This window comes from Melanerpes formicivorus, unplaced genomic scaffold, assembly GCF_026170545.1.
Source record: "Melanerpes formicivorus ecotype bairdi unplaced genomic scaffold, bMelFor1.0.p_v2 SCAF_26, whole genome shotgun sequence".
Taxonomy (NCBI): domain Eukaryota; kingdom Metazoa; phylum Chordata; class Aves; order Piciformes; family Picidae; genus Melanerpes; species Melanerpes formicivorus.
In genome coordinates, this window is record NW_027142378.1 from 7,896,994 (window position 1) to 8,009,553 (window position 112,560).

A 112,560-nucleotide genomic window follows, 5' to 3' on the forward strand; every position below is an offset into this window, starting at 1 on the left:
CCTCAGGAGGCCTCTTATACTACTGTAGCCTTCATACACACAGCTGGAGGTATAATACTCTTACTTAGTATCATAGATTCTAAGAATCACAGAATCGATAAGGTTGGAAAAGACCTCAAAGATCATCAAGTCCAACCTGTCACCCAACACCTCATGACTACTAAACCATGGCACCAAGAGCCACGTCCAATCCCCTCTTGAACACCTCCAGGGATGCTGACTCCACCACCTTCCTGGGCAGCCCATTCCAATGGCTAATAACTCTCTCCTTGAAGAACTTTCTCCTCACCTTGAGCCTAAACTTCCCCTGGCGCAGCTTGAGACTGTGTCCTCTTGTTCTGATGCTGGTTGCCTGGGAGAAGAGACTTATTTGCCACATCTTTCATTTTGTTTTCTATAATATAGTAGATGTCCTGGTGCAATGAAAGGCAATAAAGACCAAGATTTTGCTCAGTTTTATTCATGTCTCAGTGGCCATGTGTTCTTGTGTTATGTCTGAACCTTTCATCCTTTTGCTGTTGAGAATGACATTTGAAAATAATAGGAAATGGTTTCTTTACAGTTAGTGTCTGAAAATGCTACTAGTTGTAGATGGGATTCAGTTGTGGTGGTGGAACATCCACCTTTCTAGTACTGAACTTCAAGATAGTCACTAAACAGATCATCCACAGATGGGTCCAGAGGGAGCACTGGAGCCGGGAAGCTGGCCATGTCATGGGCTGGATGGACTAGGAGTTCTGTGCTCACCTGGCTGCAATGCTTCCATCCAGCACATCCCTGCAAACAAAAAGAAAAGTTGGCCTAAGCATCAGCCAGCTGGTTTTATGGAGGAAGAGAAGGCACATAGGCTTGACTTCTACAAGGCACAAAGCACCAAGTTCATTCTGCCTGTATGCTGGGGAGCTGCAACTGAGTCACTGCTGGAGCTCCCTTTGGGAGGGCCAAGTGCTTACAGAGCTGACTGACACTGTAATTTCCTCACTAAACAAAATTGTCTAGTCATAAATAAATATGTTATCTCTGGCCAAAATGCAGAGAATGGATACATTTCAGAATAAGAATGGTGTAACAGCTTAAGTCCTGTGTTCTGCATCCTCTCTGTCTAAACAACCAGCCAGGAACAAAACAACTGGGTACTACAGCAGGGGCCTGTGCAGGTTTCTGAGAGCTCAAGGTAAAAGATCACAACTTCCCAGGCAATAAGTCTGTCTTTTACATTTCTGATGTGAGGAGCCAAAACTTCCTCCAGCCCCTCAAAACATGGATCCCAAGCAAAATGCTCCTGCTGGCTCCTCCCTTTCCAAAATGACAGCCTTCCTCTCACTGTTTGCTGTTTGCACCCCTCCATTGCTGCCACCATCCAGTCCCTGCTTGTGCTCTGTGACTAATGGTGGGCACTAAGCAGGACTTAATGCCACAGCAATAACTTTTCACATAATTTAGTTTCAGAGAGTTTGGAGCAGCCATCTTCCAGGCCACTTTTGGACTCAGACTTTGGACTCATCATCTATTTTGTCTCTTTGGAGAGGCAGCTGGGAGATGATGAGACCATCTCTGCGGTCACCTTCTCCTTGATGCAGCTCCTTAGTTGCTGTCCCTGAGTTTTCTTACTTAGGCTAGACGAGAAGCCTGTAGCAATAACTAAACAAAATTAAACTGAGCTATTAAATGAATGAGTGACCTTATTAACGTGAAAGAACATGATAACAGAAACAACCACAACCAAAACAACTGCAAAGCAGATCTTCAGATAACAAGAATTATTACATGATTACACATCTAATTTTTGATGAGCCAGCATTTTCCTATGAACTACTGACCAAAATATATTCAAATGCTAAGGCAGGAAGTCTTTCTAAGCTTTCCTTTAGTCAGCGGTGTCATTAAAGACATTTAGAAGACATTTGAATTTACACTCCTTTCTTCTCCAACCACAAGCCTGCACACAAATCCATACCACGAGGGGCTTGCATCACTGGCAGTTTTGACCAAGGAAGGGTTACAGAGCCAGGCCCCACATACAGCCCTACTACACAGACTTGTTCTTATTTGGGATAAAAGTGAACACATTTTGATGAGCTAAGCAACCAAACAGGGTTAATATCCAGTTTGTCAACAAACTTGTTTTGGCATGATGACTAGACGATGCCTGCTTACCCCAAGTAAAGCCAATCTTGGATTATTTTGTTCCCAGAAAAAAACTGACGTTTCCCTTGCAGTCAGCTCTGTGAGGTGAGAGCTAGGAGCTAACAGAGACCCTTGCAAGGATTCAGGAGGTTTAGGGAGGCTTTTTATCTGGGAACCTCTATCACTCCAATCAAATCGTGCATAACTGGAGCTACATGATGCTGAATGTGCAAAGAGTAGTCCTGTCACACTGCTTGTACAACATGGGGATGTTCTCTGCCTGTGCTTGCATCAGCTACACATCAAGAGCTGTTTTCTCATATGGGAAACTCCACTGCTAGCTGACCCGTGCTAAGGAGCTGGGGGCACCTCTTGTATCACACCAGAACTAAAACTGGAACTAAATACACTCTGTTTACTGTGGTTACCTATACATACAGGCATGTATGTGTGTGTGTATGGTATAAGCTATGAATATAGGTAATAAATATCAAACTATGCCCTTTCACAAGCCCATAAGGACTTCTGGAGACAGACACACAACCCATCAAGTGCCTTCCAAAGTATTTTTCAGTCATAAAATGCCAGGTTGGAAGAGACCTCAAGGATCATCTAGTCCAACCTCTAAATGAAAGTCTTTCAGAACAAAGATCGTGTTTACAGCATTCATGAAGATGTTTACAGTGTAAGCTACAAGAACTATCAGAGTGGAAATTCAGGCACATTGTTTTTCTCTTGGGTGGTTTGGTGCAGGAGAGTTGTTTTTGGTGGTTGTTTTTTTTCCAATCCCCCCCCCCCCCCCCCCCCCCCCCCGAATTATTTTTAGAATGAGGTGAAGGGTTTGGCTGGCTTTATGGCAAGAGTTGCTGTCATGTAAACACTAGTAACTTCTCAAAGACAGAAACGTGTGCGTGGTTCTAATTTTAAGTACATGAGGTCATTGGTTAAGTGTTCGAGGAGTGCGTGCTGGTCGGACACGAGCGGATAGAAGCATCGCCCGGAATCTTGATGCGATTTCAGCTTCAAGTGGGTAAAGGAGGCTGGCTCGTTGAGGCGCACAAATACACAGCGTGATTTACACGGATGCTGACAGAGGGGTTTACGAGTCTCCGGGAAGTCTGTGACTTGAGGATGCGGAGCCGTGCGGGAAGCAGGCATGGCTGCCCCACCGCCCTTTCGAAGGTCGATGCCTAGGAACGGGCGAGTTCCCGTGGCACCCCACCCGTCAAGCTGCAGAGGGCCCCAGCACCCCCTTGGGTACCGTCCCGCGGTCCTCATGCAGAGGGCTGGGGGGGTCCCAGGCAACTGCCCCCCTCTCCCCGGGTCCCGCTGGCTTCCTCGAGGGCCCCCCATCCCAGCAGGCTGAAGGATGCGCCCGGTGCCGGACGCTGATCAAGACACGCCGCGACGCACTCTCCCCTCGTCCTCCCTCACGAATCAGCACACCTGCCCCGATCCACTTCACCCCGGGCCCGGCGCGACCTCCTGGCCGGCCCACACCCCGACTAGGCCCGGCGCGGCGCCACTCGCGTCGGGTGCCACGGCTGGAGGGACGGCGGCGCCGGCAGAGGCTGCCCGCCAACCTGCGCTCGCTCTCCCCTCCCGCACCGCCCGGCGCTTCCTGCGGCGCGGGGCGGCGAAGCCCGGCCGTTGGGGCAGGGCCCAGCGCGGCGGGGCGGGGAGGGGGAGGAGGAGGAGGGGAGACCGGGGCAGGGCAGGGCAGGGCACAGCACGGCAGAGACGAGGAAGGGAGCGCGGGGCAGCGGCGGCAGGAGGAGGAGTCGGTGTCGCCGCCGGATGCTGAGGAGGCGCCGTGGCTCCCCTGCGCTGCCGGCCGCTCACCTGAGCGGGCAGGAGGGAGAAGGAGGAGGAGCCGGCGGTCGGGCTGCGCGGAGCCCAGCGGCGGCGAAGCGGGCGGGAGTGCGGCAGGCGGAGGATCGGCCTGGCGAGGCCATGGCGCCGGGCTCCTAGCGGGGCCGGCAGCGCGGCAGGAGGCCCGCGTCCCGCCGTGTGCGCCCGGCTGCCGGCGGGGACAGCCGGCGGCCTCCGCCGCGGCCTAGGAGAGCGGGCGGCCTTATCCTCAGAGCGCCGGGCGCGGCGCTGCCGCGGCCCCCAAGATGTCCACTCGGACGCCGCTGCCCACCGTCAACGAGCGGGACACGGAGAACGTGAGTGCCGTACCGGGCCTCCCTCCGCCGCGCCCTTTCCCCTGCCCGCCGTCCCCTCCGCGGCCGCCTCTCCCCGGCACCTGGCTGCGGCCCGGTCTGTCCTGCCGCCCAGGCCAGGTGCCCGAGGGGTGGGCGGGCCGCGGCAGTCCCCCCGCCCGGCGGGCCGGGAGCTCCCCAGCGCCGGGCTTGTACCGCCGTCTGCCCACGCCGCAGGCTCCTTCATGCGGCGCTGCCGGGGCGGGTCCGGCGCGCTGGGTTCCACGTCCTCCCAGCCCGCCCGCGGCTCCGGGCCTCTCGCGGGGTCGGCGGGCGGCTGCCGCTCCGTCCGGCGGCCGGGCAACCTCTTCCATGCGTTGCTAGGCCGGGCTGCCCTTATATGTACTTGGCTGGAGCCGGCGGCTGTCGGCGCACACAGGCAGTTGGCTTTGGGCCCCTGCCGGGGAGAGGCCTCCAGCCCCCGCGGGTTGCAGGCCGGACTGCCCTGCCTTCACGCGTGCCCCGCGACGGCCACCCCTGTGCTTGGGTGGGGGCACCCACTCGTGGGCTTCCAACTGCCTGGCATTCGGCCCTGTCTCGCCTTCTGGGATTCTGCCGTACTTGTCCTTTGTTTGGTCTGCACCTCGAAGATGGTGCCCTGCATTGCCATTACTATATTCCTCCCTCTGTTTTGCTTTGTTTTATGTCTGAGGGAGGCTGTCGTCGTGTCCTTGGTACCTCCCGAGTTGATTGTTTGTATCTTCCTTTGTGCTGTAATACCTTTGCGCTCTTCCTCTGCTCCGCCCGGGCTTGATGGAGTAGAGGCGTAGTGTCGTTCTCTGTTGTGGTGGTCTTCCCACAGAAAATAACCAGTCTTGGTTGCAATAGATGGTATCTCGAAGCGGTCGTAAAATCCCTGATCACGTCTGGTCCTGTCCATTGGTGGGAGCTATTTAAATAGGTGGTAGTTTGAGAGGTGCAAACTTCCCGTCTCAAGTTAGGTACGCTGAAACGCGTGCTAGATACGGTTAGTTGACTTTGAGAAGGTAGAAGAAGGTGCAGGAGGGGCAAAAAGGAGTTTCATGAAATTTAATACGTGCAGTTGCACATAGGTTCTACTTGGGTGGAGAGAGATCAGTAAGAAATGAAGGAAGATGGCCTGGTGGCTTGAAATGGGTTGAAGAAGATTCTTCATCATCGCATCAATCTGTCGAGGTTCTGGCCAACAGTAGGAGCTCATAATGTTTGTCACTTGTCCAGACCAAAGCAGCAGTGTCTGTGGAGTAGATTACTGAATTCCATGAAATGAAAAGTGAATATGACCAGAGGATTTGGAAGACAAAGGTGACAGAAATGAGATAATACAGTTAAAGAAGTAAAACTCTAGATATTATAATGAGCTGTTAAGTGTCAGTCACTCAGGAAAAGTTTAACTGACATAGCAATATTAGCTTGGTTGCTAGTTAGAGCAGGTAGACACATCTGATCTGTCATTACTGTTCTTCATAGCCTGATGAGTCCTGTATTAGAGTCAGAATGGAAGCAAGTCCTTGAGATGAAAATGAAAATTTAGATTTAATTAAAAGACAACGACCAGGTTTGAGTGATACCTGTTACTTGTGAGTCTCCATTTCAAACATATAGGAATGCAGATGAGAGAGAGAAGATGGGGAGGGATAAGAAAGAATTATGCATCTATCCAGTAATAGACTATATAAGACTTGCAAACTACATTTGCACAAGGCAAATAGAAGTTGAGAGTGTTTGAGAATATTTCCATAGGATGAAATCTTCAATGAAAGTGTTAGTAGCTCATTTAGAAAAGACTATGCTACTTCTAAATGCTCTGTTTTGACACTAAAGGTAATTAGGGATTGAAAAAAAAATAATAACTATTTGAGAGAGTGCATTGGGTCCCTAAAAAAAAAAATAGGTTTAAATGGGATATTAGAGTACTCTAAATTGCACATTTGCTCCTGAAATCGTGGTGTAAGTCTGTAACCTGATACTAATGAGTATAATCCCCTAGCCAGATAAACAGTAAAGAGCAGTGCAGTGGTAAGTTTCCAAATCTGCACACAGTAATTCTAGTGTTGCCATTAGAATGGTGTCTGCTGGGTTTTGGTAGCTGCAATCTCAAGGAGGTTGTTGCTTCTGTCCACCGGGGAGCCGTGGGAAGCCCAAGGTTTCCCTTACATAAGACATGCTCAGGTGGCAGATGTGTGATAGCGGAGGAGGTGGTCCGTTGCTGACCTCCCAGACAGCAGCATGCCTTGATTTAAAATGGACTTTGTCAGGGTGAGGCAAGACTCTTAATTTACTTTTAATGTGCTTCCTCCTGCTAATAAACGCTAATGGACTGGGAAAGCATTTATGCTGATGGGTCTTGATGCACAAAGTTTAGCTGGTAAGCTCTGGGTAGCTGAAGTGGTAAGAAGTTGCAACTAAAAGTAGAAGTTACTGGAAAGAGTAAGGAGCTTTGGAGTAGCGTAAGTGGTTTTGGCCTGGTAAATAAATCCATCTTTGCAGTAGGTGTTTCCAGTTCCCGAGTATGTCTACTTAGTGAAGCTCTCCCAAGTTCTGCAGCTAATGGTGATCTTCAGGAGAGCACTCTTTTCTTCCATCTCATTTACATGGCCATCTCAGTAAAGTTGCTCCATTGTGTGACTCTCGAGGGACACAGACTAGCTCTGTGTCCCAAAGAGAGCTGATTGATGGTTCTGAGTACAAACCTTCGTCCTTGTCCAGCTGTGGTTTGCACGTGGTGTAAGGCCGTTGCATGAAATCATGGGGAACTACCCTGCAGTACCAAGCCCCTGTCTCTTGGCAGCTGCTTCCAGTGCTTTTTAAACCAGAAAATAAATAAAACTTCAATGTATGTGTTTCTGAGTATACAAGCATTCATTCTGTCATATGTTAAAAAAAAACCCAACAAAACAGAAACAAACAAAAAACACCCCCCATAAAAAGCCCCAAAGCCAAAACGAAACCTGTAACAATTTGATACAGCACCTATCATAAGAATATGCATTCTTTGAGGATTGATGGGAGTTCCTGGTGGGCTGGGCGAAAAAAAATGCTGATTTCTATGATGCTTTGTGCCATCTATCCCGCAGCACCCTTTGAAAACAGTCTAGAATGGATAAGATCACAGAATCACAGAATGTTAGGGGCTGGAAGGGACCTTGAAAGATCATCTAGTCCAACTTCCCCTGCCAGAGCAGGATCACCTATACCAGGATGGAACAGATTACTTGATAAGGTCTTAGCCGAAAGCTGGAGCGAGAGGTACAGGGGCAGTCAACAATGGACAAACAACAGGTGGAGGGAAACGGTGCTTGTGAAATGCTCACTATGTGTGTAACTGATAGGTCTGCCTTTCAGATGTTCACACCCTGTTCTTTTTTTTCTTCCTTTTCCTTTTTGCTCTTTTACATGTCTCTCAGTACTATGTTTAACTTCTGTAGCATATGTCCCTAAATATTTTGCATTGGAAGTGTTATTTGTCTTTCACGAAGGCCACGTTTAAGGAAAAGAAATCGAATGAGATTGTCAAACACTTATTCCCGTTGAATGATTTATTGGGAAACCCGTGAAAATTCATAGGTGGAGGCAATATAGCAAAGTTTATTTTCATGCCTATTACCAGATTTAATTTTTCTAGTGAGGAGTGAGAGTAGCATGCCAAATGAAATTTCGATGTGGTGCGTGTAACTATTTACAGCTTCCCCTCGCTAGATTTTAGGTAGGCTGTTGGACGTGATGTTTCAGTGCAACGCAACACTTGCAGTTGGGGTTACTCGGGTAAGCTGAGCTTCCCCTCTCTGCTGAGGTTGGAGGAGGAGCGGGATGTGGTTCAAATGCTTTGAGCTAGAGTAGCTCCTTTGTTTTCATGGAGTTGGCACTATCAGTAGCATACACTCTTAAATGTTTTTTGGGAGCTCTGTAAAAGACAAGGCTGGGATTCAGCAGTGGGCTGTTACAGTACATGCTTTAGTAATATTAGTACAAGTGACAAGGGTCTCAGTCTTTTTTTCTTTATAGTACATGCCATCTAATCTTTTGAAGGTATTAGTATGATTTGTGAAGGTATTTGTGAAGGCTGGATGTTAAGAAGAAATTCTTCCCAGAAAGAGAGATTGGCCATTGGAATGTGCTGCCCAGGGAGGTGGTGGAGTCACCATCCCTGGAAGTGTTTAAGAGGAGCCTAGATGAGGCACTTGGTGCCGTGGTTTAGTTGATTAGATTGTGTTGGGTGATAGGTTGGACTCGATGATCTTGAAGGTCTTTTCCAACCTGCTTAATTCTACTCTATTCTACTCTTATTTGTCTTGTGGTGTCACCCATATAGCTTAGCTTTCACAGAATCGCGTATTTTAAGGTATTGTTTTGTCTTCCACTTCTCAGACAGATAAAAGTTGGCTAATTCTGATGCAGAGGACTTGCATGTTTACAGCAGAAGGAGGAAAAAACAAGGCAGGAGTGATGGATGATAACACTGGCCAGAGTCGAGAAGGAATGTCGTTTGTCTTACCTAGTCAGTGCTCTATGGGAATGATTAAGAGATGTCACGGCAGAGGGAAGTTTAAGGTGGAGTACTAGAGTGACCTAGGATCATGTGGTTTTCTTCATTATCATGCAAATAATTATAATTTTGACACATGCACACCCATTTCCAGGCTAGCAAGGGAAGGGTGATGTCTCAGATGCCAGCTAAAGTGGGTGTGGTTAAGGATGACTTTGATAGGAGAGGCCACTTGATAGCTGCATTTGAAATTAAGGAAGAAAGTTGAACAGGACAAAGAGGTGAAGAGGATGGAATGGAGTGGTCGAGTTGGGGTAATAATAATAATTATATCATGTTTAATTTCTTTCTGGTGTGGTTTTTGTGTTTGTGTTTTTGCTGTTTTGGGTTGTTTTTTTTCCTTCTGGATTTGCTTTTGCTCTATAAGAACACATGGTTTTGATTTGGACAGAGGGGGCGTGGGAGAAAGTATCTGACAAGAATTCTTTAGTTCAGTGCCTTAAGCAGAAGAATGGCCTAGTTTCTGAGTCTTATGGGTTCAAGAGTACAGCTGTATCTCTCTTATCCACAGGAGATGGGCTTTAGCAAAGTGGAGAATGCCTGTGTGTTTTCCTTGTAAGATTATTTTCATTAACTGTAAATACACCATGAGGTTGTATGTTTGCTTGAATCCTGAATAATCCTGTTTTGAAGATTTATTTTCTCTGTGCTGACTTTTTTCTGTTATTTTGGTTCAGGTCTTGAGCAAGCTCCTAGGTTGAGGAGAAAAGCACATGTTTAGCTAGAGCATTATGCACAGAGAGAGCAAGGTTCATGCTGTCCATTTCAAAGTTAACCTTCCATGTGAATCATTGAGCTGTGGAACAGGTGATACAAACGTTTAGCTTCATTTTTCCCTCTGTAAAGAGAAATACTTTAGAACAAACAAGTGAAAATCTGGCTTCATACTTCAGTGTTCTTTCTGGTCATCATAAAAGAGTATTTAGTGTTAAAGTTCAGAAAGAGTTCATGCTGTTTGATTGCAGTCCTTGTTTCATTTCATACTTCATGGCATTTTTGAAGTTCATAGGTAAATGTAAATTCAGATGGTGTGATTTGCATTCTGAAAGCTGCTCACATGGTCAGTGGAGTTAACTGCTCAACTAGAACAAGGAAATTATGTCCCATGAAGCCTTGTTATCAGCAGGGTCACTACCATCGTATTTCTTGACTCACGTGGGCCTGCTGTTTATTTTAATGCAGCCTTTTTAATTTTCTAACTCTGCACTTAAAATGTTCTAATCACCAGTAAAGGCAAAATGTTGTTTTTTTGTCTTCATGGCACTCAGTTGTATTGGGCAATTAATGTTTCTGTTGTAAATGTGGTCAGTTTCTACCATCACAATTACTACTGTTCAGCCGAGAGAGCTCCTGCTAGCTTCCAATTGATGTCAGTAGTGTAAACACAGGGAAAAAAATAGTAATCTCGGTTTTGGTTGAAGTGCAGATGCAGTGATTTCTGTAAAATGAAGTTCTCCAGCAGTGATTTGTACCTGCACTTGCAAGGTGCTTTCTCTTGTTCTCAGCATTTACTGTGGACTTCACCTTAATGTCTTACTGACGCTCGAGTGAGAACTTTAACTGCTGTTTTCCAGTGGAGCAGATTCATTGAGAAACTACCCTGCAAAAAGGAGAGAAGATTTTATTATTAAAGTGGTGCTAGAAATCAAAGACAGATTCCTTAAAACTTAGCCTACCAGTAACTTGAAGAGTTTGGGCAAAGATTTTTTGATATGCCATGATATTAAAGAGAAAGCATTTTCTACATTTCTGCTTCTGAAACTGCTACCTGCTAGCAGCTTCAACCCTCTTTTTATGCCCTGTCCTCCCTTTCAGCGTCAATACACTACTTGCAAGCTGCTGCAGACAGTGACATGCTTCGAACTTTACCTATTTGTGTTGAGGTCACGACACAATCTGTTCCCTTCATTTGTTGTTGTTGGAAACACAATGCTTGCATTTTGTGGTTATGTGTTTGTGGTTGTTTTTTGTTTGCTGTCATTTCAGAATCACATATTTATTTAGCTACTTATTAACAGGCTTTTATTTGGGGGGTCTTCATTCTCTAGTGTTTATTCCCTTCTAGGTGTTGCTAAATTAAGAAGAAATGTTCTCCACAGTTGAATATCTCTTGGAAAGAGCTGTGGAAGCAGGAAAGTTCCATCAAAACGTTTACATTATTCAGCATAATGAATAGAATGAAACTGAATCTGGCTTTTAGTAATAAAACTTTCTCTACATCAGCTACTAAGCCTGCTTAATCCTTACCTTTTTTCTTTTTTAATCTAATTTAACAATTTATTTGGTTTTGTGGGGAGGGTCTTCCCTAAGTGTTAAACTGAGCCTTAATTTGGGATGGTTGTATTTCCTCAGAATCAAATTTTGCTTTGTTTCTTTTTCCTATGAAAACTTAGTAAAATAGTCAGCCCAAAGGATTACTGATACCTCATGGCCAGTTGAAGACTTCATAGCTCTATGTGCTACATGATGATGCAATTTAAGACAGCTTTGATGGGCATCCTAGTGAATCTAAGATTAACAATCCCAAAAGGATAAGAGGGTCTTTAAGATTAAAACTCCTCAAAGGATAAGAAGGTCCTTGTTTTTAAGGCAAGTTTCTCTGTGCTTCTTTCATCTCAGTTTTTCCTCTTCCTTTTTTTTTCCCCACCCCTCTGAGTGATGACCAAACATTCAAACATGCTATAATTATCATGATAAAATAGTTAAAATGGTTTAAGGCAGAAGCAGTGGAAAGCACTCTCTGTGCTTACTGTAATCCTGCTTCTTTCTGCACTGTGATGGCAGTTGAAGAAAAGGTCGGATTGGTTGGTTGGGTTTTGGCAGTGTGTTGTTTCTGTTCGGTTGGGGGTGGTTTTTTTGTGTGTAAATGAGCATTTTGTCAGGGTTTTCTTTATGTGTGCTCTCAGAGAAAACACCAATTTACACAGAAAGACATATGTTCACAGTCGTAGTAAGGCATCTGCACAGTTATTCAGCTGGGCTACAATTAACCTTTAAAGCAGTGAACCGAACGTGCTCGTGGAGCAGTGCCACAGCTTAGGCTGTAATGATTGATCAATAAAGTGTATTTATGTAAAACCCAAAAGCATAGGGTTTCTGTGCATCACTGCAGAGCCTAAAATTCTCCATCCTAGCAGGACAGCTGATGGACTTTGCATCCCTGAAATCATTGGGAAAAGTTGTTGGGTGGGTTTTTTTTCCCCTGCTGGGATGAATGCCTTATTCGTGTGTATTCAATTTCTGTTTGTTGTGTGCGTATCCAGCAAAAAGTAATCATTTATCCTGCTTGTGAGGCACCTTAGTTGTAAGCTGTGGGTGTCAGTGAGAAGTGGTCTGCACTCCACTTGTTTGGTGAGCATGGCTTACGATCAAGATGACTTTTGTAAAGACGCCTGCTGAGCTGTTCAAGATTCAAGTGCTCAGTACCAGTGACTGCTGGCCCTTTGTGTGCAAACTGTTTCAAGTTTGCAACGAAAAATGTAGGGCATGTTATAGAAACCTACATTTATAATACAGTAGCACTATGGGGGGGTGAGAGGGGGGAGGAAAGTTGTGTTTCTGTACACTTGCATTCTTCTAAAGCTTGCTCATGTAACAGAAAGAGGCCTCTTGGTTACAGTCTGCTTCAATCAGTTTCATTGTTTTAATTTCCAAGCTGTATACCAAATCTAAAGAAGCACTTGGGGGGGGGGGGGGGGAAGAAACCAACCAGCCACATACAAAAAAAAACCCTAGTAAACATTCTTTGAATTGTTCAATCATTTTGAATCCCCAATGAATAAAACACCCTGATATGTGTGTTTATAATCCTAATGATTTCTCAGGTAAGGTTTGATAAACATGGCTGTGTTATACTGAAGAGAGAATGAAACAACTTTGTGACTTCAGATCAGTGTCTGCCTTATTAACCATGACCCTAGTGGGGTGATGACACTTAAGTAGTAGTGTTTTGTGTTTAAATATGTGGCCTGTTCAATTCTCAAAAGCATGAAAATGTTAACCAAACCCGAGAATGGTATCTAAATGTGGAATGTATTTAAATTTATTCAACATAAGGAGCTTTGTCCAATTGTGCTGCAGAGCTGCATTTGAAACATACATAGCTGTGGTATGGACAGCTTGAATAGCAAGACAAAACTTTGTTTCACCTCTGATGAAAGCATTTGTGTAGTACATCGATGTTTGCATAGCTGAACATAGAGAGTTACTGGATAGCCCATGGCAGTCTTTTGCAAGAGCAGATAATGATAATACTACTGGTGACAATGTCTAATTGGTTTTGTATTATAAAGTAATAGTAGCACATGATAACTTCTAAAATCTCCAGCAAAGCCAAAATTAGGCAAGGTTGTTAGAGAGAAGTGATATCCTTCATTAGACAGATGTGGTTGGAGAAAATAGATTAGATTTGGGTAGATTAGACTCTCTCGGGGCTTGCTGTAAAGGCGCCTGCCCAAGGCTAACCTTGTGGTTAAACCTGTAGTGCCTCTGCTGTGCTTCTGCAGGAGAACCCACACCTTACTCATGAGCTGTAAAACAGGCATCTTTTTGTAAGGGGAGGCACAGCCTTAGTCACTGTGATGGGGCACTATTTTCAGCGCTGTGGGAAGCTCTCCTCCTTTCCCCACTGATAGTTTCTTTTCCATCCTAACCCAGTATTTTAGAAGAGAGTAACAGAAAAATAGTGTCCTTTACTTATCCCCAAGCAGTCCCCTTTTTCAAAAGAGAAAACATCATGTAAGCTTAATGCTTGTAAACTTAAAGTATTAAAATTGCAGATCTCAATACATTAATATCACCTTCTCTATGCAGTAATCTTCTGTGATTGTCATGTAGCCCATTGTTCTTATTTAGTGCCTTATGTGTTTGACCAATTTAATTTTGAACCTGGTTGTAGTCTGTAACCTGCCATCACAGCAGCTTCATGCTTCCCAACATTAATCATTCTGAGATTCCATTTGCCCACATTAAGTTGTTGGCCATTTAATACCTGTAGTTTCCTGCTTTATCTCATTCTTCCTCCCTATCTTGTTTTCCCTCACATTTGCTTTTGTGCGTGAGCCTGCGTACTTGTTGCCAGCTTCCTTATGCTTCTCACTCTTTCTGGGATCATTTCCAGTTTTGCTCATTTAATGACATAAACAAAACCAATACAAAGCTTTAGTAAAGCTATGTAGTTGTAGCTCCTGTTTATCCTTCGGGTATGAGTCTCAAGGATCATTTTAGTACGTGAATGATCTGAGTTGTAAAGCTAAAGGGAGCGAAGAAATGCTTTGCTGTGGGTGGGTTTCAGGGAGTTGTTTTAGGGAGTCTTCTTGAAATTACTAGCAGAAAGGATTGTTACAGCTTTACTCGTTAATGAGACTGTATTTTTCCCTCACTCTGCATTTCTTTCCCCTCCCCAGTAAAGCTCCTGTGCTTTCTTGCCTCAGATAACAGCAGTGAGTAACCAAAGCTGTGTGACGATTGTTTACGAAGAGCAAACCATTTTAGAATGCTCTTCGTAGATTTTCTTCGACCTCACTAGGAGTTTAATATGTAAGGAATTTAGTGTGCAGGATTTGCAGTTAGGGAAGTGGAAGGTGTATTGCAGTACATGTAGCAGCAGCATAAATGACTTGTGCTTAAACACTAAATATCTGAAATTCCTTTTGAGAGTGCCTGCTTGGGTTCAGTTGTATGGAAGTTATCTTTCTGATTCTTAGATGTTTCTGTCATGACTTAAAATAAGCAGAGGCATAGCTCAAAAAATTCAGAGAATCTCATGCTTGAAGAAGAGTCTGTTTTTTTTGTCCTGCAAATTACTCAGCCTGTTAAGTGCTACATTGAATTCTTACAGAGGATATGGTTGTTTTCCACAAATGGATTACCTGTGTAATGTATTTACTCACGTCTCTATTCCAGATAATACTATTGATTGAAGCTAATAGAATTCTTTTGAAGCATTCTGAGGTTTGGTTAGTAATTTTATTTTCTTTTTCTCAATTGTAATCAGATTTTCTTTCCTCTGCAATTATTACAGCAAGGGCTGTTTACCAGTGGTTTTAAAGAAAGGAAGAAAATGTCATTACTTGGTGAAGGGCTAAAACAGTATTTTTCTCCTTAAGATCAGACTCCAGGAGGAATAACAATTGTAATAATTCATCCCATTGCATTGTATGCAGAAAATAATACTGTCTCTCAGTAGTCTTTACCAGGCATACCTATATAGAATAGCTATTCAAATTTGCTTTTCTTCATTTGCTATTAAATGAACGAGGCAGGCTGCTTTTGAGAGTTCTCTTTGCCATGGATGGACACAAGATGCACATGAACAAAGAAAACTTATGAAAGCATTTCACAGTGAAACTCTTGCTCCATCTACTGCATGGTCCAGAGAAATCTTAGACACAAAAACTTTGATGTGAACAATGAGAGTTGATCTAATATAGATGCTGGAATTAGTCAGTAGAAGACATAAGTGTTACTAGAGAATGTATGCCTACAGCACTGTTTATAGGCAGGCTAAGGGCAATCTAATCCCTCAACCTGTCCAAAGCAAAGCGGAGTGATACATAAAAGCCCTTTTAAAGAATGTTATTCTTGCTGATCCAGTGAGTATGCTGGAGAAGTATTAAAACCTGAGTTTGTTTTCAAAGTACTGCAAGATGAAATACTTACTGCTGTTGTTTTGTGTGTGTGACTGACCTTTTGTAAAACTCTCACTTAGTATTGTGTGCAAAGTATTTTGTCATCACTCAGGAAATCACTTTCCTGATGGTCTGTAGTATTTTGGTTAAATACATTATTGTTTTGAAGTGGTGTCAAGCCTTCTGGAGTAGCATAGAAGAGGTAAACTGGGCTCCTGTATCCAGCTGTTTGTTTTCACTCCCTTCAGGTGGTAATTACTAACCTGAAGAAGCTGAATTCAATATATCACTTGACTGTTGGACTGAAATGATGCTGAAGTGAAATATTGTTGGTGCAGAAGCCATTTTCATAAATTGTCTTGACTTAATTGAAGATATTTCTAAGGCTGGCTCAGTGGGTGACAAACAATAAGGAAAGCAGCAAGCTGGAAGACTGTCAAGACTCTTGGCAGGCAGTACAGTTATCATGTATTTGAGTTAAGTATATGTCCAGATAATTTGGGGGGAAGAGTAGAAAGCTGTGTGTGATTTCAGGTCAGCTGTTGGGTGGTAGGAAGACAGCGGGGAAATGAATAGGTTCTTTGTTAGCTGCTTGGTGAAACACGAAAGATAGTTAACACAATAGCTCTCCTCCCCTGGGACTGGAGGAGTTCTAGTTAGTTTGGTAAATGAAGGACAAACCCTGCAGAGTTCCCAGCGAACCTGTTACAATTTAGGGATTGCAACGTTGCATAAGGGGTTAGCTAATATGTGATCATCTCATCTGCAATGCTGTGGCTTTTCTCATCTCTGAAGAAGCAAAGCGCTTCTTAGGGCTTAGTGGGAGAGAGACCCTTGGTGGGCTGATGGTGGAAGAGGGAACATAACACACAGTATCACAGTGTAACTTCGGTTGGAAAGGACCTCGAGGATCATCGAGTCCAACCTATCAGCACAGACCCCATGACTAGACCATGGCACCAAGTGCCACGTCCAATCTCCCCTTGAACGCCTCCAGGGACGGCGACTCAACCACCTCCCTGGGCAGCCCGTTCCAATGACGAATGACTCGCTCGGTGAAGAACTTCCTCCTCACCTCGAGTCTAAACCTCCCCTGGCGCAGCTTGAGACTGTGTCCCCTTGTTCTGGTGCTGGTTGCCTGGGAGAAGAGGCCAACCCCGTTCTGGTGCTGGTTGCCTGGGAGAAGAGGCCAACCCCTTCCTGGCTACAACCACCTTTCAGGTAGTTGTAGAGGGCAATGAGGTCACCCCTGAGCCTCCTCTTCTCCAGGCTAAGCAATCCCAGCTCCCTCAGCCTCTCCTCATAGGGCTTGTGTTCAAGGCCTCTTCCCAGCCTTGTTGCCCTTCTCTAGACACGTTCAAGTGTTTCAATGTCCTTCTTAAACTGGGGGGCCCAGAACTGGACACAGTACTCAAGGTGCGGCCTAACCAAAGCAGAGTACAGGGGCAGAATGACCTCCCTGCTCCTGCTGGCCACACTATTCCTAATGCAGGCCAACATTACTGTCTAACCCATCCCAACATTTGGAATAATTCTGAGAAGGCCATTTGAAATCTGTGTAAAGATGACTCTTAAGTTTTTGAGAGTGGATTCCCAGCTGCTGGCAGTTTGGTTTGGTTTTGTGTTTTTTCTGTTTTCCGTTTATCTTCCTAGTTGCATATGTTCCTGAAGTGCTAAATTATGGTAGTTTGTGATGATAAATAATTCAAGCACAAAGGTTAAAATGCATGAATTTAGAGACAAGGGGCTCTGAGGAGATTGTAGTCTGATCTCTGTGTAGTGTGTGCTTTTCGCTTGCAAGATATGAGCTGATTCAAGGCGTATGCGGTGTTTGGACAGCTTAAAGTTAAGCACAGTTCTGTGCAAGGCTGGGAATATATTTGCCAAGTTGAAATGTGGAATCACATTGTCCACATAAAGGTAAATAGTTCCTACAGCTCAACTGATGACATTTTATTTGACCTGTTAATTAACACTCGTGGAAAAACAGGGCAAAGAGCACTCACCAGAAGACCATCTTCATTTCACCTCTGTGTTCTTTTTTTCCCTTTGAGTTCACCATGTCCTACTATACCAGCTCTGCATTATTTTGCTCTGTATAGAAAACCAAAGAAGTTTAGTGCTGTCCTTACAACTTTATCTTCAACTCCTACCATCAGGTCAGACTCTGCCATGCTGTTCTTGGTAGACAAAATCATGGTAGCCAAATGCTGCTTGAATGCAGGCTCACTGGTGTGAATATCCTATGCTGTCAAAGGTGCTCCCTCTGTTTAGAATGGTGCCTGGTTTTTCTGTGTCAAAATGTGTGTTGCTGTTCAAAAGTCAGCCTTGGTATCAGTGCTTATAAAAATAAAAGACTGCAGAGTTATGAGTCTGATTATATCCTGGCTTCAATATTTAAAGTACATCTTGGCAGATAGGGTCCAGTAGGCACTCTGCACTCCAGTGCTTTGAGGTAAGACTTGTTAATGACAGCAGAATGCCTTGCTGCAGAGAGATGGACCAGAAAATATTAGCTGTCCTTGAAGTTAAAGAAGCTAAGCTGGTATGCTGTAGTGCAAGAGGCCATGAAGGGCTGTTGAGGTCAGGAAGCATTCCATTCCCTTCCTCTGAAGGCTGCAGCTCCTGTGTAAGGACATGAGAGAGGCCCTATTAATCTGCTGTAGGTCTGTGTGGGGTTTTTTTCCCCCACTCTTCTATTTCTCAGAACTAGCTGCTTGCCCAGCTACTTCTAGGTACATTTATGGTGTATGTATTTTATTGTCTGAAGGAAAATATTAAGATAAAATTCTCTGTACCCTTTAGACTTCTAAGATCCCTAAAAGGTTTATGGCAGAAGAATCTTGGAAAAATCCATCTGAACATTAAGAAACTTCATTTGAAACATAGCTTGACATGCTCTTCAGACATTGCAGAGTCCTGCACTACCACACAATTTCTTTTCTAGGACAGGAGTACATCAATTAGTATGTATTGCTATCAGGTTGGATATTTTAATTGGTCATCTCCTCACTTTTTAGAAGCAGGCTTTACTTCAGAAAGTTTGTGAGACAGTAAGGCAAAATAGTCTTTATAATGAGATGTTGATCTGTCTTGATAGATTCATCAGTTGAAGCCACTGGATGAATCCAGTAATGGGGATATATAGACTTTAAAAATGCTGTCCAGCTTGCTATAGGAGTAACTTCATGTTCTTTTATGTAGCAGAACTGTTAAGGCTGCTTTATCTATGCATGTCACTCCTAAAGCATAGCTTCTTAAGCTCACACTGTGTGATTGTGTGCGCTTCTGTCTCACGCATCCAGTGCAAACAAACACCACAAACAAGCAAGCCTGTCTGTTTGTTTGTGGGATTCCTTTTGTTTGGAGGGGGGGTGTTGTTTTGTTTGGTTGGGTTTTGCTTGTCAGTTGTTTTGTTGTTCTCCCCGGTCCTTCTGGTTTTTTACCTTGTGGAATGGGAGTATCTCCTAGCTAAAGTTTCACTGCTGGTGTCAATTTGTCTCTGAATTATCAAGAAAAGCGGTGTGATCAGTTTCCTTTTCCATGTTGTTCTGTCCTAACAACAAAGTTCCACAAGAGTTTAACACGTAGCTGATGTGTCTCTGTCTTTTGGGTGCTGGGTGTTTCCCTTTCTCCTTGGGCACTGATGCTTGGAGAACTCTCTGGGGATACATGTGCTCAGGGAGCTGGAAGGTCCTCTGACAGAAAGGTTGCTAGGTTTTGTCTGACTTTGCTGCCTGGGCTGGTTCTCTGGCCTCATGCAGCAGTAGTGTGATTGTAAGTGGTTGTGGACATGTGAGCAGTGTTGAGGCAGCTTCAGCAGCCATCACACCACATATGGACTCTTCCAGAGTTGTTTTAGGTTTGTAGAGGGCAAGGGAAAAAATGCCCTATTTCATCAACTTTGATAGAAAGAAAAAGTTAAGCTTCAGAGCCTGGTCCCAATTAACTGCCTGTATGCTTTCCTTCTGTAGAAAAAACCTCAGCTGCCCCAGAAGAATGATTGTTTGTTCTTGAGTGTCAGAGACACTTAGCTGTATAATCTGGGTGCTCCTTTGTGAGTAAGCCTTGCCTCTTGCTGATGATCCCCTCCTCTGGAGTCAAGCCTCAGGTTTCCAGATTGTTGTCTCCAGACTGTAGAAGCAGTCCTTTCCCCTCAGTTTTAATGTTTGATGTGAAGGCATTTTTCACTTCTTGCACTCGGGCAAACATTTGAGAAGCTCTCTGTGCTTGATATGATCTTGAACTGTAAGTTGTTTCATGTCTCTCTTCTCCTGCCTTTCATCAGGGCAGCTGAAAAATGACCTGGCTGCATCATTTATAAGTGCAATAAAAACTCCTGCCAGTTTCCTTTGCCAGAAGTTTCGCTTTCTGGGTGTGTTCCTGTTCTTGTTTGGTTGGTTCAGTTAACGATCAACATTAGCATTTCGTGTTCTTTTTGTTTTGTTGAGGGGTTTTGAGCAAACTGTGAGTGGCCTGGCATTCAGCAGCATTGCCCGGTAGCTGCCTGTGCCTCTGGGTGCTGGCCAGATGTCCTGGGTGAGCTGGGAACGCTCCCCGAGAGCTCTGTGGCAGTAGGTTTGAAAATCTCGTGAAGTAAGTCAAAAGGGACTGATAAGGTTAAGCTGATCACCTCCTGAGGAAAAAGCAATGGCTGACAAGAAGTGTTGAAAGAACTCTCTCTCTCTCTCGTTGGAAGGGTAATGCTTGAATGTGTCCAGGAGACTGCAGCAGGTACAGCCTTCCTCTTCCCTTCCCATGAGTGTTTTTCCTCACAAACACGTGTTTGTGAAGGATGTTAACCATTCTATTTTGACAAGATAGGAAAGTAGAACTGTTTGGTAGGACTGACTGTAGCTTCCAGCCCTGTAGCAAATTACAAACAAAAAGGAGCAAACATAAGAGGATTGGAGGAAAACTCGTTTTGTTTTTTGTTGCTGCCCTCAGCTCCGCCTGTGGTTTACTGCATCAGCTTGTAGCAGATGTTTTCACTGGGGCTACAGGGAGGGTTTCGTTTTGTTACAGCAGCGGAGATGATATGGGCTGACTGTCCTGAATTAGCCCTGGAAAATCTTGTTTGTGTGTTTGGGATGAGTCAGGAAGGAAAGTGCCAGGTTGAAATAACTGTGCCAATTCTGAGTGAAATGGAACAAAAGCAGGAAGGTCCTGTTCTTCTGCACCTGCATGCCTGGCTGGGCTGAGAGCTTTGGACCCAGGGAGAGGAGGAAGCCTGTTAGCAGAGTTCAGGTTACAAGACCTGCTTTAATGCTATGAAGGTATTTGTTTTTCTGAAGTGTTTTTGCCTGACTGCTCTGGGCAGGACCAGTACTTGTTTTGATTATTTTTCTTTATCCTTTAAATTGTCAGTGATTCCAGGTGATAATGAACTCCTCCCTTCCATATGGCATTACTGCTGTGTTAAAAAAAAAAACCAAAACAAAACAAAAATTGAGGGCAAGCTTACTACAACATGGACAGCATTTATGACAGGCTAGTGTCACCATATGATAATTACAAGGATTATAAAGAACCTTGTCTATGAAGTTCTGAAATGTATGTTAGCTGTGTTGGTAGATTATGGGCTCTTGTTTTCCATCCTAGATTGCCTCAAGTATGGAGCTATAAACATTGCATCCCGTGGAGCTTGTGATTAGAAGAAGCAACTTTGTCTCCAAGTGTTTCTGATGCATCTCACAAAGCCATGTTGAACACTTGAAAAACCCCAAAACAAAACAAGAAACCCCACCCCCCCAAAAACTTCTAATGGGCTTTGTTTTCATAGTTGCAAGTACAGGACAAGATGTGCTCAGGCAAACTTGTGCTGAGCGTTATCACCAGCATATATATGTATGCTTTCAGAAAGGACTCTTCATTACAGTATCACAGTATCACCACAGTTGGAAGAGACCTCGAGGATCATTGAGTCCAACCTGTCATCACAGACCTCATGACTAGACCATGGCACCAAGTGCTACATCCAGTCTCCTCTTGAAAACCTCCAGGGATGGTGATTCCACCACCTCCCTGGGCAGCACATTCCAATGATGAATGACTCTCTCCCCGTGAAGAACTTTCTCCTCACCTCCAGCCTAAACTTCCCCTGGCACAGCTTGAGACTGTGTCCCCTTGTTCTGGTGCTGGTTGCTAGAGAGAAGAGACCAACCCCTTCCTGGCTACAACCACCTTTCAGGTAGTTGTAGAGGGCAATGAGGTCACCCCTGAACCTCCTCTTCTCCAGGCTAAACAATCCCAGCTCCCTCAGCCTCTCCTCACAGGGCTTGTGTTCAAGGCCTCTCTCCAGCCTTGTTGCCCTTCTCTGGACACGCTCAAGTGTTTCGATGCCCTTCTTAAACTGAGGGGCCCAGAACTGGACACAGTACTCAAAGCAGAGTACAGGGCACAATGACCTCCCTGCTCCTGCTGGCCACACTATTCCTGATGCAGGTGTCGAGGGTTGAGGATGCCATTGGCCTGGGCACACTGCTGGCTCATGTTTAGGCAGCTGTCAATCAGCACCCCCAGCTCCCTCTCCGTTTGGCAGCTCTCAGCCACTCTGACCCCAGCCTGTAGCTCTGCATGGGGTTGCTGTGGCCAAAGTGCAGCACTCGGCACTTGGCCTTGTTGAATGCCATCCCATTGGAGTCCGCCCATCTGTCCCGTCGGCCATGTGTGTTGGCACATGCCAATGTGTATTGGCATTAAAGGATTTTATTTTGCCTTGCAACAGAAACGTTTTACTCTTAGCTTTGAAGTCAAGATTTTAACTAATTATTTATTTTAATACTGGGAAGAAAAGGAAAGAGGTTGAAAAGAAGAGAAAGATTAAGGGAAAGTTACTGTTTAGCAGCTCGCCTGTTACTGCAAATTGAACTCCATGCTTATGGCTGGGATATTATGTTTTTTTAAGTTGTATACAAAATGCTTTTCAGAGTTACAGCATCAGGTAATTAAATGCTCCCACATGCTTGGCTGAGACCAGTTTTATTCAAAAATCATTGTTTCTTACTGCTGACAGCTCCAAGCTCCTTCCAAAGTTGATGCCTGGAGTTCTTACATACTACCTAAATCTGACACAAGCAGAAAGATGCACATTGCCTGTCTTTGATTATTTGTGCCCTTCTGGAGATCCTGTGTGAGCAGGCCTGGGGTATGGGGACAAGTCAAATGCCACAATTTTGTCTTATTCCTTCCTGTCTCTGCCATACATTGACCTTGGTATCTGATTAGAATCATAGAATCGGTAAGGTTGGAAGAGACCTCCAGGATCATCGAGTCCAACCTGTCACCCAAGACCTCATGACTACTAAACCATGGCACCAAGTGCCACGTCCAATCCCCTCCTGACCAACTCCAGGGATGGTGACTCCACCACCTCCCTGGGCAGCCCATTCTAACAACTCTCTCTGTGAAGAACTTTCTTCTCGCCTCGAGCCTAAACTTCCCCTGGCACAGCTTGAGACTGAGAAACACTAATAAACTAGAAGCAAAGGCAGCCACAGAAATGACTGACCAGCACAAGTGGAAGCATAAATGGTATACTGGACACTGATGTTTAACTCTGAAGAAAGAAGAGTTGCTGTGTAACAAAGTTTATATCATGCATTCTCAATCTAGTATGCATTTAATTGCTGACAGGAAATCAGGAAGATAGTCATGTGCATACGTTTAGTCTTTTTAATTGCACCCTCCAAAACACTGCTTTCTTGGATTGAGATTTACTAATTGGACTATGATATGATATATGATGGGTACATGTGATGAGAGCAAGCTGTGGCTTTGTGTTTGGGGTTTGCCTGGAAGAGGACTGAACCCCCTTTTTCTGACAACATGAGCTCTCAGTGTGCACTTGCAGCCCGCAAAGCCAATCAGATCCTGGGCTGCATCAGGAGAAGTGTGGCCAGCAGGTCAAGGGAGGGGATTCTCCCCCTCTACTCAGCTCTGGTGAGACCCCACCTGGAGTACTGTGTCCAGTTCTGCAGCCCCTATTACAAGAGGGATGTGGAGGTGCTGGAAGGTGTCCAGAGAAGGGCCACAAGGATGATCAGCACCTCTCTGGAGCACCTCTCCTATGAGGACAGACTAGAGGAGTTGGAGCTGTTCAGTCTGGAGAAGAGAAGGCCTTCCAGTATCTGAAGGGGGCCTTACAGGAAGGCTGGGGAGGGACTTCTCAGGCTATCAGGTAGTGATAGGACTAGGGGGAATGGAATGAAACTGGAGGTGGGGAGATTCAGGCTAGATGTGAGGAGGAAGCTCTTCCCCATGAGAGTGGTGAAACCCTGCAATGGGTTGTCCAGGGAGATGGTCGAGGCCCCATCCCTGGAGGTGTTTAAGGGCAGGCTGGATGAGGCTGTGGCCAGGCTGATCTAGTGTGGGGTGTCCCTGCCCATGGCAGGGGGGTTGGAACTAGATGATCCTTGTGGTCCCTTCCAACCCTGACTGATTCTATGATACTATGACATTAGCTAATGCATCAGGCATTGTCATCGTGTGCAGTTCAGAGGTGCATACCTGTGAACCTGGACCTCTGGGTGCCCTTGATACAGATGCAGAACAGCTGATCTGAGCATTTCTATTGGTTTCTCCACTGAGATCTGCCAAGATCTTTCAAAGGAAAAAAGAAGGGAAAAAAAAACACCTTTTTCTGATTTAGTTTGATCCTTATTTCAGCAAAACAAGCAGACTTGCTTGAGGTAGTTTGCTAGAAGCTCCTAGGTCCTGAAAGAACAGTTGTGGGCAGCAACTAGTTAAAACATGAAAACAGCTGGACATCCAGGACATTACTTCTCATCTTTCTCCCCTTTCCTTCCTCTGTGTTGTGGATCAAAGCTGTTGAAGATCAGAGCTGTTTAGGAGATGAACTTCTAAACCCTTTAGACTCCTTCTGTCTGGGCTAGCCATTTTGATTACCTTGCACAATATTATAGCTGTTACAGATGCTCATGTGTACGGCACATGCTTGAAAATGTTTGAAGTTATGAATATGAAAATTGGCTACAAGAAGCTTAAGTTCAGAACAGCAGATAATCATTGAGAGAGAGAAGCATGATGATGTGCTGCTTTTAGCACCCCATGTGCATAATTTTGTTTCCATGGGCTGACTGTACCGAGGAATTTGCCTCGTGGTAATTCAGGATGGGGAAAATTCAGGACTAAGATGTGTGTTTAATTGTGAGGTGTATTTGCAGGCAGTTACCCTACTACTCAGGAGGGCTACAGAGGTCTTCGGTGTTTTTTGAGACACAGCTTGGTGACTGGAATGGGTCTGGGGACTTTTAAGACTGATCTGTAAGAGCAGTTAATGTATGTGATGATGTAAGTTTAATTACATTCTGTAATCCATGGGAATACTCCTCCAGTGACTAGCTAAGTGTCTAAAAGATGCTGAATAAGTAAAGTAATGGAGCAGGCACTTTGTATCTCCTTGGTGGGGTTAGTTCTTCTGCACTTTCTGCAGGATAATGTGTCTGGGCATCAGGTCATCTTGCTCTTGCAAAGCTGCCTTGGGTAAACAGGAAAAATGATAGCTTTGAGTCTTGGGGAAGCAATGGGTCAGGTTAACTCTCTTGTGATTTTTAGTGCCCTTGACTTTCTGCAATAACTTGAATGGAACGTGTCAAATAAACCTGGGGAGGACTAAGAATTGAGCTCTCTTCAGACACAATCTAAAACTGACTGCTAGAATGACTTTGCTGAGATTTCTGGCAAGGTGGTGGATTTTGGGTTGTATGGGGGGGGGTTTTGTTTGTTTAGGGCAGGAGTTGATCTGCTAGAGGGTAGAGAAGCTCTGCAGAGGGACCTCGACAGGCTGGACAGATGGGCAGAGTCCAAGGGCATGAGATTTAACACATCCAAGAGCCAGGTTCTGCACATTGGCCACAACAACTCCATGCAGAGCTACAGGCTGGGGTCAGAGTGGCTGAGAGCGGCCAGGCAGAGAGGGACCTGGAGGTGCTGGTTGATGGTAGGCTGAACATGAGCCTGCAGTGTGCCCAGGCAGCCAAGAGAGCCAATGGCATCCTGGCCTGCATCAGGAACAGTGTGGCCAGCAGGAGCAGGGAGGTCATTCTGCCCCTGTACACTGCACTGGTTAGGCCACACCTCGAGTCCTGTGTCCAGTTCTGGGCCCCTCAGTTTAGGAAGGAGGTTGACTTGCTGGAATCAGTCCAGAGAAGGGCAACAAAGTTGGTGAGGGGCTTGGAACACAAGCCCTGTGAGGAGAGGCTGAGGGAGATGGGGTTGCTTAGCCTGGAGAGGAGACGACTCAGGGCTCTCTACAACTACCTGAAGGGAGGTTGTAGCCAGGCGGATGTTGGTCTCTTCTCCCAGGCAGCCAGCACCAGAACAAGAGGACACAGTCTCAGGCTGCGCCAGGGGAGATTTAGGTTGGATGTTAGGAAGAAGTTCTATACAGAGAGAGTGATTGCCCATTGGAATGGGCTGCCCGGGGAGGTGGTGGAGTCACTATCATTGGAGGTGTTCAGGAGGAGACTTGATGGGGTGCTTGGTGCCATGGGTTAGTTGATTAGGTGGGTTGGATTGGTTGATGGGTTGGACATGATGACCTTGAAGGTCTCTTCCAACCTGGTCCCATTCTATTCCATTCTATTCCATTCTATTCCATTCTAAATTATGAAGGTATCTAGAGAAATACCAGAATCCTTAATTAAAATCCTGCATAGGAAATGCAAGTTGTTAGCTGGAATTGGTTTTAGATGGCAGCAATCTTCAAGAAGTGTGGTGATTTATCTTTTTTTTTTAACAGCCTCCTTGTTTCCAGCATCCTGAAAAATTTCTGAGAATTTAGAGATTGTTTTGAAATGTCATTTTAAAATAAGTCACATAGTAGCTGATGCATAATGAATGAGTGTATTGTAATGGACCAGAAGCTTCTTAAAGCCTTGTAGCATGTCTTTCTAGCCAGTGTGGATGCTTCTGTGGAATGCAACTTCAGCATTGTTTGGAAATAATCTCTGAGATGTTAATGTGCTTTGATTTGCTTAGGGGAATTTTGCTTTTCACCATATTAACCTTCTCAGGTTTTGATTTCATTGAATTCTGATTTCCAGCTGCTGAGTTTAAATTCCTCTGTACCTTCCAATTGTGATAAGCTGGGTATGTGCAAAAGAGAGGCCTGTTGCAAGACCCAGGAAGAATAATGTGAATTTATCATTCAGTGCTGTTGAAATTCAGACATTATGTATGTATGTATATGTGGCTCACAAACTGGGTAACTTTGACCTTTATGCATGTTTTCTGTCATCCTTGGGCTTAGCTGGGGAGAATGGTTGACTCTGAAGGCAATGGAATAATTACAAAGCTGTCCAAAGGGGCTTAGTTTTAATGTCAACAAAAAAAAAAGACCAAGCTTGGGAATTGTCATGACCATGAACCTCATTATTTGTTTTGTGGTTTGGTTTTGTTTTCTTTTTTCCCCTTCAGATTTGCTTCTGCATTATATTGTTGTTAGGATTAAATAAATGTTTTCCCCATTAAATCTGCCCTGGATTGATCTGTCTTGTGAGGCCATTTTTCTGCCTCTGATGTTGGTTTTGCTTGTTTATCTAACTGCTTATCTGAAAGATCCCTTCAAGTATCTACTGGAAGTAGACTCATCCTATACTATGATACTGTTGGGGAGGGACTTCTCAGGATCTCAGGTTGTGATAGGACTAGGGGGAGTGGAATGAAGCTGGAGGCGGGGAGATTCAGGCTGGATGTGAGGAGGAAGTAATTCCCCATGAGAGTGGTGAAGCCCTGGAATGGGTTGTCCAGGGAGGTGGTTGAGGCCTTGTCCCTGGAGGTGTTTAAGCCCAGGCTGGATGAGGCTCTGGCCAGGCTGATCTAGTGTGGGGTGTCCCTGCCCATGGCAGGGGGGTTGGAACTAGATGATCCTTGTGGTCCCTTCCAACCCTGACTGATACTATGATAATATGAAGCATATGAAACTGGCAATGGATGGTAGGGTTGATGATGCTCTTGGTAGACACTGTATTTCAAGTAGTGAAGCTCTAATTGTACACATGAATGGGCTGAGAGACTTAAAACGTGCTTGTAGAGTACTGTATCCCTGGATGGGGTTCTAGGTACATCTGTGATCCTCATTATCAGCACCAAAAAAACAACCCTACTGATCTTGCAGAGTGTTTTCTTAAGCAGGACTTCTATTTGTGCTCTGATTTATCATGTGCAGGGCTACTGTCCAGTGTTGAGGGAATGTTTCAAGGCCCCTTTGCCTGCAGCTCTCTCCTTATGATCCTTTCTTTCCGAGTCCACAGAAAGTATTTTAATGATGTGCTTCTAAAGGATAAACACCATTGCTAGCATGTTATTTCATGGTTGAATAAATGTGTCTAATGCACAGAATCTAAACATGCCTGGCTTGCTTAGCTCTGCAGCAATGTGGGGAACGGTTTAGCAGTGGGGGTAAAGTACTGTTTTGCAGAGAGACTCAGGTAATGAGAAGACAAACAGAGAATTATATTTAGGAGCGTTTTCCTGGCCATAGTGAATAATTAATAATGCTGGAGGTGATGTAAGCAGAGTTGTGCTACATTTGGGAAGAACATTCTGGTGGTGGCGTGCTGCTTGTTTTTCCTGGTTGCGCTGCAGCTGTTTGCTAGTTTCCCCAACTCTGTTAGTGCTGATGTCCTGGAATAACTCTGGTTGGCTCAGTGGGACTATCTGTAAGCCTGGGTGTTTACCTGAGGGGATTGACTTTGGCCTGTAAGAAATGCATATCAAAATTGAAAGCACTGCTTTGAATTCTGTTTTGTATAAGAAAATAAGTATTTGCGTAAGGAGTGAGAGGTATCTGGGATCAGTGTGGGCTAAGATTAGGTTGGGTATTGTGAAAAAGCAGTGAAACCTTCCCCTGCCTTCTGATCCTGCTTTCAGCTTAAGGTCAAAGATCTAGAAACCTTTGGTCTGTAAAGAGACAGGCTCAGTTAATGCTCCATATAAAGGTATCAAGATAGCCACTTCTTGATGGAAGCAGTGAACAATGGGAAATTGTTAAGGTGTCTTTTGAGTTCCGTCGGTGCTTTATGCTTAGCAGGAACTGAGGGAGCTGTGAATAGGCACGCCTGTTCCAAAATCTAAAACCAGTTTCTACCTACAGTATTTGCCTGCCTTAAAATCTGCAACTTAAAAAGATGAGAGGCTAAATTTTACCTGTTAAACATTTGTGCCCATCTGCCACCAGTGTTTAGAAAGCATTTGAAATACTGAAACACTTAACACCCCTTTGACATCTTCCGTTACTTTGATTTCTCCTTGGATGGTTTCCAAGCCCCATCTGTATCTTGCCCCTTACATACTTGGAAGTTGGGGAGTACAGAAGCACTGCAGATTTCAGTGACTAACATTTAATGTGGGATGATGTGTTGGCATGTATTAAAAATAACATCCTGAAGTTCTTCCGACTTCTTGATATTTAAAATGTATTTATGAGATAGCATGGAGCTTTTTAAGAATAGATTGGTATTTTGAAGTCATGATGTGGCTTGCTAGCTACTTGAATGAAAACTACTGTGGCTTATAAAAAGGTGCAAGCAGCTTTTTGGGAACAAAGCTTACTCAAAAATGAATAGAATAGAATAGACCAGGTTGGAAGAGACCTTCAAGGTCATCAAGTTCAACCTATTATCCAACCCACCCAATCAACTAAACCATGCAACCAAGCACCCTATCAAGTCTCCTCCTGAACACCTCCAATGATGGTGACTCCATCACCTCCCTGGGCAGCCCATTCCAATGGGCAATCACTCTCTCTATGAAGAACTTCTTCCTAACCTCCAGCCTAAACCTCCCCTGGTGCAGCCTGAGACTGTGTCCCGTTGTTCTGGTGCTGGTTGCCTGGGAGAAGAGACCAACCTCTGCCTGTCTACAACCTCCCTTCGGGTAGTTGTAGAGAGCAGTAAGATCGCCCCTGAGTCTCCTGTTCTCCAGGCTAAGCAACCCCAGCTCCCTCAGTCTCTCCTCATAGGACTTGTGTTCCAAGCCCCACACCAACTTCATTGCCCTTCTCTGGACACCTTCCAGCAAGTCAACATCCTTCCTAAACTGGGGGGCCCAGAACTGGACACAGGATTCAAGGTGTGACCTAACCAGTGCAGTGTACAGGGGCAGAATGACCTCCCTGCTCCTGCTGGCCACACTGTTCCTGATGCAGGCCGGGATGCCATTGGCCTTCTTGGCTGCCTGGGCACGCTGCAGGCTCATGCTTTCCTCATCATAGTATTTAAGTAGAGAAAAATTAAGAGAGTGGACTCTTGTTTCTAAATATGCCAAAGTACAAAGAATTTTTTTCTATTGTGTGGGTTTTTTTCCCCTATTGTATTAGAGGACACAGTCTCAAGCTGTGCCAGGGGAAGTTTAGGCTGGAGGTGAGGAGAAAGTTCTTCACTGAGAGAGTCATTGGCCATTGGAATGTGCTGCCCAGGAAGGTGGTGGAGTCACCATCCCTGGAGGTGTTCAAGAGGGGATTGGACGTGGCACTTGGTGCCCATGGTCTAGTAGTCCTGAGGTCTGTGGTGACAGGTTGGACTTGATGATCTTTGAGGTCCCTTCCAACCTTGGTGATTCTGTGATTTTTCAATAGACTAAATGTAGTTATGATGAGACAAGTTTATTTACAGCACAGTGTGTAGTTTGGCATAGTTTTGTATTTTCAGAAAGGTCTTCAGTAGTTTGTTGATTGCAGTCTGGGTGTCTCTAGTATTGCTCTTGGAGCTGATCAAATCCTTCTACTGATTGTCCTTGAGACATACATCAAATTCTGCCCCGAAACAGCATGCTCTACTTAGGCTACCGTCCAACGTTCTCAGCTACATTGTGAAAGTAAATAAATTATTCCCTTCTACACCTTTTAATGCTTTTAGTCTGTGCCTCAGCAAGTGTCTAAAATCCAAGCAGCTAAATCCTGTTGTCTGCCTTCCAGCATACCTCAGTGGATGGATACACTGAGCCACACGTCCAGCCTATCAAGTCGAGTAGCAGACAAAACATCCCCCGCTGCAGAAATTCCATTACATCGACCAACGAAGAGCATCCTCACATTGGAAACTACCGCTTGCTGAAAACAATAGGAAAAGGAAACTTTGCCAAAGTGAAACTGGCAAGGCATGTGCTCACTGGAAGAGAGGTAAGCCTTTCAGAGGAAAGAAAAGGCTGACAGTGTGGTTTATATTCTCTTTGGCTGCCTTTCTAACGAGTGTTTCTGTTATTCTTTCACCTTTTTCTTCTGAACAGAAAAAAAGTGGGGTTTTTGGTCATCAAAAAGGGAAGATCAAAAGAAAAACTTACCTGAGGTGCTAGGGTTTACTCCCTCCAACCATTCCCCCCTGTTTAAAAACAATGTAGCCCTTGCTGAAGAGATTGATAAGGGTGTTGCACCTCAAAGGGTGTATTGGGGCTGGGAGGGGGTCTCTTCTTCCCCAAGCATTTCTAAATCTGAAGAGAAAGCTATTAATAGATAGATTTCATTTATATTGATATTAAGGGTCAATCAGTCATAGCTACATTGAATGTTGGATAGATCTTGTGTTTGGAGAGCCTAGTTTTGCAGTGGACAGGCCAACATTGTTCTGTCCTAACGCTGACTGAAGTGTCAAACTGATTCCATCTGGTGGCCAAAGCTCTGAGCTCCTGCTGGTAGATCTTAATAGGTGAGGGAAGTTTTGCTTGATGAAATGCATAAAAGCAAACGTGTGTGCCTGTCTTATAGGCACATCTGTGCTTTTGCTGACAGAAATGAGATATGGTTTTGCTTAAACTTTTCTTCTGACTTTAATAATCCATGGTTTTGTGGTGTGTTTTGTCTTGTTTTTCAAGGTTGCTGTGAAAATCATAGATAAAACCCAGCTAAATCCTACTAGTCTGCAAAAGGTAAGGATATATCCTAAAATCTGAAGTTCTGTGAACAGTTGGTCTGTGATCTTTTATTTAGTTGACAAAAGTGTTTGGTCCCTTTGTCTTGCTAAAAAAATAACATTATATATGAACGATCTTAGGAGACATATCCTCCTGATTCAGGCTGGATGTGAGGAGGAAGTTCTTCACCATGAGAGTGGTGAAGCCCTGGAATGGGTTGTCCAGGGAGGTGGTTGAGTCCCCGTCCCTGGAGGTGTTTAAGCCCAGGCTGGATGAGGCTCTGGCCAGGCTGATCTAGTGTGGGGTGTCCCTGCCCATGGCAGGGGGGTTGGAACCAGATGATCCTTGTGGTCCCTTCCAACCCTGACTGATACTATGATATCCTCCTGTCCCTGTTACAAGGTGCACGTGCAGTTTGAGGGCAGTTCCCGTGTGGTCTCTATCCAGGCATTGCTGCTTTACTCTTCCTTTCTCCTCTAGATGTGCTCTTCACTAACCATAAAATTTTGTATCTAATTAGGTACACATGTGCTTTGTCTACATACTAAACCAAGACATAATGCTGTGCATGATAGGATTTTTCATGGATTTTTATTTAGTCTGGTAATTGTTTGTCATGGACGTATAACAGTGCCAATTTTTATGCCTTTAATGTGTGTGTGGGGTGTACCTTAGATTTTATTAGAGCAAATAATACAAAAACATTGTTCAGGGGACCTTTGGCAACTACTTTTTGGGCATAGAATTTACAAAATGACTGAAGGTAATCAGAACCTACTTGTTTGTGTCTGTAGACAGACATTCAGAAGTCCTTCATAACCATGGTGATTAAGTCCTTGAACAAAACCCTGGTTTGATTTGGGGTTTTTTTCCCTCTTTAACTAGGTATGTGTTTGGGTTTGGTTGAAGCACAGAAGTAATGTATTGTCCTAGTGGAGGTTGCTCATTATAAGTATTTATATAAATATTCTGGAGCCCCTATTACAAGAGGGATGTGGAGGTGCTGGAACGTGTCCAGAGAAGGGCCAGGAGGATGAGCAGAGGGCTGGAGCACCTCTCCTATGAGGACAGACTGAAGGAGTTGGGGCTGTTCAGTCTGCAGAAGAGAAGGCTCCCAGGTGACCTAATTGTGGCCTTCCAGTATCTGAAGGGGGCCTACAGGAAGGCTGGGGAGGGACTGCTCAGGATCTCAGGTAGAGATAGGACTAGGGGGAATGGAATGAAGCTGGAGGTGGGGAGATTCAGGCTGGATGTGAGGAGGAAGTTCTTCCCCATGAGAGTGGTGAAGCCCTGGAATGGGTTGTCCAGGGAGGTGGTTGAGACCCTGTCCCTGGAGGTGTTTAAGCCCAGGCTGGATGAGGCTCTGGCCAGCCTAATCTAGTGTGGGGTGTCCCTGCCCATGGCAGGGGGGTTGGAACTAGATGATCCTTGTGGTCCCTTCCAAACCTGACTGATTCTATGATACTATGATTTGGGTTATTTTTTGTTTACAAATAGTAGAGTGCTGCTTTTGGTGGCTGTAGAATGAGAGAAAGGGGCTAGGGCTCACTGCTCTTCTTCTGTACTATTTTTAAGTATGGATTCTTCAGAGTTTGTTTACTTTTTAATTCAGCCTGCTGTGCAGAGGCCATGCAGAAACTTTGCTATCTTTGAGGTCCTGTATCCTGTAATAAGCAAGTCTCTTTTCTAATGTTTGAGCTAGTGAAGAGGGACCCACATAGGTGTGTGACAAAGCATACTGGTGAAATCCAGTACTGCTCACACAGCTTATGTGCAACCTAGCTTGCTCTTTGCACTCCAGGAGCTAGGTTGGTTTGTGTCATTGTTGAACAATGAAAGGGTAAAACATATGACAACTTTCTGGAGAAATAAGCATGGAAAAACTGAGTTCTGGGACAATTGCTTCCATGATAAATAAGCTGTATTTTACACCCCCCTCCCCCAAAAAAATACTAAATTGTTCACTAAATCATTCCAAGTATAAAGGAAACTTTTACAGCCTACAAAAGATGCCATCACAGAATTTTAGGGGTTGGAAGGGACCTCAAAAGATCATCTACTCCAACTTCCCTGTCAGAGCTGGATCACCTAGAGCAGGGCACACAGGAACACATCCAGGCAGGTTTTGAATACCTCCAGAGAAGGAGACTCCACACCCCCCAGGCAGCCTATCCCTGTGCTCTGTCACCCTCACAGTGACAACATTTCTCCTCACCCTGCACTAGTACACAATACTCACCTAATAGTGCACTGCTGCTCTTACTTGTTGGTTGTTTTCTTTAAATGAGAAGCTGATCCATAAGAGGAAACATTTTTAGGTACAATTGGAAGCAGCTGAACTAGAACAACTTCAGTAATTTAACCACAGTTCTCTTCTTCATCACTAAATTCTGGAAACATTTATCCCCTACATCTTCTGCTTAATTGGAAAGTGTGATCATTTGTTGGAGTAAAGTTTTCCTTTGTAACATCTTCATTGTAGTTGTCAGCAAAAAATAGTCTGTGTTGTGAAGCTCTAAATGTTTAAAGCTTCCTACAATTTTCTGGAAAAGTTGGAGCAACTGATTCCCTGAGAGCTTTTAAGTCATCTTTAGCACAGGTTTCTTTGCACAGTCACTCAAGTTTTCGGGGTTTTTAAGCAAATAAAGATGAGAGAATGGTTCAGCAGCACACTTAGAATGACTGCTTCTGTTAGTGTTTTGCTAGGCCATTTGTGTGTTGTAAATAAAACAATCATATTTCCCCCCCTCTGTTCTTTGTTTTTCTTTCTGCACTGAACTAATTTTGTGATGAGGTACTGTGTAATATCATTGTCTTGTAGCTTTTTCTACCAGGGTTATACTGCACATAGGACTGCAAAGTAGCTGATTGTTTTGTCTTCAGGAGGTAGTGTTGGGAATGGGAAGAAGTGACAGCAGCATTGTTCTTACAGGAACAGACACTTTTCTAATGAGTGTTACTGCCACAAAAATACCAGTCCTGTGTTTGCACCCATCTAAATGAAGTGCAGCTGAGAGGACAGTCTCTAGAACTTCAAAGCTGGTAATTTGTATATAGGTGAGCAAAACATTTAGGCCTTCAATCACCATGGAGTGATTGTTGATCAAACAAGACAAATATGTAGTGATTTTATGCACAGAGTCATTCACAAAACCATTCCCTTTCCATTCATCATATATAAAGGATACCAAGTGCAAGTAGGTTCTGCCATAGGGCTTACTACTGACCTAATTAAGTAAAAGGAGTTGAGGCATCGTAGCTTCTCATGCACCCTTCTGTTTTGTAAACAGAAATATTTGAGCACATGCTTCAGCTGCTGAGAGTGTTGTACAAACTGGGTCTGTAGTTATTCACAGATATGAAAGCAAAGAAAGTGTTCAGTTTGCTTTTACCCACCCTCTAATATCATTTAAGCCACACAGTATGGACAGGGTAGTTTACAGACATCATTCTTTTAACTCAAGCTGTCAAATATTAGGAGATGACACAGGAATACATTCTGCCTACACATTTTGATAGTGCAAATCATTGCTTCTGAAAATACAATGGTTCCAGTACATTGGTTTAGTCATGAGGTCTGTGTTAAGAGGTTGGACTTGATGATCTTTGAGGTCTTTCCCAACCTTGGTGATTTCTGTGAAGTAAGCTGGCCTCATGAATTCTTAAGTTTGCATCCTTGTGCCTGGGATGTTATAGTCTGAAGTTAGATTCTGAATCTTGCTTCAAGACTTCTGCATCTTTAAATAGACTGATACTGCTTCTTATTTGATTACCCATTTGTTCAGTAAGTGGCTCCCATCCTACTCACTGAGCTCCTGTTCAGAAGACAGAGATGGCTTTTTGACAGTGAAGTTGCTGTCTTGAACAGTGACATTGTACTGACAGCTTTTTCCAGTGTCACAAATTGTTGTTTGCTCTCAAACCTAAGTATTTGGTTTATAGTTTATAACCAATAGCCAGTTTACTTTCTGCATGTCTGCTGCATTGGAAATGCCTCCTCGCACTGGCTTCCCTAGGGATGTTTCTGAAGTAACATTCTATTGCTGTTCTGCAAGTTGCTGGTGGGGCAGAAGGCACTTTTGTTTTCTTAGTTGTTTCATTGGTCTCTTCCAACCTGGTTTATTCTATTCAATTAGCAAGTGGCATTTCAGGTTTTCCCCCTCCAGGGAGGTTAGTGAGCCTCTTTTTGTTCTTTAAACATATTTAAAGGCTCAAACTTAGATTCTTTCCATTAAGAAAAGCAGAACAGAAATAAAGAAGTAGTAGAAGATTCAGAACAATTTCAGTATGATAGCTGTTGAAAAATGCTTTCTTTGTAACATCCTTTCTCTGTAATGGTTCAGAAACTAGAGAACCATTCAAGCACATCTCTCAAAGTAAGAAAAAGCCTTGGTTAATTGGAAATTTTTGCTTTGGTTATAGTAGACTTAAAATAGTAAGTCTTAAACATTTGGTATTGACCTGACAGCAAGTAGAAGCGTTAGCAATGGTGTGACAGAAGCTCTTCCTGCAGCCTGTGCCCTGAAAATGAAAGGTGAAAAGCAGGAACTAAATATTCAAGCTTTGTGCCTTTTCCATAGGTAGAAGCTCTGTGAATTGAGCGTGCTGCTGCCTGTCCTCTGTGTAAGTGAAGCTATTGAGGCTGCAATCCGTTTGCAACAAGGAGATGCTTGTTCAAGGGCTTTGTTTGAATGATAGCACTTTATTAAAAACAGGGTGGTCATTTCACAGCCAAGAAGGTGAATGGCATCCTGGGATGCATTAAGAGGAGTGTGGCTAGGAGTGTGGTTGAGGGAGATTCTCCACCCGCTCTACTCTACCCTGATGAGGCCTCACCTAAGCTATTGTGTCCACTTCTTTGTCCTTCTTGAGCTGGGGTACCGGAACTACTGGAGTCCAACACTGGGCCACAAAGATGATGAGGGGATTGGAACATCTATCATATGAGGAAAGGCTGAGAGAGCTGAGGATATTTAGCTTGGAAAAGAGGAAGCTGAGTGGTGATCTTATTAATGCTTACAAATACCTAAGGAGTGGGTATCAGGAAGATGGGGCCAGACTCTTCTCAGTGGTCCCCAGTGACAGGACAAGAGGCAGTGGGCATAAACTTGGAACACTGGAAGCTCCATCTAAACATGAGAAGGAACCTCTTTACTTTGAGGGTGGCAGAGCACTGGAACAGGCTGCCCAGAGAGGTGGTGGAGTCTCAGTTTCTGGAGACATTCAAGGCCTGCCTAGACATGTTCCTGTGTAACCAGACCTAGGTGACCCTGCTCTGGGAGGGGGGTTTGGACTTACTGATCTTCAAAGGTCCTTTCCAAACCCTATCATTCTGTGATATAAATGTGGGGTAGGGTTGTGGGAGAGAAGTTGGGGAGCACCAAGATGTGCATGAATTCTGAAAGTGCTATTTCTGATCAGTAAAACAGATGATCATATAATCCTGCAGTTTGCCTTGTGAAAGGGGAGCTAATCTCACTGCTCTGCCCAGGCTTCTGTGAAATTAGCAAACTTGGTGTTGTAGAAAATCTGTGGTGTAATTGCTTTAGTATATCTCATCCTTTGCATACAGAGGTATCCTGGGTCTTACTGAGGGGTGTAGTGGCCATAGTATCAATGAGCAGCATGCTTCTTGAAGGGGAAAGTGGTAGTGCTGTGGAGATTTATCCCAAAGCAGCACTTCATGGAATGCAGAGATGCAGTGTAAAATCATGTGCTCAAGTACTAGAGAATATTTTTAACACTTTGATTCAAATGTTACCCATTGTTCAGAGGTTTTCTAGATTTGCTTCTCTCTTGCAAGAGAGAATTGGAGGAGTGACCATTGGTGTTTTCTTAATTTGTATAAATGTGTGTTTACTTGGCCCAGGAGAATTAAAATCCTGAATATACACCAGGACACCAGAGAACAGTTTGTTTGCCCAATTTTCATCCCACTCCCCCTGCTGTTTTTGAACATCTGTGCCGAAATAAGGTTCTCTGCTTTTTCTGCCCACTCTGCATTTGCGACCCCCTTACACATCCCTTGGGCCATATGAGCCAGGAACTACACAAGGTATAAAGTGGCTGTGGACTTCACACAGTGCTGTTCTGTTATTTCAGTTCTCTTAGCTTTCCAAACCATTTCTTTCTTCCTGGGGTGGAAGGTATCTGTCACGCCAAGCAGCTTTAGCAAAGCAAAGCTGCTTGACTTAGTTATGTAGCAGTATTATGGCATACGTAAGTTAGATTTGCCTGATTTGGGAGATGCCTGAAATTGAGCTGCTTCAGAAAAGGGTCTGAAAAATCTCAGTTTCCTGGTAAACAACTGCTGGAAACTTGTCAGAAGCCAGTAACAACTACAAATCTAACTCTCAGAGTAATGTGGATCTCCCCATGGAGAGGGCAACCTTGTGTGCTCTGCTTTCAGTACTGGGCAGGTGGTTGGGAGAGGAGTTTCATAGGAACTACAGCACTTAGGTTTTCTAATCTTTACTGAGAGCAAGCCAGCTGTAAAGTAAAGTACAACTACCTGAAAGGTGGTTGTAGCCAGGAGGGGGTTGGTCTCTTCTCCCAGGCAACCAGCACCAGAACAAGGGGACACAGTCTCAAGCTGCGCCAGGGGAGGTTTAGACTCGAGGTGAGGAGGAAGTTCTTCACCGAGCAAGTCGTTCGTCATTGGAACGGGCTGCCAAGGGAGGTGGTTGAGTCACCGTCCCTGGAGGTGTTCAACAGGGGATTGGATGTGGCACTTGGTGCCATGGTCTAGTCATGGGGTCTGTGTTGATAGGTTGGACTCGATGATCCTCGAGGTCCTTTCCAACCTAAGTTATCCTGTGATACTGTGAAAACAGCCAGTGCAGCTTACGCCTGACGTGATTCGCTTGGAGGAGCATCACTTAAGAGAACTTTGGCTGCTTCAGCCCTGTCCAGTTCTTGTTATAATAGAATAGAATAAACCAGGTTGGAAGAGACCTTCAAGATCGTGTCCAACCCATCAACCAATCCAACCCACCTAAACAACTAACCCATGACACCAAGCACCCCATCAAGTATCCTCCTGAAAACCTCCAATGACGGCGACTCCACCACCACCCCAGGCAGCCCGTTCCAATGGGCAATCACTCTCTGTTTATAGAACTTCTTCCTGACAGCATGCAAACACATTTCAGACAATGTTAAAAGTACATTTGAGCCCAAATCCCCAAACTAGAAGCCCACCTAAGAGCCAATAACCAGGCAGAAAATACCCAGATTCACCTTGTGACCTTGAGGTTCTTTACGATGCGCCTTAAAATAGCTGCTTGCTTTCAAAAGGCCGAGAGTAACTGCTTCCTCTTGAGATGCTTGTGGTAGCTACTATGACTCTGTACATTCTTTTATATGAGAACATGTTGTAAGTTGTCCAAAAAAATGTCTATTCATCAGGATATATAATAGATGATGTTGTAAACAAAGCAATTGTTTATATGGAATAAAGCTAAGCCCATACTTTAGGTCTTGTCAGAGCAAGAGCAAGTAAATGTTTCATATAACAATCTGCATCAGTAATGTTCTCTCATGGTGAAAATAGACTTCTGTGCCCATTTCCTAATAGGCTTTTTCCTTTATGGAACAAAATAATTTACATGTTATGTGGAACAGAATTTTCATGTCACTGTGGAATCAGTTTGAATCTTAAAACAGTAAACTTCTGAATCCTGTGAGAGCATTGAATAATGCACATACTTTTTTTTCTTCCAATTACTCTGTGCTCCTCATTTCATGTAAAATTGTGTTTCTTAATGACCTTTTTTTACTAACTTGAAATTACTCCTTTATAGAATGCATGAAGACATGCATTCATTGCTGTAACTTTTACACCAGCATTAATACTGTTAAGTTATGAAATATCTTGTCAATCTTCTGGCAGGAGGTGCAGCTTTCCACTTACTGCTTAGAAGCTCTTCTGAAACTAATACTGGTTTAGCTGAGAGAGGTTTTTCTTGTGCAACAAATTGAAATGCTTGGAAAGACAAAAAAAAAAATGCACAAAGAATAGCCTGGTAGGATGTTTTTTCCCATGGGAATATCTGACTTTGTGAGGAAACAAGAATATTTCCTAAAGTTAATTGTAGTGTGTAGTATTCCATACCCACATGTTACATTTTGAGCCCAAGCAAACTGCATCTTGCTGTTCATATTTTCTCAGAGAGAGAGAGAGAAATGCTGTTAGAGTCTTTGCTTCCTTCTGAAATGGTTTTAGTGGCAATTGAAAAGCAAGTGGATAGTAACCATCATGGAGTAAATAATGTAAATAGAGAATTGCAGTAAAATTACTTACATGATTTCAACAAGGTGTTGCTCTATGAGCTTAGCTTGCATAGCATGGTTTAGTTGGTTGGGTGGTGTTGGATGATAGGTTGGATGCGATGATCTTGAAGGTCTCTTCCAACCTGGTCTATCCTATCCCTATCCCTATTCCTATACTATTCCTATCCTATCCCTATCCTATTCTAATCCTATCCTATTCTTTTCTATTTTTTCCCTTTCCCTTTCCCTTTCCCTTTCCCTTTCCCTTTCCCTTTCCCTTTCCCTTTCCCTTTCCCTTTCCCTTTCCCTTTCCCTTTCCCTTTCCCTTTCCCTTTCCCTTTCCCTTTCCCTTTCCCTTTCCCTTTCCCTTTCCCTTTCCCTTTCCCTTTCCCTAAATGTTGTGACTGAGTTGCACAAATGGAGTAAAAAAAAGTCAGTCTTTAAAGAAACTTTTGTCTTGTAGCCTCAGCCGTCATAAAATGGAAACTGAAGTGTCACTCTTGGAGGAGATGTTCCATCTCTGGGTTTTGTATCATTGTGCCCTTCTACAAAGGTTGCATCTGAGCAAATGAGACTAATTTTGAAAATGGAGAGAGGTGCTCTCTGAGACATAGAACAAGTAGAAGAGCCATGAAGTGTATGTGCAGTGGGGCAAGCTTCTCTGTAAGGAGGGCTGTTGTGCTAAAAGGTTTCTGAAATGTCTAACTGTGATGCTGAAGTCAGTGAGCTTTTCTTCATTCCAGCATCCTACTTCAGCCCAATGTGGGACTGAAAAGCATGCAGCACAGTAGATAAATTTGATGATTCAGATAAGCTGCTCACTTGAAGTAAACCAGTGCAAGCCAATTGGTATCGATAGCCTCCAGTGTAGAGTAACAGAACTCTGTGGTCATTTTGGATTCCTTTTGTTAGCCGTCTTCCCTTTGAGCCCCTAGGTTAGTCTTACTTCACCTCTTCATAATAAACCCATGAATGCTAGACATTGAAGAGTGAAGACCTCATTTCTGGTTAAGACAGTGATGGGTTTACTCCTGAGGTGTGGGTTTTTTGAAGTATATTCACTTAGGACTGTAAGTTTGTCCAGTTGTTTTAAATTACGTGACTCAGGATCCTAAAAGCAGACTTCATCAATCATAAACCTTTAGGCCCTGGCAGGCTGGGAAGGGACATTGCTGTTTGTGACCCAGTGCAAAATGTGGTAAATGACAGAAAACTGGTCTTGCCTGCTTCACCTTAGTTTAGCAGCAGGGCTGGGGTGCATCAGAATTCCTGGTATCCGATTCCGTTGCAACATCTGTGTGTTCAGCTTTTCTTGCCAGTCACCAAAGACATCAGAGCAAAAGAGATAATAAAATCTTGCATGAATAATCTGCTGTGGTTTTGATCAACCTGAAACTCCAGAAGGAGCTATAAAACTTAGCTGTGTCTGTCTGTAGCAAGCTTAAAAATCAGTCTGGTAATACATTGCTGGTCATGGTTATGTCTATATAACGTCTGAGATCTTTTCTGGAGTGCATTACACTGTATTTATCCAATGTATTTTTGCTAATGTTGTTTTCTGTGGCTTCTGCTGCTCCTCTTTTTTGCCATTTAAAATTGCAGAGCTTGTGTTAACTTTTCCCTCATAAACACACTCTTAAGCAAATTGTCTTTCTTCCCTGACAGTTGTTTCGAGAAGTACGAATAATGAAGATCCTGAATCATCCCAATATTGGTAGGAACCCTGCATTTCTGCAAACCTTTTGTATCTTTATTACACTGTGTACATTTTACTCTCTTGGGCTTTATTTGAGTGTACTTTACAGCTATGCTTTTGATCATTAAACTTCTTTTTGTTTTTAAATAAGAAGAGAGTGAGCATTCAGGAAATGCTTCATTGTCTCACCACCTTTAGTGAATCACAAGATTTTGCTCTAAGGAGATGGAACTGCTCAGTCCAGGAAAGCTTTCACGCAGAGCAGATGCTGAGTGCTCCAGTCTGAGGGCCCCCACTCCCCTCTTTCTTTGAAATGACTCTCGAGGGCAAAAATCACGCCTGACTTTGGAAGTAGCAGAAGTCCATTAGTTCAGTCTAGGAAAGACTCCCACTGACTGATGTTGCCAGCAAATCAGAATTACAAAGTATGTAATTTTCCCTTTCTGCTTTAGTTCTTTTCACCTGCCCCACAGCTTCAGGGTCCTACTTTGTGATGACAATTCTTCTGGCTGAGGAGGGCTGGACAGTCTTGTTCCAGAGACAGTTAATGGTCCTGAATTGGCCAGAGGGCTTGTTGCATACAAGGTATGGATGAGGTGTACGAGTTACTACACGCTAGGCACTCCCTTCCCATCCTTTGAATCATTTGTTGCTTTTCCAGCACTTTTAGCTTCTGCTGTTTATTTGTTTTCTTGGGGGTGGTGGTGGTGGTGTGTGTTTGTTTTAAATGACTGGTTACTGTTGCAATCTGAGGAAAGTCTTTCAGACATAATATTTTCGGTACCCACTCAGCTTTTTACTTGGTCGGAATCTCAGGTTTCTAACGGGGAGCAGCTTGCTAGCAAAACAGGGAAGGTTTGTATGATCTTAAAGAAGCCTCTGTCAAACACTAATTTCTGCATGGACCTGTTTGTACAGTGTGCATAAGCCTCTGAGAAAATTGTGGATTCATGTGCTTTATTATCAACTGTGATTTAGAAATTAAGTTTGCCTTTTTCCCCCCCTCAAAAGAATGCTAAGCTAAAGTTTTCATATGGTTTAGTGTTATACCTGGCCATAAATTATACCCATTATATGAGTATAATTTTTGTTGGTGCTGTGTTTTTGCTCCCTGCTGCAATCTCTCTCTCTCTCTCTCTCTCTCTCATTCATTTTTTTTCTTGCAGTAAAATTATTTGAAGTTATTGAAACTGAAAAGACATTGTACTTGGTAATGGAATATGCCAGTGGGGGTAAGTGAATTCTTAATTCTTCTTTAAGGCTAAACTAAAACACCCAAAGCCATTCTAGTTGCATGCCTTGGAATGATTTAAGGATTTTATGGTTAAAGGATTATTCCAGTCTGGCCTTCACAACAGTCCTTGCAGATCTCCTAGGGCAGACTTTCCTGCTTGCATCATGTTCTGTAAAGTAACCTATCAGGTTTGTGCTTCAGGATAGTTCCTGTTCCAAGGTGTCTGCTGGAATATCAGGAGATCATCTGTTGCTGATTCTGGCAAGGACTTGACTCAGTATTTATCTGCTATATTTAGGCAACCACCAGTGCCTAAATGTTATATTGAAAATGTGTGCCAAAGCTCTTGGAGAGGCAGGTCCGGGGGATGGGAGTAAGGAACACGGGGAAGGGAACCAACAGGATCATAAAGAGTGAGGGGGTTAGTGGGTGCCTGCTTGAGAATCTGCTTAGCATCTGAATGAGAAATGTTTGTATGTGGGAAGGGAATCCAGCAAGGGGCTAGTGACCAGCTTGCTTGCTAGGCAGTGCAGAGATGAGGATCTGAAAGGCATTTGAGCAGCTTTATTGCTCAGAGAACAAGAAGGAAAAACCAGAGGTGATGCAGGTACTGTTATGTAAAGCTGCTAGAGATGTGGGGAGAAACAATGTGGTACATAAGCATCTGCTTGTTTCCCGCTGCCAGTGTATCTCATGATTGAAGTAAATTTTGTTGTTGCTGTTTTCAGTGCTTTTAAAGTAGATGGATTTTAAAAAGATGAATCTTTAGTACAAAGGGTTCCATTTTTGTGTTTCTTGACTTCAAAAAGGAAGTGCAATGCAAACAATAAAGAGGAGTTTTCCCTGGCTGCTTCTGTTTCCTTGCCCTTTAAGAAGGTGGGGGTGGGAATGTTTTCAAGCACAGTCTGATTGTTTACAGCAGTCAAAAATGGTCAATAGGGCTGATGGCTTTTGTCTTTGTCATGGTCAGGAGAGGTGTTTGACTACCTAGTTGCACATGGGAGAATGAAAGAGAAAGAGGCTCGCGCAAAATTCAGGCAGGTACGAAATTACTATCCACTCTTTCTTGTGTGTGTTTCTTTGGTGACGTTTTCAGCTAGGCATAAGTGTGAGTGTAATTTGGTTTTGTTTTTTTACTTCAAAATAAAGTCATTGTTGTGGTAATGTTTATTAAAGATAGAGTGTGGGGAAAAAAAAATCCCCAAAGAGAAAAATATCTGCTTCCTACGTCCGATCTGAAAATAGTAAGACTGTTTTACATACCTTTTTTTAGTGGATGTTCCCAAGAGGCACTTGTTTTTATTGTGACTCACTTGATGTTTCAGTCTCTCTTTTTTTTTTGCCTCTTGTAGAATTTAACATGTTCCAGAGAGAGATGTTGACATGAGGACACACGTATTGCTGTGTCATAGGTTCATAGAATGGTTTAGATTGGAAGGCACCTTAAAGATCATCTAATTCCAGCCCTGCTGCTGTGGGCATGGACACCCTTCACTAGACCAGGTTGCTCAAGGCCACATCCAACCTGGCCTCAAACACCTCCAGGTCATCCACAACCTCCCTGGGTGGCCTATTTCAGTGTCTCACCACCCTCACTTCCTAATTCCTATCCATTCCAAATCTGCTCTCCTCGAGCTTCAATCTATTCCCTCTCATCCTATCACTACAAGCCCTTTTAAAAAGTCCCTCCCCAGCTTTCTTGTACCCTTGAGGTACTGGAAGGCTGCTATAAGGCCTCCCTGGAGCCTTTTCTTCACCATGATGAAAAGCTCCAGCTCTCTCAGCCTGTCCCCATAAGGGTGGTGCTCCAGCCCTCTGATCATCTCTGTGGGCCTCCTCTGGACCCATTCCAGCAGTTCAATGTCCCTCTTATGCTGGGGGAACCAGAAATGGACACAGTATTCCAGGTGGGGGTCTCATGAAAGCAGGTTAGAGGGGGTGAATTGCCTCCTGTGTCCTTCTGGTCACACGTACTTTGATGTAACCTAGGACACAGCTGGCCTTCTGGGCTTCAAGTGCACATTGCTGGCTCTTGTTGAGTTTTTCATTAACCAACACCCCCAAACCATCCTTATCAAGACCTAGGGGTGTCAGCTGATGAACTGTTTTGTACGAAGGTTCTTCTGTAACAGGATTTACATTCTTACCAAAATGAGAAAGTCTGCAATCCTTTTCTTACTCTGGTTTTAGTGATTATTTTGTGAAAAGCTTTAATGAGATGAAGTTTGGTGTTTTTCAGAATCAAGGTGTATAATGAGTATGTTAAAAAAAAACCCTGCTTTGAACCTGCTGTTCTCTACGTGTTGCTAGACATGTGTGAAAGCTGTATCTGAAAGCTCGCATGAAAATTCAATTGCTGCAATTATGTCAGAAGATAAAAACCTGAGCTGGAACATCCAGCTGTTTGGTTAGGGGTGGAATGATTTTCTGGATAGTTATTGCACTTAAAATAGATGTTTCTTCTGTTACCTTGAGAAGTATGTATTAATCTTCCCCCCCCTTTTTTTTTCCCCATAAGAAAATGAGCTTCTCTTGGGGGCTTTTTAGCATTTGAGCTGAAAGGAAACTTAAAATGGGTGTTTTCAAAAATGAAAGCTTTATTAATGTCTGTTGAATCACAGCTAAATTACTAAATGATACATGAAAAACCGTGCTGAGGTTGAAATAAAAACATCTTACTGATCATCTTGGTGTTTCAGATTGTATCTGCTGTGCAGTACTGTCATCAGAAGTGCATAGTTCATCGTGATCTCAAGGTAGGCTGTTCACTTACTCTTCATTTTGCTGGCTGGCAGCATTGATTTAATTTCATTCTCTATTCTGGTCCTTGCCACTATTTATGAGTGCCTCAAGCATGTGAATGAGGGAACTGTCACTGTATTTTTGTGCCTCAGAAAATGGAGAATAAAATATATGTAGCTTGCCTGTTGGAACAGAGGAGAGACAAGAATAGAACATACGTTGCTTCCATTTCAGCTTTGGCTTTGAGCAAAAGACAAGCTATCCAAAGAATTATACCTGCTGACATGCAGATACCTACACACTGAATCTGCAGAAGCTCAGTGGTAACAGTCTGCACCACTTCATTAAAACATTTGCAGTTAAAATATGTATTGCAAGTTACATAAGACAGTCTTTTCTAAGTGGTTCATAAGAAATATCTTGGGGCTTTAATCCACTTGAACTTGTGGTTTATACTCTAGTGTTTAATTCAGGCAGAAAAATAAATCAAAGGTAAACAAAAATTAGTTGAAGTTCCTTTTTTTTGATGCTTTTTAGCCATCTGTCTGTATAAACACACATGTTAAGAGTTCAGCAATTGCAGGTCAGTGTTCATGCCAGGTTTAGACGTCACGTGAGTTAGACTCAAACTCTTCATCTGCTTAAAAGCTGGCTTGTGTTCTTGCTTTGATGTCTGTACATCAAAACACTGGTGTATGTTCTTTTTGGCTAAGGCATCTAAACACTTGTGAGAAGCTGGGAATGCACAAGTCCTGTAGGTTTGTTTTTTTTCCAGTTACATTTTGTCTTAAATTCTTTTAAATGTACTGTAGCCTGGTCTCAACCTCTTCCTTACAAATCTGTTCCCTAATACCTGTCCATCTGCCAGCTTCTTTGTGTGCATATGGTGCTGGATGATACATCCTTTTTTGGTGAGTCCTGCCTGCCCCAGGACCATTGTCATCTGATGCTGGAGATGCCTGGCCAGCATGCACAATTCAGAATGCAGGGAAGGAATGGTTGGATCTCATGGAAATCTCAGTGTAGACATAAATAATTTCTTCTTGCCTTGTGTGTTGATTTGAAGCCTGTGAATGTTTTGTCAAGCTCCCTAGAGCTTACTGCATTCTCTGTGGTTAGGCTTTCCAGAAGGCCACACCAAGGGACCTATTGGCTTGGCTGGACAAGCAGCTTTCACTGATTATCTCAGCCCTGTACTTGGCTGGGAGCAGGGAGCCGGCCATCTCGTCATGCTTATCTGGTGCTGGCTGGCTCAGCCCAGCTGTATTACTGAGTCTTGCTGCATCAGCTCATGTAGCTGTTTAGCATCCTTTACCTTGCTCTTTCCCCAAGAGCCTGTTAGAGCCTCCACCCCTCATCCACTTCTTAGTTCCATAGCACACACGGCTCACTACATTGCTCACAGGACGATCCAAAACTGCTTTGCAGCACTTTACATGGGATCCCATTTGCCAGAAGTACTCTGCTGCTGGTCTCATTCCTACATGAAAGACAGGCAGGCTCCAAAATAATTCCTTTGTTTGTTTGCTTTTCTCACTCTGCATTCTCTTGGATGGAGTTATGCTAGACTCATTTGAGAAGTTCAGTGTTAGGTATATCTGAGAGCTGGTTAGCTTAGCCAATGGAAAATATGTTCCACCAGGAAAGGGCCTAAACATATGGCTTTGAAGAGGTATTCTAACTTCTTCTCTTCTTTCCAAACATTGTGTCATCTCTGCCTCGCTTAAAACCTCTTCTTGTGGAGCTGCAGAGAAGGAAGAAGCAATTTTAAAGCTGTGTCTGCATTGACATCTGCTTCTGTTGACTTTCTCCATGATATTAACACACTGACCACTTGACGTTGTTGGCATTGCAAGGCAGAGGTCCAGCACCACTTTAGAGTTGTTGTGGGGTTTCTTAATAAGCCTTTTTGACTTCCAATAGCAGAAAGGGGGTAAACTCCAACAAATGTTAGTTACTTCAGACTAAACTTGGAACACATACAAGAAAATGCAAGTTTGTCTAGGCTGATTTGGCAGAAGAGGCGGGAGTGCAAGGCCTGTGGGTAGTTAAACTGTCTCCTTTTAATGTTCTGTGATTATAAGCAGCTTGTGTAGGAAGGACACTAACCAGTTCCAACTTTGCTCAGCCTGTGATGCACAAAATTGATCTTACTGTTGCAGGGTCTGTTAATGCTTTTTTTTTGCTCTGAACAGGTAACCAACCAGCATATCTTTCTATTCAGCATGCTAAAGAGTTTTTCTGGTGTTGTTGTTTGGAGTATGGAACCTAAAAGCATGGGGTACTTGGGTAGCAAAGTACTGTTGAACGAGGATGGCTATTGTAATCACAGAGCAGCTGCACTGACAGTACTGTTTTCACCACAAGGAAAATGAAGTCTTTGTGCAGTATAATGTAGAAGGCTGTCAAATCTGGAAGATATCTCTGTGAGTCTGTCTGGAGGCACATCAGCTGAAACCAGCTGAGATTACAGGCTGTAAATTGGGAAAACAAAGTATTTTCCAGGATAGATAGTTTGTAAAAATGGGCTGTATTTTACTCCAGATGAAGGCTAAATTCTGTTGTGTAGCTGCTGGCTTGATATACTGAGTTAATTGTCTCCTGTTGTGTTCATTGAATGCAAATGAAATTATTAAAAGCCAAAGGAAATCAGCAAACAAACCTAAACAAAATAACTTTTACCCTTTTAATCAAAGCAAATAGCAAATTGGCTTGCTGGTTCTCTAATCCTGAAGGTAATTTTCATTTGGTGGTGGGTTTTTTCCTGGGCTCCATTTTGAGAGCAGCATCCAATGGGAGATGTCTGTATTTGGCAATTGAGTGAATCCTCTGTTCTGCCTAATGTCTGTCTTCCTCATGAAAAGGACTCCTGCACTGCTGTGCTGCTCCTGTGTTGGCTGATACGGACATCAGGAGCTGGACCCATTTAGATGAGTAAATACTGCCCAGTTGTGCTGCACTTCTGGCACAGCATCCTTGCATTTTGATAAATGCACTTTTTTTCCCCCCAGTATTCTTTGTATTTTTCCAACCTCACTCTAACCTGACTCTCCAGGTTCTTGAATACTTGCATCTCTGTATGTGATGCAGTGTATCCACGTGATGATTGCTGCAGAGGCATTCATATTTTCAGGTGTAGAATACATGCTCTTTTTTATCACAGCATAATTCTTGAGTGTCAAATTACTCAATGTTGTTACTGCAAATGCAAATAATGAAGGGGAGAGAAATTCTTGATACAGAATGCTAAAAGCCTGCACATAACTTCAAGTGTTTAATCTTGTAATCTGAAGAGATCTTGTTTTCAAGTCTCAAATCCCTTCTAACGTTTACCTCACCAAACTGGTAGATGATGTCTGGGATTAGATTCATGCTCCTTGGCATCAGAAGTTGGCATGAACCTGTGAAAAGCTGAAACTGCTGTTCTGAGATGTCTAGATACTTCAGTCTAAAGCCCAATTATTTCTTCCAGAAAAGAAAATCTTCAAAGTTGATTCACTTACTGTCTTTCAGGTCTGTTTAGCTGCTTTTTGTTGAATAGATAGTGTTGGATGACGGGTTGGACTCGATGATCTCAAAGGTCTCTTCCAACCTGGTTAATTCTATTCTATTCAAGTCTATTTTAACTGTTACAGTTTCCTGAGTAAATAAAGTCAATTTTCAGTCTTTGGTGCTGTATTCAGGGGGGTTAGTTTCTTTTGTCCTTGGTGCTGTATTCAGGGGGGTTAGTTTCTTTTGTCCTTGGTGCTGTATTCAGGGGGGTTAGTTTCTTTTGTCCTTGGTGCTATATTCAGGGGGGTTAGTTTCTGTTGTCTTTGGTGCTGTATTCAGGGGGATTAGTTTCTTTTGTTCTGCAAGAAAGACAGAGGTAGCAAACAATCTAGAAATGTTTTTGCATTTATTGGTGCACTAATGCACATTAATACACCGATAATAATATCCTCCTTTACTGACCTCCCTTTGATCCATAAATTGCCCTTTTCCACTTTTGTCTTTCTCTTAGGCAGAAAATCTTCTACTCGATGCAGACATGAACATTAAAATTGCAGACTTTGGGTTTAGTAATGAATTTACAGTTGGTAATAAACTGGACACTTTTTGTGGAAGCCCGCCTTACGCTGCTCCGGAGCTCTTCCAAGGAAAGAAATACGATGGTCCTGAGGTGGACGTGTGGAGCCTTGGGGTGATTCTGTACACGTTAGTGAGCGGATCGCTGCCCTTCGATGGTCAGAATCTAAAGGTACAGTTAGCTGAATGAAAGCTTGGCTTTCACTCTCTTGAGAACTCTGATGTCATTAGCAGGCTCACCTATTAAAACTTCATTTTACAGGAACTGAGGGAGCGAGTACTGAGGGGGAAGTACCGCATTCCATTCTATATGTCCACAGACTGTGAAAATCTACTTAAGAAGCTACTAGTACTGAATCCAATAAAGCGAGGCAGCTTGGAAGTAAGTAATTTCGTCTTGGGGGGGGGAAAAGTCTTAGGAGGGCTTCAGACTAAGAAAAAGTATAAAATACCATAATTGCTTAAGACTTCTTTAATTTTTGGCAATTGCTGCTGTGTGCAGTTTTGGTCCCCACTGTACAAAAGAGATGTGGACAGGCTGGGAAATGTCCGAAGAACAGCCCCAAGAATGATCAGAGGACTGGAAGTCTCAAAGCTGCACCAGGGGAGGTTTAGGCTGGATGTTAGGAAGAAACTCTTCATATAAAGAGAGACAGGTTGGACTTGATGATCTTTGAGGTCTTTTCCAACCTTGGTTATTCTGTGATTGGCCATTGGAATGGGCTGCCCAGGGAGGTGGTGGAGTCACCATCACTGGAGGTGTTTAAGAAGGAACTGGAGGGGGCGCTTGGTGCCATGGTTTAGTTGATTAGATGGTGTTGGGTGATAGGTTGGAATTGATGATCTCAAAGGTCTTTTCCAACCTATTCTATTCTATTCGCTGAGAGAACTGTGTTTGTTCAGCCTTAAGAAGAGAAGACTTAGGAGATACATTATTACCATGCACCAGTACATAAAGAGTGGCTACCACAGTGGAGACTCCCTTTATACAAAGAGTCACATGGAAAAGACAAGGGGTAACAGGTACAAGTTACTCCTGGTGAGATACCAATTGAAATCCAGAAGAAAGTTTTTCTCCATGAGAGCAGTTAAGACATTGGAATCATCTCCCAGAGGAAAGCAGTGGATTCCCCTGTGTAGGTCAGATTAAGACTCAGCTTGACGGGGTGCTGGCTATCTCATTTAAACTACACTATCACCTAGAAAGGTTGAACCACATGATCCTTGGAATCCCTTCCAACCTGGCATTCTCTGATAGGTTCTTCCTGGTTTAAGAGTCCAAACATCTTGGTTTAAAACAAGCCAAAAAAATAATGGAAAATGTCCCAGAATCAACCCAGCTTAAAACCAGAAAGTGTTAATGAAATCTAACCTCAATTGCAGCTGACGAAAGACTGTCTTTGTAAGAACATTTCAAAGTCCAAACTGCTCCCACTTGCTGCAGTCAGATAATGGAGCTAGCTCAAAATGTGTGGAAAGCAGACAAGATTGTGGAGTTATTCAGAAAACTGAAACCAGCAGCAGGCAGTACCACAAGCATCTTTGACTTACTCTTTCCAGCATGACTTCTGAAAGTATTGATACAAGAAGAATAACAGATACACAACTATGTGGGATTTTTGTTTTAATGCCATAACACAGCTAAATACAAAGCAGTCTTTGTATCACAAGCTAATAATTGCTGGTTTTTTTTCTGTTCAGTCTTGTCTTTTCTCCCTTTTTGGTAGCTGTGTTTCAGAATAGCTGGAAAACCTAACATATGCTAATACCTGCTGTGTCCCTCAGCTGGAATTCGCCTTGCTGGCTTCTACTGGGCTTTGCTTTTTGCATTCTTTTTTTGTTTGTTAGTAAATTAGGTTTTCTTTTCAGGGGGGTTGTAGAATATCTGTGCATAATTTACACAGCATTTAAAAGGTTCAGTGTTTTTAAGAGGTGGTTTTGTTCAAGGTGGCTGGATAACTCTGGAGCCCATACTTCCCAAACGCTTTGTGTAGAGCTCTCTCTCTCTCAGTGCTGTTCTGTTCTAATTTGTGAATTCTTCAACTGAGATTTTTTTGAAGATAACTTCTACTTACCATAGAGATGAAAGTAGAGCAGAAAATAAATAGAATGGTTCAAAAATAGTATTTGCATGAGTTAATCACCAGTGACTTTTGTTTCGTCTTTCCAGGCATGCTTGTGCAGCAGTGGATGGTGTTCCAGAGAACAAATCCCATTTAAGCAGCTTTTTGTTTGTAGTGGCATGACTAAGGCTTCCTGGAATGGATGCTACCTGTGCAAGGAAACATGCATTTACTGAGCTCTGTCTGCATGCAGCTTAGTTCAATCTAATGCTGATTTTGTGACATGCTATAAATAATTTTAACTTGAACAAAATCTGTACTGAAGAGAACAGCGAAGGGCGCTTCACTGATATTGGTTATCTTGTATTTATGATAGTCTAGGGGACTTAATGATAAGAGCATAGTCACTTGCAGATGGTGAGATTGCTTTTTGTGCCATGTTTAAGTCTTGGGAAAACAGATTTTCCTCTTACTTCACTTTGCTAGGTGTTCTCATCAGTTTCTCTTCAGATTGGCGTTTGGGTTTTGGGGTTTTTGGTTGTTTTTTGTTTGGGGTTGGTTGTTTTGTTTGTTTGTTTGGGGGTTTTGGTGGTTTTTTTCCCCCCTTTTCATTTTAGATAGTGATGTTACCCAGTGCTTCTAAAATTCCATCCTGTCCCTGCAGAGAGGTGTTGGATAGACTCATAGAGTCAATGAGGTTGGAAAAGACCTCAAAGATCTTCAAGTCCAACCTGTCACCACAGACCTCATGACTACCAGACCACAGCACCAAGTGCCACATCCAATCCCCGCTTGAACACCTCCAGGGATGGTGACTCAACCACCTCCCTGCGCAGCCCATTCCAATGGCTAACAACTCTTTCTGTGAAAAACTTTCTCCTCATCTCAAGTCTAAACTTCCCCTGGCACAGCTTGAGACTGTGTCCTCTTGTTCTGGTGCTGGTTGCCTGGGAGAAGAGACCAACCCCCTCCTGGCTACAGCCACTCTTCAGGTAGTTGTAGACAGCAAGAAGGTCTCCTCTGAGCCTCCTCTTCTCCAAGCTAAACAATCCAAGCTCCTTCAGCCTCTCCTCGAAGGGCTTGTGCCCTTTATGCCCCTCAAAAGCCCACCCAAAAAAATCACTTCTGTGGCAAAACTTTTAAGAAAAATATTCTGAGTCTTATTGTCAGCAAAACATTAACTGGGCCAGATACAAATTCCTGTGTTGTGCTTGTAAGGATAGAGCTATTTGGGTCTGTCATTTGGCAGCAGCAGCACAACATACAAAGAATTTGGTTTTATCACTGGAAAACTGAGTTGTTTGTTCTTTGTGAGAAATAATTTAATTTGGTGTTTGCAAGGCATATTTGGAGCCTGTGGGAAACAATTTGCTGGCACTTGTTTCACTCTTCTATCAATCTAGTGAGCAATATTAGCATCTGTCCCTAAAGAGTCCTATGTGCCTGTTGCTGTGGGAGGGAAAATGTTTTTAGCTGTTTAAAAAGATCAATATATTCTTAAGGGGGAATCATGGTGGTGGTGATTAAGGGACTCTACCTTGCAGGCATATAAAAGGTCTGGACCACAGCAGAAGGCAGTTTTCCAAAGAATGCAGGAGAAAACTTTTAAGCAAACATCTGCATGGCATAGAGAGAGTTAAGAGGCATTTCTCCCTTCAGCCAAACTGTGAACCTATTTAGGTCAAGTGCAGTGAGAAGATCCATAGGAAAAGATGACCAGTTGGCATCACAGTCTTGAAATGAATTACTGTAGGAAGCATCAGCACACTGCTGCAATGCTCTGTAGTTCCTAAACTTCCTTTGTTATTATTTGAAGGAGTAGTTTGGTATGGTAGAGGTGGTAGTATTGTAGTAGTTTAGTAACATCTAGGCTGGGGAAGGACTTCTCAGGATGTCAGGTAGAGATAGGACTAGGGGAAATGGAATGAAGCTGGAGGTGGGGAGATTCAGGCTAGATGTGAGGAGGAGGTTCTTTACCATGAGAGTGGTGAAGCCCTGGAATGGGTTGTCCAGGGAGGTAGTCGAGGCACCGTCCCTGGGGGTGTTTAAGCCCAGGCTGGATGAGGCTCTGGCCAGCCTGATCTAGTGTGGGGTGTCCCTGCCCATGGCAGGAGGGTTGGAACTAGATGATCCTTGTGGTCCCTTCCAACCCTGAATGATACTATGATACTACGATCTTAAGGTTAGGGCATGAATGAATGTCAGTTACTCAACCAGTTGGGATGAAGAGATGGTGGAAGAGAAGGGTACAAAATGACATAGTTGTTGGTGTTGAAACTGCAGGGGTTTTTCTCTCAGTCCTTTTTATGGTATTTTGAGCAGGAGGATTGTGTTACAGCATGCAAATAATGAGCTAATGGGAAAAAAAAAAGGATGTAAAATATAAAAGAGGACACTAAGATGGAGAAAGGGTGAAGAAAAGAGCACCATTCAGATTATTAATTTTGATTGCTTTGGCCCAGACCAGCTGGCATGGATTTTATCAGGTGTGGCAAATGACACATTGACCTCAAGCTCATCTCTTTCCTTAGCAAATTATGAAGGATCGATGGATGAATGTTGGCCATGAAGAAGAAGAACTGAAGCCATATACTGAGCCTGAACCAGATTTTAATGACACCAAGAGAATAGGTAAGGCTTTTTCACAAGGATACTGCATCTGATGTACATAGGGAATTTTCTGTTGTGCATCAAACGAAACTCTCTTATTGGAGAGGCAAACTCGTTGCACAACTGAAATGGTTTAAATTTTTTGCATTATTTAAAGGGAAAATTTCATTACAGTACTGTTCTTGTAACTACTTTTGTGATTTGACTGAGCTGGCATGAATCCACAGGCACAGCAAGAGACAAATAAGTTTAGAGAATCCAAGAGGCAGAGGGAAGCGGATTTTGTGCTGAGGGTAGTGGGTTTTATCCGTGGTCAGAGAAAGATACTGTGTTTGCCCTGTAGCTTGTTGTAGCTTCTACTTGTCAGTGATTTAAGTGTTTGGTGAGTAACATTTGATGTTGAATTATGTTGAATGACCTAGTTGAGAGTTTTCCAGAAGAAAACAACAATGAAAGAGAGGAGCTGTAGCCTGTTAGATTTTTCACACCAACGATGATAGCAGTTGAGTTGAAGCCCAGTTATCTCATCAATTATGAGGATTTTTCTTTTACTTCCATTGTTAAGTTGCCATGAAACCCAAACATTTACTCTACTAATGTATCTTGCTCTTCTTGCTTTGTAGACATCATGGTCACAATGGGCTTTTCAAGAGAAGAAATCCATGAATCCTTAGTAAACCAAAAGTACGATGAAGTCATGGCTACTTACCTGCTTCTAGGTAGAAAACCACCTGAAGTAAGTGCTGGCTAATTTGTCTTCTGTTTTGACCTTGATGTTTTTTACCAAGTATTCTTTAACATCATCAGGGAGGTCATTCTGCCCCTGTACACTGCACTGGTTAGGCTGCACCTCGAGTACTGTGTCCAGTTCTGGGCCCCTCAGTTTAGGAAGGAGGTTGACTTGCTGGAACGAGTCCAGAGAAGAGCAACGGAGTTGGTGAGGGGTTTGGAACACAAGCCCTATGAGGAAAGACTGAGGGAGCTGGGGTTGTTTAGCCTGGAGAAGAGGAGGCTCAGGGGTGACCTTATTACTCTCTACAACTACCTGAAGGGAGGTTGTAGACAGGCAGAGGTTGGTCTCTTCTCCCAGGCAGCCAGCACCAGAACAAGAGGACACAGTCTCAGGCTGCGCCAGGGGAGGTTTAGGTTGGATGTTAGGCAGAAGTTCTATACAGAGAGAGTGATTGCCCATTGGAATGGGCTGCCCGGGGAGGTGGTGGAGTTGCTATCATTGGAGGTGTTCAGGAGGAGACTTCATGGGGTGCTTGGTGCTATGGGTTAGTTGTGTAGGTGGGTTGGATTGGTTGATGGGTTGGACACGATGATCTTGAAGGTCTCTTCCAACCTGGTTTATTCTATTCTATGTAATCTTTTGAGGGGGAAAAAAAGCCCTGATTGATAACTTAATAATGTCTTTCCCTTGTCATGTCTCATCTTGAATGTCTTTACAGTTGTTGTATGCAGAAGTAGATTGAATACATTATCTTCACATTTGCTTGTAAATATGTCAAACTGCTTTTTAAAGAAGCTGGCTGTCAATCTGAAGTGGCATGGCTTCTGAGTGCTGAGGCTGCTTCCTGTTAATGTGTTTACAGTTAAAATATGAATTAATTTGACTAGAGCCATTATTCTTCTTACTACCAAGATGTGACATCTGTTGCTTCTCAGAAATGTGCTCATCCCTTCTCACTCATGTTCTATTATTTAATAAATAATTGCATGGCATTCATTAATAAATTTGTGGTAGAAACATCTTTTGGCTCTTTGTAGCTAGAGGCATCTGTAGATCTTTAGGGACCACAGAGATTTTCAAGCAATCAAGCTGACCTTAAGGCTTTCTTCTTGGAAGAATATTTTTCTTGCTTCTTCATTGACCTTCCTTCACTTCCAAGATAGTGTGGATCTGATATGTGCACCCTTGAGTGCATTTTCCCACAACATCTCTGAACCAGAATTCCCTTGTGAGGGCAGAGCATGGAGGGAATCTGTCTAAATGATGTTGAGTCAAACTTCTTGGAAAGGGATATTTTGCCTTTTCAACTTGTTACTTGCAACTTATGCTTCTTAGATACAAACCAGTTGCTGTGTTGAAGGCCATAAAGAATCCTTGAATCCAAAATACTTCCTTTTTAGCCCTTCTGACTCAATCTGATGTATTCTGAAATTGTGCTGAAGCTGTAAGTGCTTTTTAAGCTTAAAATAAAGGCAGAGAAAGCCATTCTTTGGCTTCAGTTTTAAAATAGCAGAGTTTTTGTCACTCTCAATGTTCTTCTAATTCTATTTTGAGCATTCATTAACTTCTTAGCTTAACCTGTGTGTTTTTCAAGCACATTAAACACAGAGTAATCACTTCATCTTGAAGAAAATTAATCTCTGAATGCAATTTTAAACTAGACAATAAATACCTTTGAGAACTCTTGGCTTTATTATGCCATAAATGTACCAGGACTGTTGAATTTTGGTTTATGCTTTGAAAAATGAATGTTTTTCTTACAGTTTGAAGGTGGTGAGTCCTTGTCCAGCAGCAACTTGGGCCAAAGGTCTCGTCCTAGCAGCGACCTCAACAACAGTTCCGTGCAGTCTCCCGCTCACCTGAAGGTCCAGCGGAGTATCTCAACTAATCAGAAACAGCGGCGGTTCAGTGATCATGGTGGGGATGACATTCCAACAAGTAAAGTAACACACACAATTTAAGTCTAAATGTGCAGTGTTTTGTGAACCTAGGAGGTCCACCACTCTGTGCATTTGTTGTGTACCTCGTCACGCTCCACTGTGATGCTTTTCTTTGTATGAGTGCTTCTACGGTAAATCTGGGTCAATGCAATTTGCAGATTCAATTATTTTTGCCTTAGTTGACTCATTTAGCACTTGGGGATGTTTCCTCTTTAGGAATTAGCAAGTGCAGGGTCCTGCATCTGGGTCGAGGCAATCCCAGGCACAAATACAGGCTGGGCAATGACTGGCTGGAAAGTAGCCCTGAGGAGAGAGACTTGGGGGTGCTGATGGACAAAAAGCTCAACATGAGCTCTCAGTGTGCACTTGCAGCCCGCAAAGTCAATCAGATCCTGGACTGCATCAGGAGAAGTGTGGCCAGCAGGTCGAGGGAGGTGATCCTCCCCCTCTACTCAGCCCTGGTGAGACCCCACCTGGAGTACTGTATCCAGTTCTGGAGCCCCTATTACAAGAGGGATGTGGAGGTGCTGGAGCATGTCCAGAGAAGGGCCGCAAGGATGATCAGAGGTCTGGAGCACCTCTCCTATGAGGACAGACTGAAGGAGTTGGGGCTGTTCAGTCTGCAGAAGAGAAGGCTCCGAGGTGACCTCATTGTGGCCTTCCAGTATCTGAAGGGGGCCTACAGGAAGGCTGGGGAAGGACTTTTCAGGATCTCAGGTAGTGATAGGACTAGGGGGAATGGAATGAAGCTGGAGGTGGGGAGATTCAGGCTAGATGTGAGGAGGAGGTTCTTCACCATGAGAGTGGTGAGACCCTGGAATGTGTTGTCCAGGGAGGTGGTTGAGGCCCCATCCCTGGGGGTGTTTAAGAGCAGGCTGGATGAGGCTCTGGCCAGGCTGATCTAGTGTAGGGTGTCCCTGCCCATGGCAGGGGGGTTGGAACTAGATGATCCTTGTGGTCCCTTCCAACCCTGAATGAAACTATGAAACTATGAGTTAATAGCAAAATATTGAACTCAAAGGAAGGAAAACATCGTGTTTGTTAGTATGTCTGGACTTGGGGCCAAATTGTTTGTTTCCAACAGACACAACAGTTTTATCAGGTGAAAGTGGTTGCATCAAAGAGGAGTGCATATTGAACACATTAAATGAAAGACACTGGAATCATCTGCCAAGGGAAGTAAGGGGATCTGCTACATTGGACAGTTTTAAGACTCAGCTTGACAGGGTGCTGGGCCATCTCATTTCAACTACACTATTCCCTAGAAAGGTTGGACCACATGATCCTTGGGGTCCCTTCCAACCTGGCATTCTGTGACTGGGAATGTCACTTGATGTGTTTTTTATTTCAAGGGATTGTAAACTTCTACTGATGAAGGATTTGCCCCAAGGTATTTTAAAGAATGATGAGGGAGAAAGAATTGTACCTTTTCCAAGCATAAACAAAGCAGTTCTCGAGTTTTCAGGGGGGGCCAAGGATCTTTCAGCAGTCTTCAGAGGAAAAGTTATGCGGCAGAAAATCCTATAATAAAAACAATTTGAAGAGTCTCTGCCAAGTCCTTTTTTCTTCCTGTAGTACTGCACAAATTTCATGGCTTTAAAATCAGAATGAAAATACTTTTCTGTATTTTATTTATTGATCCAAAATGGGAACTAATTCTGAATTGCAAATGGGTAATGAAAATAATGTGGGTAAAGAGAATGTAGGCTGTCAAAACTCCATTTACTAGGTCGGTATATGTGCTGAGCTGGCAGTTGAGGTTGTTGAAATGCCTCTTTTTTTGGGTCTTGGGGGGATCTATATTTAGACTATTTTGGCCAAGAAGAAAACACAGTGATTATTTTTAGGTATTTATTGGTATACTGTTTTTATTTGGCAGTTGGTCCCTCGATTCCTCCCGCTGTGTCATACACAAAAAGGGCTCAGGCAAACAGCGTGGAGAGTGAACAGAAAGAGGACTGGGACAAGGATGTCTCGCGCAAACTTAGCGGCACTACCGTGGGATCCAAAGGGGAGATGGCTGCAAGTCCGCTTGTGGGTCCAGAAAGGAAGAAACCAAGTGCAGTTACCAGTGTGAGTCTGTGTGCTTCTGGCTTGTTATATTTATTTTCTTCTATTTAAAATCTGCAGCATAAGGTTACTGTAGACATAAAGGTTACTGAGTAAGCCACTAAGTCTATTTTTGGTAACTTTTACTGGCAAGCAGAAATGGGTTACAGTGAATGTCTATTAAAATAAACCTCATCCTTCTCCTTCCTCCCCCCAACTTTACTTTTTCTAACACTAACATAACAGTAAGCAGCAGGAGAATGTCTGCACTTGGGCAAACTGACGCTCTCTCAAGACAAATAGTGGCTATTTGAGGAAAGCCAATGTGGAGTGCCCTTCTACTGGTTTCTAATGCTTGTGTATCTACAAGGAAGCCAAGAGACTTCCTGAATTGGAGATTTCATCTGGTTCCCTCCTGAACTTTTTTCCTCTGTACATTTGTCTGTTTAGCTTTCTGAAACTACTTTACTGGGCCCTCAGAAATGGGGTGAGGTGAGGGGGAACAACCCACTTGTTCCATAGCGTGCGTGCCTGTTGATGTTATGAGTTACAACCTGATTCTTGGTTCTGTGCTGTTGTGATACCATTTGTAGGTTTGTCAATTTTTACCCTATTACTGCCTCAGACATGTTTTTTTCACAGGTAGAAGAGTCTGTCTTTAATAATGTGAAAGCATCCACTTCCTTGTGGGAGTTCATGTGCAATAGTATCAGTGTTTTGGATACAGAATGAAAAAATGTTGGATAACGTTTAAAAAGCTGCTTAAGAGCAACAGTTGGTGTGAAGAGCAGCAACAAACAACAACAAAGAAATACTCAGGAATCATAATTTTAAGCTTTAAGTATACTTTTTGCTATTTAAGAGACCCTCTGTATTCAATATGAAAATTGTGGCCATCTAGGAGTACAGTAGGTGGGCAGCAGGAATTCTCAGTGTCCTACAGGGTGCTGTGTGCAGCAGTGTTACACATTTCTGCTAGAATTCTCTTAAAATAGGCTGAAGAACATTTAACTATTAATATTCTGCAGTCTGTCTGCAATACATCTGCAGATACTTCAGACTTTTTTTTTTTCTCCCATTTTTAAATAGCTTTTTTACCCCCCCATAAAGAGTCTTTGAAGTTGTGGCCATGTGGGTTTCATGCAGGAACTCTGAGTCTTCAAAAAATGAGATCTTGTATCTGAGCTTTTCTAACGCTTCAGTGCCCCAAAGTTGATTACAGTCATGTGTGGTACAAGCTGATAGGTCTAAAGCATGCATTTCACAGTATCGCAGTATGGCCAAGGTTGGAAGAGACCTCGAGGATCATCAAGTCCAACCTGTCACCACAGACCTCAGGACTAGACCATGGCACCAAATGCCACGTCCAATCCACTCTTGAACACCTCAAGGCATGGTGACTCCACCACCTCCCTGGGCAGCACATTCCAATGGCTAATGACTCTCTCAGTGAAGAACTTTCTCCTCACCTCCAGCCTAAACTTCCCCTGGCGCAGCTTGAGACTGTGTCCCCTTGTTCTGGTGCTGGTTGCCTCGGAGAAGAGACCAACCCCCACCTGGCTACAACCACCCTTCAGGTAGTTGCAGACAGCAAGAAGGTCTCCCCTGAGCCTCCTTTTCTCCAGGCTAAACAATCCCAGCTCTCTCAGCCTCTCCTTGTAGGGCTTGTGCTCAAGGCCTCTCCCCAGCCTTGTTGCCCTTCTCTAGACACATTCAAGTGTCTCAATGTCCTTCTTAAACTGAGTGGCCCAGAACTGGACTGGATTCTGTTTTCTTTTAGCATGCTTTCAGTGCTACAGAAAAGAGATGGTCTATTGAAGAAAAAAAAGTAGCTGTGGTATAAATTATTTGTGTGAAAAGGTTCATCTGGTACCATTTGAAGACTTACATACTATTATTTTTGGCTGATGCATGTCTTATTTAGTAATTTGAAGACTTATTATTAGGTGTATTAAGAATATACATAAATGTTTTAAACTGGTTTGGTTTGCTTTCCAGGTTTGTATTTCTGTACACCATAATATACAGTAGAAGAAAGTATTTAATTTAATGGTAGTCTTCATTTTCTTCTAGAATAATGTGTTTTCTGGCAGTGGAATGACCAGGAGGAACACTTATGTTTGTGAACGTTCTTCAGATCGCTATTCTGCAATCCAGAATGGGAAGGACAACAGGTATTCCTCCACTCCCCTTATTCATTTGGGCGCAAGAGCTGAGACACAGAAACATCAGGATATGCAATTAATCAATACCACTATGAAGCATGGTTGAAGAACATCAAGTTTGCATGGTTTTGTCTTGTCTTCCACCCCTGTTTCTGTGTTTGGGATGAAATGTGTTGACCTGCCTCTGCCTCTTTTTACGGGAGCATATTTATTACCATGGGTTGTCTTCCAACACTGAGTGAAGTAAGTGTGCTGACAGCTAAGTAGGCAGCTCTTCTGTGGAGAACTCCAGATAGATTGCCTTAACACTGTAGCCTTTTTCACTTGTCCTGGCAATCACTCAAAGCTGGAATTGTTAAGACTTGTTGATCCTTTTTGGATCAACAGAATAGAGTAGAATTAACTAGGTTGGAAAAGACCTTTGAGATCATTGAGTCCAACTTATCATCCAACACTATCTCATCAACTGAACCATGACACCAAGCACCCCATCCAGTCTCTTCCTAAGCACCTCCAGTGATGGTGACTCCACCTCCTCCCTGGGCAGCACATTCCAATGGCCAATCTCTCTTTCTATGAAGAACTTCCTAACATCCAGCCTAAACCTCCCCTGGTGCAGCTTGAGACTGTGTCCTCTTGTTCTGGTGCTGGGTGCCTGGGAGAAGAGACCAACCCCCACCTGGCTACAACCTCCCTTCAGGTAGTTGTAGACAGCAATAAGGTCTCCCCTGAGCCTCCTCTTCTGCAGGCCAAGCAACCTCAGCTCCCTCAGCCTGTCCTCATAGGGCTTGTGCTCCAGACCCCTCCCCAGCTTTGTTGCCCTTCTCTGGACACCTTCCAGCAACTCAACGTCTTTCCTAAACTGAGGGGCCCAGAACTGGACACAGGACTCGAGGTGTGGCCTAACCAGTGCTGAGCACAGGGCAGAATGACTTCCCTGCTCCTGCTGGCCACACTATTCCTGATACAGGCCAGGATGGCCTGTAGTATTCAAAAGGCAGGCAACACTAAATCCCTGTTCCTTTCATGAGTGCAGTGAATATGCTCAGCATATTCTGAAATATGACAGAGAGCAATTATCTTACAAGCTGTACATTTGCCTATCCTACAGAGTGGTGAGGCTGAGCATCTTGAATCATTGGATTCTTTATTATTATCCAAAAGCTTTACCACTTTGGGACTTCTGTGTCTAGCACATTATTAATGCAGATTTCATTTTACATTTGTAGAGGCTTAAGTAATTTGACTTCTGTTTTAAAAACTAATAACCCAATGGTTTTGCTGCTACTTTCACCTACTCTTTACCTCTTCAGAAATAAAAGTACCTGTAGAAGAAGCTGTATTTAGAAAGTGTTGGCTCAGCCTAGCAGTGGCTGGGATAGTCCAGAGGAGAAGATGCAGTCACTTCCAAGTGATAATGTGGCAGGAGATCCTGATGGTTTAAGTGAAAATAAGTGTATTCACTTAACAAAAGGAGGCTCTTATTTATCCCACCTCTTTAAGTCTTTTGCAAATCTCTCTTTCATCATTTTTTATAATTGCCATGTACTCTTTCTAGTCCTTTTTTTCATGTGTGTATGCTTTGATCTTGGGAGGAATGAAAGGCCTAATTTCACATATATGGGTGAACATCATTTTCTCAGCATTAAGTATTCTTTAGCTAACTAAGGCTGTGTGGCCACTTCATCTTCTGGTTACTTAAAGAGCATTTGCTGTGCTCAAAAAGGAAAAATAGTTGTTCTTTCCCCAGTTTTCTGTGGAGTTTGACACTAACCTTTCTTTTCCCTTCTCATCTCTCTGTCCCTCCTGCCTCGCTGCCGTGGTAAAAGCCTAACAGAAATGTCTGCAAGTAGCACATCTTCTGCAGGCTCTGCAGTAGCTTCTGCTGTATCAACACGGCCTCGACATCAAAAGTCCATGTCTGCCTCTGGTCATCCTATAAAAGTTACACTGCCAACCATCAAAGATGGCACCGAAGCTTACCGACCAAGGTAATAAATTGGTCATCATTTCCTTGACGCTGTGCACTTGAAAAATGCTGCTGGTCAGTTCACAGAATACTTCAGTGTCCTTGTAATCTATTCAAAACCGTTGTGGTGCATTCTATTTCAAGACAGTAGCTTGCTCAAACAGAGTGGGTATTGCAGATGGTTTCAGCCTGATTTTGTTCGTCACGCATGTTTATATACAGTTGAAGAAGTTCCTTGACTGCCTCCTTCTGGAAACTTGTGGAAAAGTTGAGCAGTTAAAAATGTAACTAATTAGGCAGCACTGTACAGCACAGGCCAGTGTAAATTCAAGTGAAACCCTGCAGTTTTAGCCGCCTGGTTTTGTAGATTGATGGAGTCATTTCTGTCTGAAAGCTCCGTAGTATAGCTGCTCTTGCTCTTAACAGCCCTGATAGCTTTATATGTTTACTTGTGGCAGGTGAGTACTCAAGAAACCACTGCTAAGTTTTTTTTGAGTGCTGGTGTGTTAAAGGTGTTGATGATGAACACAGTCCTCTGAAAGCAGGCTTTTGGACCTTTTTCCTGTTATCTGTGTGTATTTACTTTTTACTTAAGGCAATTTGATTTTTACAACGAAAACATCTGTTGGTCACTCCTAAATACGAATCATGAAAGCCAATCAGCAGCAGACTGAGGATTTGAAACATCAAGAGCAGGCTTTTGCTTGGGGTCGTTTGGGTGTGGGGTGTTTTTTTCTCCCCTATCTTTAAAAATTTGTTGTGTAGGAGCATAGTCTTTCTCTTTATTTATGCTTCTGTTTTCCCAGCAGTGCAACTCAAAGAGTGCCTGCTGCTTCCCCATCTGCTCATAGTATTAGCACTACCACTCCAGACCGAACCCGCTTTCCTCGGGGGAGTTCAAGTCGAAGCACTTTCCATGGTGAGCAGCTAAGGGAGCGGCGTAATGCCACTTACAATGGACCGCCCGCCTCACCATCACACGAAACCGGTGCTTTTGCACATGCTAGAAGAGGGACATCAACTGGTATAATAAGCAAGATAACTTCCAAGTTTGTTCGCAGGTTAGTACCTCGATTTTTTTAAGGGGAAAAAAAAAAACACCAAAAAACCAGGCACAGCCATAACCAGGGCCATCCTTGGGCATGTGCCAGTGTAAGCCTGAAGTAAATGTAAATGTAGTTAGAATGCTGCTTGTTTTGTGTGTTCCTTGCAGAACCTGCCTTGTTTTACTTGTGTGTGTGTGTGTGTGTGTGTGTTCTAACCATATGTTTAACTGTTCTGCTTCTTTATCTTAGAGGAGCGAGAGAATGCTACTTCAAGGGTTTTTTTGCTCATGCTTTACAGCTCAAATATAAAGATGTAAGAGTTAAGTTAAAATCATAGTATCATAGTACCAGTCAGGGTTGGACAGGACCACAAGGATCATCTAGTTCCAACACCCCACACTAGATCAGCCTGGCCACAGCCTCATTCAGCCTGGGCTTAAACACCCCCAGGGATGGGGCCTCAACCACCTCCCTGGACAACCCATTCCAGGGCTTCACCACTCTCATGGGGAAGAACTTCCTCCTCACATCCAGCCTGAATCTCCCCACCTCCAGCTTCATTCCATTCCCCCTAGTCCTATCTCTACCTGAGATCCTGAGAAGTCCTTCCCCAGCCTTCTTGTAGGCCCCTTTCAGATACTGAAAGGCCACAATTAGGTCACCTCGGAGCCTTCTCTTCTGCAGACTGAACAGCCCCAACTCCTGCAGATTAAAGTGACTTAAATAATGACTCACTTTTAACAACACTTCACTTTCTTAACTGTGTGCAGTTTGTTGCAGGGGTTGCATTTTTAATTGTACTGCTGTGCACAGAGAGAACAGATATTAACACATTGTCTCAGGGAATTCTAAAACTCTGTGAATAAATGAGAAGCTTAGAAGGGAGCAGGAGTCTAGATGTCTGGAATAGCTCTTATTTCAGCATCATGCAGCTTCTGCATCATGTTACCAGCTTCTTCAAGTGCAAGTTCAGGGTTCTGAAAGAAGAAAACCCACACATCCTGGACCTGCATTCATTCCTGTGATGATGCTAACAGTCCCGTGAGGAGAGGTGCTGGGAAAGCTTTTGAAATACACTGTGTGATTTCAAGAGGACTGTTCACTTAGCACTCACAGAGGCTTTCCTGAAAGGGGACTTAATTTTCAGTTTGCCTCTTTCAGTATTCAGTATTCCTAAGGTTGGAAGGGACCTCAAAGATCATCGAGTCCAACCTGTCACCACAGACCTCATGACTAGAGTAGGGAGGACACTACTGCCCACTGCAGGCTTTGAACTCACAACCTTCCCATTAAGGGTCTGATGCACTCTTCTGACAGTGCTTTACCTAGAATTCTTAAGCCCACTTCTGGATGTGTCCATACTGCATTATTGTCTGTTTTATAACAGAATTAAGTCTTGGGAACCCCTATTTCCTTTGTAGAATCATGCTGTTCCATACTGAGTTCTGTAGGTTTTATGTTGAAAACAAAATTCAAAGCCAGAATAAGTAGCAATTGCAAGTAAGGAAAAACACTGAATTGTGTAAGGTGGTACTACAAAGGAAAAGAAGAGAGAAAGCTAGAAATGTAGTGATAAGAAGAATAATAATAAACCAGGTTGGAAGAGACCTTCAAGATCATCGTGTCCAACCCACCCAAACAACTAACCCATGGCACCAAGCACCCCATCAAGTCTCCTCCTGAACACCTCCAGTGACGGTGACTCTACCACCTCCCCAGGCAGCCCATTCCAATGGGCAATCACTCTCTCTGTATAGAACTTCTTCCTGACATCCAGCCTAAACATCCCCTGGTGTTCTTCCTAAAATCATAGAATCATAGAATCAATAAGGTTGGAAAAGACCTCAGAGATCATCAAGTCCAACCTGTTACCCAGCATCTCATGACTAACTAAACCATGGCTGGAAGTGCCACATCCAGTCCCCTCTTGAGCACCTCCAGGGATGGCGACTCCACCACCTCCCTGGACGAAATGGATTTAAGCTGATCAGAGTGTGTGCCTCAGTAATACCTCTTATGACCTAAAAGAAACAATCAAATATGTGGATGATTTTCTTTTTTCAGAAACCTGAAGATACAGCACTATGATCCTCCATTATTGGTACCTCCAGCACTTGCATAGTTGGGGAAACAGTTTGTTCTCTGTATTCCAAAAGGAAAGGAGGTTCCAGTGAAGTTAATCCACTGTGGTGTCAGTATAGACTTCCAAAAGGGCAAGAAAGGTGTATTGTGTTAGGTAACTAACCAATTTCGAGAGCCCAGGCTGGTTTGTTCTGTTGGTGGTTTGTTGGTTGTATTTATTTTGCTTGGTTGGTCTGGGTGTTTCTGCATTATAGCTCATTGTTAATTGCAAGGAGTGGTATCTTTAATTTTCTTTGAAGAGTCAAATCAAAGAATTAGTACTTTCATGATGTTAAACTGCAGTAGCAAAATAAGATTATAGACTATGCATTTAGAGTTAACATTGTGTAGTAATGTCTTAAAAATGGTCTTTACTATACAACACTTTTGTACAACTTTCTGTTATGTTTTACTCTGCTAATTGTCCTCTACTGAAGGCCTTTTTGGGGGGTTGTGGCTGGAGGTTAGCTATTGATGTTGTGTCTTGGTTTTGTGTTTGGGTTTTGTTTCTCTCTTTTGTTGTAAAACTTTGGATTGTCTGAGATGATATGGGTTGGAGGAGGGGATTGTTGTTTTAGCTGGATTACATTAACTGCATGCCTTTAACTTCTGTGCTATTCAGGAAGTAATGGTTTAAAGCATACTTTGACTGGAAGGTGTCATGAAAGACTTTTTTTTTTTGCTTGGTGGGGTTTTTTTGGCAAAGATAAATGCCTTACCTGGTAAGTATATAAAGTAAATGCACAATGAGAATGCTTAATGAGTAGGGTGTTGAAGTGTTTTGTGTCAATGGCTTATGCCAAGTGATACTTCTCCAATGTTAGTATTTGTGTTTGGAAGGTATTAATCAGCTAATTGAAATTTAGTGTTAAAATGTGTGTACAGCAACACTAGGAACATACCTAGGTGGCTTATACAGTCTATGGATATCTTTCAAGTTGCTTCAGACTGAAGAGGCATAATGCAAAGCAGTTACTTGGTGAACTACAGCTCTAATTCAACAAAGTATAAAAGATATCTTTGACCTCGAGCTCATTGGTGATTTTGCCAAAGTCAGTGTAACAGCTGATTTTGCTTCAAGTTAAGCAGATGTTGAAGTAACCTTTCTGAACCAGGCTCCAAACAGTTGGCCTTGCAAACTCTTAGGCATGTCTTGCCTTTAATTCCTTGAGTGTGCATAAGCACAGACATGCACCTAAGTGCTTTCAGGACTGAGGTCTAAAGGCCTGGCCCAGAAGAGTGCAGAGGGGAGCCCAACTGGACCACCTTGATTGACTTCTCCTCTGTGCGTGCTGGAATTATATGTGACCATTGCTCTGTCTGCAGTAGGCTGAGAACAATGTGTTAATTTTATCATCAATTAAAACAGAAACAACCAACAACAACAAATGCAACAACATTAAATAATTACTTGTCAGACCCTAAAGAAGTTATCATAAAGGGAAACTAAAACTTGCAGCTGTGGGGGAAAAAAGTACAGTATTAGGCTTGACATTATTATACTGGTTTCACTTTTTTTTCCTGTTCAGTAGCTATATAATATTGCTCTAGATGTAGGTTTTTCTTGACTTTTATTTTTCACCTTTATCATTGAATCTCAACCTTAACTTTGTTTTGAGGGATCCAAGTGAAGGCGAAGCCAGTGGCAGAACTGACACCTCAAGGTGAGGAGCCACTATTAATACTTCGCTCCTAGGTCTTTCGCATCGAGGGTTAAATGATTTCTTAAAGGTGTTAACCAGGTTGTAAAACAGAATAGTGCTTAAGTAACCTGCATTTCAAAAATGGTTCTGTTTTTCTTTGGGGGGGAGGGGGTTTTGGTGAGGTCCTTTATCCCTCGTTTTTCCTTTCTTGCGAAGTATTTAACATGAAACTTGATTTAAGCGTATTCCTTTGAATACTAAAGCCCCCCCCCCCCCCGCCCTGTAGGATCTAACCAACCATTTAGGCACTCAAAATCATGATCTGGCTTATAAACATTTAATGGTGTTTACTTTTGGTTTCAGTAGAAAATGTCTGTATGTGTCTGTGTGTCTATATGGCTATATTAAAGTTTGACTGCAGTTGCATACCGTGTCCGCTACTAAAGCTGCTGCTGGCGAAAAGTAAACACCTTACAGTCCCTGGGGAATGAATGTCACTTTGAGCAGCAAAATAAGTGACATTCAGCAAAAAGGGGGGGGGGGGACTGCTAAACCTTGAATTTCTATGGCAGCAGCAGTACATAAAGATAAGGGTGCTTTGTTAGTAGTCAAGCGTTCTTCCATATGCTCATTTTCCAGTATCTCTGCTCTCTTGCCATGTTTCAGCATTTGGTTCTGCATTTTCGGTGTGCTTAGCACAGCGCATAACTCTTTCTTTTTATGCTCTCTAATGAACAGGCATTGTAGCTTGCATTCTAAACTGGTCACTTACAGAAAGTATTGACTTGGTTTCCAAAACAGAAAGCCTTTATTAACAACAAAACCCAAACCAAACACATTTTTGACAGGATGCATTGTGTCGTTCACAACAGATTTTTATCCACACCAGCCCTTTGCAGTTAAAAAGCTATTCCCTGTCAAATTCTGGATGTGGAAAGGGAAAAGAGATTAATCAAAAGTTTAAATGCAATTAAGTGTGAAGTCGCTTTCAGCCCTCGCTTTCATCCTCTAACTTCTGCTTTTTGTCATCCTACAGTGTCTGTTTTGGGCTAAAAGTCATTTGAGATCTTATCCCTGCCATGCTCTATCCCTTACTATTGATATGGCTCTCTGGGGACCACACTAAGACTCAAACTGGAAATTCTTGTTTTGACTCCTCTCTGGACAGCAACACTTTATAGACCATCAAAATAAGAACAGCACCTTGCCCCAGTGACAGATGGGGAGGGCATCAGGCATCTTCAGTACCTGGGACAGGAACAGAAATAGCTGGCTGTGGCATGACTTTAAATTAATGAGTGCTGTTTCTCAAAATGCTTTCCACAATGGAAACAGTAATCTATTCAGTCAGGAAGCAGTAGAGTAAGAACACTGGAAACTTGTAAACATTTCAAGTCATTGTATCAACTGAAATACTTTGTGTCTACATACGGTTGTTCCCCGTGTGAAAAAGCTGCTGGCTGTGTAGTCAAACTGGTTGACAAACAAGCTGTTTGCTACCAAATTGCAGCACAAAATTCTACTTACATTAAATTAAATCACATTACTGTAAGGTCTGTTTACACAGAGAGAGGTCAAAAATATGTAATAAATGCAAAACAGGGGAAAGGTGGAAAAGAGAGGAGCAAATTAACTGAAGACTTGCGAATTGCAGGGTAGGGTTTCTTCTTCTGCCGCTTTTACAGTATGATTTTATGCTTCAGGACTGTCACTCAACTTCAGTTTTGTTGGTGTATGGCATGCTCCAGATCATGAAATCTGCAGAACTTCAGTCATGCTTTTACATAGATTCCACTTTCTTTGGAGCAGTATGGAGTAACATGTGTCTGCTGCAGTTACCATTGCACATGTTGTCATCAGAACGTTTTGGAGCAGGGGTTTCCAGACTTGCTTGGCTTGTGTACCACTACTGGGCACTGCTGCACCGGTGCTGGTTAACAGCTCCCAGTGCTGTGCAGGAGGTGGTGTGCAACTGTGCCAACACTGTCTGTCTACCTCCTTGAATAAGCTTGCATGTGACTAGCGGTGTGCCGAATGCAGTTTAGAAACCCCTGCTCAAAAACTGTACTTTTCCTCTACCTCTTGGCTATACTGCTTTTATTTTTTGACTGTTCTGTGTGTCGCTTCTTCCAGGAGCACTTCTGGGGAGCCAAAAGACAGAGAGAAAGAGGATAGCAAAGATTCAAAGCCACGCTCTTTGCGGTTCACGTGGAGTATGAAGACCACTAGTTCTATGGACCCAAACGATATGATGAGAGAGATTCGGAAAGTGTTAGATGCTAATAACTGTGATTATGAACAAAAAGAGAGGTTTTTGCTCTTCTGTGTTCATGGTGACGCACGACAAGACAGCCTTGTCCAGTGGGAGATGGAGGTCTGCAAACTGCCGCGGTTGTCGCTCAACGGAGTTCGCTTCAAGAGAATATCCGGGACTTCTATCGCGTTTAAGAACATTGCCTCCAAGATAGCAAACGAGCTTAAGCTGTAAAGAGAACCTAAATTCTTGGGGATCAGGGAAGATTCATACATGATCTACACTTTTGAATGTACTGGTTACGCCTAACGTGATTGGCCTGTGAAACTCCCCATGTAGAGATTTGCCCTTATTGCAATAAGGTTATACATAGTTATTCAGAATTGTAAAGTTAAATCCAGTATGACCTATATTAAATAACTGTAGCTAAAGAAGTTATGTTCACATGTACAGGTAAGTATATAGAGCATTCTGTTCATTTTATGTTCATAGAGTTGTATAATAAAAAGGAGAAAAAGAAAACAAACAAACCAACCAACAGATGACTGCTTCAATTCAGATCTTGTATAGTTGTCTAGATTTCTGCACAGAAATGTATGTTTGAGGCTTTGAGTTGGAAAAGTTCTTCCCTTACCATTGACATTTTTGGTGGGTTTTATAAAGTCTTACCTCTTGTCATGCGTTTTTTAAAAGGAAAAAAAGAAACACTTGTGTCCTTGAGTCAAAATGCACAAGAATAGTTTTCACAGCTGTAGCATGACCGTTTTTAGTTACTCAAAGATTGTTCACGATCCGAAGCGGAAGTCGATGAAGAATCGGCTTCCGTTCCACGCGAGACTGTTCCTGCTATAACCTTCGGCTCTCGTTGTTGGACAGCGTTTAGTTGGAGAGAAACAACCAACCAACCAACCAACCCACGGACGTGTTTACAGTGTTGGCACTTGCAGTTTGAAAACCTTTTTTGTTCTGCCTTGGGCCAGCTCAGAGCTGTTGGGAAACAGAGAAGCCAGGCCTAAGCGATGTTGTGTCTTGCAAGTTAGAGTGCTTACTCCCATGGCCCGTTAACAAATGTAGCACCGGCGCACGCGCGCGCGCGGGGAGGAGGACCGCTAATTCTTTCATTTGGACATCATGGTGTAAAATGTCACTTGTTTGCTGCCTTCAGGATACTATAAAATTCCATTTTATGGAAAAATATATTAATATTGGGACTGTTTAAAATAGCACAAGATAATCCGAAGTGTTGACCAATTGTATAAGTTAATAATACCACCTCAGGAATTAGCTTGGCTTTTGGAACGTGTGTGGTGTGTCGTCCCCCCTCTCCCCCCCCTCAAAAAAGAGTACATGCGATTCCACGTAATATTTTACAGCTAAACATACCTTGTTTATAATGATAAATTGTTGATTTATGCTTTTTGTGCTTGTACAGTTTGTTCCCATGTAACCCTGTTTGTGTTTAATATTTTACCAGATTTCTTGTATTTATTCCACATCATTATGCCTGTAACGTGCAGCTTTGTAATTAGGCACTCGCCTACGGACAAGAAGAGAAAAACAAACAAAACAAACAAACAAACAAAAGAACCCCACTTTTTTTTTTCTCTCCCCACCCCTCCTTCATAATTAATGATTATAAACTATGTAAAACCACTAGTTACTGGTACATTTTAATACTTGTTATTTTGTACTGAATTAACCATAGAGGTTGGTCGTGCAATGTTATTTAATGTCGTAATTACTGTAATATCAACGTATGGGCCCCATCTGCACACTCTTGTGAAGAATAGAAAAGTTCAGTAAGAAATTGTCACTTTAAAAGGAGATAAAAATAATAATAATAAAAAATGGAAAAAAAAAAAAAGCAAAAAAAAACCCAATAAAAAAAGCTGTGGTAAACTCTGTAACCCTAAGTTAGAAGGCTGTAAGTGTAGTAAATGTGCCATTCTCTGATGGCTTCTTGACTGAGATGGACTTTACATACTGTACTGTGATGTAGCTTTTCCTCTGTAACAGTTATGTTGGGAAATGGACGTGTATTGTTGCCTTAGAAAAAGGGTGGTGTTTGGAAAGAAAAGAACTTGTAGCCCCTTTTCCTTTTCCTTTATTTTGTTTTTTTTTTTTAATCTGATGTTCATGGAAACAAAATCTGATGCAAGTCATCTTGATTCACTGGTGCACTCTATTAAAACTTACTTGAACAGTTCTCATACTAAAAATCCTTGTTGTTTGCCCTTTATAAACAAAAAACCAACCCACAGTCATTACTGCAGGTAGCAAAATAGCCTCAAGGCGTACAGACTTTGATTTCACCTATGTGAAAATGCAGGGTTAGCACTGCCTTGGTTCCCTGCTCCTGCGCTGCCCAGAAAATATCAGTGGTTTAGCCAGGAGCTCTTCCAGAATTTCACCAAAAATTAGCCTTGGGGTGGGGGTTTTGTGTCTGCTCAATTTACCTGTGAATGGTCAGATAACCTTGAAAATATACCACTGGGACATAACCATGGTGTTGACCCCACAATCATGTGAACTTAATCATAGAACAGAAGCAAAACCTTTGCCTTTTCAGAAGGTTCAGGGGGAGGGGGGAAAAATATAGGTCATGCTGTGAGATGGTAGATTAAGTGCTTAGGAAGCTTCCCACTTTGCAGGTCATGTTTTTATACAGTTACTCCTGCCCTAGATTGTTGCTGGTTTACAGTCCATCATGTAACCGGAAGTGTATTAACCTTCCACAAAACACAGGTACTGGGTTGCAAATTCTAATTCCACTACCCCATGAAACACAGCACCACAGAGTGCCAGTTTAATGCTTCTATCTATGGACAGTTTGCAAATGGTGTTATTTCTAGTCCTTAGCAGCAGTGTGTCATTGCCCTAATTCCCAAGCCCTGCTGACCTCCTTCCTTCTTTTGTCTTGTTGGAAGATGAGCCTTAGACTATCCAGAGCAAATACATCACTGAGCACTTCAACAAGGGCACAATCCAAGTGCAAAAGGTGGAGCTGCACATAAAAGCCTCATTTGGCTTTCCAAATCTCATCTTCCTGGTGGGACTAAGATGGGAAGATACAAGGATTTATTTTTTCCCCATAACTGCTGTTTTTAGGGGCAAGCAGAGCATAGTTAGCATGGAGATCAGCAGGGCATCACCTGCTGAATCCCCAGTGCCTGGCGTTTGGGTCCCTCGAGCAGCCGCCTTGTTCTGTACCTGTCACTTGTAAAAATTACTCCTTGGGTATAAGCAGCATAAGAACATTTGGATCTGAAATGCAGTTTGACTTTCCCGTGGGAAGGGATCCGTGCAGCATTTTATCAGCACAGCTTTCACTTGAGCAATCTGAAAGACAACTTAAATGCCGCGTCGTGTTCTGCAGCTCCAGGAAGGAATGGGGATGTCTCAGATCTTCAGGGGGCTTAGGGATTCAACTATCTTCTTGGCAGCATTTCATGGGATGAGCAGTTAAGACTTCTGCATGGCTCTGCTGGTTTGGGTTGGGGTGGTTTTTTTGCTTTGGTTAAGGTATAGAGAGACTTCCAGATGTGCAGTCCAGTTCAAAGGATGAAAACGTACATAGGTCGGTGAAAGGGCTATCAACATTCACTCCAGCTTGAGAATGCTTCAGAACCAAGTGGTATCATTACTGCCATACGGTTAGGATAATGCTAAAATTCCATGGGCTGTTAAGACTGAGGCCTTTGATAGCCAGTGTTAAACACCTAAGAGGTGCCTTGGACCGCTTAATCTCAGAACATGTTGTTCTCCTGCCACCATGCTGATGGAGACAGCAAATCTCAGCTGAGAGATGTACAGTGGAGGTTTCCACAGCTGAACTCTGGGAAATGAAACAAACTTGGGATGTGCAAACCCAGCCTGTGGGGGAAAGCCTGCTCCTGAGAAGACAGGTTATCTTTCACTGTCTTTACACTTCCCCTTTAGGGGCAAAAAATATGTCCAGTAACAGATCTCCAAACAGAAAGCCTATATGTTAGCACTTTTCACAAGGCCCCACAAAAAAACAATGCTAAAAACACCAAACCCCAAACAGCCAAAACCACAACACAAAACATTTTCAAGGTTGCTTGAGCTTAACAAGATGAAAGATCATATTCAGCAGCTGCTAACAGATTTATTTCTTGATGATGCTTCTCACTCACCATGAAGCAATTACTTCACCCCTCGAACTGTCTATGAAAGTAGCACATTAAAATCCACAGCAATGTACCAGAGGATGGGAGCTCCCATCCCTAGCTGTTGCAGGCTCCCTGTCATGTGATTCTTGTTACTGGGGCAGGATCTACAGGTTCCTCTGTTCCACTGCCTCTGCAGTGTTGAGGATATACCAGCCCAGAGAGGTGGTGTTATCTCCTCTGGCGACTTTGAAAACTCACCTGGATGCATTTCTGTGCAACCTTACCTAGGTGAATCTGCTTTAACAGGGCAGTTGGACTAGATGATCTCCACAGGTCACTTCCAACCTCTACCATTCTGTGAAAAGACCTCAAAGATCATCAAGTCCAGTCGTCAAGCCACCCCTACCATGCTCACTAAACCATGTCCTAAGTGCCATGTCTACCATGTCTTTTGAACACCTCCATCACCCCCCTGGGCAGCCTGCTCCAATGCCTGACCACTCTTTCAGCAAAGAAACTTTTTCTAAGACCCAATCTAAACCTTCCCTGGCACACCCTGAGGCCACTCCTTGTCCTTTTACCTGTTACTGGAGAGAAGATATGCCACCTGGTTTAATAAATTACATCGATCCTCCGCAGACGTGTTGGCCTTTCTTGGACTACCCCAGCTGCATGAACATTTGAGCAGTACAGCTGTTACACTGCAGCCCACCGGGCTGCACAGACGCCTGGCTGTCGTCCCCCACTCAAATGCCTGGCCGAAAGCCGCTGGGAAACTGCCTCTAGAGATCTCGGTACTTCTTTCTCTTTGGACCGAAGTAGCAGAACTGAGCCCTGCACATTAGAGATGCTGCTCAGCCAAAGTTGTAGCAGGGCCATCGCTAGCAGAAGGAATTTGGCTTCTCCCACTGAAAAAGGAAAAAAACAAGCAGGGGGGAAATAGTGCAAAGAGAAGAATGTGATCTCCACAGCCAGCGCCGGGCACAAAGCTATCACAGGGCTTCACCCGTGTTCACCATGTGGAGGTCGAAACGGCCCGGGTGCCGTGCAAGACTTCCTCACTCCTCCGCTGCAAGAGGCGAGTCCTGCGCCTCCCTCAGCCGCCCCCCACTTGTCCAGCAAGACGAGGAGCGGTTTAAAGCGAGCAGCGGTTTATCTGCGGGGCCGGTTTCATCTCTCGCCCGGCTGCCCAAGGCCGGGTTCCGCGTCACGGTCCACAGGGCGGCCGGGGCCTGAGCGCCTCTTCCCGCAGCCGTCCCGCCCCGGGGAGGGGGCAGCGGCTGCCTCCGGCCACACCTGTGTCGCAGTAGCGACAGTGCAGGGCAAGGAGCGCCCGCGGGTCCGCGCTAGACGGGTTAGCGTCCGGCCGCACCATGACGGTGGGTGCGCGGCTGGGCGCCAAGGTGAGGGGCAGGTATTCCCGTCGCGGGCCCGGCGATGACCAGGTCTCCATCCTGCCCGGCGAGGAGGAGGAGGAGGAGGAGGCGGTGGCTGGGTGCAGCGCGGGGACCCCGCGACCGACGGCGCTAGAAAAGAAGGAGGAGGAGGGCACTGGCTCCAGGAAAGTGCGCTTCGCCGTCCTGCCGGACTCCTACGAACCGTTGCGTCCGCCGCGGTCCGCCGGCAAGCGACCCTACGGGAAGCGGCTGAAGAAGTACGGCAAGGTGAGGCGGGCAGAGTGCTCCGGGGCTGACCGCGGGCGGGCAGCAGGACTCCGCGGGCACCGGGGGCTCGACACCGACTTTTCTGAGGGGCTCTGGGAAGTGCCCCTTGCCTGCAGGCATTTCAGGCACCAGCGCTTAGCTCCGAGGATGGGGTCAGCCCACTGGCTTGCGCTTGGTCTTACCAGGAAGGAGCCGGTCCTGCTGGGGAAGGCACGACACTGACCCTCGCCTGGATCAAAGAGTAGAAAATCTGCCGGTTCGGAGTGAAAATGACACTAAGCTGATCCATGTGACGGGTACTTGGCCTTTCTTTGTTCTGCATTTCCCTCGGCGTCATTGTTTTGACACCATTCCTTAAAACCACTACTTCCAGTTAATTGGCTTTTTGTTTTCTCCTTCTACTCAAGTGACCGAAAGAAAGGGCAATAAACATCCCTCCAGTACCTGAATCTGTCACTTTGCCTTATAGGTGTCCCCTGAAAAAAACACTGGTAGGAGTTAAAGAAAAAACCCACAACGTTGCGTAACAACTGTTTTGGATCAAAAGTGTTCTTTGTGGTTATCCCCAAGTCCTGCAGTCCGATGTTTTGGGTTGTTTTTTTTTCACCCCCTGAGGGGCAGGAGCCTTTGCTTACAAAAGTGCTGCATGGAAAAATTCGATTAGTTTTCTGAGGTTATTTTTACAGCAGTTAAATCCAGCTCTTATCTATCCTGGATATTTGTAACCAAGAAAGAGTTTCTGTGTTAGCAGGAAAAAACAGTCTGGTGTCAGGAGTCTTTTTTTTTTTCCACCTGAGAGATGACAGATGTCAGTAGGAGATGTGACTTTCTGCTGCATTCCTTTTAAAAAGGATAATATAGAGAATATATATATAATCTATATTATATATAGATATAGATAAGCTTGCAATGCTGCTCAGCTTGGCAAATTTATGTACTTCTGAGATTCACAGAATTTAGGGAAGGCAGCCTAGCCTTACAGACACTACCACGTCATAAACAGATGGACAGCTACATTCCTCTCTTTCCTGATGGATTTGATCCTTCAGATTTCTAACACTGTGAATTCCAAGCAGTGCATAATGCTGCTGGTGGTGCTACTGCTGTGTGTGCTGTTGGTGTAAAGGCGCTGATAGAAGTCTTTAGAGCACAGACCAGTTCTCGGATGCTGCCTGCTCCCTTTTGTGTCGCTCAGACTGCCAGTTTGGTTAGGGCAGGGAAGAGCAACTTGTGAGTGTGTTGGTGAGGTGAGGGTAGGGAAGTCACACACAGTGCAGGAGGGAGGGAAAAACTTGTGATATAGTAGGGCAGGAACAGATGTGGGAAGGGAAGGCCCTGCGTCTCCTTCTCCTCAGTTCTCAGGCTCCATCCGCAGTCTTGAGCTGCCTTTTTATTTTGCCATCTTAACTCCCTTCCAGTAAGTTTCCATAGCAGTAAATACAGCAAAATTCAGCTATGCAGTGTCACCGTGACAGCTGAAGGTTCTCACCTGCCGGTATGACTTTAATCCAGCCTTAAGAAATCCCAGGCATATAAGAGATGTTGGCTGGATTTCACCAATTTAACAGTATATCCTCTAGTTTCAGTGTTTTCCATATTACAAGAGCAAATTTTCATCTACTGACATGCAACCCTAAAGTGTAACAACAGTCAGTTCTATATTGCTCCCAAACTGACCACACTGGATTTAATTCCCCAGTCCTGACCAGCCATATGAGCAAAAACTATCAAGAGCGAAACTGAAATGAGATTAAGGCTTGTGGTCTTTTGTTCAAAAAATCTGTAGCCAGTTATCTCTAATGTGGTACACAGATGAACTCTTCAACTTGTACAGACACAAAAGGGGGTCAAAACATTCTTACTTTGGTTGTTAAAAGTCTTGTTTTGACCGAAAGCAATGACATTTCCACAAGAGCAGTCTCAGCGATTTACTGCCTTCTTGTTCGGCAGCACTTTCAACATCTTATTACCAACATACTGTGGTGGGTTGGTACCCCCCACACACACACTTAGAACTGCCACACACACACTTAGAACATGCCTGGGTGGGAAACACATTTTGTGCTACAAAACTAGGTGCAAAATGTAGACTAATTTTATTCTTGAATAGAAGCCCATGTGAAAGCCTGGCTTCCTGTGGAGGCTGCATCCGTTCGGTCTAACTGTACTCGGTGAGTGTGTAGTTCTGTGTAAAAATAGATGGCAAGATGGTGTTCCATGCTCGAGCCCTCATCAGCTGTGGGGAAAGGTTCAGTTTCCTAGAGTTGGTGCCCCTGGCTGTTGGAGTGATTTTGTGTGGTGTTGCCTATCACCTCTCCTGTGTCTCCCTGCAGAACGTCGGCAAAGCTCTGCAGAAGGGATGTCGCTACTTGGTGGTCGGCCTGCAAGGATTAGCGACGGCCTATTCCGCTCCCTTCGGAGTGGCAACTCAGGTGGCATCCTTCATCCGCTAGAGCAGCTCCACGTGCCCCACCTGGGGAGGACCTGAGGCCGTTGCTGCTTTCTTAAGATAAGATAGGAGACTCACAGCCAAGAAACCTCCTGGACGACTAGTCCCAGCCTCGAGCTCCTGCACCAGCCTGTTCTGCAGGACTGACTGCTCCGCTCTCAGCTTCCAGTGCTTTATAAAATCACAGCAGGTTAAAGAAATGTAAAGATGAGGAAACAATCTTTGCCTAATCGACCTGAAGTTTGTTCTCAGGCATGAGCTGTTTTTCTAGAGCTCTGAGATATGTGTGGAAGGGAGCCAAAGATAGATGGAAAAGCAAGTAGATGAGGGAGTGAGAAGTGAAGGAAAATAGAGGATGGCGGGGGCAGCTGTGGAGGTGGAGATTTCAGTCTGCCTAGTGAGAGGAATTGTCCAAGCAGTGGAGGAAACAGATAACGTGGGATCAGGAAAAGGTAGTCTTTGGTTTTCTGAGGGTTTTCTTTTTGTTGCTTGTGTTTGTTGTTTTTTTTCTTTTTCCCTGGAGAGGGTTAGGGTTATGAGTACACTTAAAAATATACTGGGATATAAATGGACTGGAGTCTGAGACAGAGAAATTCGCTGCACCACAACTGTTCCTTTCAGACGCTGGACACGATGAGTCCTTAAGTCATAAGACTGATGTAAAAAGCCACAAGGAAAATGAGGTGCATTTATCTTCTTATGTTGGGGGCATTAAAGGTTCACTGTGATTAGCATTTTAAGGCTTTTCCTCTGCTGCTGTGAAACCTGCAGATATTTCTTTTTGGGTTATTATTTGCTGAGAACAAAGTTTCTCTCTGACGTACCTGATTCTGGAAGCTCGGGAGCATAACACCACCCAGATCTGTGGTGTTCACCTGGAAGAAAAATGGATTGCTGGCTGCACCAAAACACACCTTTCATACAGCTTTTAGTGTAAGAATGTACAACTGCTCTGTGTGAGAATGAGGCCAAATAACCTCCCAGCTCCAACTTATGTGGGATTTGTAGCTAGAGGATGTCAGGCTGGATGTGAGGAGGAAGTTCTTCACCATGAGAGTGGTGAAGCCCTGGAATGAGTTGTCCAGGGAGGTGGTTGAGGCCCTGTCCCTGGAGGTGCTTAAAACCAAGCTGGATGAGGCTCTGGCCAGCCTGATCTAGTGTGGGGTGTCCCTGCCCATGGCAGGGGGGTTGGAACTGGATGATCCTTGTGGTCCCTTCCAACCCTGACTGATACTATGATACTATGAACATCAAGTGGCTCAGCTCAGCGGTGTGGATGGAGCAGCCTATGTGTCACACCTCCAGGGACACAGATCGTGTTTGATCACACAGGAACAAGTGGCTTTGTGGGTCTTCAAAATTCTGTGGGGTTTGGGTGTGTTTGGGTTGGTTGCTTTGTTGTGGGTTGGTTTTTTTTCCTATCAGTCTTTTGTGGCAGCTGTAAATGATTTCCCTGCTAGCACTTTCTCTGTATTATAGATCTTTCTAGTTTTTGATAGTGTTTTTGTAATCAAGTAGTTAAGACCTACCTGGAGGAAGGAGGGGGAGGGAGGGGAAATTCTGCTCATTCCCTGTCTTTGCCTCTTATTTTTTGAATGAAGGTGTTTGTGTGTCTTGGCAAACCACACTGTGTTTCTTTTACATGCAGCAAATGAAACAAAGGTGGGATTTTTTAACTACTCTTTTCTAACTGGACTGTAAATAAAAGTGAAGTGATCTGGGTTGTGTGTTTCACTTACATACATAAGTAAGCGCCCAAAGGAAGAGTTCTCGCAGCGGTGGCCCAAGCAGCAAGGGGAAGCTGCACTGTAAACTTCCCCATGTTGTGCCTGTGGCCTCAGCACTCCGCTAGAAGTTGTGGCTCAGACTACATGGAAACGCGCAGGAAAAGCAAGGTGTGGAGATGAGGTTGAAGAAGGTCTAAAGACACATGCATTAGGGTAGGAATAGCCACAAAAGGATTTTGCTCACTGATTTCATGCCTTTAGATTTTTTTCTGTAGAGCTTTCTTGTAGGGACAGACCTGCCCTTCTGATCTGCCCCTCTGCATTGAGAACAAGGCTGTCCTAACATCCCCATGCTACACCAGCCTGTTCATTTTGGGATTAACATCAAATTCTGTTGTAGTTTACAATTCACAGAATCATCAGAGCTGGTTTGATTGCTTGTTTTAATGACTAAAGCAATGCAGGGGGGAAATTGTGTCTCCATTTTTCAGGGTGAAATGAGTATTCACATGTTTGCCCACATGTCCCCTGAATAGAAAGGCTGTTCCATCATTGCAACACCCAGGGTCCAACTCATTCAGTGCAGAAGGCAAACATGAACTTTAGTTTGTGAACTACTTAGCACAATGGTTACCCCTGCCTGCTGACCTATGGTCTCTGCTCATCTGGTGCAGCTTCAAGGGAGTCACCTGGTTGCCATCCACACAGAACCTGTATGATACGTAAAGTATGTTTCTGTGTAAGCCTGAGGAAAGCTGGATGTGCATTGGCAAGCCAGCTTCTGCTAAATGGTGGATCTGAAATAGACCCAAAACAAAGAAAGAAAGAGGAGAGAGAGCAAGAAAAAAAAAAGCAGCAAGGAACCTGTTCTGTTGCTATAAACCAGCTGGTGATTCATACCAGACAATTCTCCGTCCTGGGAATTGACTGATGGTTCTCACTGAGCCTACCAAATATTGCTGCTTATCAGTTCTCCTTGAGCAGTAATTCACTCTCCTGGTGGAGACAATTTATGAGGCCAAGCCTTGGCCTGGGGGTTTCCTGCACTCTTCACCAGCCCTGCTCATACAGCAGTGTCTAGAAAGTGTCTTAGTCTCAGGGGTGAGGTTCATTTTTCAGCAGGGTGAACAGCACAGGGCTTTGGCTCCTGTCAGTCATGGTGGCAGCCCTGCTCTCCTAGGCCTGGCTTAGCTATGATGCAAATAGGTGGGACAGGGCAGATCCTGCAGTACTTAAAGATACCTTGGTGACAAAAGAGATGAGGAAATAGTCCCTAAATCAGTATCAGGTGGCAGGTCATCCTGCTCAGCTGACATGAAATGGCAACCTCCATCAGAAGCAGAGCTATTGTGCTGGAAGTGTGCAAGGGACTTGGAGGACAGCAAGATCTTGGGGATAGGAGGCTGGGCTCTGAAAGTGTGCCAAACAAGGAGGGCAGGCCAGCACTAACTCTGGGCTTCTGCACAGGCTTTACATGCTCTTGGCACTGGCTGGTCATGGAGAAGTCACCTGAGCAGGAAGAGCTTTCAAACGAGAGGTGCAAGCAGGCTCTTAAGAAATTGCCTGCAGCTTCTCTCCTGGTTCCTTTAAGGAACCAAACAGATGATTGACCTTCTCATAGACATAGGTGGGATGTGATGGATATTATGGTACAGCAGGTACACAGGGAAGATTTGATCTGATGTTTGAGTTGGATGAACTATGTTCCTTCTTTCAGGCACTTGCTTGGCACCTCTAGCCATCACTTCACCTCACAGCTTTCTGTTTTCAGTGGCATGCTGCTCTGCTACCTGGTTCCCTTCAGACTTCTGCCCACTTTTCACTGTTTTAAAAGATACAGCAGGGTACATAAGTTTGGAAAGCTGAGTGGCAAGAAGTAGTCAACTCATCTAAATTTTCCTCTGTAATGAACTCCACTGGCCTGACAGCCTGGCAAGTCACTTTTAAATCAAACCACTGGCTATTCCTAGTGCCTTATTTCTACTGGTTTTGCCAAAGCATTTAATTAGTGCTCTGGTTTGCTGTAGGCTCTGAGGAAATGGAGGAGGACTCATAGCTATTGTCCTTTGTCCTGTAACATTAGCAGCAAGGAAGCACACTTGCACAGCTTGCTTTTGAAGTTTTGTTAACTGCAGAGAGCTGTACCACGCCACATCTCTTCGGCACTTCCAGGGCTTTGCCAGTCCCAGGCCAAGGTTCACTTCAGGGGTGAATGACCTTGCTGTACTCTGCCTGTCTGCAAGACTGGAAATGGGAAAGGTCTGGTGTTGGGGTGCTGTAAAACCATTTGTCTCTTTTTCTGTATCCTAAGTCCCTTGTTAGCTAGGCACTGACCTCTTCTGAGACAAAAACAGTCCTAAAATATGTACCAAGTTGCCACAGCTACCTGCACAGAGTATGCTTTGGAAATCCTTTTCCTTCAAGGAGCAATGGAGACAGGCTGAGATCTGCAGCCTGGCAGGAAGAGGTCAGGGTCACAAATTGAAGCTGGATAGAATAGAAATAGAAATAGAAATAGAAATAGAAATAGAAATAGAAATAGAAATAGAAATAGAAATAGAAATAGAAATAGAAATAGGAGTTAGAATAGAATAGAATAGAATAGAATAGAATAGAATAGAATAGAATAGAATAGAATAGAAAGAATAGACCAGACCAGGTTGGAAGAGACCTTCAAGATCATCGCGTCCAACCCATCATCCAACACCATCTAATCAACTAAACCATGGCACCAAGCACCCTATCAAGTCTCCTCCTAAACACCTCCAATAATGGTGACTCCACCAGATACAAAGGAAGTATGAAAAGAAGTTACTTCAGGAGGCTGGGGAATGTCTCTCCCTGGAGGGTCTCAAGGCATGACTGCTCAAAGTGGAGAGCAACCCAATGTGAACTCGATGTTGACCCTGCTGTCTCCTAGGGTCATAGAATAATAGAACAGACTTATAGAATCATTATGGTTGGAAGAAACCTCTGAGATCATCAAGTCCAACTGTCAACCCAACACCACTATGTCCACTAAACCACATCCTGAAGTGCCATGTCTACATTTTGGTTTTAACACCTCCAGGGACAGTGGCTCCACCAGCTCCCTGGGCAGCCTGTTCCAATGCCTGACCACTCTTGCAGTAAAGAAATGTATCCTAATATCCAATCTAGATTTCCTCCGGCACAACTACAGCTCATTTCCTTTCATTCTTCACTTGATACAAGGGAGGAGAGGCCAACACCCACCTCACTCCAACCTCCTTTCAGGTAGTTGTCGAGAGCCATAAGGTTTCCCCTCAGCCTCCTCTTCTCCAGCCTGGGTGAATCTTCGGGGCTGCGAGTGGGATCCTGCAATGGTAAGCAGAAAGCTTTTAGTTACCTGTTGTATGGAGATGTACAAGACTGATATTTAGAATAAACCTTTATTTTATTTAGAATAAACCAAACCAGGTTGGAAGAGACCTTCAAGATCATCGTGTCCAACCCATCAACCAATCCAACCCACCCAAACAGTTAACCCATGGCACCAAGCACCCCATCAAGTCTCCTCCTGAACACCTCCAGTGATGGTGACTCCACCACCTCCCTGGGCAGCCCATTCCAATGGGCAATCACTCTTTCTGTATAGAACTTCTTCCTAATATCCAACCTAATATCTTCCTAATATCCAATCATCACCCTTGCTAAAAGCACAGACGCTATGAACAGAGGTTTGCTTCTGATTAACAAGGAAGGGCTTGCAGTGCAGTGCAAATTGCCTGAGGAACAAACAGTTCAGGGCCCTGGCAGAGTTTCCTCTGCGCTCTGCCGGCTGAATCGCAATTGTCCCTTTAGTGCCATCTCCTGGGAAAAAGAGAGATATTTCCAGCCTTATCAGCCCGCCTCGCTGTTCTGCCTCATCTCCTGCAGGGATTTCCTGCCCTCCCTTAGGCTGGCCTCCTGGTTTGTCCGGCCCCATCTTCAGGATGTTGAGGCCCAGGAGTGGAATGTGCGTCTCTCTGCATACCAGGGTTTTCTACCCAGCTGAACCCTGAGCCTCCTGTGTGCAGGTATTTCAAGTGTAAAGACATAGGAATATTGTTCTCGTGTTGTTTATTTTCCTCCAGCGACTACAAATGCTTTACGCCTTGCCTTGAGGTTCTTGCTGTGCCTTGGAAATGTTAAGGATGCTTCATTGGAGGGAAGGGGATGAGCCACGGTCACTTCTTGTTTCTGAATCTCATCCTCCACTGCAGAGATCACAACTTCTTAAGGCAGGATGTGTTGTTTCAAATGCATGAGGAACAGGAGTCACAGACTGGACTGGCCTCCCTCAGGAGTTGCCTTGGACCCCAGCTCCAGCGTGATGTGGGTACTTGGCTTCCTCATGCTTTCTGCATTTCTCTTTCTGCTGCCCATGAAGGAATCCTTGCTCCTTCCTTTCCTGGGAGACTAATCTAGCATCAGATTGCTTTTTCAGCTGTGCCTGAGTTAGGGTGGAGAGTTTCCTGCCTTTGGTAAATTCCATCCTTCTCTGTGATGGCTGTTAAACCATAGCTGCAGGAGGTTGTTAGTTCCTGTGCTGCAGAACAGATGCAGTGCTCCCCAGTAAAGCCTTTCCTTTGGTTACCTTCCCTGTTCTCCCAGGTGACAGGCAGATCTACTCTGGCCATTCGGGCTCTTAAAGCTGCCTGACGGATACAAAATATTGACCTGGAGAATCACACAAAACATAAGGAGAACTTGTAGTATCATTAGCCTGTGTTAATTAATACTGGGCTGAACATTTGCCTGGAACAACAATTTCTGTATTGTCCTGGTGAATTCAGAGGGTTGATCAGCAGCACAGAGTCCAGCCGGAGGCCTGTGGCCAGTGGTGTTCCCCAGGGATCAGTACTGGGTCCAGTTTTGTTCATCTTCATCAATGACCTGGATGAGGGGATTGAGTGTACCCTCAGCAAGTTCACTGATGAGACAAAACTGGGAGGGGTGGCTGACACACCAGAAGGCTGTGCTGCCATCCAGTGAGATCTGCACAGGCTGGAGAGCTGGGTAAAGGGGAACCTCATGAAGTTCAGTAAGGACAAGCATAGACTCCTGCATCTGGGGAGGACAAATACCAGGCACTAGTACAGGCTAGACGTAATCCTGCTGGAAAGCAGCTCCATGGAGCAAGACCTCGGAGTCCTACTTATTCATAGGACAGCAATGCACCCTTGTGGCCAGGAGGGCCAATGGTATCCTGGGGTGCATCAAGAAAAGTGTCTCCAGCAGGTCTAGGGAGCTTCTCCTCCCCTCCACTCTGCCCTGGTGAGACCACACTGGAATTCTCTACCCAGTTTTGGGCTCCCCAATTCAAGAGAGACAAGACTGGAGAGAGTCCAACAGAGAGCTACAGGGATGATTAAGGGACTCAAACATGTGTGAAGAAATACTGAGACCCCTGGGGCTGTTTAGTCTTCAGAAGGCTGACAGGGGATCTTATCAATGTCTACAAATGTCTGAAGAGTGGGTGTCAAGAACAGGGAGCCAGACTCTTCAGTGGTGCCCAGTAGGCAATCAGCAGGTTGTCAAGAATCGCAATGCACTTTTTGCCAGCTAGGATGATTCCTGTTAGCAGGAACATTTTCTGACCCTGGCCTGTGATCAAGCTTACTTCTTCAGGTGAGGCAGCTATGAAGAGAGCTCTTGGCCCATGATAGCTGCATCTTCCATGTTCCTGTCCTCCAGGATGCTGCTGATGCACTGCTTCCAGTAATCCATTGTGGCTGGGCTGTCTGAATCCCTCAGAAATGCCCAAAGCCTGAGAGGTTCCTTGTCTCCCACCTGCTGGGTCTTTGGTCTCAGCACACTGACCCTAAAAATTTTGATTTCTGAGTTTGGCTTCAGATCCCTGCAAGTCTGAACGGAGGAGCTGGAGGAAGTCAACAGCCAAGGCTCTTGCTTTGACCACGAGGAGAGACCTGTGATGACAGCAGCTTTAGCCACTCCAGCCTGTTGTATGCTGTCACATCTGACTCACAGACAGGCACTCCACAGAGTGACTTCCCAATGACTTTTGACATCAAGAGCAAAGTTCTGGGAGAGGGTCTCATGAGTTTGGTACCAAGCAGCTGGAGGTGGCAGACACCCCAAGGTAGCCAAACAGCACAAGACTCCCTGCCCTAACCTCAAGTGCTGCAATTTGCTACCACCCACACCAGCTCTTCACCTCCAACCACCTGCTTCCCACTTTGCTGGGTCAAATCAAATGGCTGAATTTCATAGAATTATAGAATGTGGTTTGGTTTGGAAGGGACCTTTAAAGGTCATCTAGTCCCAGCCAGGAACATCTTTAACCGGATCAGGTTGCTCAAGGCCAACCAGACCTTGAATGTTTCCAGGGATGGTGGGGCATCTACCACCAATCTGGGCAACCTATGCCAGTGTTTCACCATCCTCACTGTGAAAAAACCATCTTCTGGCAGTCTAAATATATCTTCTTTTAATTTAAAGCCATTACCCCATGCCCTGTCTCAACATGCCCTGCTAAAAAGTTCACACCTTTCTTCTATGTCCCCTTGTACTTCAAGTCTGCAATAAGGTCTCCCCAGAGCCTTCTTTGCTCAGCATCTCCCACTCAGCCTTTCTTCACAGAAGAGGTGGTTCAGGCCTCTGATCATTTTTGTGCCCCTTCTCCAGACCCACACCAACAGGCTCACGACCGTCTTGTGCTGGTGAGACCCCACCTGGAGTACTGTGTCCAGTTCTGGAGCCCCTATTACAAGAGGGATGTGGAGGTGCTGGAACGTGTCCAGAGAAGGGCCACAAGGATGATCAGAGGGCTGGAGCACCTCTCCTATGAGGACAGGCTGAAGGAGTTGGGGCTGTTCAGTCTGCAGAAGAGAAGGCTCCCAGGTGACCTCATTGTGGCCTTCCAGTATCTGAAGGGGGCCTACAGGAAGGCTGGGGAGGGACTGCTCAGGATCTCAGGTAGTGATAGGACTAGGGGGAATGGAATGAAGCTGGAGGTGGGGAGATTCAGGCTAGATGTGAGGAGGAAGTTCTTCCCCATGAGAGTGGTGAAGCCCTGGAATGGGTTGTGCAGGGAGGTGGTTGAGGCCCCGTCCCTGGAGGTGTTTAAGCCCAGGCTGGACGAGGCTCTGGCCAGCCTGATCTAGTGTGGGGTGTCCCTGCCCATGGCAGGGGGGTTGGAGCTAGATGATCCTTGGGGTCCCTTCCAACCCTGACTGATACTATGATACTATGATACTATGAAGGCTCCAGAGCTGGATGCAGTACTCTGGGTGAGGTCTCACCATAGCAAAGCCGAAGGGTATTTCACCTACAGGGTTCGTACCCTTCAGCAACATTGCTCTGAGTAACAGCCCGGAGATTAAAAGAACGGCATCTGCGGCCTCTGTTTTGCCAAGCTGGGTACTGAGAGCCTGTGCTCAGTATTTTGTTTCCACGCGGGGACTGCACTCTCCCTTCCCCCCGTGCCCTCGGCCCCGCGCAGCGGCAGGTGCCAGGACCACCCCCGCAAGGGCCCCGCTGCCAGTCCCGTTGGACGCCAGGATCGGCGCGGCTGGAGGGAGGCGGTGGCCAGCCGGCGGCCCGCCCCCAGGCCTTGACTGCGGCCCCTTCAGCTGCCGCTCCGCCGCCGCTGCCGGGTCGCCATGAGCGGGGCGCGGGGCGCGGCGGCCTTGTCGCTGCGGGCGGCGCGGCCGCTCTGGCTATGGGGGGCGGCGGTGGCGGCGGTGCTGGGCGCCTTGCTGGGGGCCTGGCGCTGGGCTGGCGGGCGGAGCAGGGCGGGGAAGCGCCGCGGCCGTCTGCAGCGGGTGGGGACGGTGCTGAGCCTCTCCGTGTACCCGGTGAAGTCGTGCCGGGGGGTGGCGGTGCGGAAGGCGGAGGTGACGCCCATGGGGCTGCGGAGCGGGGAGCTGCGGGACAGGTAGGGCAGGGGCGGGCGGGGAGGCGCCGCGCACCTGTGCGGCCCGGGCTGGGGCAGACCCCGCTGCCGGGCCCCCATTCGGGCCCCACGTTTGTGGGGTGTTCTTTTCGGCGCTTTCCAAGAGGCATCCGTTGCGCTGGCCCTGCCGTAGCCTCCCTCTCCCTCCATCCGGCCGGAGCGCCCTGCGCCTGGCATTGGCCTCTAACACTGTTGAACGCGTGTCTGGCCCTTGCTGCGCTACAGGTTTTGGCTTGTGACAAAGGAAGACGGGCACATGGTCACAGCGCGCCAGGAGCCGCGCCTGGTGCTCATTTCTGTCAGCAGTGAAAATGGGCACATGATCTTGGAGGCCCCGGATATGAAGCCGCTGTCCGTGCCAGTAAAACTCCCCAGGAAAAACCCCGTGCGGAACTGCAGGTAACCAAGGAGGAGTTTCCCCCCTCCGTTCTCTACGAATTCTCCCGCTTACATGCTTTGCTTTGCAAGAGATTGGGGGAGCTGGGGGTGCTTAGCCTGGAGAAGAGGAGGCTCAGAGAAGACTTACTGCTGTCTACAACTACCTGAAGGGAGGTTGTAGGCAGGCAGGGGCTGGTCTCTTCTCCCAGGCAACCAGCACCAGAACAAGAGGACACAGTCTCAAGCTGTGCCAGGGGAGGTTCAGACTGGATGTTGGGAAGGAATATTTTACAGTGAGGGTGGTGAGACACCGCAACAGGTTACCCAGAGAAGTTGTGGATGACTCCTCCCTGGAGGTGTTCAAGGCCAGGTTGGACAGAGCCTTGAGCAACCTGGTCTAGTGGAAGGTGTCCCTGTCCATGGTAGAGGGGTTAGAGCTAGATGATCTTTTAAGGCCCCTTCCAACCTGCAGCATTCTATGAATTAGTTGTGTGCCTAGGGGGTTGTGTATGAATGCAGGCCTGGTTATTTTATGCATGTATTGAAATTCATGCTGGAAATTGACAGAGGGAAGCAAAAATCCTCTACCAAAAATAGCAACTAATAGGTAAAACTATTTAGTAACTGTGTAGAGCATCAGACCCTACAAAGTTACTGGTAAGTGTTTGGCTAGCAGAGAAAGTTAATGTGCCAGCTGCTGTGATTAAAACTAAAAGAGTGCTGCAAAGGAACTGCATTTGTTATCTTTTAGCATAAATCTGTTGCTTTGGAAATCCTTGATCAGCACAGCTCAGTATCTCTGTTTATAGAAGATAAGGCAGGTGCCAGTTACAAATGATACCATTTCTCCTGGAGAAGTAGGTCAGTGTTTTAAAAATCCACCCAGATGCCTGCCTGTTAGTCAGTGACACACACCACAACACCATGCAGTTTTCAAGGGGTCTTTCCAAAACTACTTGTGCCATTAGAAAAATATTTAAGGTAGACTAAATACATTTCAGTAATAAAAAATTGCCTTGGACTTTCCTGTTCTAGATCTTTGTTTCCTCTTCTCTTGATTTTATTTACCTTGGTCATAGAATTGTTTTGGTTGGAAAAGACCTCCAAGATCACTGAGTCCAACTGTCAACTGAAGATGACCACAGCCATTCAAATACATCCCACAGTGCCTTGTCCATGCATTTCTGGAACACCTTCAGGCATGGTGACTCCCCCACTTCCCTGGGTAGCCTATTCCAAAGCCTGACCACTCTTTCAGTAAAGAAATAGTTCCTAATATCCAATCTAACCCTTCCCTGGCACAGTTTCAGGCCATTTCCTCTTGTTCTATCACCTGTTACTACAGAGAAGAGACCATCTACCTACAACCTCCTTTTAGGCACCCTCTGGCTTTAAAATTGTTAGCATTTGGGAATGCAACTAATCAAAATTAAGATGCATGTAAATGGACTTTAAAAGTTACCAGGTTGTTTGGTGGTGTAGCTGGCATCACAGGATATGAAACCAGCAATACCCATGTCAAAACATTACCTTCTCAGGAGGAATCGTGAGGTTTTGTATGACTCTGGTGTGCTTAAAGCCATTGGTCATTTGTCAGCTCAAGGCTGATTCTTTCTGACCCATTCAGCCACTGAGAATGTGGTTTAAGAATAGTACCATACTCAAGCAAGTGAAGACTTGGCTTTTGTTGCTAGATTCTCCTCTTCCAGCTCGTGAGTGGAGGTAGCTTACTGCACAGTGTGCTCTGCTGGCAAGGCCCTCTGCACAGACTTGTATGTATTCTGCCCAGGGCAAAGCATGATGCTTTCAGATTGGTGCTGGCTCGTGCCTGGCAGCTGGGAGCTGAGGTAATGCAGTGGTGCATCTGGTTGCAAAAGCCTGTGCAGATGCTGATCCTTAAAACTGGTGCATCCAGTTGCAGGCTTCACCTGGTTATTCACCAGCTTGTGTTTGGGGGAGTCAAGGGTAGGGCTGAAGCCATTGTGCAGGCACAGTTTCTGTTTGTGCAAACATCAGAGGGTTTGCATAGCCCTCTGGTTAAGAAGCCTTGTCTTCTTCATTGCTGCCCTTGTCAGTATCCATTGCATTACCTAAATTGAGTGATCTGTTCCTGTGGATACCTATACCACTGAGTGCTCAGGATAGGCCTGCCTCAGGGGTGGAAAAGAGCAATGTTAGAAGTTGTAAGACCTCACCTCTGTTGTCCTGCCAGACAGAAGGCACACAGGGACTGAGAGTGAGGGGAGGAGAGAGGCAGTTGAATGCTGTATTAGGCTATGGCATTTAGTCCCTGCCTGTGCCACAGAGTTCTTAAAGGGATCCCAGCAAACAGAGCAGGGATGTTTCTGCCAGCAGCCTACTGATTCATCTCTCACTGTGGTGAGTAAAGGATGGCTCCTAGGAGCTGGGCTCAAGCTAGAAGAACTGCCTGGACAGTTGTTTTAAGTTGCCCAGGAGATGATTGCAGAGGTAGAGGAAACTGCAGTGCATTCAAGTCAAAATTGCTACTTTGGAGAGAGTTTAGGATCAGCTTTGAAGTTTATTGCAAGGTTGACTTGAGGGCTATCTTTTCATGGCAGGGAGGTGTTTCTTGTGTAAACTTGTTTGTGTTCTGCTGCCAGTGGCTTTATGCCCTGTGCACTTTGCTTCCATTGTAAATCTTTAAACTCTTTTAAGATAACTGAGCTATCCTATATGCTGAGTTTGAGCTTATGCTGGGTTTGAGCTTAAGAGGTTCACTCAGCTCTGGCTAAATTTTTACAGCACTAAAATCTGAAGGAGAGTTTCCTTAACAATCAAGGGCACCTACAAGTGATAACATTTCTGAATGTCAATTACAGTAACAAACCACATCCTTTCAAACTGTCATTCACTTTCTGAAATTAACTGCTTTTGATATGATTTCTGGGCAGAAATCTTCTGATGTTGCTGTTGCATGCAAGTGTAAGAGCAAACACTTTTTGTTTGGCTTGAAAAGTATAGCAGACAGGTAGGTTTGTTACTGGTCCTTGATGTGACAGTTAGGTCTGGGCACCTAAAGGTTCATTCTTTCAGCAGCTGATATTATCTAGCTGTATCCATGTTACTTAGCTTTCAAAACAAGGCTGTGAGGAGATTGTGTGCTGGGGAAGGTCCCTGTGCCAAATTCAGAAGCCAGCTGCCACCTCGTAGTCCAGGCAGTTCCTTTACTCTGTCTTGCTGCTACTACAGCAAGCTGTTTGCTTATGAACAATAAGCATGTTTGAGCCTTCAGCTTTCTGGCTAACTGGCTGATGTGTCTTGTCACCCTTCAGAGTGTTTGGAGTGGATATTCAAGGTAGGGACTGTGGAGACGAAGTGGCTCAGTGGATCACCGCTTTCCTGAATTCAGAGCCGTATCGCCTGGTGCACTTTGAGCCCTCCATGCTGCCAAGAAAGTCAAAGGACATGATAAACCTTTTCCGAACCACAGATGAGGTAAATGAATGTTCTTTTTCTCAGAAGTACTTTCTTTTAACTGTTTTCCACCCAGCAAAACATGCCCATTACATCACTGATGACTGAGCCCAGTTCAGCAAAGTGTGTAGTTGTCTGCTTGTACCACATGAATCGTGAGCCTCATCCTCTTCTATGATGATGCTGCTTAAATGTTGCTTTAAACCTGTTCTAAGTTATCTCCCATTCTCAGCTGAAGAGTCTAATACTGCTAGTCAGAGAGTAGAGTAGAGTAGAGTAGAGTGGAATGGAATGGAATGGAATGGAATTAACCAGGTTGGAAGAGACCTTTTGAGATCATTGAGTCCAACCTATCATCCAACACCATCTAATCACACCTAAACCATGGCACCCCATCCAGTCTCTTCCTAAACTCCTCCAGGGATGGTGACTCCACCACACCCCTGGGCAGCACATTCCAATGGCCAATAACTCTTTCTGTGAAGAACTTCTTCCTAACATCCAGCCTAAACCTCCCCTGGCACAGCTTGAGACTGTGTCCTCTCGTTCTGTCATAGGTTGCCTGGGAGATGGACAGTTGCAATTTAGTGCTGCTATTTTGTGTGTGAAACTCCCCCTGGTGGTGTAGTAAGCTGGATCCACTTAGTTGATTGTAGTCAACCAGATAAATTCAGCAAGTCCACAAACATTTTAAGTACCTTTCATAACTTGCCATAACATTACCTCTGCCTATATCACCTAGAATAAATGCCTGAGACATGCATGCAGTATTATTGTGGAAGAAGTTGGGATAGCTTACAGAATGCTGGTTTTACTCTGTAACAGAGGTTTATTTTTGCATTTGGAGCAAATCAGACCTGCCATGGTTGCTGGAATAGGAAAGGCCATGCTAGTTTACTTTTTAACCTGCTCCCAGGACAGTTAAAACGTGAACGCAGCAGCCCCAACAGTCAGGTTAATATGTGGACAGTAACTTTCCTCCTGTGCTCCTTTACAGCAGCTTCCACAGCAGCCTTAGTAGTTGTTTGTGTTTGTATAGGTTGCCTATCCAGACTGTAGCCCAGTCTTGATCATCTCAGAAGCTTCACTGGAAGATTTAAATACCAGGCTGGAGAAGAAAGTTAAGATAGAGAACTTCAGGCCAAACATTCTTGTGACAGATTGCAGTGCTTTTGAGGAGGTAAAGTATCAGAGTATCACAGTATCGCCAAGGTTGGAAGAGACCTTGAGGATCATCGAATCCAACCTGTCACCACAGACCTCATGACTAGACCATGGCACCAAGTGCCACATCCAATCCCCTCTTGAACACCTCCAGGGATGGTGACTCCACCACCTCCCCGGGCAGCACATTCCAATGACGAATGACTCTCTCGGTGAAGAACTTCCTCCTCACCTCGAGTTTAAACTTCCCCTGGCTCAGCTTAAGGCTGTGTCCCCTTGTTCTGGTGCTGGTTGCCTGGGAGAAGAGACCAACCCCTTCCTGGCTACAACCACCTTTCAGGTAGTTGTAGAGGGCAATGAGGTCATCCCTGAGCCTCCTCTTCTCCAGGCTAAACAATCCCAGCTCCCTCAGCCCATCCTCACAGGGCTGTGCTCAAGGCCTCTCCCCAGCCTCGTTGCCCTTCTCTGGACACGTTCAAGTGTCTCGATGTCCTTCTTAAACTGAGGGGCCCAGAACTGGACACAGTACTCCAGGTCCCTTTCTGCCTGGCTGCTCTCAAGCCACTCTGAATAGAATAGAATAAACCAGGCTGGAAGAGACCTTCAAGATCATCGTGTCCAACCCATCAACCAATCCAACCCACCTAAACAACTAAACCATGGCACCAAGCACCCCATCAAGTCTCCTCCTGAACACCTCCAGTGATGGTGACTTCGCCACCTCCCCAGGCCCCAGCCTGTAGCACTGTATGGGGTTGTTGTGGCCAATGTGTAGAACCTGGCACTTAGATGTGTTAAATCTCATGCCCTTGGACTCTGCCCATCTGTCCAGCCTGTAACTGGACTTATTTTGAAGGTTCAAGTAAAGATGATGATGTGAAGTGGTACTGCTGCTTCTAGGAAGGACTGTGCCACTCCTGGACAAATGGCTGCATGTGGATGTTTATAATGTGTACATGATGTTATCTTCCCTCAGGACACCTGGGAGGAGATTTTTATTGGCAATGTGGAGTTGAGAGGGACAGTGTGCTGTGGCAGGTAAACATCTGACACCATTATTTTATATACATGTACATATCATATATATTTTATATGTATATGTGATTTATGATAAGAATTTTGTGATTCTGTGATTGTTTTGTATACACATATAATGATTTATGCTAAGAAGCCATGATTGATGTGCTGCTGTCTCATTGCAGGTGCATTTTAACAACTGTTAACCCAGACACTGGAGTCATGGACAGGAAGGAGCCCCTGGAAACATTGAAAAGGTTGTGACAAAAAGTAACCAGGGCTGCTTAGGCTCTGGGAGTGAGCTTAGGCTGGATCTCAACAGATGTTTGACTAATGTTTTAAAAGTGATTTGAAGAATGTGTGGGATATAATAATGCAGTGTAAAGGCCTGTGTGCCTTGGCTTCCGTTCTGCTTTCTGCCGTTCTACGTGGCAAAGAAAGTTCAGGAAGTTCTGCTTGCTTGCAAAGTTTGCATTCCCTCTCTCTTTCATCTCTGCTAGGGTGAATGCCTAGGGTAAAAGGTATTTAAAGGCCTGACTTTGCAACTCTGGATTTTCTCTTTATAAAGTCTTCTGTATGTGTATTAAACACAGATGTGTGACCACAGTTCACAGAATGCAGCGGGTTGGAAGGGACTCTCAAAGGTCATCTTGTCCAACCCCACTGCAGTGAGCAGGGACACTTCCAACTAGATCAGGCTGCCCAGGGCCACATCAAATCTGAACTTGAATGTCTCCAAGGATAGGGCTTCAACCACATCCCTTGGCAACCTGTTCCAGCATTTCACCACTCTCATTGTAAAGAACTTCCTCCTATGTCCAACCTAAATCTACCCTGCTCCGGTTTAAAACCATCGCCCCTTGTCCCAACTTGCTCTTCTAAACAGTCCTTCCCCAGTCAAGCTTTTTACCTTCATTTGAGCTGTTCTTTTCTCTTAATTGTAATGTTTATTTTTTGACTCTGGTTATGGTGACTAAAACAGGGCATCACAATTCATATGTCCTCTTTCTCCTCCTTGATACTTTGATGTTTAGAATGTGCTACCACTGATTCTGAAGACGTGCTCTCTCTGTCTCCCCGCAGTTACCGCTTGTGTGATCCATCAGAGAAGCACCTGTACAAATCCAGCCCTCTCTTTGGAAGATACTTTGCTGTTGACAAAACTGGAACAATTCAAGTTGGAGACCCTGTGTACAGGATGGTCCAGCAATGAGAGAAACTTTGCTAAGCAGATTGCTTTGCCACTGTGATATGCAAATTGGTTTCCTGTGAACACTGCCACCAGCATAACCTTTTCAAACTCCTTGCAGTCCTTTTTGTGCCATGTTCCTTTGTAAGGTGCAGTGGGGTCTTTGGGGTTATAAAGTGATTTCAGATCATGTCATCTACTAGCATAAACATAGAAACCATGTCTTTAGATTTTCTGGAGGCTGTGACAGAAGAAACTGGTCCCAAACAGACTTCACAGCACAACTGAGTATCACACCTCCAAAAAATCTATGTCAAGCCTGCTGTTAGAATCCAGAATTACGCACAAGGCCTTTACATCATGTCTTAGTTAAATTCAGTGCCTATAAAGAACCACAGAAACAGTCATGCCAGGTGTAAATATGTTGGTCAATGAGCTGCCTTTACAAGGGAACATGGAGTGCAAATGGCAAGGCTCTGTCTTAGACTCCACCTTTCTTTGGTCCTAACCATCTTACTCTATCTAGAGATGTTTTTTTGCAGTGTTCCTTACCCTGCAGGTGTTTCCTGAAGATTGCCACTGTCTTCTGAGATTGGAGCAGTATCAGGAGGAGAGGGATTGCTAGGTGACTAAATACTGCTCTAGCCTAGAGGGGTGATCACTGGCTAACAGTGTGTATGACTGTGGTTTTGTTTAGTTTATGACCACTTCTTGACTGAGTTGGAGCCATCAATTTCTTCTCCTATGTGGCATACTGTAACACTGAGGCTGCAGAGTAGTAATGCATTTGCTACTCTATCAGTAGAACTTCTAGCTCACATAAAAGAATTGAGTTGTTCACTGGGTCAGAGGCCTTATGCACATTGGAGGGGAAGAAAAGCTGTTGGGAATGATCTGTTTCCCAGCCTATCCCATTCAAACTCATGTGCTGGCCCATGTTGTAGGGCTCTGGGTTCACACATGGTTGCTCTCTGGCTTCAGTGAATCTCTTGTTACAGGAATTCAGGCTCCTAAGCAGGTGTTTGGGAAGCTGCAGTTTTGGACTGAGTGTGTTAACATCCTTACTGGTTATCCATTTAGATCTCTGGTTGCCCCTACTCCTGCCCTTATTCTAAGCAAAATGTCAGCTGTTTGTAGGAAGCTGGTGGTTATATTTTCTGCTCTATTTTATACTGCATAAACAGATAGGGGAGGAAACTAGCTGGGTTATGGCAGGAGGATCTAGGTGTGATAGGATCTAGGATCTAGGATCTAGGATCTAGGTGTGATAGCATTATTTTCTTTTTGTAAGGAAAAAGTGGACTCCAAGGCAAAAGCCAGCCATCTTTCAAATGCTTAGCTGCCTATTGCTTTGTTATAGATTATTAGATCTAGAAAGTGTAGAAAGACTGCTGAACTAGGCAATAAAGAGGAATCTAACCAAGTGTGAAGCAGGACAAATCATGACCCAATTTGGTATTTGGTTTCTTTTCTGTTGTGAATGTGAAACTGGGATTTTGCTGCACGTTTGCAACTCAGACCTGTAAAATGAAGATCCATTGTGCCTTTGAACAAGCCCAGATGGATGTAAGTGGTAAGCCTGAAGCAGGCATACGGGGAAGGCAGTTTCCTGTAAATGGAGAACTTAGAGGTGCTCCAAATAGCCTTTGGTTAACAGAGTGCTCCATCAGTCTTAAGTTTTTCTGTGACAAAACAAGTGCCCAGTTTGGACTGCATGTTGTGTATTTGTTTATTGTCAAGCCTGAAGCAGCAACTAGTGAGAGGAAGCCAGAGGAAAAAGCATCTTCTGAAAAGGAAAAGAATCCTGAAGGAAAAGAATCCTGAGGTTCACTTTCAAAAAGCAGATGCTGGAGATCCTTATTATTAGAAGCTGAAACCTTGTGGAATTCCTGATGGCATTATTAAGCAAAGACAACCTGCTGGGCTGCCAGGACAATTAGTTAAGTGCATGTCTCCTCATTAAGTCAAAGGAGTGGAAGGAAAGAGAGCTGAGCTTTTTGCCTCTAGCCATATATTTTTTCACTGTTGTTTTAGCACCACACTAAGATTTAGGTAACACAGATCATGCAGTATAGATCATGCAGTATAGGTCATGTAGTATAGGTCATGTAGTGTAGGTCATGTTGGTCCTTGTTATGCTAGCATCAGTTGGGTTAATTTGGAAACAGGGCTGTCTCTCCAGTGAAAAACTGCCATCTGCATTCCTGTGAAGAAAATGCCATGGATCTAACCCCCTGGTACATCCCTGTAAAATCCCCTTAGAAGAATTTGGCTACAGTTCAAACCCAGGTATGTGCCTTGAGCACAACACATCCCACAGAAGACACTTAAATCATTTACACGATGAAAGAGGACCATGAGGGGGAGCGGAGAGCATAGCTTAGGAGAATGACAACCTGAATGTCTTCACGTAAATGCTGAACTGCTGTAACTGTAGGAAATGTATTTGTGTTAAATCCATTTAGGATTGTTTTAATTGGTTTTTAAAGTGTGTACTTCAAAGTGTTAATTGTGGTGGTGGCTGATTTTTTTAACTTGAAGAAAACAGAAGTATAACATTCTGGTGAATCCACACTCTTGTAAAACTGGTGGAATCTTTTTTTCCTCTGTGTTTTTTCTCTTTTGGCATTTAACTTCTGCTCTTTTCCAAGACCTCACATATAACCAATGATGATTTTGTTTAATCTGACCTCTAAGTTTAGCGAAATGTGCAGTTAACCAAAGGAAACCATCTGCATAAGAGAGCAGAACCATCAGCTCTAAGTGGTCTTCAGACTCAGTCTTGCACCCCTTACGATCTAGATGGCAACAAAGATGTTTAGGGCCTGTCTTCTTTTTTCCACAGACAAGGGAAAATGAGGAAAATTGGATTTGACAGCAGGGAAGTTTAGTACACTGAAGTCAATGCAAGGCTGTGTTTCCTGTGTCAGGTCTCCTAGTATAAAGCCAAACCCTTTTTTCCCGACGTAATTCTTGCAGGAGTTTGTGTGAGGACAGCGTTTGCACGTAGAGATTTCCTAACTGCCTGAGATTTGAGACTGAGGGGCAGCGTTAGCTGAGCCTGCTTACCTCCAAAAGACTCTTGAGGAAGGTTTGTTCTTCTGCATCTGAAGGAGGAAAAAAGCCTTCCAGAGGCATTGCTTCATTTCTGCCTGAGAAGAAAAAAGATTCCTGGCCCTTAGAATCATAGAATCAATAAGGTTGGAAAAGACCTCAAAGATCATCAGGTCCAACCTGTCACCCTACACCTCATGACTACTAAACCATGGCACCAAGTGCCACATCCCATCTCCTCTTGAACACCTCCAGGGATGGTGACTCTACCTCCCTGGGTAGCCCCTTCCAATGGCTACCAACTCAGTGAAGAACTTTCTCCTCACCTCAAGCCTAAACTTCCCCTGGCGCAGCTTGAGACTGTGTCCTTAGCACTGCAAATGGCAAAGGCACTCTGCTTCCAAAGCATGCCTACATCTGCTGCTGCTGCAAATAACTCTGGAGCCTCAGATTCCATAGCCCTGGCTGAGAGCTTCTAAGCCCCACATGCTACAGAAGCTACAGGCAAGATGTGTGGGGCAGGTCCCAGCTGGGGCTTCTTTGGATGCTTTGAGTATAGCAGGTTACCTCCAGAGTGCCATGAGGCTGAACTCAGAATTAAAAGGAGGTAGCTTGCTGCCTCCCTTTTCCCACGGTATCTTATTTCCACAGCAAACCTTTGCTTGAGTATGTCATTCACTGCCATCAAAGCTTTTATATATATATATATATATATATATATATATATATATATATATATATATATATATATATATATATTTACTTTTCCAGAGGGCAGCAGAAAATTACCATTATTTTCATGAGCCTGGGGGGTTTTGGTTTGTTTGCTGGGTGGGCTTGGCTTTGTTCTTTGTTTTTGTTGTAGAGGGCAATGAGATCTCAGCCTCCTTTTTTCCCAGACTAAACAAACCCAGTGGCCTTAGCTGTTCCTCCTAAGACTTGTTCTCCAGACCCCTCACCAGCTTTGCTGCCCTTCTCTGGACACTTCTTATAGTTTCATAGTTTCATTCAGGGTTGGAAGGGACCACAAGGATCATCTAGTTCCAACCCCCCTGCCATGGGCAGGGACACCCCACACTACATCAGCCTGGCCAGAGCCTCATCCAGCCTGCTCTTAAACACCCCCAGGGATGGGGCCTCGACCACCTCCCTGGACAACCCATTCCAGGGTTTCACCACTCTCATGGTGAAGAACCTCCTCCTCACATCTAGCCTGAATCTCCCCACCTCCAGCTTCATTCCATTCCCCCTAGTCCTATCACTACCTGAGATCCTGAGAAGTCCTTCCCCAGCCTTCCTGTAGGCCCCCTTCAGATACTGGAAGGCCACAGTCAGGTCACCTCGGAGCCTTCTCTTCTCCAGACTGAACAGCCCCAACTCCTTCAGTCTGTCCTCATAGGAGAGGAGCTCCAGCCCTCTGATCATCCTTGTGGCCCTTCTCTGGACACCTTCCAGCACCTCCACATCCCTCTTGTAATAGGGGCTCCAGAACTGGACACAGCACTCCAGGTGGGGTCTCACCAGGGCTGAGTAGAGGGGGAGGATCACCTCCCTCGACCTGCTAGCCACACTTCTCCTGATGCAGCCCAGGATCTGATTGGCTTTGCGGGCTGCAAGTGCACACTGAGAGCTCATGTTGAGCTTTTTGTCCACCAGCACCCCCAAGTCTCTCTCCTCAGGGCTACTTTCCAGGCAGTCACTGCCCAGCCTGGATTTGTGCCTGGGATTGCCTCGACCCAGATGCAGGACCCTGCACTTGCTCTTATTGAACTTCATGTTGGCTTGTGCCCACCTCTCCAGCCTGTCAAGTCCCTCTGGATGGCCTCCCTTCCCTCCAGCGTGTCTGCTGCACCACACAGCTTGGTGTCATCAGCAAACTTGCTGAGGGTGCACTCAATGCCACTGTCCATGTCACCCACAAAGATGTTGAACAAGACAGGTCCCAGGGCTGATCCCTGAGGGACTCTGCTTGTCACTGGCCTCCACTGGGACATGGAGCCACTGACAGCCACTCTTTGGGTGCGGCCATCAAGCCAGTTCCTTATCCATCTAGTGGTCCACCCATCAAACCCATGTGTCACCAGTTTGGAGACCAGGATGTGGTGCAGGACAGTGTCGAAGGCTTTGCTCAGGTCCAGGCAAACGACATCAGTTGCTTGCCCCTCAGCTATCAATTTTGTCAACTGCTCATAGAAGGCAACCAGGTTGGTCAGGCAGGATTTGCCCTTGGCAAAGCCATGCTGACTGTTCCCAATCACCTCTTCACTATTCTTTTGAGCGAGTAGTGACTCCAGGAGGATCTGCTCCATGATCTTTCCAGGCACAGAGGTGAGACTGACTGGCCTGTAGTTCCCTGGTTCCTCCTTCTTACCCTTTTTGAAGATGGGGGCAATGTTTCCCCTTTTCCAGTCTGTGGGGACTTCACCAGATTGCCATGACTTTTGTTATAGTTGTGTCATTTTAAGTCACTAAAAACAAATGCTAATTCTTGTCTGTGCTGGGATAAATAACTCTGGATTGCAAACTCTGTATAAAAGAGTAGACAGATTAAAAATCACTTAGGGTGTTACTGAAACTTCCTTGCACCTTCTGGGGAAAAACAAACCCAAAACCACCCCTCAACCTAGTAGTGTAATCTGTGGGGACAATGAAGAGCTGAATTAGCTTTGTTAACCCAGTGAGGCTACAAACAAACCTGCATGGCTTCACTTCTGTTTTCATTTACACTTGTCAAAGCTCCCAGCACAAGATGGTACATTTTCACCCTGGGTTTCCACTGGAAATTGCTTTGAGAGTGACTCATTCCTCATTTCTGTTCTTTTTGTGGTTCCTGACACATTTGACTCTTCAGTAGCTATTTGAGTACACACAGCCTTAATGACTGGGATTTTTACTTACCTTCTTTAAACTGCTAAGGACTGGTAAACCCCAAGAAGCCATACACACACCATCTCCAAGGGCGAGTCCTGAAGGGTTATTTCATCTAAAGCAAGGTGAGTAGGATTTGACTTGAGATCTCAGTGTGCTGCAGATGATCTTTGTCATTTTGGTTTGTGTTTTGATTGAACAACACTGCAGGAATTGGTGTTGCTTTTTTCTTCACAGCCCAGTGTTTGATGTGAGCTCTTCAGCCTGATAAACTTTCCACCCGGGAGCGTCTCTGCTTTTGTTGCTGTGTTGTTTATAGACGAAACCGCAGCGCTGGAAATGGAGAGCTTGTGCTGTGAGACCTGTTCCAGCTGAAGTTCACATCCAGGAAGTTCCTTTGTGATCTGCTAGTAGGGTGTTTGTGTGGGTGAGAGCTGTGTCTGTAAAGGACTTCAGTGAAAATAAACTCAACTCTGCCCATTTTTGAGCACAGTACAAACCTCATAAACTTCTCCCAGATAAAAGGATTCGGCATGAACTCTCTAGCCTGTCCTAAGGCTGCCCATGAACTTTAAGCTCTCCTAAATATAACAAAGTGTAGGTTTCATAGTTTCATGGTTTCATAGTTTCATACTTTCATAGTTTCATTCAGGGTTGGAAGGGACCACAAGGATCATCTAGTTCCAACCCCCCTGCCATGGGCAGGGACACCCCACACTAGATCAGGCTGCCCAGAGCCTCATCCAGCCTGCTCTTAAACTCCCCCAGGGACGGGGCCTCGACCACCTCCCCGGACAACCCATTCCAGGGTTTCACCACTCTCATGGTGAAGAACCTCCTCATCACATCTAGCCTGAATCTCCCCACCTCCAGCTTCATTCCATTCCCCCTAGTCCTATCACTACCTGAGATCCTGAGAAGTCCTTCCCCAGCCCCCTTCAGATACTGGAAGGCCACAATGAGGTCACCTGGGAGCCTTCTCTTCTGCAGACTGAACAGCCCCAACTCCTTCACTCTGTCCTCATAGGAGAGGTGCTCCAGCCCTCTGATCATCCTTGTGGCCCTTCTCTGGACACGTTCCAGCACCTCCACATCCCTCCTGTAATAGGGGCTCCAGAACTGGACACAGTACTCCAGGTGGGGTCTCACCAGGGCTGAGTAGAGGGGGAGGATCACCTCCCTCGACCTGCTGGCCACACTTCTCCTGATGCAGCCCAGGATCTGATTGGCTTTGCGGGCTGCAAGAGCACATTGAGAGCTCCTGTTGAGCTTTTTGTCCACCAGCACCCCCAAGTCTCTCTCCTCAGGGCTACTTTCCAGCCAGTCACTGCCCAGCCTGTATTTGTGCCTGGGATTGCCTCGACCCAGATGCAGGACCCTGCACTTGCTCTTATTGAACTTCATGAGGTTTCCAGGAAAGAGAATCATTAATTTTAGGGACTGCTGTCCTTTGCTGCATCCCAGAGGACCAATCCAGCTGAGGATCCTTCATTCTTGCCTGGAGAGGCTTTGCATTTGGCGACACTGGGTCCTAAATCTGTGCTAACTCTCTACAGTTGTCAGCAAACCGTTCTCCTACCTCCATCCTTTCCCAGATGTTCAAGAACTGAAGCTGCATTTCACTCTTTCTGTCAGCTGTTTGACAGGGCCACTGCTTTTGAAATAAATGAAAAAAAGTTAAGATCTTAAATCACTGATAAAGTATAAATACACTTTCAAACCACATTTGAATAGAGTTGCTGTTGCTTACCTGTCAGCACTGCTGTGGTTACTAGAGCACAAATCACCCTTGTCTGGATGTCTCGGGGAGCTTGTTTTGCTCCTCTTAGTATTTAGGGGTTGGAGCATTAGTGGAAATGCAGCTGTTTCAGCTGGGATCTTGGGAAAGACCTCCCCCTGCCATGTGCTGCTCATGGTGCATCCAGAAACACACCACTGGTTACAGTATCACAGTATCACTTAGGTTGGAAAGGACCTCGAGGATCATCGAGTCCAACCTGACACCACAGACCCCATGACTAGACCATGGCACCAAGTGCCATGTCCAATCTCCCCTTGAACGCCTCCAGGGTCGATGACTCAACCACCTCCCTGGGCAACCCGTTCCAATGACGAATGACTCGCTCGGTGAAGAACTTCCTCCTCACCTCGAGTCTGAACCTCCCCTGGCGCAGCTTGAGACTGTGTCCCCTTGTTCTGGGGCTGGTTGCCTGGGAGAAGAGGCCAACTCCCTCCTGGCTACAACCACCCTTCAGGTAGTTGTAGAGGGCAATAAGGTCACCCCTGAGCCTCCTCTTCTCCAGGCTAAACAATCCCAGCTCCCTCAGCCTCTCCTCATAGGGCTTGTGTTCAAGGCCTCTCCCCAGCCTTGTTGCCCTTCTCTGGACACGCTCAAGTGTCTCAATGTCCTTCTTAAACTGAGGAGCCCAGAACTGGACACAGTACTCAAGGTGCGGCCTAACCAGAGCAGAGTACAGGGGCACAATGACCTCCCTGCTCCTGCTGGCCACACTATTCCTAATGCAGGCCAGGATGCTATTGGCCCTCCTGGCCACCTGAGCACACTGCTGGCTCATATTCAGGTGGCTGTCGATCAGCACACCCAGGTCCCTCTCTGTTTGGGAGCTCTCCAGCCACTCCGACCCCAGCCTATAGCTCTGCATGGGATTGCTGTGGCCAAAGTGCAGCACTCGGCACTTGGACTTGTTGAAAGCCATCCCACTGGACTCTGCCCATCTGTCCAGTCGGTCAAGGTCGAGGTTGTTTTACTGTTGAATTGCCTGCCATGTGTATCAGAGGAAGAGTTGTTGTTTTCAATGGACAGAGGACCTGGCCTTCAACAGTTCAAGATTTTATGTGCTTCCCATATTTTTAGAGCATTTCAATTCACTGCTTGAACCTTAGGGGGAAAAAAATGTATGATAAAACTGGTAAAAGAGGCCACCTGTTGCCTTAGAGATACATTTCTCTACTCCTTGTAAATCCACTCAGCTCTTTAGGTACCAAGTGAGAGGTTTCTAACAATAAGCTGTGAGAGGCAGTAAAGCTTTGCAGATCTACAACCACACATTGCAAACACGTTATCCTGAAAGATATTTTGCCCTCTTTTGTTGCTGGGGGAGGAAAAGCACCAGCTAAAAACTTTGCTTTAGAGGAAATGTGTCTGCTTTTCTGATGGTGAGTTTAACTTTTACTGGTACTTGGGCACAACTAAAATGGGCCTTTGCTGAATCACCTTAATAAACTGGTTTCACTTCCAGTGAGGGACTTCATCCAAGTATCAGCTGCTTGGAGATGCATTTCATTGTGGAGAGGCCTTCCAGAAAACTTCACATTTAGCTTCAAATTCCAGCAGAAGAATCTGGAGGTACAAGAGGCAAACCACCCTCAAGAGATGCTTCTGTCTTTCCCCTGACTATGAAGAAAGCAAAGACAATCTCATAGGTGGGGTGGGTAGGAAGAATCCAAGCTTTTGCTCACAAACTGGGCAAGGGAATATATTTTCTCCTCCATCTACCTGAAAACACATTTTTTTCTGAGCCCATATTTCTACAGTAACTCTGACATTCCCTTCTGATTTGGGGTTTGCATCAACAGACCTCTAGAAAAATATTATCCATATGTAGATCTTATGACATGCCAGGCTGTATTCTTTCCTCTCATGTCACCAGGTGATATATTGATATTCAATCTTCAGTTTTTCTTTACAGCATGAGCTTACTCCTTCCAATAGAGCAACAGTCCTGAACTGAATATAAATTATGCCTTAGACCATATATTCTATCTGGTTGGCAGAGCAATGAACCAGAAGGAATAGGACAATGAAGGCAGTTCTTGTTTATTGTGCTTCTCCTAATAGACCAGTGTAAGTAGAACACAGATTAGATGAGGTGGATTTTCCTTCTCTTCAGTGTGATTATAGTTTGGACAGTCCCCTGAAAAAGCAGAAAGAATGCTGTGAAATGGCTGTGGCAAGTCACTTAGTCCTGAGCATCGTTATCTGGATTGCAATAGTCTCTTAATTCACTTTTCTCATCACCTCTCTGCACTCCCTCTGCTTATCCATCCTTGTGGGTTTGCTTCATCTTTGCTCACTGGTGCTGATGTGGTTATTCACTTGCTCTCTTTCCTAGTAACATCTGTGAGCTATGTACCTTGTATAAGCCCTTCTCAGGCTCCTAATGACTTCAAGAAGACTTTTTTTGTCCTTAAGGCAGGATACTCCAACCGGTGCTAAGGTGACAGAGAAGTGCCACAGTGCTGGGGGCTGTGCAGCCCCCCGTAGTGGTGCTGAGCAGATCCTCAGGTAGGGCTTGACCACCAGCAAGCTGCACCTCTATGTAAGTGCCACGAGGAGATGTGCTGCCCTGCAGCCTGCCTGCCACTGCCCCTTGTTAAAACCCCAAAGCAGCAAAGGTGGCTCTGTCTGTGAGTGTGCCTGTGTGAAGGAGAAAGGACAAGAAGAGGCAGCGTGATAGCAGCAGAATATTTAAGAAGGCAAGGCTTTGCCAGCAATTTGGAATCAGGTAATTGTGCTACAGCTATTACAGGATCTGCTTTTATCAAAACCAAACCACCCCCTCCCCCCCCCCCCAAACAACAACAGCAACAAACCCCAAACCAACCAAACACCAGGAAAAAAATCCACCAAAACAAAACCCAAACCATAATTCTGAGGTGTCAATCACACACTTGAAGGAAGAGGTGATTACTTGCAGATTGCTATCAGAAGCAACATCTACACTGACTTTTCTATTATATGGTTAAGTATCAGGATAAGTGGCCCATGGTAAAAGAGATAAATGCATTGGAAGGGTGGTGATGCACATTTCATCCACCTGGGTGTTTTTTTCTAGCTGTAGCTGAATTTCCTCTTTGCAGTGGCTAATGCACAAAAGCCAATCCCCTCGTTTACTTTTTGTTTTGTTAATGGTTATCTCCCCATCTGGCTGTTAGTGAAAGTAGACAGGTGGGATTTTACCTACAGGCAGCCTATAGCTCAAAAAGTTGGCATAATCATTTAGAGAAGAGTAGTGAAGTGGAATGGATGAGACTTTTGTTTAGACAGGGATTCTGTTCCTATCTCTGCCCAAAGTGACCCTGCACAGCCTTTCAGAGCCTCCTGTATTTTATCTCTGACATGGGTGGATTAATAGTTGCTTTCCTCATAAAGTAGGAGGATGGAGCTGTGCTTAGTAATAAACAGTCTGAAGTGTCACCATCATTAAGAGTAATCAGGGGGAGAAGTAGGATTCCTGAGTTCCCTCCAAGCCTTTCCCTGGCTAGCAAGGCACTCCAGCAGTCCCAGCTGCTCTTCCAGTAAACGCTGGGGTTTGCTGGTGTTATTCAGTTGGTTTTGTAAACAACAGAGGAGAGACAGTGTGTTTGAGAAAGATGTGTAGGATGGGTAGGTAAAGTCTCCTTAGAAGTGCTGTAAAATCACAGGAAAGTGAGATAATTTTTTTCTCTTTTATTTCAGAGTGAATTTCCCAGCAGTGCCCCACCACCTCTCAAATCCTCTTGGACTCTTCATAGATTCACAGAATGGTTTGGGTTGGAAGGGATCTTAAAGATCATCTAGTTCCAACCCTCTCTCCAAAGGAAGGGACACCTTCCCCTAGAGCAGGTTGCTCAAGGTCTCATCCAACCTGGCCTTGAACAGTTCCAGGGAGGGGGCATCCACAGTCTCGCTGGGCAACCTGTGCCAGCATCTCACAACCCTCACTGTGAAGAATTTCTTCCTAATGTCCAGTCTTAATTTGCCCTCCTCCAGCTTCAATCCCTTCCCCCTTGTCTATCATGACAAGTCCTTGTAAAAAGTCCCTTTCTGGCTTTCCTGTAGGTCCCCTTCAGGTACTGGAAGGCTGCTATAACATCTCCCCAGAGCCTTCTCTTCTCCAGACTGAACAGCCCCAGCTCTTACAGCTTGTGCCCATAGAGGAGGTGCTCCAGCCCTCTGATCTTCATGATTCTTACCAGAATCTGAATTCTTATTACAAACCATGGAGAAATAACAGGCTTTTAAAAAACAATCATAGAATCATTTAGACAGGAAAAGACCTTTAGGGTCATCAAATCCAACTGTAAGGTGTGCTGTTACAGCTAGTTTTTTACTGTCCTTATTCCTAAAAGCAGCTGCAGGTCAATGCAAAGGGGGAAATGTTTCCTGAAGTAGGCACACTTTTTATTTAGTCTGAAAAGGGAAACAAAAATTAAACTGAGGCCAATTGCTAAGGAGAAATATCAAGAGATCAAGGTAGAGTTTTGGATTTGCTAGCAGTTTTGGAAACCCAAAATCTCCACCTCCATAATAGTTTTGGTACCACAGATGGAAGACAGGCTGAGGGAGCTGGGGTTATTCAGCCTGAAGAAAAGGCTCCAGGGAGACCTAGTAGTGATCTTCCAGTACCTGAAGGGGGCCTACAAGAAGGATAGAGAGAGACTGTTTAGGAAGTCCTGCAGTGATGAGAGGTGATGGGTTCAAACTGAAGAAGAGTAGATTTAGATTGGATGTTAGGAACAGGTTCTTCACTAGGAGAGAGGTGGAACACTTGAACAGGCTGCTCAAGGAGGCTCCATCCCTGGTGATATTCAAGGTGAGGCTTGACAGGGCTCTGGGCAGCCCGATCTGGTGGAGGATGCCCCTGCTGACTGCAGAGGGGGTTGGACTGGATAACCTTTGGAGATCCCTTCCAACCTGGACCATTCTATGATCCTATGATTCTATGAATCTTGAGAATCTAGCCTGAACGTAATGGGAACATCACCACGAATTATTTCACTACTTCAAGTTTTCCTCAAGTGCTGTTTCACCTAGAAATATTAATGGAGTTCAGATGTAATTTGGTGGAGTCTCATGGGTAAACATTCTTCTGCTGTCTGCGTTTATCCTAAGCTTTAGTGTTCCTCATCAGCTTTAGCATGTAGAAGGAAATTGTTTGGAAGAAAACCTTTTTTTTTTGCTCAGCTCAGCTCTTTTTGTGTGCTTGCTTTGCAATTGATTGCACTGCATTTATGGGCACATTGTCTCAATTCCTTTCATGCAGCAATTTCTCCTGCTTTAGATGGGACTTTCCAACCAAAAAAGGCAAGAAGAGCATCGGTTAAAAGAGAGCTGAAGGTGTGGTATTTAAATCTCTTTAAATCCTACTCGTTTGTAGTTGAAAAAGATTTTAGTGCAACAACTTTGTTAGGGTCTAGGGTAAAGAGTCACTGCAAAATGAGAAAAATGTCATTTCATCAGAGCAGGCTAATCATGTGTATTAATGTAACCAAAAGTGTGTGCATAGAATCATAGAATCAATGAGGTTGGAAAAGACCTCAAAGATCATCAAGTCCAACCTGTCACCCTACACCTCATGGCTACTAAACCACGGCACCAAGTGCCACGTCCAATCCCCTCTTGAACACCTCCAAGGATGGTGACTCCACCACCTCCCTGGGCAGCACATTCCAACGGCTAACAACTCTCTCTGTGAAGAACTTTCTCCTCACCTCAAGCCTAAACTTCCCCTGGTGCAGCTTGAGACTGTGTCCTCTTGTTCTGGTGCTGGTTGCCTGGGAGAATACACCATGTAATGGAAAGATTACTTGGGATTTCATGTACTGCTTTTTGGGCAAGAGCTAGATTTTGGTTGCTTGAACGTCCTCTTCCCTTCCCCAGTCTCCCATCTCCTCATCAGCCCAGCCATGAGTATTTGCTGCATTGACACCTGCTAGGTCTCAGGTTGAACCCAGTTGACTAGCCCATATATTGTTGTTTATTTCAGTGAAAACACCAGATTACTCACAGAGAAATTAAGCAATCTTTGCAGCCTCTGAGCACAGCCTCATGGGACAGCCAAGGACAGCTGTAAAGTTATTCTTTTCAAGAAGTTCTGGTTAATGTCAGCTGAGAAAGCTCTGGGTAAACAGATGAATAATTGATTGCTCAGCTTTCACATAGCTACTGCGTTTCTGGGCTCACATGACTCATTTGTGAACCATTCCTGTCGTTCTAATGCCATAACATTGGAGAAATGATGATTGTTTCTTGGAGGATTCTTCTGCAGACAGAGTTGCCAAGACCAAAGCTGTAATGGTTTGTTATTATGACCTTTGTTATTCCATTAGGCTCAATAGCCTTAAAAAAAACCAGCTAAAAATGATGTGTGCATACTTTAGGAAAGTTTTTACCCTTTACATTGACCTGACATCATAGTTTATGCTACAAAATGTATTAATGACAAAGGAGTGTTTTCATGTCAGGAGGACAAATTTTAACAGCTATAATCTGCCCTCAGTCATCATAAATACAAATGTATTGGTAAAACAGACCTTGTAAATGCGGCCAAGACAAATGCTGCGGCCATATTTCACATCAATTGAAGTTCTAGTCTATACACTCCTCGGGTTTTTGTGTAGCTCCGAATCCATTATTGTCAAAGCGCTGCCAACAGGCGTTTCCCTGGGGGTGTCGTTGAGCAGTAATGACCCATCAGACACAAACAATCTAGGTCGTTCTTCTTGAAGATGTGGAAATGCCTTTGAGGATGGGGAAGGGCACAGGGAGCATTCAATTAATATTGCTTTGATGTTTTGGGGTTGGGTTTTTTTTTTTTCTTAATGCTTGAAAAATCAACAATAAAAAGCCTGGTGAGCACGGCGGTGCTTGCAAATTGCCTGGTACAGTAAACCGTTTAATTTGCAATAAATTCTGTGCACTAATAGTTAACTGAAGTGCACCCTGCTCAGCACCCCCTGCTCACTGCAGTGATGATGTGAAGTAGGCTCGCTCCTCTCAATTGCTCTAGCACTTCAAAGCAGAATCACAGAATCACCAAGGTTGGAAGAGACCTCAAAGATCATCAAGTCCAACCTGGCACCACAGACCTCATGACTAAACCATGACACCAAGTGCCACGTCCAATCCCCTCTTGAACACCTCCAGGGATGGTGATTCCACCACCTCCCTGGGCAGCACATTCCAATAACTCTCTCAGTGAAGAACTTTCTCCTCACCTCCAGCCTAAACTTCCCCTGGCACAGCTTGAGACTGTGTCCTCTTGTTCTGGTGCTGGTTGTCTGGGAGAAGACACCAACCCCCTCCTGGCTACAACCTCCCTTCAGGTAGTTGTAGACAGCAATAAGATCTCCCCTGAGCCTCCTCTTCTCCAGGCTAAACAATCCCAGCTCCCTCAGCCTCTCCTCATAGGGCTTGTGCTCGAGGCCTCTCCTCAGCCTTGTTGCCCTTCTCTGGACACATTCAAGTGTCTCAATGTCCTTCTTAAACTGAAGGGCCCAGAACTGGAGTGAGTGGCCCAGAACTGGAAATACATTGTCCACAAGCAGATACATTGTCCACAAGTGATCCTTTCTGGTTCTGCATTAGCTATATGCACAAGGCAAGTTGGCTTTCTTCCTCAGGTTGCACCCTTCCTTGAGCACACAGGTCTCTCAGCAGGCAGAATGAGACCCTAGAAGAAGCTATGGAGCAGAAAGGCTACCTGCTTTCTTCCAGCTCCTCTTTATGTTTTCTAGCTAGCATTTGAAGATCTCTTGTCATGTGAATAGACCTGCTCTGAGAGATCCTGAGGAAACATGTCAGAAGATCTTAGTCTCTGTTTTTCAAGTGCCTCTCTGGATGGGAATTGCCTCGTGGAATTTGCTGTAAGGAATTAGTGCAGAGAAAGGAAACAAGGAACTTTCAGACTTCTTCCATGGATTTGCAGGGAAGCAAGCTTGAGGCAAGCCTGGGTATTTATGCACAAGGCTGGGGCAAAGGGAAGTTTCTTTGCTCTTCTTGAAGGAGATGTTGAGCTCAACAAAGACACATTTACAGGGAAAATGCACCAGAATCACAGAATGCCAGATTGGAAGGGATCATCTCAAGGATCATCCAACCTTTCTGGGTAAAAGTGGGATGGCCCAGCACCTTCTCAAGCTGAGTCTTAAACAGACCAGTGTAGTGGAATCCACTAATTCCCTTGACAACCAGTTAAAAACCTCTTAGCAGTGGTACTGAATAAATGATTCTCTCACTGACAATGACACTGCAGTAAGGCAAGCCTGAGAGCACTTCTTATATCCAGAATGTAAGCTGAGGAACAGGTATTTACTGCTACAAAAAGTGATGAGGAGTTCTTAGAGTCAGGGAGCAAGGAGAAACTTAGCTCAGCGTCTGTCTGCAAGGAGGAAACATCCAGTGCACGTTGTTGTCCCATGCAAATGGATAAGAGCATATTTAGAGACTCATCTTTGGGGTTTTAGATCTAAATCCTTGTGGAAAACAGTGTGCTTCCCTGGAATTCTGGATGCAAAATTAGCACGGTTCTGCTTGGTGCTGTTTAGCTGTTGAATTAATCAAGTACAATTGCTTAAGGCCCTGGAGGGAAGGATGTAATAAATCTTGGGAGTATTTGTTCTGGTTTATGGCTGGGAGAAGCTGCCTAACGTTAAATCAGATGTTATAAACATCTGCAATGGCACATTTTCCTTGCTCGGGGCATTGTGGCATGAGTCTTGAGAAACTAAAGAGGGTATGCCCTAGGGGCTGGAGGTATTTCTTGGGTTTGATAACCAGCAGCTTTGCTTTGCAAGGGGTGAGCTTGGTCTGGCTTGCAGAGCGAGGCAGAGGCTGTACATCCCAGGCTGCCGGGTAGAGGGCAGTCGGATACAGCGGAGCTGCCTGGGAGCCCTGCTGCTGGCTGAGCCTCCTGCCTGCCCGCCCTGCGCTGGGGGTGGGCGGTAAGCCCCAGCCCCAGCTGAACCCTCACTTAACTGGGGAGACACGAGGGACTGATTCGTTCCACCTGAACTCTGATATTCCTCTGGAGTTGGACAAGTTGCTGGTGGTACATGGGTCTCCTCGTTTGCCCTGGGAGCAGGAGCTGCAGACCCATGGAACAACCAGTTGAAAAAACTGTCCTGCCTTATATGTGAATCTTCCTGAGATTAAAATGGAACTGCCTTGAGTTGTTTTCCACACTGCAGTGAAAGGACAGTCCCAGCATGCTGTGCTGAGCAGAACGTGCTCTGTTCTCATGTGCAGCACGTCCTGCCCTCTGGGACCTCGGCTGCTGGAAGCAGAGCAAGGCAGCAGATCCTCTTTCCCCAGAAAAGAAATGTGCCTGCCATCCCAGGGAAGGGAGCTTTGTCTCCATTTTAAGGGACAGTGTTCTGAAACTGTTGTTTGGTGTGGTTTTTTTTTTCCTCTTCTAACTTGCAAGTACCTGAACAGGCTGTTTGCACCATGCTTGCTCACTGCTTGCTTTGCTCTGAGCCCTTCAAGCTTGCATAGGACCTTTGGAAAGTATGAATGGTGTCAATCTGGATGAGGGGCCAAGGCTGGACCCTGGGGAGGGGATGACCTCCTGGAAAGCAGCTCTGTAGAGAAGGACCTGGGAGCCCTGGTGCCTAACAAGCTCACCATGAGCCAGCAATGGCCAGGAAGGCCTGTGGTATCCTGAGGTGCATTAAGAACGTGGCCAGCAGGTTAAACAAAGTTCTCCTCCATTTCTGCTCTGCCCTGGTAAGAGCACATCTGGAATATTGTGTCCAGTTCGCTCAGAAGAAACAAGGAACTACTGGAGAGAGGCACAAAATGGAGCATGGGAAGTTCCACCTG

At 44.7% G+C, this 112,560-nt stretch overlaps 3 protein-coding genes across 10 annotated transcripts; all 3 read left to right on the forward strand.

Moving 5' to 3' along the window:
• Nucleotides 1-3,840: 3,840 nt before the first annotated feature.
• MARK1 (microtubule affinity regulating kinase 1) lies at nucleotides 3,841-72,164 on the forward strand. 7 transcript variants are annotated; one of them, XM_068153512.1, is made up of 18 exons: nucleotides 3,841-4,295; nucleotides 30,424-30,627; nucleotides 31,317-31,370; nucleotides 41,292-41,340; nucleotides 42,489-42,554; nucleotides 43,527-43,597; nucleotides 45,256-45,312; nucleotides 49,302-49,538; nucleotides 49,629-49,748; nucleotides 53,961-54,060; nucleotides 54,663-54,775; nucleotides 56,536-56,710; nucleotides 58,592-58,785; nucleotides 60,835-60,935; nucleotides 62,756-62,917; nucleotides 63,702-63,956; nucleotides 67,682-67,726; nucleotides 69,839-72,164. In XM_068153512.1, exons 1-18 carry the CDS (start codon nucleotides 4,245-4,247, stop codon nucleotides 70,191-70,193), a joined length of 2,409 nt encoding a protein of 802 aa, XP_068009613.1. In that variant the 5' UTR covers nucleotides 3,841-4,244; the 3' UTR covers nucleotides 70,194-72,164. The 7 variants fall into 7 exon arrangements, with proteins under 7 accessions (XP_068009613.1, XP_068009614.1, XP_068009615.1 ...); XM_068153513.1 differs by having other exon boundaries at nucleotides 63,705-63,956; XM_068153514.1 differs by having other exon boundaries at nucleotides 56,536-56,689.
• Nucleotides 72,165-75,213: 3,049 nt separating this feature from the next.
• On the forward strand, nucleotides 75,214-79,926 carry CUNH1orf115 (chromosome unknown C1orf115 homolog). Of its 2 annotated transcripts, XR_010989207.1 has the most exons (3): nucleotides 75,214-75,756; nucleotides 75,942-76,052; nucleotides 78,090-78,171. XR_010989207.1 is itself a non-coding variant. In XM_068153519.1 (2 exons), the coding sequence occupies exons 1-2, from the start codon at nucleotides 75,466-75,468 to the stop codon at nucleotides 78,207-78,209; spliced, it is 411 nt and encodes a 136-aa protein (XP_068009620.1). In that variant the 5' UTR covers nucleotides 75,230-75,465; the 3' UTR covers nucleotides 78,210-79,926. The 2 variants fall into 2 exon arrangements, 1 of the variants encoding a protein (XP_068009620.1); XM_068153519.1 differs by lacking the exon at nucleotides 75,942-76,052 and having other exon boundaries at nucleotides 75,230-75,756; nucleotides 78,090-79,926.
• Nucleotides 79,927-87,538: 7,612 nt separating this feature from the next.
• On the forward strand, nucleotides 87,539-97,605 carry LOC137448718 (mitochondrial amidoxime reducing component 2-like). The gene is made up of 7 exons (XM_068153520.1): nucleotides 87,539-87,832; nucleotides 88,076-88,249; nucleotides 91,522-91,684; nucleotides 92,703-92,843; nucleotides 93,804-93,865; nucleotides 94,030-94,101; nucleotides 94,928-97,605. Exons 1-7 carry the CDS (start codon nucleotides 87,558-87,560, stop codon nucleotides 95,055-95,057), a joined length of 1,017 nt encoding a protein of 338 aa, XP_068009621.1. The 5' UTR covers nucleotides 87,539-87,557; the 3' UTR covers nucleotides 95,058-97,605.
• The last annotated feature ends 14,955 nt before the right edge of the window (nucleotides 97,606-112,560 follow it).

Coding starts and splice junctions, on each gene's coding strand:
- MARK1 (XM_068153512.1), top strand. CDS start 4,245: ATGTCCACTCGGACGCCGCTGCCCACCGTCAACGAGCGGGACACGGAG. Junction 49,749..53,960: donor TAAAGCGAGGCAGCTTGGAA/GTAAGTAATTTC, acceptor CTCTTTCCTTAG/CAAATTATGAAGGATCGATG. Junction 54,776..56,535: donor TAGGTAGAAAACCACCTGAA/GTAAGTGCTGGC, acceptor TTTTTCTTACAG/TTTGAAGGTGGTGAGTCCTT.
- CUNH1orf115 (XM_068153519.1), top strand. CDS start 75,466: ATGACGGTGGGTGCGCGGCTGGGCGCCAAGGTGAGGGGCAGGTATTCC. Junction 75,757..78,089: donor GGCTGAAGAAGTACGGCAAG/GTGAGGCGGGCA, acceptor GTCTCCCTGCAG/AACGTCGGCAAAGCTCTGCA.
- LOC137448718 (XM_068153520.1), top strand. CDS start 87,558: ATGAGCGGGGCGCGGGGCGCGGCGGCCTTGTCGCTGCGGGCGGCGCGG. Junction 92,844..93,803: donor ATTGCAGTGCTTTTGAGGAG/GTAAAGTATCAG, acceptor ATCTTCCCTCAG/GACACCTGGGAGGAGATTTT. Junction 93,866..94,029: donor GGGACAGTGTGCTGTGGCAG/GTAAACATCTGA, acceptor GTCTCATTGCAG/GTGCATTTTAACAACTGTTA.